The following is a 116,967-nucleotide window of genomic DNA, read 5'->3' on the forward strand; positions in this document are numbered from 1 at the left end:
AAGTTTATTTTGGATGTGTGCATACTATTCTCTCTATATGTTACACAACACGCCTGCACTGGAACACGCCAGCTACAAAACACCCTGCACTGGAACACGCGTGTAGGGGGAGGTGCGGTAGTGACAACAAATGTCCCACATACACATATGAGTACAGTGAGGCCTGACCACACAGACCACGCGCGCACGCGCGTGTGTGTGTGTGTGTGTGTGTGTGTGTGTGTGTGTGTGTGTGTGTGTGTGCGCGTGTGCGCGTGTGTGCGTGTCCTGAAACTCAACTGGGTTGAAATCGAAAGTGAGAAAGAGAGAAAGAGAGAGAGAGCGAGAGAGCGAGAGAGTGACAGAGACCCACCACATTTCCACCAGTCAGAGGGGCCTCCCGGCGTATTCTTGTAAACACGTCTTGCCGCATCCTAACCTGGTTTCTGAGGCCTGGTGTAACAGGGTGAAGGGCTGGAGGTGGACTGCATGGTGTAGCAGGGTGTAGGAGGGTAAATAGCCGGAGGCGGGGCAGATAGACAGTCATCTCATATGATGTGAGATAGCCTGCCATGCTTGACTTAGCCTTTTCCAGTAGAGCAGGTCACCTCAGTTTAAAATCAACTAGGAGTGAAATGTCAAGTGACACGGTGTCTATTTGCTGAGGATATTCAGTGCACAGGGCTGTAGAGGAAAGTGCAAACATGTGGGCGCTCATGATTGCTCTGCTGTATTGATGTTTACGTGTTTTTAAAACAAAGCACATTGTCATCACTAGTTTTTGATCGTTTAAAAATCGTTTGTACTTCAGGGGAGGCTGGTGGAGGTAGAAATCGGAGGACGGGCTCTTTGTAGTGCACGGAATGGAATGAAGAATGGTGTCAGGCACGTTCCAGTGAGCCAGTCCTCTGATTTCTACCTCCACCAGCCTCTGGTGATGTACTTTGCATATTCATCACATCTCTGGTTGCAATGATGTAGCTAGTGGTCTTCCATGTTACACAACACAACTAAACCTCATCTGGGAACTATTGATTTATTGACCGCAATGTAATTAAAACTGTAAATTAAAGCGTATGTAGCCTACCAGAGAGACACAGTAATCCATAGGCTGACTGTGAGAATACTGTTTAGCTGTGGTGCAGGTTGCTTGAATTATAGCAATGCAATGATCCCGAACCCCCATTTTAATTAATCAGTTATTAGGATGATATTAATATCACCAAGCTGTAGAATGTGCAATTTGCATGCCATTTACAAAACATTTAAATATTCATGGGAGGAGTGCCATAAAGGGGATGTTTGACATTCACATATGGATGTTATGGTAACGAGAGATGAGAGGACATCAGACGTACTGTAGATTACAAGGGAGGCTGGTGGAGGTAGAAATCGGAGGATGGGCTCATTGTAATGCATGGAATGGAATGGAATGAGGAATGTGTTTGATACCATTCCTTACTCCGTTCCACGCATTACAATGAGCCTGTCCTCCGATTTCTACCTCCACCAGCCTCCCCTGGTATGTTATCCGTCCTGGAAGCAGATCTCTTTTGCCCCTCAGGACCAGAATGCTCCTTGTCCCAAACTGGAATATTTGGGATGAAAAAGTGTCCCACAGTGACAGCTCCACCTACAGGTTTTAGTCAGGTACTTCTGGGATACAATGGTGCCAAGTTAGGAATGTTACTCCAATATTATGGAGCTGGTCCGCACTACAAAAATGAGTTTGTTAGTATTTATTTAATTAAGGGATCGATAGACACTGATGAAGGCATAGGCCAAAACGCTTGTCTATCGATCCTATCTATCTATCTATCTATCTATCTATCTATCTATCTATCTATCGATCATATCTATCTATCTATCTATCTATCTATCTAATATATATATCTATCGATCATATCTATCTATCCCTGAATGAATCAAATCCTAAACACAAACCTTCAACCTCTTTCTTGACTGCAGAGTATTACTCATCTCTCTGTGCCGGAAACATCTGTTTCTAAAGTTGTAATCACATCAGATTTTCCAATAGCCACACTCAGTAAAAGTGTATTTGGCCAATCACCGTTGTTTGTACTGACATCAATGTTTAAGGTTCATCCTGGTTGTCTTTTTCTTCTCAGAAAACATGAATATCTTTGACTACTAGGCTACAGTTATTTGACATCAAATCAAATCAAATCAAATCAAATCAAACTTTATTTACAGAGCACATTTCATGGCACGGATGACACACAATGCGGTTTACACGAATATGGATAAAAGCGTAAAGAATAACAACTCTGGGAGTTTAAAACAGTAAAAGCAGATAACAAGAGAGGACTGTAGAGATGTGGATGCTGTTAGGAGTAAAACTCTCTCTAGAAAGGGCTCCCGTGCTTTAATGGCTGGTACTCCGAGAGCCTTGGAATCCCAGTTCCCATGGCAACAGCAAAGGCTACTAAACCCAGAGCGCTACAGCTGTGTGAGTGGGTAGAGAAGCGTGGATGAGGATCTCTCCAACAATGATTTGTGAAAAAAGGATCACACAAAAGTCTGCACATTACATTGTTACATAGTATTAAAAAAGATGAAGCTTGTAACTCCAGAATCAGAGTTTGTTGTCGGGCAGATGGGACATGGGGGTCAAGCCATTGAATTCACACTGCGGTGCTGACTGACTTAGTTGCAGGGTAACAGGCAAGCAGAATGACAGGATGATGAAATACACAATGCAGACATTCAATCCGGCACTTTCTTTATTCTGTGCTCTTTATTCTTCTTTGGACACTTTTTTTTTAGGATCTAAATCTTCTCACCACCATGGTAGAAACATTATGAAGTAGTTCTCAATCCATTGATAAGGCAACTCTTCATTTTACAGAGGCTGGTGGAGGTAGAAATCTGAGAATGGGCTCATTGTAATGCATGGAATGGAATGAAGAATGCTAGCAAAGACAGGTATGTTTAACACCATTCCTAATTCCCCATTACAATGAGCCCATCCTCCAATTCTTACCTCCACCAGCCTCCACTGCTTGTATGATGTATAACTGTGTTTATAACTATGCTATATATCTATGTTTATAACTATGTTTATAACTATAACTATGTATAACTTGCATGCTAGGGGCACAACCTGTAACAACAAACCGCATAACAAATTGCTCCATAAATGGTGAGATGCAGAGAGGGAAAATAACCACGCAAAGATCTACACCCCAACATCACCATGGGCACAGAGAAGAAGACCCAGAGGAGACTGGCCATCTTGAACAGTACAGTAGCCTTTGTCTGGAGGACAGAGAGATAGCAGCCCAACACGGTCACCAGAGGACACATGAGAAGAGAGGAGAGGTCCCTGGAGCTGCTGACTGGGGGTGCAGGCCAAGGGAAGGGTAGGAGAAGGCCTGGAGAATAAACCCTACGGGACTATTTCCCTGACATACTGTAGATCCGGCCCTAAGCCAAGGCCTGGACTAAGGAGTACGTTTGATAGAGACACTCCATTGAAGATGTTTTTTTAGTCTAGAGATGAAGGCTTCAACGGGGTCTGAGAAACTGGCCTACAGTATGTTTACATGCCCCCCTTAAACACACACAAACACACACACACACACACACACACACACACACACACAGACACACACACACACACACGCACAGACACACACACGCACACACACACACACACACACACACACACACGCACAGACACACACACGCACACACACACACACACACACACACACATACACAGACACACACACACACACACACACAAACACACACACACAGACACACACACAGACACACACACGCACACACACACACACACACACACACACACACACACACACACACACACACACACACATACACAGACACACACACACACACACACACACACAAACACACACACAGACACACACACAGACACACACACACACACACACGCACCCTCGTTCACCCTCGAGACACCCTCGATGTGTCGCCTGGTGGGCGGTGGCGGCGAGGCGCTCGGCTGCGGCACGTGAGTGATGTGAGGAGACATAGGAGAGGCGGCGGGCAGGGAGAGAGGGCAGCAGAGAGAGGGCAGGAGAGGAGAGGCGGCGGGCAGGGAGAGAGGGCAGGAGAGAGAGGCGGCGGGCAGGGAGAGAGGGCAGCAGAGAGAGGGCAGGAGAGGAGAGGCGGCGGGCAGGGAGAGAGGGCAGGAGAGGAGAGGCGGCGGGCAGGGAGAGAGGGCAGCAGAGAGAGGGCAGGAGAGGAGAGGCGGCGGGCAGGGAGAGAGGGCAGGAGAGGAGAGGCGGCGGGCAGGGAGAGAGGGCAGCAGAGAGAGGCGGCGGGCAGGGAGAGAGGGCAGCAGAGAGAGGCGGCGGGCAGGGAGAGAGGGCAGCAGAGAGAGGCGGCAGGGAGAGAGGGCAGCAGAGAGAGGCGGCAGGCAGGGAGAGAGGGCAGCAGAGAGAGGCGGCAGGGAGAGAGGGCAGCAGAGAGAGGCGGCAGGCAGGGAGAGAGGGCAGCAGAGAGAGGCGGCAGGCAGGGAGAGAGGGCAGGAGAGGAGAGGCGGCGGGCAGGGAGAGAGGGCAGCAGCGGGACCCCAGAGGAGAGGCGGCGGGCAGGGAGAGAGGGCAGCAGCGGGGCCCCAGAGGAGAGGCGGCGGGCAGGGAGAGAGGGCAGCAGCGGGACCCCAGAGGTCCTGGCGGCACGGCGCTCCTCGTCTCACTAACGGGATTACCGAGCAGTCGGAGGCTGCAGGCGGGAAGGCAAGCTGTGATCTGAGTACTGTTCTGGGGTCAGGGGTCAGAGCTGCTCAGGGGAGGCGGCCACAGGCACCGGGAACAGCCTATGGAAGATCGAAGACATATTAAAATATGGAGGCATCTTGCAACCATACACTGACTGTGGCCCATTCCAGATGTCTTTCAGACGGTTTTATGATTGGTTTCAAGGTCACTGGTTCCACATTCTAATCCACCAAAGATGACTGTGGCTGAGAGTGTTACATCTGGTGCTGTCGTGTGCTGAGCAGGGCACAGATACCGTACTCTACGGTACACACTACACACTCCCCACCTGCACAGCAGACCTCACATTCATGTGGACTGTCCCCTGCCTCTGTGGTTTAACTGTACCAAGCTTGAGTTGAAGTCAGAGAACAAAGTAGATGATTTATGTTTCCGATTAGCCATTCAGGGTAAGATGTGGTCCACAGTGTTCTGGTAAGCATCTACTCCTGGATGAATGGGTCAAACTAACTAGGGACTTATGGGCTCCTCAGTCCACACACTCTCCACCAGTGAGCGCTACTGTTGAAAAGAAAAGGTGAGGTGGATGAGTGTGCTTGCATCTGTTTGTGTGACTGTGGGCGGAAGTGTGTGTGTGTGTGTGTGTGTGTGTGTGTGTGTGTGTGCGCGCACGTGTGTGTGTGTGTGTGTGTGTGTGTATGTGTGTGTCTCTGTGTGTGTCTGTGTGTGTGTGTGTGTGTGTGTGTGTGTGTGTGTGTGTGTGTGTGTGTGTGTGTGTGTGTGGGTATGTGTGTGGGTGAATATGGAAAGATGTACTATATATGTGTGTGTGCTTCAGTATGTGTTTGTTTGTGGGACCGTGGGATGATGTGTCAGCCTCTGTGAAAGGGGGGAGACCAGGGAAACAGGTTGGAAGGGGTTAAAAACGAACAAACGGGGTGGAAGGACCAAATGAATCATGACAGTGCTGCTGGTGACTCATCACCCATCAATGCAAGCGCACACACACACACACACACACACACACACACACACACACAGTGTGAGCATCTGTAATATCGTGTTGTGTTTGTATGTAGTGTTCACTATGATGTCAACTCAATCAGATCTATCTTGGGTTTTAAAACGTATCCACTTGGGAGACACTAGGACATCTCTGCCCCAGCTGTTTCCCACTTTGTCCTTAGAAACGGAGCTGAGGACATGGCCACATAGACACATGCTCTAGATCAGTGGGGGCTGGTGGAGGTAGAAATCGGAGGACGGGCTCATTGTCATGCATTGGACTGGAATGAGGAGTGGTATCAAAAACACCATGCATCACTACGGAGGCTGTAGATCTCTGACACGGCATGGAGAGGACCTGAGTGAGACCAGTTAAATTACTCAGGCGGGTTCATGGGGTTGAACTATACCAGGACCACAGCTACTCTGTTGGAGGTTAGAAATCGGAGGACGGGCTCATTGTAATGCATGAAACGTCTGTCTTAACCCTAAGCCATAAACATATCCACTATTCAACATCATATATATTGTTCCTATATTCCTGTATAGTTCCTACACTCACCGCACACTTTATTAGGAACACTATACTAATACTGGGTAGGGCCTCCCTTTATTAGGAACACTATACTAATACTGGGTAGGGCCTCCCTTTATTAGGAACATTATACTAATACTGGGTAGGGCCTCCTTTTGCTCTCAAAACAGCCTCAGTTCTTCGTGGCATTGATTCCACAAGATGTTGGAAACATTCCTTTGAGATTCTGGTCCATGATGACATGATTCCATCACACAATTCCTGCAGATTTCTCATGTGCACTTTCAAGCTGTGAATCTTCCGTTCTACCACATCCCAAAGGTGTTCTATTGGATTCAGATCCGGTGACTGGGAAGGCCACTGAAGAACACTGAGCTCATTGTCATGTTCATGAAACCAGTTTGAGACAACTTTTGCTTTGTAACACGGTGCATTATCATGCTGGAAGTAGCCATTAGAAGATGGGTAAATTGTGGCCATGAAGGGAGGCACATGGTCAGCAACAATACTCAAATAGGCTGTGGCATTCAAGCGATGATAGATTGGTATTAACGGGCCCAAAGTGTGCCAAGAAAACCTCCCCCACACCATTACAACACCTCCACCATGAGAAGGTGTACAGGTGTTCCTAATAAAGTGTTTGGTGAGTGTGTATTGACTTTTCATATTAACTCTATTATCGATTGCTGCTACCTATGGGACACTGTTTGCACTACAATGGATATTATTATTATTATTATTATTATTATTATTATTATTATTATTATTATTATTATTGTACATAACAATGTTGCACTTCCCACCCCTCTTATACTGTTATTATTAATGTCATAATCTATTGCTATTTAAGATTGTACTATTGTGAAATGTAGTTTAGTTAGGGTACATTTTATTTGAGCATTTAGGAAGTTTATTGTATATGTACATTGTGTATTGCACTGTTGAGGTCCCTGTGACACAAGCATCTCACTGCTCTGACAATAGGTTCTCTGTAAGAACTTTGAACTTTGAACATTAGATCCACTTCTGTCTCTCCATCCAGACTAATCTCCTTCCTGGTTTCATTACTGTGTCTTGGAATCATCTCCACTGCCTCCCTGACGACATAGCATGGGCAAGTACTAAATACAGTATGTCCAGCAGCCCCACTGAGTCTCCTCTCAGAAGCTGCAGCAGCCTTTGGGATTAATTACTCCACCAATTAACCAGGAGAGCTAACGAGCTGACACAGCACATGTTGCCATTCTGCCTATAAGGGCTTTCCATACTATAATTGAAAGACAAATTATGTTGTCAACATTTCTCTAAACTTTGAAACTCAGTCGTCATTTTTGTTGTGCTATCTGAACGTAGAAGGGAGGTAGAATGGATCTACCTCCCGCAATAATGCTCTCCCAATGTATGTGCTTAAAATAAAACCATTATGATAATGAAAATGCATTGAAGGAAATTGCTGATGCAGAGATGATATTTTTACAGCAGCATTAATAACATTGGTAATGTTGCCTGAAGCCTGTAGAGAAAGACATTATTTCCACCCGATGAATGTAATTCTTTTCATTATCTTTTTAACCAGCATGATCATCTAAATCGACAAGCGTAGATGATTATTTGACAGTGATGCAATGTGATTACAGTGTCTAAACTAGGCAACACTTTTTCTACATAAAGCAACACAATCGTTTATACTAGGCATTAGGCAACGTCACCACCACCGCCTGATAGACAATGGATCGTGACTTGATAGGATTTACATTTTCTATCAACATCACTGTATTAGTTGCCACCTCCTATGGCGAAAGCTTGTTATGTGACATTAAAAAACTCCCATTGAGTTCTTGCTGCATGAAGAAACATGGCAATTATGTGTCACTCTCTAAATTGCTATTAAAGGCCCACGCCAGAGAGGTTTGCTTCCTGGCATTCCTTGAAAATATTACTCAAAGAACGCAAGCCCCAAGTGGTGACGCTATTTGAAAAAGTAAGATATATAAGAGCAATTCTCAATAGAACGGGTCGACAGGTTTGTGACTCAGGCGCAAAAAGGCCGGTGTAGGCGGTTCGTTTTAGGAGGAAAAATATAAAATATTTTCGTCCAATATTCACATACTTTGACCTAAATGGCAATTTTCTGATTTTAATCATTGTGCAAAAACATTGTGCAGCACCAGGATGCCAAACGCATATCAGCTAAAAAGGCAATCATTTGTATTTAATGTATAAAGTAAATGTCAGACCTTTAACCTTTCATGGCAGCCCCGGGCACCAGCACAACTTTCAGATGTCGAAATCTTTAGGTACACAATCTGAATTCTGCTGGCCCATTCTCTAATGAACTTCACATGGCCATGCACACACACCACCCCAGGCTTTGACCTTACAGGCCACTATACGACTCATGTTTAGCGGTTGTTTGACAACGACAGGAAGACATCAATCAGTCTGCAGGGCCAATTCTCATCAGCTATCTACAGTAAATTGGACCGTCAGTCGCTGTTGGGATCCCGACATGTCAGGACGGGTGACACAGACTGAGTGACTGATGGGTCGACGCGGAGGATGTTACCGGGCTAGGAGCCAGTTCAGCTCTGAGACGCCTCTGCAAACCAGGGTACATTGGTAACTCATTCTTAGAAGGCCTTATTTATCCAATAATAAACTGGCACAACACTATTTTCATTCTTTACACATTACAAGTAAACAACAACATTTTACAGCTGCGGTATTGACTACAACACGTGATGTTCTTTCTGTTGCTGTAGGCGAAGGAATCCATAATCCAGGCTGAGATCAGTTACTGTGTTAAGAAATCATTGGCAGCAACATGTTCTTTGATAAGGCTGTATTGTGAGAGTGTCTCAGCAACTTTACCTTCTATTTTATTTTATGGGTGTTTTACTTCACCAGAGAGGAGTGTGTTGTATAACGCTACTGCAAGACCTACAGTATACACACACACCTGTGCAACATTGTGATAGAGATTCACATTTTCAGCGTTGTCCTTTTTTGAGAATATTCAAGCTCAAGTGTATTTCTTCTCTGATGTACAAGCAACATGAGACATAAGGGCTTCATTTTTGACAGTAGGATGATTGGAACCTGTTCAAATACCAAGGGAATGTTAGTTCCCGTCCGCTTTCTCCTACATACATAGTTTTATCGCTCTACCTCTCCAGTTTGACAGATCACTTAGAACTAATCAACGCTATCAACATGTTACACAACCATCGCCCTATTCCATCCCCGTTCAGGAGGATATCTACTGCCCTCTGGTGCAAATAGAGAGAACAACAGTAGCAACAGAACAACAGCAGCTCGCCATTCACATGATAAGTGATCTGCGCGCTGCGCTCAACGTAAAGGATCCGCGGCTTCCATCGGAATCACTGGTGTTTATGTACATCTGTCCCAAAACAAACAAATCACAGAACAGTCAATTTCAACTCCTGTGTCCTTCAAAATAGATGTTTACTCTATAAGACAAGACGAGTAACAAGAATCAAAAATAGCATGTTCAGAGGACACTTTATTTATATCATATTACTGTACATGTGTTGTCGTCTTCCTAATGGAAAATGAAAACAGTTGCGACAAATTTCTTGCATGAATCATTTCTAAATGCAAGTGACTCTTTTACTGACACCAGTAAAAAAAATAATATATATAATTGAATAGTCAATAGCACTGACATGAAAACAAAAACGAAAACAACCACTTTCGATCAACAAGGAGCTTGTTAAACCATCTTAGGTCACAGAAATACTGTAAACAGACATGTAATACAAGGTTGTTTCCATTTGAACAGTCATACTATCATACTATCTTTTGTGACCAGTCTGTCAACCTATGTACATGTTGATTATGTGAGGAAAATATTTGAGACTCTCTTTTGCAACTTCTTCATAACATCTGGATAACAGTTCCCCACTGCTTCGAAGTCCTCTTTGGGGAGGTAAAGGGTGTCCACATAGTTGTCAGCGATGGCAGTGTCTCTGCAGGGCTGGCGTGACAGCAGCAGGTCAACCCCCAAGGCGGCGCCAGTTGTAACGTATTCAATGTTCTCCTGTCCGGTTCTCCATGAGCACAGCTTGACGTCGCCTCGCAGGATCAGGAACATGCCAGTCCCAGTGTCTCCTCTTCTCTTTATGATCTCCCCTAGAAGATATTAGAAATCAATCACTTTTTTTCTAGAATTACTATTTTTCTTTGAATTACTATTCTTTCCAAAATTGTGATATTTTGCAGAGGTAAAGCCTGTGTGTGGGATTATTTATTTGTATAGAATTGTAATATGGCCTGCAGGAATCACAAATTCACATCGTCTTTCAATTCAGTCATATAATTATGCAAGTAAGCAATAGCCTTAGCACGGTCACTTTACAGTTCCTACATCACTAGTGAATCCCAGCTTGTGTAAATCATGCGCTGATGTCAGCGGGAGTTTACTGTGACCATTGGAGCTATGTGGCTTGGGCCCTTTATTCAGGCTTACCAGAAGTGTAGCTTCTCAGAAGCATTTTCATTGACAGGTGTCGAAGAAATGTCTCTGAAAGATAACTGAACAGTTGATGTTTCTTCAGAAGATTCACACTGATTCTAAAATGGAGAGGAAAAGAAATAATTTTCAATCTCCCAGCACATGCGTCGCTTTTTGGAATCTTGAATTCCCCTTCAGGGATAAGATTGTGTTGTGTTGAGCAATGTAGCAGTTTAGAGGAACAATGCATTCAGTAGCAGTTGTCCACTTGCAGTTACCTTGAAAATATCTCTGTTCTCATGCAGTGAGGTGCATCTTTGAACAGGTTTTCAGAATTTATTCCTTTGGTGCGTGTCCATCGGTAATTGTAGAATTGGATTACGCGATTTTGCAGCGATGATGGGATGTTTTCATCCATCATGTAGTTCTGGATAGTCTGAAATAATTTGGAAAGGGAGAATTATCAATTAGATTTCCTGAGAGAACACATTTTAATGCTCTTACAGTAATAATTGTCTATTCAATCAAAGGCTCAACCTTTCACAGCTGCCAAAATAATAATAATATCTGCCATTTAGCTGACGCTTTTATCCAAAGCGACTTACATTGCAGTGAGTGCATACATTTATCAGTATATATGATCCCAGCAGGAAATGAACCCACAACCTAAGCGTTGCTAGCACCATGCTCTACCAACTGAGCCACAGAGAACCACATGAACACATACAAACATTAACTCTGATGAAGTTACAAGTTACATTTACTAAACAGTGTATTGGTTGTAAATACAGTACCTGAAGCTTCTCTTCATAAGCCACCTGAACGGACTGCTTGTTCGCCTGAGTGGAGGAGAGGATTCCCATGTTGTAACTGACTTGTATCTTGGAAAGAAGCATTATCAAAATGGAAAATAAAATTTCTCCAAAGGCCACTGCCCGGATGTCTCCATAGCCTGTGGTTGTGTAGGTCGCTAGAGTCCAATAGACGGCGTAGCGGTAGACCTCAGGCAGGGCATCCACTTCTGCAATACAAAACAGCACATGAATCACTCTCTATTTAGTGATTCTACTTTTTTATTTGTCAATGATTTCATTTTACATGTTAGCATAATACACTGCATTCATTGTTTACGTTGACACACTTTGTTTTCACACATTAATAATTCTACAGTATCTATGACGAGTCTCTACAATTTTGAAATTAAGTAATAGAGATGTACTCACTGTGTCTTCAACATACTTAGTTAGCAATAGTAGGGCTACAATTTGATTCAAAGCATTATTTGTCATAAAGACAGATTATGTAAACAATCAATCTACCAATCATCACACCAACAATATTTGTGCTGGCCTTACCAGTATGTTCAATCCAGGTGTCTTCAATGCCACCATACGTGACAAATGTCATAAATATGATTGATGTACAGTGAATAAAGATGATTGTATGGAACAAATACTTGATGACTCTTATGGAAAGCAAGCTGTGCACAAAAAGAAAAAGAGAAAATACATGAATATGAAGATAACAAGTTGTTGACTACGGAGACCTATCAGTTCATAGCAAAATCTCAAAGTCGTGAATGTGCACTTGAAATTGTCTATTCCTCCACAGTATATCATTACAAAGCACTAAAGCATGAAACTATAGGCTGCTTGTAAACATCATTGTGGACATGATATACCAAGGGGAAATGGAGTGAACATACTTGGTGGTGATGGATTGCTCCTCGTTGTGCATGAAGACAAGCACAGTCAAGATCCGGAACACATGGGCAGTGCGAGCGTACACAATGAGGTTCAGGAAGCTGTCTGTTTCCATTGTGTCCATTAGATGCAGAACTGTGAATGCATATGGGAACGAGCAGAGGACATCATAGATGTACCCCACCTTCCTCGTCATGTAGCTCCTGGACACCATCTTGTAGTCTGAGATGTATGAGCCATCGTCATCATAGTAGCAAATATGAAACTTCAGAATAATCTGGAATAATCAGAATAAACTGCCAACAGTTATAATGGGCATACAACTAAACATCAAGGCATGGTAAATCCAGGGTAAAGAGGATAGTGACAGTGTAATGTGTTAGTGTTAATCGGTTACATGAGTGTACCATACAGTATGCAGCGTTTTAGTGGGTCCTCATTGCTACTGCTTACAGTATCACTCACCTCAATCATCTGAATGTACTCGATGATCATGGTGAATATAAAGACGAAGCGGTCAAGCTGAGATACAGACGGCTGAAATGATCAGAACAAGAGTCAATATTTGGGAAATAACATAACATAACGTGAGAGTATAATAATATAATTACTCTCCCTCAAAAGTAACAACATACATTCAGACTGATTCAATCATGATTAATCTTAATACAAATATTTCTTGCTGGAATAGATTATCATTTGATAATAGACAACACTTTGCGAAATCCGTATTTATCCACTTACCATGTACGTTAGGGACCAGAAGAGAGTGGTGATCAGAATACAAGATGTGTATTGATACACAACACGGACTGTGTTCTCTGGATTGACTGTTGTGTTGTGTATTTTGATGATGTTCGCCATCACGTTGCTTAAGAGCTGGGTGATCCTAATCTTCACTCGGATATAAAATGGAAGTCCCTCAAACGTGGCCTTCTTTTTCTCTTCTGCCATGCAATGCTTATAAAGCTTAACGTCTAGAAGAAACAAATTGTATATTTAAAGTTTATTTCATCAATTAGAAAAACAAAAACAATAATAATAAACTACCATAATAATTGTGACCAATACAAAGCCAATAATACAATATATAGATGTTACAGATGTTGTAACTATGGCCAACTGCAAAGCTTCCCATGCTACATGACTGATGCAGCTACATACTGGTATTTGTGCAGAAATGAAGAAGCAGGCAGAGATTCTACTGTAAGGTGTAATCAGGTGCCTCAGCAGGGCATAAACTTCACTTTTTGGTCTACCAGCCAAGGTGTCTGGTGGATAAGAAAATTCACCAGCCACTCAGATTTTGTACCTGCCACAATTGTTTTAAAACCAACATTAAGGCAAAGATCACAAAAAAACACATTAGCATGACTCCTGATGCATTGAAAATGACTCCCTGCACAGAAAGAACCTCCTGTAGTAGGCTTGAAGTTCTGCGCCTATCCTTGTGTCGAAATATCGCAAAATATTTTCCCCTACATGTTTTCTAGCTCACACGGTTCCTATCTCATTGTTATCTTGTGCTGTCTCTTGTAGTTGCATTTTACTAATGTTTTATTTGAGGTTGTAACTAAGAAAGCGGGGTTTGTTTCAAAGTCAGGAGAAGTGTGAGTGACGTTGGGAATGGTGTTCAGGCCGGGGAAAGGCCATACTAGACTCGCGCTCGGCGACAGATGCGCAGCAGTAACAGTCAGCCTCAAGAGGCAGGAGCAGCAGGAGTGTTGGCACAAATGTTGAATCAACAGCGACCATAATTGAAGAACAGTATTCGTGAACCTTTGTTGGCAAAATGTACAGATTTACCTGCCAATGCCAAAATGGCAGGTGTTAATCTTTTGCCCTGCACCTCGGTAAAGCTATTCTGCTGTGTTAGACACAAAGTTCTGTTTAAACAACACAAAGATAGAAATATACGGTAGCAGTATTGACCAACGTACATCCTGTGTCCCTGGTAAGAAGTTCAGTCGATGAGCCACTCTTCATAGGCACCTCATTAGATTTTTCCAGTAGCTGGCCACGTTTCACGGCTGCAGCTTTCTTTATCTGTTTGCATATGTCTGGGTAGTACATCACAGTCTCATCAAGGCTTTTCTTAGAAAGGACATAAAGATTACAGTTCGTGGCAGCCCTGTGAAACACAAGAAAAAGTGTCATCATTGTTGACCCAGTTTAACATTTGCAAATAAGGGACAACAGGTGAAATACAAACAGTCACCTAACCCCATCCCACAGAGACATCAATCCTATGTGCGCACAGTACATGGCTTAATAACCCACTCCTTCATCTGGGGATACTTAAAGATCTAAGATGGGGGGTGGGATGGGAGTGGGCGAAGGGTTGATTGCCCTTGTATTGAGTTCACTGAAACTGAAATTACATGGACTTTGACTACCTTATTGTGGTTGATCTGGGCTCTCCAAACAGAAGGCATCCTTCTCCAAAGTACTGTCCTGTCTTTAGTTTGACCATAACAGACAATTCATTCTGTGACAGCACGTCGACTTCTCCCTTATCAATGAAATACATCTGGACAAAAACAAAGAAGAGAGGTAATACTGAACGGAGACATGAGCAGAGATGTACATCTTCTCTGCCATCATGCACGTTGTAAAACTAGATTGTTAAACCATTATGTGACATCTGTGTGGTTAACATCTTGAGAAGAAGAAAGTGAATATTAGAGAAAGGTGGACATTTAGACATTTATGACATAGACATCGCTCATGCCACACCTCTGAGCCAAAGTCATTCCTTTTGCATATCAGGTCGTTAGCTCTGTACAGGCAGGGTCGTATGTGTCTGGCCAGTAACCGAATGAATCCACCGTCCGTTTCCAAATGATCCATACTCTCCTTACTCAGAGTCTTTTGGAAAAATGGTGCCTGCAGATTTGTCAAAACAGCAAGAAAATGAGGACATCCATGCCATGCCTAAACACATGAAGAAGATACTTTCACATGTAGGTAATCCCTCTAGCGCAATACAGCAATCTGGAATCATTCAAAAGTAGAAGTAAAATGATTGTACATCAAGCTTTCCCGACAGCTTTCTCTCAAGGGGAGATAGATGTTGTGCCAGTGTGTCCTTGCGCAGCTTCCTCTTGATATTGAGTCCAAACGCCTATGACAAAGCATGGTCAAATATCTTAGTACTTTGTACTACATCGTATCTACTTCAGTCATGAAATTGTCTAGGATGCAAAATATTATTGACAAATGTACATTTGCAATGAGCTCAGCATAGATGATGGTTGAGATGTCGCCAAGGAGTGATGATGGCAAATACTCAAACAGCTTTTCTTGATCGATTCCTTTCGTGCTTATCCACTTGTAAGTGTAAAACTTCACGGTGTTGTCATATAGGTCCCCAATTATTTTCTGACTCTGCAGGGGAGAGTTGCAGATAACATGTTTTCCATCAGATAAACCACAGATACGAAGCTACAAAGGAGATAGATTCTCCAAAAACATAACTTGGCCGACTGTACCTTTAAGAATAGTTTGATGCTCTCCCTTCTGGCTGTAAAAGCTGCTCTTGTTGCGTCTATGTTGGCTAACATTGCAGTCATTGTACCAGACACATAACCACAAGAGAGTGCTCCAAACATCATGATGAAGACCATGGTAATTCTCTATGAAGACACCATTGAACAAATAATATTAAAATCACACCTAATACAGCACACACGATACAACACTGCACATTAAGTAGAATAATGAACAATCCCATCTGCTTAACTCAAAGTCATTGATAAGGTACTAGACAACAGCATGCAATGCAATGTTGTTCATATTATTATTACAGCATAGCCACACAGTTATATGGGCAACTTCTTGTAAAGTGTGAGTGACAGGTAATTCATGACTTTGAATATACAGTACTATACCCTGCTTACACTTTGAATACCTTACCGTAGTAACCAGATAAGGATGAATGTCCCCATATCCCACACCAGAGAGAGTCGCAACAGCAAAGTATAGACTTATGCAATACAACTGTCGGAAGGAAGCGGTTTCTGGGAGAAAAGGAGAGGTTTCCATTAGAATGTTTGTGTGCATTGCTTTCCTTAGGTGCTTTTCATATGGATTCAACAATAAACCTGAATAACATACAGTAAGATAAAACATACAGAAATACAGTCAAGTTTTAAAAAGCAGGCAGAATTAGAAGAGTTGGTACACACCGTAGACTATGTGGAAAGAGTCCAAGTGAGATATCCAAGAGTGTGATGTGCAGTTGTGCTTCGTCATAGGAAACAGATATGTGTTTGTATCACCAAACATATCTGCCGGAGGGCATACAATTGCAAAAACGATGCAAGTTGATAAGTGAAGAAAAAGGACGGAATACAGAAAAAACTGTACAATCGCGACAATGGCCTTCTCTGTTGAAATCCCAGATTGCCAGAACGAAAATGCGAGAGGAACCCGATACAGCTGGAGAATATGTGGCACTCTGAGATAGGCATACAGATGCAGCGCTTCACTGTTGGTATAAAATCCATTCTCATGAAAAGGTGAAACTACAAACCAGGCAATCACTTCCCAAGGAAAACAGCTGATCAAATCTATCAGGAAGCTTGTCTTCAAATAATGTTTTGCAGTTTCCATTGTTTCAATTTTGAGATTGTTGTCTTTGTAAAAAGCAACATGCAAGCGAATGTACATGTCAATCCAGCATAAAAGGCTCAAAATGTAAGACAAGACCCAGAGTTCCTTCTTGGAGTGTAGAAAAGAAAAAAGGAGAGAGCTGATGATGCTGGTCATTACGGCCAAAATGACGCGAAAGAATTCCCATTGGACGTACAGACGATTGCTCGGCAAAATGGTGGCCCTGTTACAAGAAAGAGAATATACATTTTCACATGACCACAATCTCAACATTATACTCAGCAATGCAAATAAAACAAAAATAGCAAACGAACAACAAAATAAAATGCATGCAGTGTTGCACTCATTAATGAGTATAACTCTTAAAGAGATGCAACAGGATTTTTTGTACAATATTGCCACTACTGTAGTTCTAAAACTAGCCCCCACAAGCCTACGAGTCCTGGAAGGTCAGTACTAGGTCAGTCTCACACACGCCAGGTGCATGCAATTTATGTGTATTGCAACCTCATTGGACAACACTGTGTGCAGTCTGCTGCTTTGCCATGGACGGAACCAACACCTCAGTTATCATTAGGGGTTGCTTCTCCTACCTTGAAATACATAGGAACTGTTATACAGCTGATGATTTAGAAATACATAGGAACTGTTATACAGCTGATGATTTAGAAATACATAGGAACTGTTATACAGCTGATGATTTAGAAATACATAGGAACTGTTATACAGCTGATGATTTTGCGGCCATTAGGGATGCACATTTCGGTTAGTTTTGCTTTTGACTAACCAACCCATATTAACCGATTAATAATTGTCTAAAAATAGTTAAAAACTGTTAATGTAATGTTAATAACTGTAATGTTAAAAACTGTAAAAGACGTGACCCACAAAAATGTGTTTTCATGTATTTTAAGAAATTGTGTCTCTCATAAAAAGGCAGACAGACAGATTTCCGATATTTAAGAGGAGTGAGAGAAAGTCGGATGTGCATAATGACAGAGAAAGTAGGGCAGAGAGAATATGTGCAAGCAAGCAGCAAGGCAAACACTTGCTAAAGATTTTGAAAACTATGTAGAAATTAAATTGCACAAAATGTATTTACAGAGATCGTTAATCAAACCTACGTTTTCTCTAACTACTAAAATGCCCCGAACCCCACTGGTATTTAGTCAAATGAAAGCGGCTACTTTATTAGAATCATTAAGTCAACACAAGAAAATGTCTCACTACTGTAGTTTGTAAAGAGCACTCTCCATACATTTGTCGAAATACAACATACCGCATAATGAAGACTGAAGGACATGATCTGAAGAAAAACTGTGCCAGTTGCTCACTGAAGGTCCTTTAAAAAAACAGATTTCAATTTGTTATAGAATTATACTCAAGAGAACCTTGATGTCCAACAAAATTGCATCAATCATTGCACAAATTGTCCATAGAATGAAAGCATGATTTATGCAAAATGTAAGCTTGTGTACACACATCTAAAGTTAGTGTACCTCCCTAATAATGATCTGTTTTGTGTGGTGATCCTTCGTTGTGAAGCAATTCAGTGTGAATTTGTATGTCAAGCTACAGATATGGCCAATCATTATCATTAGCTGGTTATGTGTTTTCATGGTAATAATATGTACCAAGCTTCAATGCATAAAGATGAATCAGGCAAAGCACAGTCTCAACGTCAGGAGAAATGGAGACACGTGTGATACGTGTCAGAGCACAGTGGGCTGCTTACTTTGGTTTGCGAGGGGTCAGTCTTGTTTTGCTCATTTTCTGAAGTTTTTCCTCAATGGTCTCTTCCTCTGCTCCAGCATACATTGGGAAGTTTCCAAAATCCTCAATATCTACAAACAGTTAGACATGTACTGTTAGTTCCTCTTACAGTTTAACGACAGTGAAGCTGGCAGTGTTTCAGGCATGAAGAAAATACTGACAGCACTTTGACTTCTTGGCATATCGACGGCCTTGATACTTCAGTGAGGCATCTTTCTTCTTCTGTGTGACATTGTCTTCCCCAGGCTTCTTGCACTTCTGTCTCATCACCTCGTCAACGTTTTCCAGTAAGGCGTGGTAGAACTGTCTTGTTGATTGCAACTCCTGTATTTGGCTGGGAATAAACAACGGCAGAAATGTATCATGATTTACATTGTATATTTAATCGACACATATCTAATGAGGATAGATATTTCATCTAATATGGGAAAGTTATGGATAAAAATCATGACGGAAAAATCTATGTTTATCTATGATAACAGTTTACAACAAGGCAGTGACTGTGTGTAAAAATCAATGAAGGAATGTACCTATTGATGATAGGATATCTCTCAAGTAATGTTTTAACTTTGTCAAAGTCAATCACTAAGATCTCACAGTACGTCTTTGCACGCACTGTCATTGCAGCTTGTTTTCCAAACAAAAATCCGGCCTGAAATAAGAAGACAGTCCTTGAACACAATGTAAAATGCGATCTGTTAACAGAAGCGGTAAAAAAAAAGATACACTTTTTGAAGATTGTTGGTAAATATTACCTCGCCAAAATACATTCCTTCACCGTAGAGTGCAACAATTTGCGACAAATCATCACTCAGAACCTGAAGAGTTCAATCAAAGGATGAAATTATGCACATTTAATGTGGATAAATATTATCCATGAAATAAATAGTAAAATGTTTTAAAACAAACCTGGCAAGTCCCTCTTTGTATGCAAAACAGCTCCCTGCTAATAGTTTCACTGTACTGAATAATCTCCCCTCTGGGAAAGAAGTAAATGATGGAGGTTGATGCAAGATCTCGAATGAATGCTTGTCCCCCTTGCTCAAAATAAGGAATCTGTAAAAGCATAAGACATGCCGTTCTTCTGTGAGGTTATGCTGTTTAAAATGGATGATGGTTGCAGTGAAATAAGGCATACCTGTGACTAAATAATAAACACAATATACTTATTTCAGTTATTAAGAATTAAATCATTACATTTGACGACATGGAGTGACACGTCTGTATTGGACAGTGAATTCTGCAGAAAATGTGTAAGACCTAGTAGACCTAGATCTAGTAAGTTGAGTCTTTTGTACTGGATGACTGTTTTTCTCCAGGCACAGCATTTGTACTGGATGACTGTTTTTCTCCAGGCACAGCATTTGTAGGATACCTTTGACAGGAGACTCCCTCGCTCCTTCATCAGGACAATCTGTTGAAGTTCAACTGGCAAATCATGCATCAAAAATGGGCCTCCGGGATACGCTTCACCTCTGAAAGATGAGAACTGAAATGTGAGTTAATCAAATCACTTAAGTGAATCAATCACTAACCCTAACCCTAACCCTAACCCACTAACCCATTAACCCGAACCCAAGTGAATCAATTCTATATATTTATTAAACTTATGATTTCATCACCGTCAGTGACACAAATGAACACTCTGCCTAAGCACTGACTAATTACTGTATTTCTATGATTGGCCCCTAAAATAATTTAAAAAATATATATATTATGAAAACAAACTTACTGGTACTTAGACCAAAGAAGACTCATATATTCAATGACCCTTGTTTGAAGAGATGAACTGAGGTCATGGCGGTCCATGAAAAGAGTCATGGCTGAGAGGAGGTTCTGAAACTCGACCCTGTGGAGACGAGTCTTGTTTAAAGAGGACTTAGGGTTGTTAGGATCATCATCTCAACTCCGACGTCTAAAACCATTTACTGTACCTGGAAGCGTTTTTACAGGCCAATGTGGCATAGATCTGACTGATGATGTAGTTGAAGACAAACAAACCGATAAAGCCAATCAACACAGAAATGAGCCGCTCTGTCGTGTTGCCGGGAGTAATGTCACCGTATCCTGACAATAGAAGTATATATTCAATCAGAAATTAATTAAATAAACTGCATGATCACACATAATTCACAGATAAGTCAATTCACAATCTACTGTAATAATCTCCCTTCTGAGGGACAGTGTGGACCAAAACCAACTATAATGTTGAGATAAGTCCATACAGTAAAGTACCCCATGCAATCAATTGTGTAGATCCAGCTGTAATAATGGAAATAAAATACATGGAAAACCAGATTTTCCTGATTCTATTGAGAGCTTACATATTTTCCATTAATCTAGGTTGAGGCGTACAACAGAGCCTACACAACCAATGGAGTGTCCCACTTTTGAAAACATCTGAAACTACCAGTCATGTCTTACCAATGTTTGTCATGGTTGTTGTGGTCAAATAAGCAGCAGTCATGTAATGATAGAAATTGGACTGAGCGGCTTTCATGCCAATGTTAAAAGCCCATGACCCTTCATCGCACCTAAGGAAAGTTGATAACATACTGTGTGTTAATTCATCAATTGAAACGTATGTCTACCACTATCCTAAATATACTGTAAAAGCATTGTGAAATGATGCATATCAATAGCAAATCAAGGACTAAATTATTTAATAGAATTACTTTACATGGATTCCTAAGCATTTGCATGATGAGTTATTTTCAGAGCATGTACAGTGCATCAAACACAAATGTATGATTAGGGATATAAAGAGGATTACAATAGAAAGATAATTAGGGATATAAAGAGGATTACAATATAAAGTAAAGGTAAAGATGATTAGGGATATATAGAGGATTACAATAGAAAGAGGATTAGGGATATAAAGAGGATTACAATAGAAAGTAAAGGTAAAGATGATTAGGGATATAAAGAGGATTACAATAGAAAGTAAAGGTAAAGGGCAACTAAAGACTGCTTTTTCAGTCTTAATTTTTGTTTCATCTTGATCCCTATTAAAATAAATGTTTCAAATTTCGCACCTGGACAAAATGCAAGTGCAGTTGGCTTTGAGTGCAGTTGGAATCACACTGTTGTGGTGGGTAGTCCAAACTGAGACATGTCAAGACGTCTGCTTGTTCTAATGGTAGACTCTTGGGTCTACCAGTTCTAATGGTAGACTCTTGGGTCTACCAGTGCAATGTTCCCATCCTATTGTTTTTACCTCAGCAAATTGGAAAATTACCTGGAGTCTTTGCAGCCTGTGAGATACATCATTCCAGAACAGAAGTGCACAGAAAAAATCAGGAGAAAAATACATTTTGCTGTCCTTTGCTCAAATATGTTCTTGTCCATGTCATTTTCTTTCTTGTCAAAATAGAGATAAATCTGAAATAGTGTGTGTTGTCAGGTTCTGCATCACAGTAACCAATGGTACTTGACAATCAGTGTAAAATCACAACCAAGATATTTAGAAAAATGGCTACTTCACCTTTCTAATCCAAAGAAGACGATTCCATCGGACATAGCCTAGCACTCTCCAATGGGCTTCTCCACTTGTTCCAAAAGAAAAGAAATCCAAAGGAAAAACAGCCAGGACGTCATAGTAGAGGTTCCATGATCTTCGGTAGTTGTCAAAAATACCCACCACATCAGATAAGTATCCTTCATTAACAGATAAGAAATGCATGCAACAAAGAATTATTATTTTTTATTTGATTTGTTTCAACCCAGTACATTCAAGGATATACAGTGGGGGAAATAATTATTTGATCCCCTGCTGATTTTGTTAGTTTGCCCGATTACAAAGAAATGAGCGGTCTATAATTTTTATGGTACTTTTATTTTAACAAATAGAGACAGAATATCAACAAAGAAGTCCAGAAAAAACACATTATATGAAGTTATAAATTAATTTGCATTTGATCGAAGGAAATAAGTATTTGATCCCCTACAAACCAGCAAGAATTCTGGCTCATACAGACCGGTTATATGCCCATGAGGCACACAGATTAGTCCTGTCACTTTAGGAAAAGTACTCCTAATCTCTGCTTGTTATGGGTATAAAAGACACCTGTCAATAGAATCAATCTCTTCCATTCCAACCTCTCCACCACCATGGGCAAGACCAAAGAACATTCAAAGGACATCAGGGTAAGAGTTGTAGACCTGCACAAGGCTGGAATGGGCTACAAGACCATCAGCAAGAAGCTTGGTGAGAAGGAGACAACTGTTGGTGCAATTATTAGAAAATGGAAGAAATACAAAATAACCATCAATCGCCCTCGGCCTGGAGCTCCATGCAAGATCTTGCCTCATGGGGTAAGGATGATCATGAGAAGGGTGAGGGATCAGCCCAGAACTACACGGGAGGAGCTTGGTAATGATCTCAAGGCAGCTGGGACCACAGTCACCAAGAAAACCATTGGTAACACATTATACCGTAACGGATTGAAATCCTGCACTGCCCGCAAGGTCCCCCTGCTCAAGAAGGCACATGTACAGGCCCATCTGAAGTTTGCCAATGAACACCTAAATGATTCAGAGAAGGCTTGGGAGAAGGTGATGTGGTCAGATGAGACCAAAATTGAACTCTTTGGCATAAATTCGACTCTTCGTGTTTGGAGGGAAAGAAATGCTGAATGCTACAATCCCAAGAACACCATCCCCACCGTCAAACACAGAGGTGGAAACATTATGCTTTGTGGTTGTTTCTCTGCTAAGGGTACAGGACGACTTCACTGCATTGAGGGGCCAATGGACGGGGCCATGTACCGTAAGATCTTGGACGAGAACCTCCTTCCCTCAGCCAGAGCACTGAGGATGGGTCGTGGATGGGTCTTCCAGCATGACAATGACCCAAAACATACAGCCAAGGCAACAAAGGAGTGGCTCAAGAAGAAGCACACTAAGGTCATGGAGTGGCCTAGCTAGTCTCCAGACCTTAATCCTATCGAAAATTTGTGGAGGGAGCTGAAGCTTCGAGTTGCCAAGCAAAAGCCTTGAAACCTTCAGGATTTGGAGAGGATCTGTAAAGAGGAGTGGACCAAAATCCCTCCTGAGATGTGTGCAAACCTGGTGACTAACTATAAGAAACGTCTGACTTCTGTGCTTGCCAGCAAGGGTTTCTCCACCAAGTACTAAGTCATGTTTTGCTTGGGGATCAAATACTTATTTCCTTCGATCAAATGCAAATGAATTTATAACTTTATATAATGTGTTTTTTCTGGACTTTTTTGTTGATATTCTGTCTCTATTTGTTAAAATAAAAGTACCATAAAAATTATAGACCACTCATTTCTTTGTAATCGGGCAAACTAACAAAATCAGCAGGGGATCAAATAATTATTTCCCCCACTGTATAATAGGGGGATTGCTCAAAAGGAAGTTTCTGAGTAACAACCAACAGATTTACTATACCCCCCCCACACACGCACTTTTCTCCTTACAATGAAGGACACATTACCATCTTTTGTTAAGACTTCTGTCCGCAGGTTGACAAAGATGTCGATAATGGCAAACACATCAACCACTGAGCTCACAGTAAGATAGAAAGCCCCCCATCCTTGGCTGTGAAATCCTGCAAAACATGAAAAAAAAAGCTTCCAGTAAGAGATCACTCCTCATATCTGTTGTAAAACATTCATTTAGCGCGTTCATGTTTTTCTCAAGGTGAACTAGGCCTTCAGGTCATTAGAAATGTAAACAAAAACATACCCATTGTATCCACGTTGTTGGTGAAAAACAGCACCCATGTTTCAATAAAAATTGAAATAGTCATACACCAAAACATGAACACTTCCCACCTCTGAGCAAACAGGCTATCGGGTCGAATAGTTCTCATCCAAAAAGACTGGGAATAGAGAACACATCCATATCACCATGAACACAGACAGATACATGGTAAGAATACAGTATTCTTTCCTCATGCACCGTACCATGTGCTCTTTACCGTACCTTGTTCACGTCTGTAGATGTGTTGACAGACCAGGGGACATTCTTGGATTGGTTTGCAACATGTTCCATAAACAACTTGAAAATCTTCTGATCCCTTGGCTAAAAAGGAAAATGATGTGTTCTAAATGCTAATATGATCAAAGTCCAGTAGTGGGACAGCACCTCCATTAGATTGATCATAACATTGCTATAAAGTGTTTACAATGGCCACATACAGAATACATACTTCATATAATTTCAATACAGCAGGTGAATCCCTTTGAAATTTCAGACTGAGAACACTTTATCAAAGTAGTACCGGGCTGCATGAGATTTGTACATTACACGTTTGGTAATAATAAGCATTTCCCTCTCTAGACAAACTTCAAGCAGTAGGCTATGTCCTAAATTGCTAAATGTCATTCATATCCTGCATTAATTGATGATTCAGACTTGACCATGACATGTTTCTAAAGGACTCACACATACCAAGAGATTTACACTCAGATCTTTCTGGAAAACAACATTCTGAGGCCTAGACGCCACTCCCAGAGTAAAGGCTTCCCTGATAGGATGCTTCAGGTTGTGCAGGCGTGCCTTGGCTGTGCTTGCTATCTTCAAACCCGCTGTTGGAAATACAAATGGACCCAATCAGCCTAACATGATAGGATGTGTGTTGCACAATCTCTCTCCTCCCCCCCCCCCCCCCAGTAGGCATACGTACCTTCTGGGTAATCTGCAAACAATGCAAGGAGATCTTTTCGTTCCAGTACAGAAATTTCACACAACGTTGCAGCACAAATTGTGGTATTTCTTGGAATTTTATACATCAAATAGGCCTTGAAGGACAAGAATCACATCACATCTTGCACAAGACACACATTTCAGCATACAATATTTGTACTAAAATATACTACACTACACAGGTTTAATGTCCTTTGCCATAGAGTACCTCTCCAATGAAAGATCCAGGCAGCAAAGTGGCAACTTTGTCACGATTATTATCTCCTAAAACCTGTGAGAACAGAAGTTACAATAATCAAATTCAATTATGAATGAATCTGAAATCTGTAAGACCAATGTATTTCTCATGTTGAATGAAAACCTGTGAAAAAACAAAATCTACCTGCACTAATCCATGTTCAAGGTAGTAGGCAATTTGATTGATTTCTCCAGGCTTTGCCAACATTTGACCAGGACTGTATGTGTAAGTGTTGAATTTAACAGACAAAGCTCTTTTGAAACCATCATCTGTATCTTGGAACAAGGTTGTCTGAGAGGGAGGGGAAAACACATCTACAGTAATCAGTCTTAACATTGAAAAGCTTATGGGTTGTCCGGTGTGATCATACAAGGCTGACCAAACCAATGGTATTAGTAGAACTCACTTTTTTCATCAGGGGTTTGTAACAAGCAGAGGATATTTCTGAATGTAGAGGAAATGGAAGGTCATCCAACAATCCTGCAATTACATTGCCTTTACGATGAGTCCACAGATAGTAGTAATATTTGTGCACCCACGTTTGAACTTCCTCTGGTAATCCCACATGTTTCTAGAACAAAATGAAAACACATTTTACACAAGAGTAGTTGTTTATGACATGATTACTAAACTTGGATTTGTAAAATATATATTTTCATGACAATGGTTAGTGGAATGTACCATATATAGACCAATAGACTTGATTCGGTGATAGAACCTTCCTCTTCGAGCATCCATATTGCTTATGATAGAGCTCATTCCAGTCATGATGACTCCGAAGAAGGCAAGTGAACCAACCAGCATGACGACAGTAGCGACACTGACCTCACTCTGGCTAACTGCATGTATGTCACCGTATCTAGAAAAATAAAACTTTGTTGTTTTATTTATTTCTATTCTGATTTCGATTTGACTTTCATCCTCATGTCTAACAGAAAATGGGCATATGTCAATCTTACTGTATAAGTACTGTACATGTTCAAATGAGAAGAATCAAATATTTAGTTTTTCACCACTTACCCCACAGCACTTAGTGTTATTGCAGCCCAGTATACTGAAGTGATATAAAACTCAAAATCTGTGGCTCCAGTCAAATTAGTTGAGACTTAAAGAGAAAAAAAACATTCAGAACCAGTTATACATTAACTTAAAATACTGTACATTATATTCAACATGTATTTAATTAATTTAACTTTTATCAAATCTTATTAATAACTCTCTATGTTTTCTAGTGTGATCAGTGTGTTTGCTCTAAATAAGGAAACACTGTACATAGCTCCCAGGGTTTCCTTTAGCCGGGAAAAGACAACATTTGGCCAATAAAAAGCTGATAAATAAAATTGCTGCAGTCCAAATTCTCCGGGAGAAAAAAAAGAGACCCGAACCTGAACGAACCCATGGACAAACACACAGGTCCGGTTGTAATATAAAATATAGACTAATTTAGCAAGTATAGACCTACATACTGACTGTAGCCTACATTTTGGGGAACATGCTTTCTCCCTCTCAACCGATGAGGTAGACTTCTGGTGGGCTTTTGATTTTCATCGAGCCTAACTTTCTGCTTAGGCCCATCTCTAAAGAAGGCCTCCATGAAAGAGGCACTTTGAATGAATATTCTGATAAGATTTTACGCACAGTCTACTTTGAAGTGAATGATTGAATGTTGAACATGACTGTGAAAATGAAATATCAACTTTACAGCCTAATTTCTATTCTGATGAGATAAATCACCATAATCTAAATGTGATTTTTGTCATTCTGAGCACCGTGGATGGACGCCCGAATGCGTTACGCACTAGAGCCCTGCGCGGCCTGTTTTCTTCATCCCGCTCCCGCCCGCTCTCACTGAATTTCTGACCATTACCGCCCGTGACCGCAGGGTGCGTGTTACACTCCCGCCCGCTCCCGCAGTGTGTATGTCCACTCCCGCCCGTGTCCGCAAAACTCTGAGAATTTCTGCCCGCACAATAATAGAGATGCATTGATTTTGTGTCTTCTCCCGTCCCGCAGGAGAAAACACGTAATTTTATAGGCTATTAATAAAGAGATTCATGGGGTTGTTTGTTTCGTCCGATCCCGCAGTGTTTTTTTAGCCGCCCGTTCCCGCCCGCAGCAAAGTTCAAACCGCCCGCTCCCGCGAGATTTGCGTTGCGCAATCCCAATGCAGCCCTCTATTACGCACCCAGTGCGTACTTGGCCAAATAAAAGAATAAAAGAATTCTGATTCTGATTCTAAATTAAAATGTTGCCAATCACGTTGTCTGGCGGAAACCCTGATAGCTCCCTCATTTTGCAAATAAGAACACCATCCAATATGACAACATACACTCTGGCATGAGATGTAACCAGTTCCTCTTTTTTTCACACACCCTTGGATGGAAGTCATGGGCAGCTTTGCATACCTGACTGTACCTATACAAAGTCAGAGAAAATACAATAATCATGAGAATGATTTAAACTTTCCTTTTAAAATTGAGCATTGAGGAAAACAATTGTGATGCCTCAACTCAAAGCACACACCACCAAAGATTATACTATTTTACTTTGAAGGGGCATACTACAAGTCCAACTAACCATACACATGCAGAGAAATGAACACAGATAACCAGAATGGAAACGGAATTCAGGATCGCCACATGGATCTTGTTGATGTCAGGTTCTTTTTCAAAGTATGCTGAAATATAAAAAATAAAAAAAACAGCACAATCAATATTGGTTATTAGGATTTGATACATCTGTAGTTTTTACACAATTTTTCGAGCTATAGCAAATTATTCTAGAAAAAGATAAGACATAAATAAACTTACATATTATGTTAAATAACCGAAAGACTCTAAGACATCGATTGGAAGGCAAAAAATGCAATGCAGGAGAGACATATCTCAGAATCTCGAAGGGAAATACAGCCAGCAGGTCCATGATGAACCATCCTCGGAGATATTTTCTCCGAACTGCTGTGGATTCGGTAATAACCACTCCATTCTTTTCATATCCAATGTAGAAGCGTGAGATGATGTTCAACACGGAGATCAAGTCGAGGCAGTATCTTATCCCAACAACCTTAGGGACCGAGGAGCTGAAGTACATCTGAAATGCAATAACTAAGTTAATCAATCCCCTGAAATTATAGCCAGCTGGCTTGTGTGGCCACCTATCAGTCATAAACTATCTGGCCGCGGCAATACACCAGTCCAGAAATAAATGCATATGATCTGTTATAACTTGATCAGTTGGCTTAATTCTACATGGACGAAGTCACTCTTTAAATTGACATCTGTTGACATCACAAACTGTATCTACTACCAGAACTAGACTGTCTCACTTTCTACCCTATCTATCGTCCAAACCATATGGTCCGAATCATTACACTTTTTCCACAACTAAAATAAGACTTTGTAAGCCCACGAAGTTTTTTTTCTTCTTCTAGTTGATGTGTTACAGTAACGTTATACCTATCCTATTATATTATTACCTCAAATAAAGACACTATCACCGCCAGCAAAGATGTTACAGCAATCAACAAATTCCATTTTCCTACAATCTTCTGCTTCGGAGAAATAATTGACACCTCACTCTTTCTCGATACAGTTGAGGTGGTGCTTTTATGCTCGATGTTGTAAATGTCCTCGAAACCCATTTTCGAACGACTTTATCATCTGTAAAAAGTAATATTAGTCAGCTAGCCAGCACACGATAAAGACGTATTGGTCAGCTATCTAGCTAACTAAATTAGCTAAACTAACCATCCATCCTATAACTAGCAAGTTTAACTTTCATCTGGTTCGTTAAAGCTAGCTAACATAGGCTATATGCTAGCTAGATGTAACCGTTATCAACCAGCTTGTTATAACAGTGCAATTTGGCAAACTAATTCAGACGACATACCCGATTGTTGAATTCAAGACATTTGCATTTGTATCTTCAGGTTGGTGGATATCAACTGTAGTGTTTTGGTGCCTTTAGGTCAAATAAATCCATTTATAGGAAGTTAGGGGGAGTTTTCCAACGGTTTCTGAGATGTCGGTTGGTGCTGACGGAGACCAGGTACTTTCACGCGAGGTATTTGAAAGGTGAATTGGAGGCGCTGGAACGAGGTGCTGCTTTAACGCGCCACACCACAGCACAAGGTCGATAAACACGGCAAAAATACTCCTGGTGTCGGATTAATGTTCCGATTTTTCTCAATCTATATAGCACACCTGGTATGAGCCTATCTGAGAAGACATGAGCAGATAAAACTTGGACTGATGATATCTATAATCAAGCGACAACTGCTTGTAGGTTATGGCCAAATCCATTACAATTCACGTGGAATTCAGATTTGATCTCTCGGTTGGACACTTTCACAAACACGTTGGTCATTCCTCAAACATATGTTGACACATTACAGAACAATTAGGAGACAGAGACGATTTTATTAAAATACTTTATTGAAGAAGTTGACATCACAAATGATTGTTTCAAATAAAATAAAAAAAGTCCACAACAAAGCCTAGAAGATCCTAATTACAAAGGGTTTTTCTCATTTAGCAGTGATGAAGATGACATCTAAATAAAAAAAGGAATACACACCTGTATGTAGCAAATAAACATCTCCAGGTTTCAATCTTATAAAATCATACATTTATATTTGAAACAGATGGCTTGAAACTTCTACAACACTTGACCTAACTCCAGTCCACACCGAATGTAACTTTTGTGGTATATTTTGAATTAATAAATGTATCTGTCAAATTGGATTATAAGATATGCTCAATCAAAACCTGAGATATCTAATGAATAGGATGATACTTGGGGTCCCAAACTGCAATGAAACAACTCTTCACATCCAGATTTATCTGACATGGTCAAGGATGACCAGAGAGGAGCCAACAGCAAATGGGAGGCAGAATAGCTGCACGTGGTTTAGGAAGTAAAAAAAAAAAAAAAAACTAAAACAAAATAAGAATTGTATTGACACAGTAACATAGAGATTCTAATTATGCGATCTGAAATGTTTCATAACATGAAAAACTGAAAAAACATAAAATAATGCAACACTGTATGAAACATTTACGCTACTGTTTTCATCTCACACTCTGGCGGCCGTTATTCAATCAAATGTCAGATAGTGGCTTAACATGAAGCAAATAACACAAAATCAATCTCTAAATAGATAGTGGCTATGGCGGGCAGCAAAGAGTTTCGGGCTCTTAGACAATGGTAATATTGTAGTGCTGAAGGAGTTCTGAATCATATCTGAACCTGACTATCAGTACCTTTGTACGGTTTAATAAACGTTTTGTAACAGTTAAAATAATGAAATGCATCTCCAATACCATTCCGTACTTTTTGTCTTACATTGTAGCATGTCAAACAGCGAATGAGATAACAAGACGAAAAAAATTATAATAACCACAAACAGACAAAATAAAGGAAGACCAATTCACAAATTCACTGAGCCACAGGATAGTCAGACACAGAGGGTTTAAAAGCAAATTGAAGAAAAAGAAAAGAAAAAAAGAATCCTTGAGTAATCCACTTATTGCTTTAATGGGTGTGTGGAGGGAGTTGATGCAGACTGTTGGTCCTGTAAGAGTCTGTTCAGTAGGACTGGACCAGAGCCGGGCCACAGTGGACCTCAACACCACTGTCTATATGCGTGGATGACAATGACGGGTGACGCCGGAATGTTGTGGACGAGAAGAGGAACTGGGGGGGAGGGGGGGGGGCGAAGGGCCGTGGGAGGCGATGGTGGGGGCGGGGGGCTACTGGTCCGTTGGCATGTCTCTGTCTGTCTCTGCTTTCGAGGGCTGGCCCGGCGACGGGGTGTGGGGGGGTCTGGAGACCGGGGCGATGCCATGTGCCATGGGCAGGGCCCCGGCTAGGATGCCCTCCCCCGCTGCGCCGGCTCCCGCCAGCCCTCCTGCTGTCACACCCACCAGACCCGTGGGAAACCTGAGGGCACATCAGGGAGAGTGAGTGACAGGCCATTCCCCCCAAAGCCACATACAGTACAGCTCTGACTCCCTCATTTGCGTAAACAAAAACTTGGGAGATATAAAAATAAAAATAAATAAAATAAATAAAAATACGGTGCAGAAACATATGGATGCTATCTTTACCTCATTCATTTTCAATTAATGCCTGGATTTACCCTCTAGCTAGCCCCATCTCCACCAGTCTGGTCTTAGCCAGGGATGTAGTGGTGGTAAATTAGGTGGGTAAACGCTGGACAGCGGAGAAAATGACGGACGTAAACGTTAATGTTAAAACCCGCTATAATAAAACCCACACTTGTTTTCATTAAAAAAACAATAAAAAAAAAAAAAAAAGTGGGTAAACTCTATTCACTGCCACCCCCCAAAAAATGGCTTCTACCCTCCCCTACATCACTGGGCCTTACCTGTAAGCTGTGGCTCCGTTGAGCTCGGAGTGGACTGCAGGGTCTATGCCAGGCCACTGGGGGGTTGCCATCAAGTACTCCTTGTTGACACAGTTCTTCAGACTGTCCGGGATGCGTCCTGCGTGGGGGGGGGGGGGGGGGGGTGATCAGTAAACACCAGCTAATCATCAAAACCACTCATCCGTAGTCGACAGTTGGTCAAAGTTGACCTAGTCTGCCAGACCTCCAAGTTTGGTTAGCTCTCGTCTTTTAGTGTCTCCAGTTGTGTTTACATTCTGAAGTTTGTGACGTATGGAAATCGCTTCTTCACACCTCGCTAACACACTTCTGCCTTGAATCTCCCCAGGCTTTCCCAACGAGGGGAGGAGGAGGACTGGGAGCCGAGGTTAACGATCAAGACTACTGTTGGGACGGGACTGCAGAGCAGCTGTTATTAACACTGAGGTTTGCGTTGCTGAATGTTCTAATAGTGAGGTTTGTGTTGCTGAATGTTCTAACTGAGGTTTGCGTAGCTGAATGTTCTAACAGTGAGGTTTGCGTAGCTGAATGTTCTAACTGAGGTTTGCATAGCTGAATGTTCTAACAGTGAGGTTTGCGAAGCTGAATGTTCTAACTGAGGTTTGCGTAGCTGAATGTTCTAACTGAGGTTTGCGTAGCTGAATGTTCTAACTGAGGTTTGCGTAGCTGAATGTTCTAACAGAGGTTTGCGTAGCTGAATGTTCTAACAGTGAGGTTTGCGTAGCTGAATGTTCTAACAGAGGTTTGCGTAGCTGAATGTTCTAACAGTGAGGTTTGCGTAGCTGAATGTTCTAACTGAGGTTTGCGTAGCTGAATGTTCTAACTGAGGTTTGCGTAGCTGAATGTTCTAATTGAGGTTTGCGTAGCTGAATGTTCTAACTGAGGTTTGCGTAGCTGAGTACCTGTGATGGCTCTGCGTACTTCTCTGGCGGCCTCCTCCCGAGCCTCCAGCGAGGCCTGTTCACTGTACCAGGATGTGTGGGGGGTGCAGATTAGGTTGGGGGCGTCCTTCAGTGGGCCTGCAGAGAAGCTGGGGATGGAGGGAGGAACAGGCTGGTGAGGGATGAGTGTGTAAGAGAGAAAGGTGGGGAGGAGAGTGTGCAACGAAGGAGTTGGCTCGACTTTCTTAAATAATGAATAAGTGTGTGTGTCTTAAATCCAGACAATGCATGACCAGGCAGGTGTAGAGGATGCTTAGTATTTTAGGGAGGTGTGTGTGTGTGTGTGTGTGTGTGTTGGAGGGTAGTCAGCAGACCTGAAGGGTTCTGTCTCGTGTACGTCCAGAGCAGCCCCCCTTATCCTCCCTTCCTTCAGTGCCTGGGCCAGGGCCTTCTCATCCACCAGACCTCCTCTGGCTGTGTTGACCAGGAACGCACCCTGACGCATCTGCAGACAGGACACAGACACAGACACAGACACAGACACAGACACAGACACAGACACAGACACAGACACAGATCAGCCATAGGACACAGACACAGACACAGATCAGCCATAGGACATGCAGATAAAAATAACACCAACACATGACCATCTGACTAGAGAGGTACGAGATACAATCAAGTCATGAGGTTATGAGGTGTGTGTGTGTGTGTGTGTGTGTGTGTGTGTGTGTGTGTGCGCGCATGCATGCGTGTCTGTGTGTGATCTACCTGTTTGATGGTGATTTCATTGATGAGACAGTGGTTGTGGGAAGGAGGTAAAAGTGTGTGTGTGTGTGTGAGAGAGAGAGGTAGATATACAGTACCTGTTTGATAGTGAAGTCATTGATGAGGTGGTGGTTGTGTTCGTTGAGGCTGCAGTGGAGGGAGACGCAGTCAGAGTGGATGAGGAGGTCCTGCAGGGTGGCCATCCTCTGCAGGCCCAGGGAGCGCTCCACCCCGTCCGCCAGGTAGGGGTCGTAGAAGATCACACTGAGGCCAAAGGTCTTAGCCCGCAGAGCCACGGCCTGGCCCACACGCCCTGAAACCAGAACCAGAACTTGGAATCGAGTTCTCTAGCACTGTGACCGCCGATGGCACTTGTTCTTATGGAAGGTTTTACTTACGATGGACTGGTGTACAGTTGATTCACTTACTTTAGACAAATGCACTTTAGATAAAAGTCTGCTAAATGACTTAAATGTAAACAAATTGTAAACATACGGATACTATCAGCCTGAAACATACAGATACTATCAGCCTGAAACATACAGATACTAGCAGCCTGACCCTCTCGCCCTGAAACACACATTCAGAGGACTAGACTCACACTGGAAGGCAGAACAGCCCTGCTCACCGTCTCATAGAAAACTGGACACGGGAGAACATCTTACTTGGAATATACTGTACTACTGGTGCTCACCAGGGGAGGCTCATTGTAATGCATGAAATGGCATGAGGAACGGTTCGACACACTTCCTCATGCCATTCCATGCATTATAAATGAGCCCGTCCTCCGATTTCTACCTCCACCAGCCTCGCGTTCAGCAAACGCATTCCTCCGTGGACACCCATCACGATAACAACATCATGCAGCCTCGCCGTGGGTCCCCCCCCTCCTCACCCAGGCCGATGATGCCCAGCGTCTCTCCTCTGATCCGGGCGGCTCCCCCGGCCACCTCCCTGATCTGCTCCACGCTGGAGGCCCTGGTGCCCTCCCTCATGGCCTGGTGCATCCAGGTGACCCGGCGGTACAGGTTCAGGATGAGACACAGAGCCGTGTCCGCCGTCTCCTCCACCGACGTCCCTGGCACGTTGCACACAGCAATACCTGACAGGACAGGACAGGTAAACACAGCTATACCTGACAGAACAGGACAGGTAAACACAGCTATACCTGACAGGACAGGACAGGTAAACACAGCTATACCTGACAGAACAGGACAGGACAGGACAGGTAAACACAGCTATACCTGACAGGACAGGACAGGACAGGTAAACACAGCTATACCTGACAGAACAGGACAGGTAAACACAGCTATACCTGACAGGACAGGACAGGGTAGGTAAACACAGCTATACCTGACAGGACAGGACAGGTAAACACAGCTATACCTGACAGGACAGGACAGGACAGGTAAACACAGCTATACCTGACAGGACAGGACAGGGTAGGTAAACACAGTTATACCTGACAGGACAGGACAGGACAGGCCAGGTAAACACAGTTATACCTGACAGGACAGGACAGGACAGGCCAGGTAAACACAGTTATACCTGACAGGACAGGACAGGACAGGTAAACACAGCTATACCTGACAGGACAGGCCAGGTAAACACAGCTATACCTGACAGGACAGGCCAGGTAAACATAGCTATACTTGACAGGACAGGGTAGTTATACACAGCTATACCTGACAGGACAGGACAGGGTAGTTATACCTGACAGGACAGGACAGGGTAGTTATACACAGCTATACCTGACAGGACAGGACAGGGTAGTTATACACAGCTATACCTGACAGGACAGGACAGGGTAGTTATACACAGCTATACCTGACAGGACAGGACAGGGTAGTTATACACAGCTATACCTGACAGGACAGGACAGGGTAGTTATACACAGCTATACCCGACAGGACAGGACAGGTAAACAGCTATACTGACAGGACAGAGTAGTTATACACAGCTATACCTGACAGGACAGGGTAGGTAAACACAGCTATACCTGACAGGACAGGACAGGACAGGACAGGGTAGTTATACACAGCTATACCTCACAGGACAGGGTAGGTAAACACAGCTATACCTGACAGGACAGAGTAGTTATACACAGCTATACCTGACAGGACAGGACAGGACAGGACAGGGTAGGTAAACACAGCTATACCTGACAGGACACTAAGAGGAGGAGTATAGCAACCATACAGGTTGGGTGACAAACATGTTGAGGTTGTCAAATATTTGGGTGTGTTTGATTCAGTGTAGTGCACAGTGAGTCCCTCCCCACCCAGGTCATTGTAGATGAGTTGTAGCTGAGATAGTGGTTGAGTTATGGCAAAGTGATGTTAAGCACACAACACACAGCTAAGTACACAGACAGGAGGGTCAGAGTTTCCTTATGGTTAAGTGAGAGGCAGACAACGTTTATGCCGATGCATCAAAACAGTAGTACGAAAAGTAGTTTGATTAACCATGTTGGGATTAGCCTTGCGGTATATGGGATTCAACGCAGTGTTTTCCCTCCAATTTCTTTCTTAGGGCAGAGGCCCACCGATCGCCGATCGCCATTTCCAACATGTTCTATTGAGTTCTATGTAGGCCAACATGCTTTAGGCCCTGTCTATTCAATGGCAAGGGAAACCCTGTTGAATACCTGCAATCACGTTGACCTACATCAACTACACCTCGAAAGAAAGAAAGAAAGAAAGAAAGAAAGAGAGAGAGAGAGAGAGAGAGAGAGAGAAGGAAGAGAAGAACAGTCTTGACCCAATAATAACTAACCTAGTTCAGCAGCAGCCTTTATGTCCACGTTGTCATAGCCACTGCCGATCCTCACGATGATGCGCAGGCTCTTGAACTTGTCCAGGTCATCTCGGGACAGAGTGATGGTGTGGTACATCAGGGCTCCCACCGCCTCGTTCAACACCTACGCACACAGGCACACAGTCAGGGGAGACGGGTGTGTGTTGCATCTGGGTGTTTAGGAGAGGAGTGTGTGTGTGTGTGTGTGTGTGTGTGTTTAAGGGGGGGCATGTAAACATACTGCAGGTTAGTTTCTCAGACCCAGTTGAGGCCTTCATCTAGACTAAAAGTGTGTCTGCACATTACGTGTGTGTGTGTGTGTGTGTGTGTGTGTGTACATTACATGTGTGCATGCGTGTTGCGTGTGTGTGTGTGATACCTTCTCATGGATCTCCCCAGTGGACTGGGCGTCACAGAAGGCGACCGTGGCCACGTCCTTCAGCACGGGCATCTCCACGGTGCAGTCTCGCCCGTCCAAGAGCGCCACCAGGGGGCGTGGGTGCATCGGCCCATTCGGGATAGGGGGGCGAATGCCTACGGAAAACCAACAACTCAGTCAACCAAGTTTTCCAAAAATATTTTCAAATTTAATTTCTGATATTTCTATGAGCTTCATCTAGAAAATGAAAGGTGTAAGAACTGACAACATCAAACATACTGAAGAAGAAGAAGAAGAAGAAGACTCTTTATTTGGCCATGCAATCAATTCTCATCAATTGTAGAAATTTGACACGCGCACACCCCTCCCGAGACAACACACACACACTGTACACACCACACCCCCAAGGGAGAACAGAGCTCTGGGCTCTGGGCACAGGGTCAGCCATATTCGGCGCTGGAGCAGTTAGGGGTTAATTGCCTTGCTCAAGGGCACAACGGCAGTGGTAGGAGCCTTAGATATGATGCCAGTAACCTTCCAGGTACCAGCTCACATCCCTCCTAGGGTGGGGATCACACCAGCAACCTCCCGATTGCTGGCCGGCCTCTCTAACCTCTAGGCCACTGTAGTGAACCGTGTAGGAAACTTAAAACCATCAGGTAAAACGGAACCTCTGTTCTTATAACACTGCAGTACAGTACAGTGACTGCTAGCACTGTTAATGGTTTAAAAAAAGGATACCACGATGGAGCATTTTTCATCTGTGATATTAAAACGTCAGTCATCACACATAGCACAAGAGCGCTACTATTTGCACTCACCCCTGCACAACACACACACACACACACACACACACACACACACACACACACACACACACACACACACACTTCCATCATATGTATACTATTTATCTGTATATATTTTCACCCAAGGCTACACTTATTGTCTCCCTTAGTACTACTGATTGTCTACTGTATTGTAATGACTCTTAGATTTGATCCCTATATTTCACTGCGCTGTTGAGAGGTAGCTCGTTAAACGCATTTCATTGTACTGTTTGACTTCCCTGAGCTAGACGGTTATAATTGGCATTCTGGAGCAGAATTGTAATGAGAGAGACATCTTTCAAGGGCCTGCCTCACTCTCTCTGTCTCCTCTCTCCCCCCCCCCCCCCCCCCCCCCCCCCCTCATCAGACTCCTCCGGCAGATGATGAGCAGGAGGGTGGGGTCGGGCCGGGGGCACTGCTTGTTTGGAGTTGTCATGACCTAAATCTCTCTCTGCCTGAAGGCAGAGACCCCTGCCCTTCTGCAACAATACTCAGCCTCCCCTGCCCGCCTCCATGGCCTGTCTTCACAAAGCACACAGACCAAGACCAAAAAGCTCATCCATATGGATGAGCTACTATCAGCTGATAATCAGAACTAAAATACATTATACCCATCCAAGAACTCGGGGATTGTACTGGATGTGTTTTTCCCCAATAAACACAAACAAACAAATGCTATTGTGTAGCCTGTCTTGTGTATCACACATCTGAACTGGGCAACTCTGACCAAGAGTAGCACACATAATACCCAGGCATATGGGCCAATAGAAGGTAGTGTAGGCCTAATACACACAGAGAATATCTGAACAGCCATAGCAGGGCCTTGCACAGATCCACCATTTCTCCATAGCTAGGCTAACTGCTAAGGCTAACATAATGAAGAATAGAGAACACACACACACACACACACACACACACACACACACTCTATTGTAGAACAGCTTAGTACTGGCTAACAGATTCCTCCAGTTCTTCTCCAGGATGACTAACGGACAACGGAACAGCTTTGAAATGCAAATCAACGCACTGAAACGTACCATAAATGAAGAAAGGGCCTGCCATCTTTTCATAAACGATTAGAGGAACGAAGGCGAATTTACACACGGAGCATTCCAACGGCACAGCTCTGGATGACTAAACCTACAACAATGATCACAAATGAAGCTGCTTCGGCAGGGACAAAAACCCACACACTCCACAGGGAGAGAGGGGAAAAGCTAGCCCCACACACACACACACCATATGGTCTTGGAGACGCCTGGTGTGTGTGTGTGTGTGTGTGGAAAGCCTGGTCCAAGCGGCAGCAGGGCCATACACACAATACCATTCATTCAGTGCTCATTCACCCCCCCCCCCCCCGCCTGCCACTGGTTGGGTGTGAGCTATAACACAAGGAGAGAGGGAGGGAGGGAAGGAATGGGGGGGGGGGGGGGGGGGTGGCCGATACTGCTGCAGTACCCCACCCTGCCCCCTGCCACACACGCAGCAGAGCACGTTCACACACACGCGCACACGGACACACACACACGCACCGCACACAGACACACACGCACTAAGAGACTTCAAGGACAAAAACGCAAATGGGATGGAGAATGCACCCCCCCCCTCCCCCCCTTACAGGAAAACAGAAGCAAAGACGTTCCCCCCTCCTAACCTTGCATGCTGCAGATGACCAGCCTTTCTTCCTCTCCCAGCTTCTCCCCTTACACAGCTACTGTCAGACCGCTTTCACTTGGCACAATCCCAACCAGGCTCTCTCTCTCTCTCTCCTCCTTCTGCCTGCCGCCTGCTCCAATCAGAAGCAGGCAAAATTCTGCCTTAGCCAACCAGAACTAAGCTTATTAGCATCGGGACACTACGCGACGGCACAGAGCGCGGTGGAGGCAGGTTCCATGTTGTTGTTTCTTTTTGAAGAGACACCTAAGAGCCATAACACCTCACTCTGGTGGTGCAGTACACCGGGCTCTCTCTACAAAACCTATGTTATCAAGTTAACCAGGGGGGGGTCAGTTATTCCAGCCAATCCCATTTTCACAGGAAATCATTGACGGAGAACTATAATGATTATGCATGTACAAGGCTACCTCACTCATCATCCAACACAGCAATCAAAATAGCCCACACATGAAAAGAGGATTGATTTGACATTGCTTCTGGTCAACACTGTATACGTGAGAGTACAGGCCTGATCTGTAAAATGTTTGCAGATAGATAGTCTCAAGAGAGGAGGGAAAGTAGATACAAAGAAAAGGGGGGGGGGGGGGGGGGGGGGGGGTAGAGAGACTGTGTGTGTATGTTGAGGCCAAGGCTGGACATGCAGTCTGCAAACTACAGTGGTGATGGCCATCACTACTGCATGAAATAGTTTTGTTTAGGGCAGGGGAGATGGTTCGAGTCTGGTGCCGTGAAGGAATCAACCGACTGACCTTCACAAATTCTGTCCAGCCTCTGTCGCTTGACTTTGTGTTTATCCATGTGAGCCATCGCCGACGTTCTTCAGCCAAAGCACACGAAACAATCCAGTCACAAGCACTGAAAACCTGTAAAAGATGAAAACTGTTTTCTTTCTATCTGTTTAATTAATCTATAACGTTAGCTCGAAGCTGGCTACAGTAGCACGCTGAAGAAGTTGAGTTTGACAGGTTGAGTGACAGGTTGAAAGTAGCGGAAATGTACGCTACTTCAGCATCTCGCAAGCTAGGCTATGTGCTATCGAAGCTAGCTGACAATCAATGAATCAACCCAGAAGATTAGCTTTCTTTTCACTTTCCTACACTTAGCTATGGCTACACAATGTTTGCAAATATGACGGCGAGCGCTGCAGCTTGAAACACCTAAGCTAGCTAGCTTCTAGGTGCTGCTAGTTAGCGTAGTTCACTACTTACTGGGTTAGCTAGTTAGCACTGCAACAGTCTCCAAACTGGTTTGGCTACCCGCTTAAAAAAAAAAAAGTAAGAAAAGTAATATGGCTAACATGGCTGGCTAGCAGCAGACATCCTAGCACGAAAAGACAAGAGGCCTGTTTGTAAAGTTAGCTAGCTAGCTAGGGCAGCTAACTTACTTAGCAATGATGATAAATGGCACATGCATTACATAAGTTCAGGACAGGAGGAAAAAAAAACCCCACTAAATGACCACAGAGGTTAATAATGGTTATAAGCACTAGCAAGTCCGATACGGTCAATTCATACCAGGTGCAGCCCCTCCTGGTCCTACAGTGTGTTATGAGGGGTCAATGTAAGTTGACAATGTGGTCTCCCCACTGAGTCAGGATCGTCATGAATCCAAACAGTTTGTTCTGAGGAATCAGGTGACGGACGGTAGACGAGTCGCAGAATGAAGAATAAAGAGCAGCCTTGATAAGCGGCTTTAGTGGAGTGTGGCGCCTTCAAGTAAACACATGGGGTATTACATCCCGCTAGCCCTCGCCTCGCTGACCAGTGGCCCTGGGGAGGCTTTACTCTTCCGTTTTCTTTACTGATTATATAATAAAATGGGCTGTGTCAAAGCAATATGGGGTGTGATGCTGCTTACAAATAATTACCTTTCACCTGTCCTGTTATTTCATGTCCGAGCAGAGAGAAGAAAGAACAAGGGCCACTTTAGACTCTGAATGCACTGCTACCATACAACGAACATGCCATACATATCAGAAAATAAAAGTCCAGCTTGAAAGTGAAAGTTTATTTTGTAATGATGTTACTGCAATGGACACATTGATTATTTGAGAAATGTGTGTGTGTGTGTGTGTACAGTGGGAAAACAGACAGAGCGCTGAGATAATCATGACAAAAGAAATACCCACAAAGCCACAGATTGTGTACGTTACACCAACTGTTTTATTCCATGTTGAGCAGCTGCTCAGTTCAGCTCGACCACTCTGACATCCCCTGACTGGGGAGCAACTATCTGACAAGCCACAGAGGATGAATGACAGGGAGAAGATGGTGGAGACACACAAGGGGGGGGGGGGCACAGTGACACAGGGGCCAACACTTGTGTTGTTGAAGCAGACAAATATAAAAGTCTAGAGTTACAACACAACACGTTTTGCACTATTAGGTAATATTGTATGTAACACTCCAGGGCTGGCTATACAATAGTGACGCACGTACACACATGGAAGTGCTCGAACACCAGTGACACACATGCCAACTTCCCTCGTCGTGGCGAACGGCAGTAGCTGCAGGTGACGGATCCCCCCCGTCTCGTTGATAAACACAGCAGTAACATAAGTGCGTGATATAGAGGTACAGTTACGAATGCCCCCTCCCCCCTTCAACGATGTGGGTCTGAGACAGGTGCAGGAGGGAGACTAGGAGAGGGAGAGAGGGAGATCACTGCAGACTACCAGCCGTGTGTACAGTAGTAAAGAGCAGGCAATTTGACATGTGAGTCACTGGAGGATAGTGATGGTGGTGCTAGTGCAGGGTGAGGAGAGGCGTGAGGGGCTGTCTCTGGGGTTGCACGTCCAAACTCTGGCGGGTCGAGTTTGTCCTTCGCTCCCCCCTGTCCCTCTATCCCGGGTGAGGGGCTTAGGCGCTGCTCAAGGCATCCACACCAGGCAACACTTTACCTGTGGGGAGGGAGAGAGCGAGCGAGAGAGAGGGAGAAAGACAGAGAGAGAGAGAGGGAGATATAGAGGAGGGGCATCGTGTAAGAGGAAACATCTACTCCATCAGTCATTTATTTATCCTTTATTTATACAGGCAGATCTTACTGAGACCTGAGTCTCTTTTATAGAAGAGCCCCGTCAGAACAAGGTACATGGCAACAGGGAATAAGATAAAATAAACATCCAGACAGACAAAATAAAAAATAAAAAAAATCACACAATATCTCAACAAAATAAAAGCCGAGGGGAAGAAATTTAAATCGACATTATACCCACTTATACTGTAAATACTAGTAGAGCAGAGGAAGAGAGGACAGAGCCGAGTAGATCAGAGATGAAGTCGAGGTGAGATAGCAAGCTCTGTCTATAAACAGCCCCGAGCCCCGAGCCCTTCACATGGAGATCTGATAGGATCAGACAGGTATAAGGAATATGGTAATAGCACCACCTTGCCCTCTGATAGGCTCTGTGGAATGTTCACCATCATTCTTATACCCATCCCCATCCCTCCAGATCTTCATAAATTAATAGGGTGTGGGGACAGAGCGATAGATATAAATACAGCAGGAGAGGCGAAGTAGAAATCGGAGGACAGGCTCATTGTAATGCATGGAATGGAAAAACTTGATAACATTCCTCATTCCATTTCATGCATTAAAACGGGCCCGTCCTCCGATTTCTACCTCGACTGAAATACAGTATGGGGCTTTACTAAATACATTTGGAGTGAGGGGTGAAGCCTGCCTCTAGACTGAGTAAGTTAATTTAATCTTGTTTAAAATCAGTGTGTTGTTGGTAGTATTTGTTGTGGCTATCTTGCCTGAAGCCCTGGGACCTAGTTTCTGTTGAAAGCAATCTGTTTCAAGCCCATTGCTGTCAATCTCCAGTGGGAGGGGTTGAAAGTATTCCGCAAAGGATTTAAGTGTCACTCACCTTGGACTACAACTAAATACATTTGGAGTGAGTAGTGAAACCTGTCTGTTCGTTAACTGATCGTTAGGTGGGAGGGGCTGCAACCCTGCTAAGTCATCAGCAATTACAGAATCTGCATTTCTTTCCTGACGGTCAAAGAGCGACAGCCTCAGTGACAGCCTCCTGACACGAAGACGAAGGACTCAATCTGTGGAGTCCATCGAGGAAGGCCAAACTACTAAGTATTTTCATTCTATTTGATTCTTTTTTCACTACTCTGAGTGTATTGAGTGCTACCTACATCTTGTATTGCCCACAAACCCTCTCTCTCTCTCTATACCTGCAAATATCACAATGTGCTTTCTTCCCATTCCTGTTATTTGATCCCTCAGGAGGTCACATAGATGCTACACCCCCCCCTCCCAACCCTTCTAATCTAATCTACCCGCCATGCTCAACTGACAACCTTACTGTCGCGGGAGGACTTTGGAACTGCCAGTCAGCGATCCGGAAAGCAGAGGCCACCTCATCTTACGCCTGCTTCATGTCCCTCCACTTCCTTGCTCTCACAGAGACATGGATTACACCGGAAAACACAGCTACTCCGGCAGCCATCTCTGATGCCTACTCCTTTTCTCATTCCCCTAGACTCTCTGGTCGAGGGGGAGGCACAGGTCTCCTCATCTCACCTAAGTGGTCACATAATGTCCTTCCCCTGTCGCACCTGCCCATATCCACCTTCGAATTCCATGCTGTTTCTGTCACCTCCCCAGTAAAACTTCACATTGTTGTTATCTATCGTCCCCCAGGTCAGCTTGGCGACTTCTTAGAAGAGATGGATGTCCTTCTCAGCTTCTTCCCTGAGGACGCCACACCGCTCTCACTACTGGGTGACTTCAACATCCAGTCGGAGAAGCTTCACTCGTCTGGAGTACTTGACCTTCTCTCCTCCTTCGACCTCACCCTGTCCCACTCTCCTCCGACTCATAAGACAGCAATCAGCTTGACCTTGTCTTCACCAGATACACCCATTCCTCCAACCTTACTGTTACCCCTCTTCCAGTTTCTGGTCATCATTTTGTATCCTTCTCCCTTCCCCTCAAATCCACCCCCTCTCAGTCGGTCTCTACCCACACTGTATCCTCTCGTCGCAACCTGCGTACCCTCTCCCTCACCGCTCTCTCTTCCTCTGTCTGCCTACCTACCCTCTGTTGAATCCTTCTCCCTTCTATCCACTGATGCAGCCTCCACCCACCTGTCCACTCTTTCCTCATCCTTCGACTCTCTCTGTCCGCTGACCTCAAGGCCAGCACGATCCTCTCCACGCGCTCCTTGGCTGTCTAAAACCCTGCAAGCTTGTAGAATAGGGCTCCGGACAGCTGAGAGGAAATGGAGAAAAACCGGCCTCCCTAAAATCTTCTCTCTCTCTCCTCCCCAACCACTCCTCCTCTGCATCAGCTGCTAAAGCTTCTTACTACCATCCCAAAATTCAATCCTCTGCCTCTGACTCCACATTTTCCTCACACGCTCCTGTAGATTCATCCTCTACAACATCACATGGATACGTCCATTCCTCACGAGAGAAGCAGCACAACTCTTGGTTCAGACACTTGTGATCTCCCGCCTTGACTATTGCAACACACTCTTGGCCGGGCTCCCCGCCTCCGCCATCAGACCTCTGCAGCTCATCCAGAATGCTGCCACCCGTCTGGTGTTCAATCTCCCCTCAGGACTGCAGAGTCACTACCTATCTTCCGCTGTAGATTGAAGACCCATCTCTTCAGGCTACATCTTAACTGTCCCTCCTAAAGACCTCTTCACCCCCACTACAAGTTTCTCTACTGTAAATAAAATAAATAAAGTAATTCTGACTTCTTCTAGCATTGTGACTGCCAATGGCCCCTTGTCCAAGCATAGATTTCTTTTTCTTATGATGACGAATGGATAAATGATTCACTTACTTACAACAAACACATTTGTCTAAGTCGCTTTGGATAAAGGCGTCTGCTAAATGTCTAAAATGTAAATGTCATGCTTTACACACTCTAGGGCCAACCCAAACTATACTGTGCTGGCTTGGCTATTTTTGTTTCACACCGTCCTTTCAAACACTGTCAGCAGCGTGGTGGATACGTAACCAGTACAGCTCAGCTTGGCTCAGCTCAGTTTGGCTCTGTAGTGTGAATTCGGGTTTGAATGTGTGAATATCTATGACTCTGGGGGTTGACATGGAATCCAGCAGTACTAGTGAGCTGCCACTCACCCTCCAGAAGCTCCAGACTGGCCCCGCCCCCTGTGCTGACGTGGCTGACCTTGTCCTCTGTGTCCCACTTGGCACAGCAGGTGGCTGTGTCGCCTCCACCTGGGTGGGCAACACAGAGACAGAGGGGGGGGCATTAGTACCACAGAGACAGAGGGGGGGCATTAGTACCACAGAGACAGAGGGGGGGGCATTAGTACCACAGAGACAGACACTCTTTATGATCAACATCATCACAACATAACACAAACTGATCTCGGTTGACTACACTGCATTTTCTCTCCTTGATCATTTCAAACTCAGCATGTTATTATGTTGATTGCAAACACAGATGCATTTGTAAATTATACTACAGCAGCAGTGCGTAAGTTAAATCATTTTGAACATGACTGGAGTGCTGGCTGGAGTGAGGAGCAGTGGTGCCTGGCGCCATCTACTGGTGAATGTGATTAGGACACTGAGTGGAGGATGAATCTCAAAATCTCCCCTCAAAATGGCAGTGCAAAGATATGACTGTAAAGTTTAACACTGAATGAATGAAGTAAATTAACATTTGGCGTGGACTTAGACAGCAGGGCGTTTAGTTACAAGCAATATAGTATTGTTTAAACATGATCTTGAACAATCATACAAGCGTTTATTTACAAACAGTGGTTGAAAATGTTGAGGTGACTGTCACAAGATGTCTTGTTGTCTCAGAAGAAGCACAAAGGGGTGGAGACTAGGAGGAGGCAGGTCTTACCGATGATTGTGATGCAGCCGGTCTTGGTCACCTCCACCACCTTGTCCATCAGGTTCTTGGTTCCGTGGGCGAAGTTTTCCCACTCAAATACACCGACGGGTCCGTTCCACACGATCTGCTTGGCTCTGCCGACAGCTTCACCAAACGCCTTGGAGCTCTCTGGGCCACAGTCCAGACCCTAGGTGGGTGGAGGGAGGGAGGGAAGAAGAGAAGGAGGGAGTGCGGTTGAGAGGAGGGAGTAGAGAGAGAGTTAGCTCTGTTACACAGATTAGTGATACTGATATACCACATATTGTTTTGTTTTACATTTAAACTAAAAAAGCGAATTGAGACAAATCCCCTGAATAAGCCAAAACGGTAACAAACAGCTATTCATCAACCCCCCCCCCCCCCAGCCGGGTCTGTTTTCCCGTCCTCACCATCCAGCCCTCAGGGATGCCAGCAGCCACCGTGGCGGTGCCTGTGGTGGCTTTCTCGTCAAACTTCTCGGCGGTGACGAAGTCGACGGGCAGGTTGATCTTGACGCCGTTCTTCTCGGCCTTGGCCATCAGCTCCTTGACGATCTTGGCGCCCTCCTCATCGTACAGGGAGGTGCCAATCTGACAGAAGGAGGGAGAGGGAAGAAGAACGGTGTGTTCAGTTGAGGTGAAACATTCATCACAATTTTACAGATAGAAATAAATGGTCATACACAGAGCGGTCATGACTCCCTTTGTCTATATAATCGTCTATAAACAGTCACACGTCTCAGCCTTTTCTCAATTGTTAGGAACACGACTCCCTGTGTTCATTCCCCATTCCATGCATTACAATGAGCCAGTCTTACGATTTCTGCCTCCACCAGCAACAACCTGATGGGGATGAATAAATATAAATATCCACCGTCATTACATGTGAAAGGGAGGGTCATGTCTCCCCGGCCCTGTTTCAAATATGTTTCCTTCCTTTAAGTGGTCGCAGATCTTATATGATTGGATCAGCCAGAGCAAGTTTTCCACTGCATTGCCTTCACCAATCAAGTCATGTCGCCCTCAAGGAAAGCAGTACTCAAACCCTGTCTCGTGTCTCCTCTCTCCTCTCCCCTCCCTCCCTCCATCCATCCATCCATAGTTTGCCCTCCCCTCCCCGCCTCCCGCCCTCCGTCCTCACCGGCATGTTGTTGAGGACCTTGAGGAAAGTGAAGGCCATGCCGCCTCCGATGATCATCTCGTTGACCTGGTCCAACATGTTGTTGATCAGCTGGATCTTGTCTTTGACCTTAGCTCTGCACAACAACACACAGGAACAAACTGCATGAGGACACGGGAACATCTTTATGGAAAGCTCTTTAAACTGAAGAAAGGGGCATAAATATTTTTATTTTATTATTAATTATTAACAAATTATCTTTTGTTTGTTTTGTTGCCGTCTCATGAGTTCAGCGGTTAGCCTGCAGACTTTTTTTTTCTTTTACGAGCCCAGCCTCCATCCCACCCTCACTGGAGGACTTGGCTTATTGTATTTGTTTTTACAGCTTTTACACGTACATTTTATTACACAATGTTACATTTTAGCACATAATAATAATAATAATGCATTTATTTTGTATAGCGCTTTTCTCAGTACTTAAAGACACTACATTCCATGGAGAGAACAAGAATAGATAGATACATAACATTTACATTTATGGCATTTAGCAGACGCCGTTATCCAAAGTGACTTACAACAAGTACATTTGTCTAAGTAAGTGAATCAAACCAATGCACAGTCAGTAACAACAGCAATAAAAAACAGTTAAAGATTAAAAGCAAGTTGAAGAAGATGGGTTTTGAAGGATCGTTTGAAGGAGGAGAGCGTGCTGGGTTCTTTGATGTGGTTTGGGAGAGTGTTCCAAAGAGTGGGGGCTGCAGCGGAGAAAGCCCACATGGTAATTTCACATCTATCTGGTATATTTGGCATTATTTCTTGTGTACATGCGATGATGTTTTACATTTTTACTGATGCAAAATATATCACAGCATGTTTTTACGTTATAGTTCTTGAGATTATATTTAATTCCACCCCTCAGATGCTCATTTTTTCCCACCTCTCTTGATTTCATTGTGCCATATAATATAATTAAAATGTGTACATTTTCTTCTATTGTTTCTCTGAATATTTATGTACAGCACTTTGAGCTGCTGTCTCTGTACAAAAATGTGCTCTATAAATACATGTATTATTATTATTATTATTATATTATTATTATTATTATATAGCTGTATATAATTTCCTGCTGCCTTTCATCTGTTGTTGAAAGGCTTATCATCATAAGCAAACTCTGGTCCATGTACTTTGTCTCTAGCAGTTCAGGGTCCAAGAGCTGCAGTGGGCAGAAGCCTGGGGGTCATCTTTGAAAATACACAACTGGCAATGAGAGAAGCTGATTGGCTGAGCTCAGAGACACTGAGTGGGTGTGACAGCTACACAATACCCGGTTGAAATGGACTCTGACTCAGGGCCAATTTTAGACATGGAGGCCAACGGCAGCTCTTTGTATGATCCTAAAACAGCCAGAGACTGTGTTTGTGTGTTAGATGACAGAACGATTCAAACTGTTCTAGCAGAGTCGACCAGGTGAGGATACAGGTTGGCTGAGGCTGGTGGAGGTAGAAACTGGAGGACCGGCTCATTGCAATGCATGGAACGGAATGAGGAATAGTATCAAACGCCGTTCCCCATTCTGTTCCACACAATGAGCCCGTCCTCCAATTTCTACCTCTACCAGCCTCCCCATGGGTAGTTACCAGAAAAGCTACCGGAGAGGGAGCACTTTATACCCACTGTCAACTGATCACAGATCAGCGATACCAGCCTCATTCACAGCCACAGGCATGTTGATCACCATCAAACTGTCCCTGGAACAGGTCTTACCCTCCGAGGATGGCCAGGAAGGGCCTCTGTGGTTTCTCCAGAGCCATGGCAAAGTAGTCCAGCTCCTTCTTCATCAGGAAGCCAGCGGCCTTCTGGGGCAGGTTCACTCCTACCATGGAGCTGGGAGAGGAGGAGAGGAAGAGAGGAGGGGAGGAAGAGACAGGAAGAGGGAGAGGGGGAGATGAGAGAAAGAAGAGGGAGAGGAGGAGGAGAGTCCGGTAGATGAGATGAGAGAAAGAGATACATGGAGAGGAAGAGGAGAGGAGGAGAGACAGGTCAATATGCTACATAATCATGCAATAGTGATAGAGGCAACACAACCCTACCACACTAGAGCGTCATATATCTGGGTTGAGTCATAGTAGAGCGTCATATATCTGGGTTGAGTCACACTAGAGCGTCATATATCTGGGTTGAGTCATACTAGAGCGTCATATATCTGGGTTGAGTCATACTAGAGCGTCATATATCTGGGTTGAGTCACACTAGAGCGTCATATATCTGGGTTGAGTCATACTAGAGCGTCATATATCTGGGTTGAGTCATAGTAGAGCGTCATATCTGGGTTGAGTCATAGTAGAGCGTCATATATCTGGGTTGAGTCATAGTAGAGAGGGGAACTATGTTGTGCTTCCCCCAGAGCAGCAGCCGGTGAGATGACTGGTGCTCCATACCTGTGGGCTGTGTGTATGAGGTGGTCCATACCTGTGGGCTCTGTGGGCTGTGTGTGTATGAGGTGGTCCATACCTGTGTGTTGTGTGTATGAGGTGGTCCATACCTGTGGGCTCTGTGGGCTGTGTGTGTATGAGGTGGTCCATACCTGTGTGTTGTGTGTATGAGGTGGTCCATACCTGTGTGTTGTGTGTATGAGGTGGTCCATACCTGTGGGCTCTGTGGGCTGTGTGTGTATGAGGTGGTCCATACCTGTGTGTTGTGTGTATGAGGTGGTCCATACCTGTGGGCTCTGTGGGCTGTGTGTGTATGAGGTGGTCCATACCTGTGTGTTGTGTGTATGAGGTGGTCCATACCTGTGGGCTCTGTGTGCTGTGCCGAAGGCATCGTTGACGTACACATCTCCCAGTTTGGACAGAGACGCCCTGAAGGAATCAATCTGTTCCTGGGTGGCTTTGGTCTGTCAGAGGAGAGGAGAGGAGAGGAGAGGAGAGGAGAGGGTAGAAGGAGAGGAGAGGAAAACAGGAGAGAAACTGTTAAGAGGCTGCAGAGGGCTCAGGTTACCAGGTTATCAGCAGGCTATGTTACACCTCACACTCACACACACACACACACACACACACACACACACACACACACACACACACACACACACACACACACACACACACACACACACACACACACACGCTGCCTTCTGTACAGCAAATGGAAGACGACAATTTATTCATTCAACCAGTATTGAGGCATTACAGCCTAGACATACTTAAAGGGGAGGTTAGGAATGGGAGGACAGAATGTAGGTGGCTAGCCTTCGCTACCATTGGACGTACTGTACCAGAGATCTACAGTATAATGAAACACAGTTCCTCAGTCACTATCTGAGAGTTTCTGGTGAATATTACAGTAGTGATACAGGGGGTGATAGGGGTACATGTGCGTATGCCTTGGATCAAGTTCCTGCTGCACTTTAGCAGACAAAGGTCATGACCCCCTCACAGGGGGGCAGAGAAAGGTCAAGGCTGATCTGAGGTGTCCCGTACAAATGCCAGACAGCAGTGGCACTAGAGCAATTCAGCTGGGGTCGTCCATGCTAGAGGTACAAGTTAACCTCTTAACTCATAGATCCAGGGTCAGATTACCCTACCCCTGTCCTAACCTGTACTACTAGGGTGGACGGGCACCCATCTGACCCAGACCCAGTAACGCTGACCTTCCTGAGAATAGAAGCCAGGGGAGGCTGGTGAAGGTTACCTTTCCTCATTCCATGCATTACAATGAGCCTGTCCTCTGACTTCTACCTCCATCAGCCTCCACTGGCTTCTACCGACTATCGAGGGATTCTCTGAAAGGTCAGCATACTGTACTGTACATTATTCGGCAGCTGTCCCCTCCCTCCTTGCTCCGCTGCCCCCCCACCCTCTCCTCCTCCCCTCCTCCCCCCACCTCTCGGAGAGCTGCATACCAGCCAGGGCTCCCAGGACAAGAAAAGCAACACCCCGGCCCACTGGCCTTCACTCAAATGTCACCAGGTCAGGACTGCAGCTCCGCTCTGCTGCCTGGGAGAAGGAGACCCCTGACCTTTCACCTTTCATACACAGTAGACCTGGCTGCAGAGATAGGACGACGACAACAACATCACACTCAAGTGATTCTCAACTAATCCAAACTGACTCCTGCCTGGCCCTCGCCTCTCAGGAGGGCCTCCTTCCCGCCCTAGGGCTGTGGATAACAGGGGGGCAGTCATGTGGATCTTCTCCTCTGACATATTCAGATGTGAGATGACATTTCAGCCTCTCGAGTCTTGCCCTGACCTCGTGTCTGACCGGTAGCTCGGACCTCTGTGGCTTGGCTTTCAAAACTAGACAATGACTAAGACAATGAAGCTCAATTCCGTCCGGCTGGTGCCAGGTAGTGACTGTGGCTGTGGCTCTTCTGTCTGAGCTGCCCTTAGCTGTTGTGTTGATGCTAGCAATATGGGACAGTGACGCAGCTGCAGCTACTCCTCCTCCTCCTCCTCCTCCTCCTCCTCCCCCTCTCTGCAGGGGCCGCTGCAGCCGCAGCCGTTGCCATGGCACCCACCTTGTTCCCAGATGAGTCCTTGCCCTTTCCTTCCTCGGCCACGTGGAACCGCAGGTTCTCCAGCAGGATCACGGAACCGGCGGCGGGGTTGGCGCAGGCCTTCTCTACGTCGGGACCGACGCAGTCCTTCAGGAAGGTCACCTCCCTGAGAGCGAACACACACACACGATTAGTTTATGATATTCCTTGTAGCATGGTAATAGTCGTCAGGCCCAGAAGGCCATGGTGGGAGGGGAGGGGAGGGGAGGGGAGGAGAGGGGAGGAGAGGGGAGGGGAGGGGAGGGGAGGGGAGGGGAGGGGGGTCTGTCTGTCACTCACTTGCCCAGCAGGGTCTTCAGCTCCACGGCCACGGGTGCCAGGGAGTATTTCTCGGGCATGGGGTTCCCATCAGGACGACCCAGGTGGCTCATCAGCACCACAGCCTTGGCCCCGTGGTCCAGACAGTGCTTGATGGTGGGGACGGCGGCCTTGATCCTGAAACACAAAAGGGGATGTATGTATGCATGTACATACACACATACACATATATATACACATATACACATACACACACACCAGTGGAGGTTAGTGGAAGCAAAAATCAGAGGATGGGGAAGAAAAATCAGAGGATGGGCTGATTGTAATGCATGGAACGGAATGAGGAATGGTACCACATTGCATTACAATGAGCCCTCCTTCGATTTCTGCCTCCGCCAGCCTCTCCTGCTGTGTGTCTGTCTCTGTGGTATGCACTGATGGCGACACTACTGTACTGAAGATGTATGGTGTTCCTACCAGCATCATTACACACTTTGTTCAGTGTTGGAAGCTATTAATTTAAACTCACAGGTAGAGCTGAATGAACAGAGTTTCAACAGTTTGGGTACTAAAGGTTAAAGGTTTGTTAAGGGATTTGAGATAGTATGAACGCGACTATAGCTGGGACTCGGGAGAGGCTGGTGGAGGTAGAAGTTGGAGGACGGGCTCATTGTAATGCATGGAACGGAATGAGGAATGGTATCAAACACACGTTTTATACCATTCCTTCATTTCACTGCACGCATTACAATGAGCCTGTCCTCCGATTCCTGCCTCCACCAGCCTCCCCTCATGGGACTCTTATGAATTGGGATTATGAATTGTGAATTCTCTCGTTGTGAAGGAGAGAGAGAACCAAGAGGATCTGATCATTTTACCTCTGGTTGTTGGTGATGGTCTGATCCTTCATGGGCACATTGAAGTCAACCCTGCGAAACACAAACACAACAGAAAAACATTACAGCTCCATTGTTTTCTGCCTCTCAGCTCAAACACATAGGCCTAATCGTACACTCTGGCATTTAGAAACCACAGCATCTCAAACAGAGGGGGGCACCGCAATCAATTCAAAGAAGGGTTTGGGTTGATTACGGTTAATCTGGACAGAACAGGGAATGGCTCACCACACCACAATGACATTGAGAAATCACTGATAAAGGCTATCATGGCTGTTCTGTCTCTCCCCCCAGCACAGACCAATGATACTCTGTCTGGCAGCACTGCCCACCCCCTCCCTGGACCAGAGAGGTGTTATTGATTGACAGGGTGTGTGAGTGTGAGTGTGGGTGGGGGGTTAGTGACACATAACTTATTATTATTGTTTGTAACACATAACTGCCCCTCTTGTGAGGACTAGTGACAAATTCTTCTCAACGTACAGGGAGAGCCCCCCCCCCCCCACACACACACACACACACACACCTCGTTCTCCTGATGATTATATAACTCCCCTCCCCCTCCTCTCCCTCCTCGGGGCCACTTGATGCTCTGACAGGGCATGCGAGCCACAACAGAGTGCAGGATTAGACAGCGAACAGCACGGGAGCCACAACTGCACCAGCTGCAGCTCACAGAGTCACCGCCCCACTGGCCCATTGTCGTTACATTGTACTACCAAAGCCCTACTCAGCATTGTCAGCGGCTGGGACATGGGGAAATGCTAGTGGTGGGCAGTGGAGGTTACATAACTGGGCAAGGGACAGAACCAGCATGAATGCCCTCACAAGACAGAGAATGCCCTTTAAAACAACGCATTCCACCACAGGGGGGACACTCTGCAACACAGCCAACACTAGTTAGAGACGACAACCACTGCTAGGTATGATTTTTATGAAGCTCGGCTAAGGCTACTGTACAGGCAGGCGTTTCATAGAGAGGGATGAATGATTGGAGGTGGAGAAAGGAGACACACTTCCTGGAAATAAAGCCAACTCATTGGCTGCTTGACAGATTTCAGCACAGGCCAGCCTATCCTATTCTCTCTCTCCCCCGCAGCTAGGTCACCATAGCAACCCCTGACAGCCAGTTCCAATGTGTCCAGGTTCTAAGAGTCTGTTCCGAATGTCATCATTCCTCCAGTACGACATGCTCCACGAGTTGGAGCTCTAGAACACACCACAGAGAAAGAACTCCAGAGCTTTATTTACAGGAAATGTGTCTCCTTGCTCCACCTCCAATCATCCATCCGTCTTATGAAATACCTTCCTGTGTTGCCTCAGCCTAGCCCCATAGAAATGATGCCTAGTAGTGGCTGTCATCTCTCACTAGTTAGGCTGTGATGCAGACTGTTCCTCCTGTGGTTGAATTCACTGTTTTAAAGGGCAGCTTAATTCTGCACACTATGCCCTTTCATCACAGGAACAAGATGGGCATACAGACACAAGTCTTCACGTTATGGCAAGCCCTGGACGGAATGTCATGGCATATTTCCATTGTTACATCACATGGCTGATGCCAGAATCAATATACATACTGTATTATTGCTCTGGTTTCTTGCATGAACGCTTTGGGGCGAATGTGCCATTTATGAGAATGTGAATTTCACATCTTCTTTAGCCTTAAAATGGCCAAGTGCATGTGGGTGCTGCTGAACCCCCTGTACTGTCTCTAGAGTACATTTAGGGGACTACAGAGTGGCCCTCTGACATTTTGTAAAAAAAAAAAAAAAAAAAAACGGTATCAGTTTTCAGAGTAAGCTACTGCACCAGGCCTACTGCTAGTGGAAACCACCACTGGCCTATATGACTCGCAGTGGCTGGGATGAAGTTCAATTCTAAAGTTGAAGATTGCCTAATTGATATCTCTCTTCATAAGATCATGTTTGACATAATAACAATACAGGCTGATTATATAATGAGCCATTTCATTGAATTGCATTCAAGTTGTCGTTTTTTAGGATGTTTGCATCCATTCTGCATCCTTCCTCCGGCACGTAACTGAATGGGGAAAACGTGAGACTTCAAGTCTACTTCCTGTGTTCTGTTACGAGCGGTGGCGTCAGAGCATCAACTGAAATACTAACTAACCTACCAGACACATTGCAACCAAAATTCTCATTCATACATACATACATGCATATATATATATATATATAGGGCAAGACGGTGACAATATGACAAACACAACCCACGCAACAAACTATTAAACATATCAGTTGCAATCACGGTATCAAGTGCAATGCAGCGCAATAATCCTCTGTCCATTGGCAACGTCCGCGGAGTGATATGCAAAGCTCACCTCATAATGACACGCTTCCCTTTCACGTCCACCTTGTCCAGGGTGAGTTTATTAGACAGCGACATCTTTAGATATTATATCTGCACCTGCGTTGCTGTGTTTCTGTCTTCACCTCACTCTTCTGATGGGTAGTTCCCGAATGGTAATGACCTTAGCGCAGCGAGGATGCACGTCGAGTGGGCGGGACGCTGCGCTCTCATCCATAGTTTATTGGTCATGAGCTCGTGTGGAGGCGGATTCATTAGGACTGCCATTGGGCTGCGTCCGTGTCTGTCACGCCTAACGCAACCGGGGAAAGTGACGCATGTAAACGTGTGTACACAAGTCACGATTTGCTCAAAGACAAGAAATTCATCACTGTGAAAACTATATCATTTGTGTATTATATGAGATATATCAAGAGGACACACTTTGATATTCAAGTTTATTTGATTTTCTGACAGATCTTGTACATGCATGGTTCCGAAGTAGTGTCATGGATCTACCAGTAGGGGTCACTCATGTCTCAAGTACACTCCCTATCAATGCAATGGTACACTCATCTTCTCACTACACTCACACTATGCATACCAGGCGCAGATACAGGGTCGGCAATTTGTAATTAGTAAATTATTAAGCATCACATGTGCAAGTTGTCTTGTGAAAATTGCAACGTGCGGATATGTGCACTGAACACGACCTGAGAAGCACGTACTTCATGGTGGCCAGAACACATAAGCAACAAAAAGCAGGGCAACAGCTCCCTCCTGTGGTTGAAAACAAGTTGAAGTCAGTCTAACAGCTCATTCTATTTCTATGGTCAGTCCGTTCTCTAATAAGGATATTCTAAGGAACTACTTTCAGATGCGGCATAACGTGTTTCCAAAACCTTCAGAATAATCAGTATAGATGATCATACACAATATGAACTAAAACATACTTGATATAGCATGTAACTGAAAACTGTCTGTTTTCCCTGATTCCTGCATGACCCAGAACATGGTACATCTACTGCACTACAACCCGTCAAAACAGTTCCCAATCCATCTGATTTCTTCCTGATTGCAGAATTACACTTTCTCAAAGGAGGTAACATCAATAGTGAGAGGAGTAGCAAGCAAACAAACATCAAAAGCATAGCAAATTAAAAGGAAATCAGTCAGTTTTGAGTTTTAACTTATTTATTGTTCACAGAGGTTACGCCTAACGGCAACAGTGAAAATGTGTGCATCCATCTGTACAATCAGAATGTTTATAGGGATATCTATGTTGAGGGCGTCATGGTCCGGTGTCAGTTTCTCCACAGGGAAAAGAAGCAGTCTCAGTCCTTTACTCTTCTTCTTCAGGCTGCCTCCATTCTTTGGGCATGACCTTGCCGACAGGTGACAGATTCCATGTGATACCAGTTTGTGTTATTACCTGAAAAATGTGGGAACAATTATGAGCATTCCAAACCACTGTAACAGTTGATATTTGAAGAAATGGTTGCTAGTGTATTTGTCTTTGTGTATGATGCTAAATAAATCAAGGATTTAATGTATGACAGTCTACATTTACATGTTATGCATAGCTTATTGAGGGGGAAAGTAACATGCATTAGACCTATAAAAGGCAAGTTGCTCTAATACAACACTATCAGGTGTTATGCTACAGATGTATATGAAGGAAAAACCTGCACTCAAATATCCTTCAATTATTTATTGCATTTGCAGCAGAGGTCAAGAGCGGATGCCTTCTTCAGTGTTGAAGAAAGCGAACGCTGAAAAACAAGTCTGTTCTTGACCAATGCTGCACAGAGTATTTCGGGTAAGTGCTGTTTATTTCCTTCATGACTTCTTTTAACCCCTTCCCCCTAGGAATTTGGTAAGATCGAGTTGAGTACAGCATTCCCAAGCTAGACCACAGATCTGCACACTTACGTAGGACCAGACTCCAACAAAGAAGGTAATACCGCCTATCATCAGCCCTGTGCCATACTTTCGATGGAACTCCTGCTCAGCAGTGTGCGACCCATGCCTCACTTGGCGGACACCTTGACCTGCATTGAACAGGAAACAAAACAAAAATGCAGGTTAACGTCCAGGGAGGGAGAACATTCACAGTATGGGTGACAGCAGCACATCAGAGCATGGTTATCGCTTCAGAACACGTATATTGGCGAACAGTTATCAGACGAACAGGGCTTTATGGATACCAGTTTATTGTGGTTTATTCTGCATTTGGCAACACATCACTTTACTCTTGCTACTGTTGTCCAGTGTGGTGAGGTCGGTGGAACTATCCTAAATAATTGAGAGCCCCACTGAACATGTAGCCCCACTCATGTAGTAGCATATCAAAATACATGCGCCTGTCTATGACTTTATGTTAACCTGGTGGTGTTGACCTAGGATGCGGTGAAGTGAGGACAGCTAAGCAAGTTGACATTGTCAGTGGCTCTACCTGACTTGATAAGTGCCTTTAACATTAGGATTTAACTACTCTAACAAGAACCATAGAAACAGAATTCCATGAACACACTGGCAAGATGCCTGAGACACCATAACACAGGGCTGAGTTTCCACCGTGTAGTAGTAGCAAGTCTAGGGGCTATTGCTATGCGACAAACACTGTAAGCCCGAGTGTGGTGGCCTCACTTTATCAATAGAAAAGCAACGTCAACGTTGGCTAGAACGAAATTACCAAACGGCCAGAATGGGGAAAAAACGATATATTCTTTATAACAAAGTTATCTCTTACCGGTGACGTTCAGAGCTGCTTTAGCAAAGCGGAACATGTTGGCCTGACTTGAGGATACCCTTGAAGAATAGCGAACAAAATGGCCGCACGTTGACAGACAGCCACCGGAAAGTATTAATGGGCATGCGCAGACCTCGTCTGACTCCTATAAAAATAAAGTGTCCCTGCTCTAAATTGGATTTAAATGTGGTTAAACAAACCAAAATAACAACGACATTTCCAATTTGCTTGATATAAAATACTACTATGTGTTGATATAAATGTAACACAGTACTTATAACTGTTATAAATATACCAGCTTCCCTCTACTTAGCATCAATGTCAGGATGGCCGAGTGGTCTAAGGCGCCAGACTCAAGGTTCCACTCCTTCCGTGTGAGCGGGTATTCTGGTCTCCGAATGGAGGCGTGGGTTCAAATCCCACTTCTGACATGTCTTTTGTAAAAGTTAATGTATTTAAACCGTGCATTTTTCGGGATCGAAATTTCAGTGCCTGAAAAAAAGTTATAAAATGCGTGAAGTTAAAACACACAACAAAGTTACGTTCTTTCATATGATATCTCTAACACACACCCAAGTAATATGCTCAGCTCTCCATGTGATTCTCTCTCTCTCTCTCTCTCTCTCTCTCTCTCACACACACACACACACAGAAAGAAAAATACACTGACAAATAGCAAACACATGTTGATTATCCATTTGGGTAGATTTATTCATCATAACAAAATATTGGTCTCATGATCACACACGCACATACACACAAACAATACAATTACATTCCTAGTAAATGTAATGCACTGTATCTTGTAGTGTTCTCCTCCTGTGTAGGATGGTTCTGGCCCATATTGGTGAATATTGGTGGTTCTGGCCCATATTGGTGAATATTGGTGATTCTGGACAAATTGGTGAATATTGGTGGTTCTGGCCCATATTGGTGGATTTGCCATCCAATGCATGACGTCTTCATGTAAAACCCTGACTTCATAGACAGGATTTTAAACTGCATCAGTTCCATAGACAAGACTTTAAACATTTGTGCTACAGTATGAACATGAAAAAGACGTCGTCACCCGCTGAAATGCATACGCTGACACAGCTGTTGTGAATGAAAAGATCAAAACCTGTTGTTTAATAATAAACGTGTTTTGCTCATTGTGAATACCGGAGCGAGTATGTCAAGCGAGACTCTCTAAGCATATATAAACACTGACTGCACTGCAGCACGATGAACATCAGCCGTGTTTAGCCTAGCCATGGATAGGCCTGAACAGCTAAATTAGACATTTCAATGGATACTCTCACCTGAGCAAAAACAACAACGCGTGGTGGAATGTTAGCACAGTGTATTTGAATCCTGTTGTGATCTCAAGTTTGTGATTATATATATATATATTTTTTTTAAAAGCTGCAATGACACATCAACCAACCTCAACGGCATTACAAATGAAGCTAAACTGCATAACTTTACAAAGACACTACAGTATATTCAATGGTTATTGCAATGGTAACCTAAAATCAGCAGGATTTTGGTTAGGTATGGTGTATGGTCTGTGGCATATGAAATTAGCATAGGAGAGGTAAAGGATGGTCCATTAATAGGATACAGTAATACAAAACCATACAGGAGAAAGCGTTTTCGCTCAATGGCTGCAACAGAAGGCAATGAGCATCACATTATCCAATAAGAATTAAGGCCTCTGGATTTCCCTTGTGCACTTGCGTTCTAGTCCTTCTTCTTGTCCTTAACCTCCTCGTCATCTGTATATTCCATGGGTTCCTCTCCAGGCTTCAGAAGTTTGCCGATATAGTCATACTTTTCTGAGGAAAAACAAAACAAAACAAAACAGAATCGTGACATTGACTCCCCCCGAGACCTTGGCCCAGACACAACATCAGAGACAAACTCAAGGACACAGCTGAAGGCCTTGGTGTCATGTCTCACCCAAGGCGAGGGGCTTTGATTAACAGCATTACTTGTGTGTGTAATACTGTGTCCCACTTCTGTACCCTTTTCTTAAAGTATATCATCAAATCCAAAACGTATTTGTACAGTATAGCACTTTTTAAAAGACAATTGTCTCAAAGTGCTTTACAACAAGAACAATACTAAACAATGAATACAATACAAACAATATGAACAAACACCAAAACCATAGACCCCCAAAAGAACTAAAAAACTTCCCAGAGAAAAACATAGTGTACATAGGCACAGTGGCAAGGAAAAACTCCATAGTATACACTTGTGCACTCTCTCACATGGATGTCAATGGTAATGGACTGGTGTAAGGGCCCGTGCTTCGACCAATCCTATGCTTTTAAATCCATGTGGGTGAAGTACACAAGTGTATACTCCTAGGAAGTTTTTTTTTGCCATACAAAAAAAAGGTGGAGAAATGGGATGCAGCATGTGTTATGAACAACCAGCTATATGAAAATCACAAGTGTAAGCAAACAGGCGAATTTGATGCAAATCATGACACCATGCATTTGGGCGTAGGGAGGGATGCATTTGAAACACCAACAGCTCTGAGAGAGTCGTCATAGTTGATATGAGCATGAACTGTTTGCACCAAAGTGGCATACTTTGCTTAACTATGAAGCATAAGGGGAAGTCAATGTGTGTGTATATGATATCACTATTACATTTACATTTATGGCATTTAGCAGACGCCTTTATCCAAAGTGACTTAAAACAAATACATTTGTCTAAGTGAATCATCTATCCATCAGTCATCTATGCTAGGATCAGGCAGTGACCATTGGCAGTCACAATACTAGAAGAAGGAATAATAATAATATATATATTTTTTTAATTCTTATTAATTTATTTACAGTAGAGAAACTGTACAGGGGGGTAGTGGAGATGAAGAGGTCTTTAGGAGGGACAGTTAAGGTGTAGATTTATGGTAGTAGACATGACAAAGGTAATTGTGGATCACATCATTGTCCATTACTTAACTATATAATATAAGCTTATGTCTAGGCACCATACCTCATAGATTCTTCCACGAGAAAATAAATGTTCACAGCTTTGTCAACAACACTTATCACTCTGTTGAGTCTGCACAGTAGTAGTCCTGGGTCATACACATCTGTCAAATGCTTGAGAGTAAGGTGTGTTTGATTTAGCCTTGGTTTTTCTTTCATTGTTGTACCAGACACACTAAATCAAGTGCAGCTCAAGTATTTGACAAGTGTTGCACCCAGGTCTGCCGAGCAGTACAAGATGTGTGTCAACTCACGGGTGAACTGGGTCTCCCACTCGGTGAGGCTTTCCTGCTGCATGGAGTTGAGGTCAGACAGGTCGTCGTGGATGTCTTTGAGGGCCTCCTTCTCCAGACAAAATGTGGCCAGTCCCCTGGAAGCATCTTTGCCCGCAAACACGCCATAAGGCCCCTCTGAAAAACACCAGACAGACAGACAGACAGTGTTGGGAGTTTTCATTTCAAATACAAGTGATGTTCTAAAGGGAATTTAACTTTGAAATGTAAATGTTAAGAGTATATTGTTTCTGTGGCATAAAGTTGCCTATATGATGGTGTTGGCTTGGCAACTCTTTCTTAGTTTCGCCTCCAAATGTCTCTTGGGTTGAGTGCTCATAGTCTTAACCTTATCATAATGGGGTGTTCTCTGCCAAACACACGTAAAATAATGTCAGATGTATACAGCCTCAAAGGTACCTTTGGAATCATTGGAACGAGATCTAGAATCAACATCAACAAGCCTGCATTTGTGCAACCATCCTGTTTGGCTCAGTTGACCTTTACACCTCTGTGTAATAGGGCATTTACTTGTGTCAACAATTTAGATGGAATTGGCATTACTCTCCATACTGTGTATAAACTAGGAATATCAAGGACATCGCATCCTATCCAAAGTAAATATGTCATGTGAAAATACATGACAATATCTCCATATTGTTGTTGAACGGGAGGGTGCGTGACAGAGCAGTCCTACTTGGTGAGAGGTGACCCGCCAGCCAGGCTCACCCCACTGCAGTTGCAACGCAAGGCTCGCGTGTTGTGAAATTCAATCGCGGTCGGCTGATTCGTTAGGAATAGGAAGGGGGTGTGGCGAGTCACTTGTAGTTACAATACCAACTTATTAAATAGATGTAGAATATACACAAATTAGCACTGACATAATCATTCAAATTCAGATAAACAACTTGGCAAGCTTCAGCGCGGCAGGCTGACATAAATTAATCAGTTTGTCAGCAGGTACATGAATAATAACATCAAACCACTTGTTTAGTTACCTGGACCGTAGAATTTCTTTCCTCTGGTTACATCGAACACTTTCCCATTGACAGACATGAGAATTCTTGGATTTTGCAGCCCATCATATTGCTGTAGGTCCGCCAACGTGAAATCTCTTTTCTTGAGTTTAGGGAGAGGTTCCTCAACTTCGCCAAAATCTGCGGGCTTGTCTCCGCGGAAGATTTTGTACAAGAGGAATATGCAAAGGCCAAGTAGACTCAAATTCAACGGGGACGTGAATATTTCTTGCAAAATTCCTGGAGAAGTTTGCTCCGCTCCCTCTGTATCAGCCATGTTTGTTTCTGTGCGCTTGCTTGGGTGGGTCTCTGGGACGGAGGCTTATCGAGGTTGGCATCAGCTCACCAATCACGAAGGCGAACTGCGCAATGTTTTGCTGTTTTGGCCAATGGACTTCCTGTTGGGTGGGACATAATATTGGCCAAACAATGTCAAACGTTTGTTAAAATCTGCAATATTATAGAATCAATACTGAGGAGATGCACAATTTCACACAGAATTGTTAAATACGTTCATGTTTAGCTGTCCACCATCTCTGATGACATATCACATATCCCTCTCTGATCATATCCTGTAGCATGTGTCGCATCTTAGTACTTCCTCTTGGAAACTCCTTTGTAACAGTTTAGTTCCCCATAACAAAGCCTCTTGGAATTTTGTGTTTAACTTGACAGCTAACAACAGCGCTAGACATTTAAGAAATGATGGCTACCGTGTACGACTTAGCATTGACAGTTATTTTAGGGATGTGTTTGTAGTTTGTGATTTTAGTTTGAAGCCATAGAACTGGCGTTACGCAAGCTGGTGACAACAACTGTCTCATGCTGGGTGGCTCTCAGTAGTAGCAGCAGCTAGCTAGTTAGCCAAAACTAATCGCAATATCAGGGTCGTAAACAATTAGTATTTTCGGCTCTCATGCTCGGATACATTCTCTGATTTTCCTTGGTAAGTAGTACTTGGCAGCCAGGCTGTCATCGTACGCTTAGCTAGCCAGCTACACCCATGTCACATTTCACATTTGAGCGTCGCACCTCACAGAAAAATTGTTGACAGCAAGCTCAGCTATCATCTTATCTAACAACATGGGAGGACAGTCGAACGGTTGAATCTTACTATTCAAATTAATTTCATTCATAGGTTTGTTGTGGTACTGCTGTCAAAATTGTCATCGTGTCAACTGTCAACTGATACAGTAATAGTGTTGAGTGTTCAACTTCTTTGTTAATACTTCATGCTGTGTAAAAGGCTCATCGTCTTGTCTCTCTCATCTCTGCAGAATTTCCAGCATCCAACCGGTCCACTCCTCTCTATCTCCTTGCTCTCTCCTGGGCCTGTGTGCGTTATGACAATGCGTGTTGATGCCAAAGTGGTAATGTTGGGGAAGGAGAGTGTCGGCAAGACCAGCCTTGTGGAGAGATATGTCCACAACCGATTTCTTGTTGGCCCATACCAGAACGTGAGTGTCATATGGTGGCCCAAAGGGTTTGCTCACTCCTTGTGTGGGGCTCGCAATGTATGAAAGATCTATTCATTGTCCATTAGAGTGTGAAAGCGGATTTTCACTTGTGGACACCAATAATCTCTCATTTACAGACTATCGGGGCTGCATTCGTTGCCAAGCCAATCCAGGTGGGGGAGAAGGTGATTACCTTGGGAATATGGGTGAGTGGGGATCACCGATGTCAACCTAACCTATTTAAAATAAGATGTAAACAGCCTACTGATGACAATGGTTGTGATCGAGAGCTCAAGTGTGGACTTCAGTCCGCATTTCTCTCCTGTCTTCAGTCTATCTTTGTTTTCCACCCAGGACACGGCTGGATCAGAACGCTATGAAGCCATGAGCAGAATCTACTACAGAGGGGCCAGGGCAGCCATTGTGTGTTATGGTAAACACTCCATTGATATCACTAACCCTAACCCTAACCCTAGTTACCAATTACTACTCAGACTAGTCTTATTGCCAAAAAAACCACATGATTGCCTCATATCCTTATGCCCATTAATGAAAATCTAAGAGGTGTGTGTGTGTGTGTGTGTGTGTGTGTGTGTGTGTGTGTGTGTGTGTGTGTGTGTGTGTGTGTGTGTGTGTGTGTGTGTGTGTGTGTGTTTGTTTGGTTCCTTTGCTAATGTCGTCCTTGTTGGGGAATTTGACAGTTGCATTCCATTCCTGGGGAATTTTGACAATTTGGGGCTTTTCCCATGACTCAATCTCTCCTGTGGCTGTTTTAGCTTGTCCTGTTTTAACTGTGCATCAGGGGGTTTATATCCGAACCAGCCTGGGTATTTAATACCCAAGTGAGGTTTTTCAGTCATAAATAGCTCTTATTGACCCTTTTCTTCTAAACAGACAACTCACTTAAAGGGATAGTTTTGGCTTTTGAATGATTTATACCTCCATTCACTGGACACTTCTTTAATCATATGTGCATTCTTGAGCATTCTTTGGCTGGGCTGAGGGCTTCATTTAGCCATGCTAGTGGACATGGTGTGGAACCACACCAACCACCACTCTCATTATGACCACTTTAAACATCTCCACAAGAAATTCTCCACCTCATGTCTTTGTGGGCTTGAACTGAGAATACTTTCTGTTCTCGTCCATGTAATGATGGATCTATCCTACATAAGGCAAGGGGCAAAGTTCCAAACCAAGGGCTATTTTTCAGGAAATTGAAATAAAAATAATAACAGTTTTCTATCAACATTTGTGTGTAGCCCAGAAAGACATGAGATGGTTGCAGAATGTCTTGTGGAGATGTTTTTAAGTAGTCATGCTGTGAGCAGTGGTTGCTGTTCCTTACCACTTCCTTGTACCACGTGCAATTTCCTTTTGCAAAGTCCTCTCAATCTTTTTTTGGCAAAATTCACATGATGTTATGACAGGAACAGTTTTTGGTTGACACGGATACACTATCAGTCAGTAATCAGCACATTCACAATTGTAAAAACCGTGTAATAAGTTTTGGTCTTGAGTCAATGTTTATTTTGGTAACCCCTCTTGAATGTAACCGCCCCCCCCTGTAGATTTGACAGACAGCAGCAGTTTACAGCGGGCTAGGTTCTGGGTGAAGGAGCTGCAGAACTGTGAAGAGGTGAGAGACCAGAGACCCTTCTTTCCTACAAACACATAAATGATGTCATCCTATACCGTCTGACTACCCACAGTAAACAGGTGTTCACACAGAGCCTTTTCTTGGCCGCAAAAAGGCGAGACGGGCCACTATGACGTAGGAGTGCGACAAGGGAGGCTGATGGAGGTAGAAATCGGAGGATGGGCTCATTGTAATGCATGGAATAGAATGAGGAATGGTTTTCCATGCATTACGATGAGCCCGTCCTCCGATTTCTGTCTCCACCAGCCTCCGCTGGAGTGAGCCTTGTGCTCCAAAGCTCGTCATCCCCATGGAACACAATGAAAATTAACGCTCATGTGAACGCCCGCTAACACTGTATCTCCTCTGATGTCACCTGTAGCACTGCAAGATCTACCTGTGTGGCACCAAGAATGACATCATCGAGAGTGACAGGAGCCTGCGACAGGTAGACTACCACGACGTTCAGGACCTTGCTGACGGTAATCTCATACATGGAACACCTTTTTTTTTTTTTATCTCTTTTTCAGATTTTCTTTAATCTGAGGGGTGGTTTCCCAGACACAGATTAAGTCTAGTCCTGGAATTAATCCCACTTTCAATGGAGATTCTACAGGACTAGGACCAGGCTTAATATGTGTCCAGAAACCAGCCCCAGAGTGGATAAGTTAACCAGTTGTTTGTATTGCCTGGATCATTTCGATAGTTTCTAAGAATCGCTTTAATTTTTTTCTTTGGTTCTCATTTGCAGAGATTGGGGCTCAACATTTTGAAACCTCTAGTAAAACAGGAAGCAATGTGGGTAAGTGAAAGTGGCACCATAACCGTTCAGACTGTCCATTTCAGAGTTTTGTGTACCATTATTCATGGCCATCGCATAAGACTGTGTTTCCCAGAATGCCACTATAGACTGACCCTTGGGATTGTCTTTTACCTGTGCATTCCAGATAAGCTGTTTCAGAAGGTAGCAGAGGACTACAACAACATAGCCTTCCAGTTCCTGACAGGTGAGGATCTGGCTCTCCTACAAGATTACCTTTATACATCATAGACCTGTCAGTGAACATTTTTGTTTGTAATGTTAGATTTCGTGATGAAGTTAGCGTTGACATGAAGTTTTGCTTTCAATCAGTAGAACTTTCCACTGTGATGACGCCATGCTCTCCTAAGTGGTTCTGTATGATGATTCTCTCTGACTCTCTCTCTTTCTCTCTTTCCTCTCTCTCTCTGTCTCTCTCTCTCTGTCTCTCTCTCTCTCTCTCTCTCTGTCTGTCTCTCTCTCTCTCTCTCTCTTTCTCTCTGCAGAGGAGACGGGAGTTGACTTGGGACAGAAGAAGGACTCCTATTTCTATGCCTGCTGTCACAACTGAGCCTCCTGCACTGGACGGACTGCATCCCTGGAAGTGTTGGACGCTACACATCCCACCTTGGTGGGCCTGTCGGTTTAAAACCAGAGAGAGGAAGAAAGAGAGGAGGAGGAGGAGGAGGAGGAGGAGGAGCCCAAGTAGTGCTGTTTTTTTTGGGGTTTGGTTGCTTTTTTCAGTAGTGCCATTCAGTGTATGTGACCACTGTAGTTAAAGGATTATACCATGGAGTTCACACAATGGAGATCCCTGCCTCAGGTGGAGAGACCTGCCAAAGGGGATACTTTGGAATAGTTTGGAATGAAGCGGAGGAGAAGATATCCTCTCAAGCCCACTTTTAAAAAAACGCTTTTCTTCACTGTCTATTATCAGCTCACCTTAGGTAAACAAATAATGCCAATGATGCGTATGGCCTTTATAACACAGTAAAACGCCTTGACTGACTGTGTCTACTTTTGGTTACTTTACTTTATTTTGCATTCTGTTTATGTCGGGGCCTTGAACACTATTCCCATCGTCTGCCCGTTATGGTAAAACCTATACAGGCGGCGACCTTCCCATGCTGTGGAACTGCACATTTATTGTCATATTAAGTCTTATCTTTTGTTGGCATCATAAGCTGTGACTTCTGCTGAAAGGAAAGGAACTTGTACAAAGATTAGGCCAGCAGTTTGCGGGTGAATGGTGCAATACGGCAGTTAAAAAAGCGGCAGTTATGTCATCGTGGTTAAGTTGATGCTTTTAAAATACTTAAAAGATAACCCTATATACACTATCACAGCAATGTGTAGCCTAAAGTACTATCTAACATTGAGCAAGTTATTAATTTCTTACCTTTTGAGTCGTGTTATGTCCTCATACACAGTGCCGTTTGAACTTCCCTTCTTTCTTCACAAACAGTACAATGGGAAGTTGCAACGTTCTGTGAATGTATCATTCATGTTTACACCTCTCCAACAGTCTCATCATAGGACTGGTTTTACTTGATTTTACCTGTGTGTGTGTGTGTATGTGTGTGTGTATGTGTGTGTGTGTGTGTATGTGTGCAAGTTAACTTAGTTAGTTTTGAATTTGAGGTCAAAGACATGAGAGGGAAATAGTAAATCTCTCTGAAAGGATCTCTCAGTTTCATTGGACTGATGTATGGAGCCCCAGCACCGAGCCCACAGGCTGGGGTTGCCCCAGATGGAATCACATGGTCATCATTAGCTGTCAATGGAAGGCTCCATCCATTCACGTGTATATACACTCCTAAATACATATACTCCTACATTGTTGTTGTTTACACATACATGCAGACCAGGGGAGGCCGGCGGGGGTAGAAATCGGAGGACAGGCTCATTTGAATGCATGTAACGGAATCAGGAAATACCATTCCCCCGTTGCGTGCATTGCAATGAGCCCGTCCTCTGATTTCTACCCCCGCCGGCCTCCCCTGATACAGACAGACAGGTGAGCATAAGCATCCTGCGTGATGCTGCTCCCTGGTGCCTGAGAGAAGCTGGAATAGTTGCCATGGTTAATTTACAGTATGTGAATGGTTTACAGAAACGTTGCTGTTATTGGGAGCAAGGGGCACAATGTGCACAAAGAGAGAGATTGTTTGCAGTTCTGCGTCTGTCTTGAGGCCTTGTAGATATAACATGCATATTTTCAACACTACGCGGGTCCACAGAGTCTGCTCATATGACGGACTCAAGTGACTTGTGGTTTGGAGCATGTTGTACATGAATTAAAGATCAGATTTCTGGCAAGTCTGTCTGCGTTGTGTTTCTGTGTGGTGACTGACAGACTGTCATAGTGTACATGTGAGCTGTGGTGAAGTGTTGATGCTGTTAGCTTGACCCTAGGATGACACACAACCCCGTGGACTTGTCAGAAATGACGCATTCCAAGAGGATATTACAAGTCTCACATTACTTCTTGAAATTCCTCGTGAAATGGATCCGTTCTAAGAGCTGGCTGTGCAGCCTATGGCCCGTGACAAGCTGCCTCAACACGTCACCACAGAGATAATTCTGTGGCATGGTCATAGGTCAATCCACCAACTCAAACCACCGACTCAAACCAAGTGCCAAGAAGAGGACACGGACACACACACGGACACACACACACACACACACACTCAGGGAAACACACACTCAGGGAAACATAACTTACAGCGTTCTCTTTATTATGTACAAAGGACTACAACACATTTCAACGTCCTCACAAGGCAGCAGGATACTCTTTGACTCTTCAACATCATGTTCCTCAGGTGGACGTTACACTGGGCTAAATAAGGCAGAGGGAAGGGGCTCAAAGCATGACAACAACTTCTCAAAGACAGCAGTAGAAAAATGTTCCAGCTTTGTTTACATGTACGGGTCTACTGGTATAAAAACAAGTGATACAGCCCTCCTCCCGCCCCTTCCTTTGTGCCACACCAGAGACCTGTTCACGGGGAAGGAGGGAACACCGAACATAGGGGAGGGAGGGATGAAGGGAGGGGGGTATTATAGCAAAAGGATATACAGCTCATTATTATTATAAGTGCCAAAGGTACTGTAGTGATAGATATAGGACCTCTGTCCCAGTTGGTCATGTGACCAGAAATGACCTTTCACCTTCTATGACCTGCTCCTCTGACCTGTTGTACCTGCTCCAATTGGCTACTCTGACCTGTTCTACCAGCTCTGATAGGCTTCTATGATCTGTCTGATGACTGCAATACTGACAGATAGGTCGACAGTATAACAAATGTTATTCACCAACAACAACTGAACCGTTTATGACACACATGCATCAGAAGGTGTGGTAATCCTACTCTCTCCACCAGACTGCTTGAGCTGAGACAAGACACGTCATCATACAGTACTGCCTGGTACTGCCCGGCTCTGGACTCATTTCACAAGATTTCTTCTCACTTCTCAATTCTTTATATATAGCTTTTATATACAAATGTACAGTTGGGATGATGACGCCTGCTATTCATGAATCGAGTAAGACTGTAGTGGTCAAGTCTGACAGATATAAATACTCTTCAGATGTATTAAATCAGCTAAGATCTCTTACGTTGTTAATAGTAGGTGTTTTAGTGCTATTCATATACAAGCATAACTCCAGGGTGAAGATGCTGAGGTCGGACGAATACATATTTGCTGTTGGTGGTCATGGCGATCGCTGTTGTTTCCTTTCTGCATGGTTTCTGCTCTATTTCCTGTGTGTTTATCAGTGGCACATGACCAACAGCAGGGGGCACCACGGTAACCGTTAGGGGACAGGACCGGAACAGAGACAACACAACTGGGTTTCTAGTCATCAAAAAGTCAGGCGGTTATTTCGTATCATTCAAAACATCTCATGAACAGCATGGGTCTTATCATTAGGTTTCAGTCACAACTAATTCAAATGAAGCCACTGTAGTGATACGTATATAGACACAAACAAAACAATAATAATCACAAAATTGGGCAACATAGGAGTACAAAATATTGCTTATTGTGCAGGTTTGGGTAAAGGCATATAACAAGCTCAAGAGATGAAAGCACAAAATTCAACTGGCAAATTCACTTCACTGAGACCTAACTTGGCACTCTCCCTCCCTCCCCTCCCCTCCCTCCCCTCCGTCCCCTCCGTCCCCTTCCTCCTGCCAAAGACAACCAAACACTGATTGACTCAGAGCTCGGCAGAGAGAGAATCCCAAAGGCATAAGCAGATATGACGAGACTGTGACACAAAGACATCCAGACAGAGACTAGCTTCAAGAAGACAAGACGCGCAGGAGACAAGAGACACCAAACAAACACACAGCAGAGACAATGAACAAACACACATGCCGAAGTGCAAGTGTTTAAGCAAGGGGGGAGGGGGATGTGCAAGGTCTACAGTAAAACCAAGGAACATGATGGAGGTTAACTTACGAGAGATAAAGAACAAAGAAACACAAGAGGTCTCACTCCCTCCTCTGGGCCAGTGCTGTCTTTGTTTGTGCGTTATAAAATGTCATTATAAATATTGTCATATTAGAATATTCTACGACGCACAGGTGCAACTGCATCTTAGTGCTAAGGAAAACAACGTCAAATCGCCTGCTCACACACACCTGAGCATGTTCTGGCACTTTCACATTAAGAGTTCAGTTCGAAGGGGACACACACACGCACGCACGCGCACGCACACGCACACACACACACACACACACACACACACACACACACACACACACACACACACCGCTCACTGAGAGTTTGTGTTGAAAGACCCACCACAGCTACACAAACACACACCCCTAACAGCATTACCCAGCAGAGCATGGGAGGCTGGTGGAGGTAGAAATCGGAGGACGAGCCTCATTGTAATGCATGGAATGGATTTCCGTTCCTCATTCCGTTGAATCCATGCATTACAATGAGCCCGTCCTCCGATTTCTACCTCCACCAGCCCACCCTGCACAGCAGGGAGACGCCGGTAGTGCTGGCCTGGGGGGGGGGGCAGGCTCACCAAGCCAGGCTCCATCATCTCACATTCACTCAAGCCCCGGGTGGGGAGACATACGAGTCAAGGGTAAAGTGAACTAAAAGACGGGTTAGGGGCCAGGACCTGTGCAATTGAAAACATCCAGCCACCCCCACTACCTTGGGACTATAAGCTACACCGACTGACCCACATGCAAGCAACAATAAGAACTAGGCATTCATCCACTGGACGACATGTGCTCGGCCTGGGTGGGTCTGGATCATTTGGTAGGGTAAGGCAGAGGGACGTAGAGACAGTAGCCTCTTCTTCATCATCGTCGTCATCATCATCATCACCGTCATCATCAGTCATCATCAGAGTCATAGATCTGTGTATATGGCTCTGACCATCATCATCATCATCATCATCATCAGAGTCATAGATCTGTATATATGGCTCTGATCATCATCATCAGAGTCATCATCATCATCATCATCATCATCATCATCATCATCATCAAACAGAGATGAAGGGATAAAAAGACAGACAGACAGACAGACAGACAGACAGACAGACAGACATGATACCCACATGTTGTAGTGTTGATAGACTCTAGATTCTCATTCTAAAGCACCTCTCCTTTCTCCTGTGTGGCCTGTAGGAGCACAGCTTACCATGTCCTTCTCTCTTTCCCCTTCTCTCAAGTGTTACGAACACGACTCCTTACGTCCTCTCCTCCGTCCTCCACTCGCTTCGTCCTCAAAGAGCATTGGAGGAGTACACGTAAGGGGGAGGAGCCTAGATCTTCTCCTCCAATGTGGATTCAGTAGAAGCGAGTGGAGGGCGGAGGAGAGGACGTGAGGAGTCGTGTTTCTGACAACTGAGAAAAGGCTTCAGTGTTAGAAGCACACTGTGCAACGTGCTGTACTGGTCTGGGATGTGTGTGTGTGTGTGTGTGTGTGTGTGTGTGTGTGTGTGTGTGTGTGTGTGTTTGACAGAACATCCCCCCTCAGTCCCAGTCCGGTCCCCCTCTGATGGACAACGGGTGACCTGACATTGTAATCACCAAGACCTCCAAGGAAAAGATGCAGAAATGTAAACAAGTTCTAAAACAACAAACACACACCAGCAGCTATGAGAATGAACCATGTCATGATCTAAAGGTTCCCTCCAGGCTAGAAGACTACAGTTCCCATCATACCAGATCTACACACCAGATCCAGAGGCATTTGGAATGCCCTGCTTGTTCTCCAACCAGGCCAGGGTCTGTTTGAGCAAGACGCTGCGGAAATCAACTTAATCCAGAGTCATATCTACGATAATCTGAACATTATCCTTCAACATTAATAACGGAATCTGTGCCATACCACTCTCAGGCCTTTAGGCTAAGTCAAAAATAACAATGATTGACAGGGCTCTTCTGTGGTTTGATTGGTCAGTTTCATTGTCCCCTCCCCTCGTAGAGACTGTGGAATGATCAGCCACCATGCACAGATGAAAGGATAACAGTATTTTTATTCCTCCTCTTCTTCTTCTTCCTCCTCCTCCTCTTCCTCCTCTTCTTCTTCTTCTTCTTCCTCCTCCTCTTCTTCCTCCTCCTCCTCTTCATCAAATTCAAGGCCCTCTAGCTCCCCATCCTCGAGCGTTTCATCTCCTTCCATCCTGTCTCCATCCCCCATGTGCCCCTCTCCCTCCTCCTCCTCTTCCTCCTCCTCCACCTCCTCCTCTTCTTCCTCTAGCTCGCCCAGTAGGTCCTCCTCTTTCTCCTCTCCGTAGGAGGAGATGGGGGAGTAGTGGGGAAGGTCATACACATGGGGGCTGCAGGGGGGGTCAGAGCAGGGGAATGGAGGGCCGGTGACAGGGACAGACATGGCAAGAGAGATGGGGAGAGACTCAGGGCCAAGGCCAGGGTCAGGGGCAGGCTGGGGCTCCCCTACCCCCCTGGTGGTGGAGGCTGTAACAGCAGCAGCAGAAGGTATGATAGCCCCCAGACCTGGAGAGGCACCAGGGATGACACGGCCCAGCGGGGAGGCCTCTGGGTCGGGTACGAACTCCCTGATCTCCCCTGGCTCCAGAGGGTCTGGTCCACAGGGGTCGTGTTCGCTGCAGGACAGACGGCCGTCCAGGCGGGAGATGAAGAGCATGCCGTCGCGGTGCTGGGCGCAGTAGGAGCTGGGACACATCTCACAGAAGGACGCCGACTCCTTACTGCAGAGGTCACACTGGTGCCACGGACACTCCCAACGACCTGCAACGCACGCACACACGCACACGCACACGCACACACACACACACACACACACACACACACACACACAGCAGATAGGTAGAAATGTTAGACAGACAGACAGACAGGCAGGCAGGCAGATAGACAGACAGGCAGACAGACAGACAGACAGACAGACAGGCAGACAGGCAGACAAATGTCATTTATTTTATGTAACCAGAATAGTGAACTCAGCAAAGAAGATCACTGTTTTCCTGGGAAAAGATGCACACACACACACACACACACACACACACACACACACACACACACACACACACACAGATACTGACCTGCAGGCCTCTTGGTCAGATTGAGACAGTCAGCGTGGTAGACTTTAGGACAACCAGGTCTCTTACAGGACACCATCTGTCCCCCGTCCCCGCAGCTGAAACACTCGTCCTCGCGCTCCTTGGTCACCTCCGTCCTACTCTTCCGCTTGGCCTGGGCCTTCTTCTTCTGCTTACGGCCCTTATCGTCCGCCGGAGGGTTGTTCTAGGGGAAGAAGAGGGTCAAAACAGACACCCTAACTGGGGATGCCCTCACAACGGTATCTACAACATTAGACCACAGTTTTATTGTATTGTACTTTTTGTGTCATTAAACCGTTACAGTATGTCCATGTCTATTGTCTTACATCATTGTTGCTAAGACTCATGTGCAGGCATACAAATTCCCTTTGAGGCCAAAAAAGGTTTCACTCATTCAATCAATCATTCATTCACTCACTCATTCATCCATCCATTCATTCATTCATCCATTCAGTCGTGTCATTCGCTCGTTCAATCAAAGCCCCTAGCAACACGGCTGGTTCCTGCCTCTCCTCTCACCTTTGGCCTGACGCCCAGGAAGCCGCTGCAGTTTGGAGCTCCACATTTACACACAGTCTTGCCGTTCCCCAGACACTCCAGGTTGTAGTTGAAGGTCAGCTCGGTGCCTGGACACACAAACAGAACAGACACGTGTCCACAAATACCATCAAATAAAACATGACAATCTCTACTTTAACCTCACAGTAATTGTTTGATTTCAACTCCAACTCCAAGCATTTGGAGTGTAGAGCCTAAAGAAGAAAAAATGCTTCACTGTCCCATTACTTACGCAGGGCACTGTATATAACCCAACACACTGTGATATAATGCATATACTGGATATAGGACTGCCTGGGTTCGAACCTGGGTCTCCTGTGCGCCACAAGACTGGGTTAGCCCCCTGAGCTAAAGCCTAGGTATAATCCTACCCCCGGGAGAGGACGAAGGTTCGACAAATCTCTTCCGGAAGGTTCCACCCACCTGCAGGGACGTCTACGAGGGCGAAGAGTCCGACACGCGTGTCTCCGCTGACTGTCCACTTCTGGGTCTCACAGTTGGGCTGGCAGCTGTGGTTCATGAAGCGGGCCTCGTTCCCCTTCGGACCCGCGTCGATGATACGGTCCTGTCACACACACACACACACACACACACACACACACACACAGATAGTACCATCTTCATCATCATCTTCATCATCATTATCAAACAAACACACAGCGGCAGCATGGGCGACAAGACTGTTACAGCACTATATCTGCTTAGGGTCAGGGGTCATTCTAACATGACCTTACGAAGACAGTATACTTACAATTCACTATGGTGAAATAACCGTGTGTACAGAGAGAGCATGAATGGTATACCATTAGAGCACTGATCACTTGTGATGTAGCATATTAATAAACATTACAGGTATGACAGAATGATGACGTAATACTGTAGGTCAGGCCTAGAGGCCAGTGGAGGCTGGTGGAGGTAGAAATCGGCTCATTGTAATGCATGGAACGGGATGAGGAGTGGTATCAAACACCTGTCTGATACGTGTACAGCCTCACCTTGTCCAGAGTGAGCATGTAGAAGTTACAGATGTCGTTGTCCTGAGCGTGTTTGATCCTGGCTCTACACTCCTCCTCATCAATCACTTCTCCTACGTATTCGTTCACAAACTCCCCCTGAGAGAGAGAGAGAGAGAGAGAGAGAGAGAGAGACCGTAAAACAGTCGTCATTCAAAACTCCCCCTGAGAGAGAGAGAGAGAGAGAGAGAGAGACCGCAAAACAGTCGTCATTCAAAACTCCCCCTGAGAGAGAGAGAGAGAGAGAGAGACACCGTAAAACAGTCGTCATTCAAAACTCCCCCTGAGAGAGAGAGAGAGAGAGAGAGACCGCAAAACAGTCATTCAAAACTCCCCCTGAGAGAGAGAGAGAGAGAGAGAGAGAGAGAGAAAGACAGACCGCAAGACAGTCATTCAAAACTCCCCCTGAGAAAGAAAGAGACCACAAGTCATTCACAAACTCCCCTGAGAGAAAGAGAGAGAGACATGTACTCATTCACAAACTCCCCTGAGAAACACAAAACCACATCACAAACTCTGAGGAATACAAAAGGAGCAGGGTATACATTTATTGCAAATCTGCCACCTCTGGCCACCGTGGTGAAATGCAAGTTCTAAACAACAACATCCTCCCTAATAATAACATAACCCCCCCTGTAATGGACTTGCAGTGTCATACATTAGCTGTTGTGTTTCTGCATGCGCGCATGGTTCAAAGAGGCAGCCACCAGAGACAGAAAGGAGAAGATCGTGAGTCCACTCCCCGAGAACACCCCTGGCCCCTCCCCTAGAACACCCCTGGCCCCTCCTCTAGAACACCCCTGGCCCCTCCCCTAGAACACCCCTGGCCCCTCCCCTAGAACACCCCTGGCCCCTCCCTGAGAACACCCCAGGCCAGTAACAACATATTTCTATACAAACCGAGTGTCAGGTCAGACACTCCATTTTAGAAAGCATTTTTCGGGACTAAAATAGCAGTTGTAAATGAAATATTTCTTTCAATGGATCTCATTCCCTGATCGCTACCGATTAAACATAGTCATTACAACCGTTAGGAAGCTTTCCGAAAGCTTGAATCTCACATACTGCACTTTTAAATGACCCTTAAATTAGCACCTTTAAATTGCAGCTCAATGCAGAGGTTTCTGTGGGTCCCCCTGACTGTTTAAAGGGCTGTGTTAATCATATCTAAGGTCCATACAGGATGAACTTGACTAATTAATAAATTAATGTTTCAATTTAATTAGTTAATCAATGTTTCAAACCCATCACGGTTATTGATCACCGGTTTAACGACAGGGCTCTGTGCAGCTTCATAACTCAAGGTGTGGACAGAAACAATCATTTAATGGGTTTAAGGGAATGACCTTCTTGATGTCGTGGGCACAGCGGAGGCCCCAGCCTCGCGCCAACGTCCTGAAGATCTCCACCTGGCTGCACTGGCGCTTGGTGAAGGCCTGGTTCAGACACCTCTCGCCCGCCGGGCACACCTGAGGGTGGCACTCGTACAGCAGCATGCGGTTGATGCACTCGGAGTCCACGCCACACGGGCTCTCGTCCGACTCCTTGCAGTTGCACCGTGGGATATCCGATAGGTCCGCTGTGATGATCTGCACCTTCCCGATTGGCCGGTTTACCTGGAGGGGGGCAGTGGGGGGGGGGGGGGGGGGTGGATGAGGTTGTCGTTGTGATGTTACATTTCAGATCAAAATGTGAATGCTGTGTTTACTGTACATTTGGTGTGGGGAGAAGGGAGGTGTGTTTCCTTATTCATATAGAACACGGTGGATTGCACTCCTCCATTGGGTGAATGTGCTATGTCATATATGGCTAATATATGGCTTATTGTATTTGTTTGTTTATTGTTGTTGTCTGTTGTGATGAGAAAATTATTATTATAATATTATTATTATTATTATTATTATTATTATTATTATTATTATAAAGTGTATCATTGTCATGGTCATGTTGTACCTTGATGTGTCTGTACGGAGGGGGTTTCTTGTCGTTCCTCCGGTCCTCCTGAAGCTGCCTCAGTTCCTTCTCTGCCTGCAGTTCCAGGAACCGTTTGGCAGCTTCCTCCAGAGCTGGAGAAACAGCAGCAAAAACGTTAAAAACAACAAAAACAACAAAAACATTCAAACGACATAAAACATTCAAACAACATAAAACATTCAAACCAAAAAACACTCAAACAGCAAAAATGTTCAAACAGCAAAAACAATCGAACAGCAAAAACACACAAAACATCGAACTCAAACTACATTTATACAGACAGCTAATCATGCTAGCATCTCCTAGCCTCCCCTGTATCACTGCATCCTCTCTGCTGTCCAACAAATGCTGCTTTAATAAAGACCTTTCTTGTAGATGGCGTCCACCCCCTTCCCCATCTTCTCCTTGCTGTTGGCGTCTACGTCCATGTAGGGGAACACTCTGGCCTGGTAGGTCCACAGGTAGTCCTTGGAGCCAAAGAAGTGGACTGGGAACTCTCCAACGTCGTGCCTCATCCTCTGGATGTTCTCAGGGATGTTCTTGGGATGGCTGACCTCCGCTGGCCACCACCTGGTCACAGGAAAGGAAGAAGAGAGGAGGGGAGGAGCCATGAGAGATGTTGAGATGATGATGTTGTGACAGAGAGGTGAACCTTGCAGATGAAAAATGACATCACATGAAGACCATAGATACATTCAATCAGAGAAACATCCAACCAGAGAAACATCCAGCCAGAGAAACATCCAGCCAGAGAAACATCCAACCAGAGAAACATCCAACCAGAGAAACATCCAGCCAGAGAAACATCCAACCAGAGAAACATCCAGCCAGAGATACATTCAATCAGAGAAACATCCAATCAGAGAAACATCCAACCAGAGAAACATCCAACCAGAGATAAGCTACATTCAAAACAGTCGGTGAATAACAAACCAGTCAGGTCCCCAGAAGACATGTTTAGTGACCATAGACATACCTGGTTTAGCATCACTGGTACTGACCATAGTCATACCTGGTTTAGCATCACTGGTACTGACCAGAGACATACCTGGTTTAGCATCATTGGTACTGACCATAGTCATACCTGGTTTAGCATCATTGGTACTGACCATAGACATACCTGGTTTAGCATCACTGGTACTGACCAGAGACATACCTGGTTTAGCATCATTGGTACTGACCATAGTCATACCTGGTTTAGCATCATTGGTACTGACCATAGACATACCTGGTTTAGCATCACTGGTACTGACCAGAGACATACCTGGTTTAGCATCACTGGTACTGACCATAGTCATACCTGGTTTAGCATCATTGGTACTGACCATAGACATACCTGGTTTAGCATCATTGGTACTGACCATAGACATACCTGGTTTAGCATCACTGGTACTGACCATAGTCATACCTGGTTTAGCATCACTGGTACTGACCATAGTCATACCTGGTTTAGCATCATTGGTACTGACCATAGACATACCTGGTTTAGCATCACTGGTACTGACCAGAGACATACCTGGTTTAGCATCACTGGTACTGACCATAGTCATACCTGGTTTAGCATCATTGGTACTGACCTGTAGCGCCCCACTTTGACCCACAGGATATCCTGGTAGTGGGGTTTCTTCCCCGCTTTGCAGTCGTTACAGAACCAGCTGCCCTGAGGCATGTCGATCTTCAGACACTCACGGTGGAATGCAGCAGGACAGGACTCACAGCACAGCAGACTGCCCCCTGCAGGATGGGAGTGGCAATAACAATAAGAGGAGTTGATCAGTAAATGATAAGGATTGAAATGATAAAGTAAAAAAAAAGATTAAACATGATCTTGATGGCTGGAAAGTGACACATGACCCTTTCTTAAGCAGGAGAATGAATTAAAGAGCAAAACAGATCTACTCAGCAACTCTTGGAGGAAATCAAAGGTATTTTTCTCCTGTCAATAAGAATGTACCCTTGGCGCAGACATGTGTGTGTGTGTATGTGTGTCGCACCCTCGGAGCAGAAGTGCATGTGTGTGTGTGTATGGAGTGTGTGTGTGTGTATGTGTGTGTGTGTGTGTGTGTGTGTACCCTCAGAGCAGACAAAGCACCAGCTGACGTTGACGTGTTCGTGGTTGCGGACGCCCCTGCGAGGGGTGAAGTGGTTGGGACACACAATGGCGTTGTTGGCCAGGACCACGCTGCCCGCTGCCATGCAGTAGTCGCTGGCATGGTAGGCCACCGGGCAACGCACACACCGCACCAAACGACCTACAGGACAGGACACACAAACACACAAACATAAGAGAGATCATTTACAAATGACTGGTTGAATGTACAGCACCAGTCAAAAGTTTGGACACACCTTCTCATTCAATGGTTTTTCTTTATTTTCATTATTTTCTACATTGTAGATTAATATTGAAGACATCAAAACTATGAAGGAACACATATGGAATTATGTAGTAAATAAAAAAGTGTTAAACAAACCAGAATATGGTTTATATTTTAGATTCTTCAAAATAGCCACCTTTTGCTTTGATGACAGCTTTGCACACTCTTGGCAAGTTTGTGTCCAAACTTTTGACTGGTACTGTATCTCTATTTCTCTTCCCTCAACTCAGTTGATTGTTTGTTTAATATCCACTTTACCTTAACGGAGGTACACATTACATTTTCACTGTGCTACAAGCATATAAAGTCCTGCAGGGATTGTGGAGTGATAGGGTTTCAAAGTAATAGCTCCCCACCAACATTTCGATTGGCTGTGGTATTCGTGTATTGAGTTCTTCTGGCCTGTACTGCCACTCTGCTGTGAAATCGTAGCTCGTTACAGAAAGTAGGCAAATCAAAACTATCCGTAGCAAATATTTATTACTGCCTGTTCACTTGATATCTCAGGATCTTATCTCAGTGGTCTGAATAGCTGATTATGTGATGGAAGCTAACTAGTACCAATCCAATGGCTCTTTGTAATTGCAATTCCCACTCTTGGCCACAGGGGAGACAGATTTCATGAGTAGGTCCTTTAACCTCTCTTTGACTGTAATTAAATGTGGTGTATGTGTATGTATGTGAGTGTGTGTGTGTGTGTGTGTGTGTGTGTGTGTGTGTGTGTGTGTGTGTGTGTGTGTGTGTGTGCGTGCGTGCGTGTGTGTGTGTGTGCGTGCATACGCATGTTTGTGTGTGTGTGTGCGTGCGTACGCGTGTTTGTGTGTGTGTGCATACGCGTGTTTGTGTGTGTGTGTGTGTGTGCATACGCGTGTTTGTGTGTGTGTGTGTGCTTGCGTACGTGTGTGTGTGTGTGTGTGTGTGTGTGTGTGTCTTCCCTACCTTTAGAGACAGAGGGGTTGGCAGGGGTTGTGTGTGTGTGTGTGTGTGTGTGTGTGTGTGTGTGTGTGTGTGTGTCTTCCCTACCTTTAGAGACAGAGGGGTTGGCAGGGGTTGTGTGTGTGTGTGTGTGTGTGTGTGTGTGTGTGTGTGTGTGTCTTCCCTACCTTTAGAGACAGAGGGGTTGGCAGGGGTTGTGTGTGTGTGTGTGTGTGTGTGTGTGTGTGTGTGTGTGTGTGTCTTCCCTACCTTTAGAGACAGAGGGGTTGGCAGGGGTTGTGTGTGTGTGTGTGTGTGTGTGTGTGTGTGTGTGTGTCTTCCCTACCTTTAGAGACAGAGGGGTTGGCAGGGGTTGTGTGTGTGTGTGTGTGTGTGTGTGTGTGTGTGTGTCTTCCCTACCTTTAGAGACAGAGGGGTTGTGTGTGTGTGTGTGTGTGTGTGTGTGTGTGTGTGTATGTGTGTGTGTGTGTGTGTGTGTGTGTGTGTGTGTGTGTGTGTGTCTTCCCTACCTTTAGAGACAGAGGGGTTGGCAGGGGTTGTGTGTGTGTGTGTGTGTGTGTGTGTGTGTGTGTGTGTGTGTTTGTGTGTGTGTGTGTGTGTGTGTGTGTGTGTGTGTGTGTGTGTGTGTGTGTGTGTGTGTGTGTCTTCCCTACCTTTAGAGACAGAGGGGTTGGCAGGGGTTGTGTGTGTGTGTGTGTGTGTGTGTGTGTGTGTGTGTGTGTGTGTCTTCCCTACCTTTAGAGACAGAGGGGTTGGCAGGGGTTGTGTGTGTGTGTGTGTGTGTGTGTGTGTGTGTGTGTGTGTGTGTGTGTGTGTGTCTTCCCTACCTTTGGAGACAGAGGGGTTGGCAGGGTTGATGATGAAGCAGGACAGACAGGCGTGGAGCGAGCAGCGGAATCCTCGGTGCAGGGGTGCGGTGGGGGCGTGGCTGGCGATACACTCGCCGTGGTAGAACTTCCCACACACCGGGATCACACAGCGCCGCACGCCATCACCCGGCTTCTTACACACGAAGCAGGCGTGAACGCCTGGACAACAACAACAACAACAACAACAACAACAACAACTTCACCTTCAATACATCCATTTGGATTCGTGTCTTATCAACTAGAGAGAATAGTACATGTGAGAGAATCATCAAAAATCATTTACGTCGTAAATAATAAGAATAACTGTATAATATAGTCAGGGGAGGCTGGTGGAGGTAGAAATCGGAGGACAGCCTCATGTGACGCATGGGGAGAGGAATGAGGGCATTATAATGAGCCCGTCCTCCGATTTCTACCTCCACTGAAAATAGTATATACAGCAAAACATCTGGAAAATACTATATACAACTCTGATGCTCTTTCCATAAGTATGTCAGAGAATGAATGGGGCGTACAAACACACAGGAAGAAATAAGACCAAACTCAACATATAAACTGACCATCTTGGTGAGTGTTTGTGTTTGTTGAGGACATTTACATTTACATTTATGGCATTTAGCAGACGCCTTTATCCAAAGCAACTTACAACAAATACATTTGTCTAAGTAAGTGAATCATCTATCCATCAGTCATCATAAGAAAAAGTAATCTATGCTAGGAACAGGGGCTATTGGCAGTCACAATGCTAGAAGAAAGGAATATATATATATTTTTTTTTTTAAATGTATTTACAGGAGAGAAACTTGCACAGGGGGGTAGTGGGGGTGAAGAGGTCTTTAGGAGGGACCGTTAAGATGAAGCCTGACGAGATGGGTCTTCAATCTATGGCGGAAGATAGGTAGTGGACTCTGCAGTCCTGACAGCAGTGGGAAGCTTGATGAGGAGCAGCCTTGACCTACCAGACTTGCACTCTTGGCAGACGAACTTCCCTTTAGGCGGCTCCGTCAGGTCGATGCAGTGGAGGTGGAAAGCTCCACAGCACTGCCCCTCACACAGCAGCAGCTCCCCAGGCTTCTCACACACCTACAGCGGGACAGACGAGAGGACAACAGTGGCATTTACCGACCTCTACCAGCTCTCCTTTAAAGGGACACACACACACAATGACATCACAGGGGAGAATTTCCTCCTCAGCGCCTTTTCTCATATCTCCTTGACTACGGAATGGAGACAATTGCCGTTTTCACATATGTAGACACTGGTATGGTGCTGGATATGATGGATGTGATGTTAAAAATGGGTGAAGTGTCTCTTTAATTGCCACATCATACTGTAATGCCCTGATTCACACGGCATACCTCAACCGTACTGTGCTGTCTTGATATACATAATATAATATAATAATACATACAGTACCAGTCAAAAGTTTGGACACACCTTGCCAAGAGTGTGCAAAGCTGTCATCAAAGCAAAAGGTGGCTACTTTGAAGAATCTAAAATATAAAACATATTCTGCTTTGTTTAACAGTTTTTTGTTCACTACATAATTCCATGTGTGTTCCTTCATAGTTTTGATGTCTGCAATATGAATCTACAATGTAGAAAATAATAAAAAAATAAAGAAAAACCACTGAATGAGAGGGTGTGCCCAAACTTTTGACTGGTACTGTATTTTTTTTGTTTACATTGTCCATTCCAGCAGGGTTCCAGCAACTATCGTGGATGTGTTACCAGGCCAGCCCAGTAAAGTTTGGCTCGGCTCAGTTTGGCTCTGTAGTGTGAACTGTCACTGTTCACACTCAACTGTTCTGTATCCGCTGCCTTTTGTTTTCTTCTCTGACTCCATCTTCTCCCTGTTGCACTGGTACACTACGTGTGTTGGTTGATTGGTTGTTTATTTGTTTGTTTGTTTGTATGTATGTATAGTCCTGTGTTTGTTTTTCTGAATGACATTATGCACACCAACTTTCCCTCAAGGAGAATAAAGATTTTTGGATTGAATTCAAGTTCCACATTTCTATGTTTTGTTTAGCTGATATTTGACATCCTGGTGCTGCACAGTGTTATTGTACAATGATTCAAGTCAGGAAATGGCCATTTATGTCAAATTATGTCTATTTTGGGCCATCCATTATATTTTCCTAGCTCCTCCTGAAACGATTTCACACATGCTGTAAAGTATGACATTTCATACAGCTATATAACTCTGAAGTGTGATGTGGCTAGCCTGTTTGTAAAGTTAGAGGCTGGCTTTTCAACACATTTTTATTGAGAATAGCTATGTCTGGCGTTACTTTCCCAAATAACTCTGTAAATGACGGACATACCACTCGATGTTTCCATTCTTGAGTATTTCTTTCAAGAAAAGCCAGGAAGCGAAACTGTCTGGAGTGGGCCTTTAAACATTAAAGCAACATTTACACAGACCTCCTGACAAAAAAGATCAAACCACCGTCACCAAGGCACAGGCTCACCTGGCATATGCTCTCCTTCAGTGAGGCCGCACCCCCCTTCTCTCCTAAGGCCTTCTTATTGGCCGAGAGCGTGTCGTCGTACAGTGAAGACTCCTCCCTCGTAGATGAAATGCTGCCATCGAAACTGGACGGGAATACCTGAGGAGCCCAGAGAGGAATGGGAGGGGGAGTTACATGACGAAGCCTTCATGCACTGTATTTAGAGAAGATATTATCATTGTTACGTTCCCAGAAACCAACACCTTAAAAGGTGGTCAGTCAAAATAAAGGTAACTAGCACAAAAACATATTAACATTCAAACAACAGACAGGGGTTCATAAGGGGTTCTGAAGGCCATCCATGGGGACACCCACTGAAGGTTGCAACACAACCAAAATAGGGTTCCTCAACAGCTTCCACCATGGACGCCCACTAGATTCACCACAAATCAGGGCAAACTAAAAGAAATCCCAAACTAAATGAAAGGGCAGGGGGTAACTGAGAACTCTTTGGCATTGTAACCAAACCAAACACAGAGAAACCAACACGAGCAGGAGGTGACCAGAGGTGTTATCCTCCCAGCAGCTTGACTCCCACTGAGGCACTGGTCTAGCAGGTAAAATAACCCCAGCTGACAAGGCCTTAATTACACCAGCAGGGCAAGGTGACTTCGACTAGCATGTACACCTAACTACACTCGATCTCGTCACGAAACCCTTAATACCTTCCTCCTCATGACAACAAATATATCCCTGTATTTGTTGGACAAGTAACAACCAAAACAAGACTCCCAATAGTAAAACGACCAACGTAAATTGGGTGCTCCGTGCGACAGCGAGGCTCTCTTACATCTGTCACATGACAAAAGCATACAATGAAAATGTCATCCAAAAAAACGCAAAAGAAGCGCAGTTTCCAGATCCGCTGAAAAAAAACAAAAAACACCAAAGGGGGGACCTGGTCTTACGACTCTCCCTCAGGTCGAGCGCAGCTTCAAGACAAAATAACCAAAAAATAGCCAACTTAAACTACTGCAAAAAGGTGCAGCCAAACCAAAACATGCACCAGGCTAAACATCATTTTCTACTAAATGTCCACCCTTGAAAGTCAATCAGCCACCAAGTTGTCCGTACCACGGACATGTCGGGTCTGGAGGGGACACTCCTGCAATATCAGCCTCCAGGGAACAAATCAGCGGTTTGAGGAACTAGTCCTTTGCAGGAATACAAGGGTATGCCTGCATACCTCTGGAACAGGCAGGGCTGGTAGAGGTAGACTCCTGAGCCTGTCCTCCGATTTCCACCACCACCAGCCTCTCCTGGCCTGTATGCCTCTGGAACCAACGTGTAAGCCTGAAGGATAGCAGCTTTAACAGCTCATAGTCACTTTTTTCATAACACTTTGGGGGAGCAGTGACCAGACATTGGGCGGCCATTTTAGGGCCGTGGTAATCCGTTCAAACAGAGTAAAGTACACGTCCACCTCCTTTTGATTCAACAAGCCAGCTGTTCCGACCAAGATGGACCTCTGCTGCGGTTCCAGGATGGCCTGATTGGATTCAGAGGGCTTCCAGTTCCACTCTTTTAATCCAAGGGCCTGCTCCCCCTCTCGTAATCCAATAACATGCTCACGTTCTTTTTCTCTTTCTGCACTCTTTTTTCCCTGAACAGTTAGTTCCACTTTGTTATTCAGTCCTGAAACCCTAACCCTGACCTCAGTCTCTGCATGGGATTTACTGATTTTGCCTTGGATTAATTTATAATTTAGATAGTTAATGGTAATTGCATAATAATGATCTTATACTGTAATGATCCTGTACTTGTGGGAGGGAACTTAATGGTGCTTGTTTAAATTAATCCTAAAGAAAGAACACGCTCATTATAGGGTAATTATTACGCAATTACCATTAACGATCTAAGTTAAGACTGAGGTCAGGTTTAGGGTCAGTGAGGGGGTAAGGTCAGTTGCTGTGAGACTTTAAGAGTCTGACCTCTGAGTCCAGGGTCACGTCCCTCCCCTCCTCATACACATCGGGGTCCTCCGTGGGGGTCGTGGTGAGGTCACAGTCTGACCCCCTCTCCAGGCAGCCAGGGCTGGGGGGGCAGGGTGCTGGTGGGCAGGCCACCAGGGTGGGGGGGGCAGGGGCGGAGGGGGAGGGGGAGGGTGTGGAGGGGGCGGGGGTCGACACCATTGGTTGCCTGCTCTTTGATCTCGAGGAGTGTCCAGAACCTGGGTGTCAGACAGTGGAGTCAGGTTCAAGTATCCTCTCAACTGATGTCACAATGAGCTAGCCTAAATAACAGAAATACCAGGAGATACAGGATGCATTGTGATACATAATATTTCAAGATTTCAAGTATCTTCATGTTATTTTCATATTCACCTATTCAAAGGAAGGTGACATTCTCAACATATGAGATGTGACAGTATGATTCAATAAAGTTGTATTGATATACAGAACCAGTCAAAAGTTTGGACACAAACTTGCCAAGAGTGTGCAAAGCTGTCATCAAAGCAAAAGGTGGCTACTTTGAAGAATCTAAAATATAAAACATATTCTGGTTTGTTTAACACTTTTTTGTTGACTACATAATTGCATATGTGTTCCTTCATAGTTTTGATGTCTTCAATATTAATCTACAATGTAGAAAATAATAAAAATAAAGAAAAACCATTGAATGAGAAGGTGTGTCCAAACTTTTGACTGGTACTGTATTTATATCAGTGGAGGCTGGTGGAGGTAGAAATCGGAGGACAGCCTCATTCCATTCCATGCATGAGCCCGTCCTCCGATTTCCCAGCCTCCACTGAATGATATTGATAATATAATATATGCTACATAGCAGACTCCCTTTATGCAAAGCAATTTGCAGCACAATGAGTTCATACACTTTCAGTGTATATGGTCCCAGCGGGAATCGAACACACAACCTTAGTGTTACTAGCACCATGCTCTACCAGCTGAGCCTCACTGGACCACAATTACATGTCACTGACTTCGATTGATTCTGTCTCCTGAGTTGTTGACTCACCGGAGAGGAGAGCTTGACTGGAGGAGTTGTTCTTCACAGACCTCACCTAGAACACAGGAACAACATTCAAACAAACAGCCCACCTCTGCCACGGAGCCACACAGACATGCATTACTGTGGAACTCAATGGTATCAAGTATCCGATTGGAGAAGCCTTGGCTGAGCTGAGGAGAGCACCAAGGTGAGGCTCAGCTCCATTTCAAATCACTCCATTCTTTTTTTTTCCCCCACTCTGAGTTCATTTGAAAATCCAGATGAAATAACCGCCAAATCCTCATTGAAGATGAATAACACCTGACATACAATGAATGTACTGGAAATGGCACGTCCTCTCAATTACAGTTCCTTCCAGCATATTGATGTGATAGAAATGTAAGTGACCCTGCAGCACAATGGGGGTACAGTACCTTTTTCTTTGGGACTGTCATGGCCTCAGCTTCCAGGCAGTACTCCAGAATCTTAGGAGTGGGTTTTCTCTGCCTCTTACGCTCCAGGAAAGGAATGTCACCTGTCACAGTCCACAATAGTGTTACTAGGGTTTTTTTTACACACGCACACGGGCACAAATACACACACACACACACACACACACACACACACACACACAGACACAAATATACACACACACACACAAATACACACACACACACACACACACACACACACACTAAATGGTATCTAAGTATCTGATATATACATATAGACATAAAAACACGCCAATGCACACACACACACACATACACACACACACACACACACACACACACACACACACACACACACACACACACACACACACACACACACACTAAATGGTATCTGATATATGAATGGTTTCTAACCAGCATCCTTCGCCATTGGCTGGCTTGACAGTGAAGGGTCTGCTTCAGGGGGCGGGGTTAGTGTGTCTATGGACAAGACAGGTGCCTCCTGGGGGATAGAGTTCTCTGCAGAAGGAGGTACCAGTCCAGGGGGCTCCTCGGGGGGAGGGGTTTGTATTTCAGGAAGTGAATTCGAAGGGGCGTGGTCATTTGTAGTCTTCGCCAATGGCAGTGAATCTGATTGGTTACTGTTGGACTGTGTGACCTGAAATACAATCATTAAAATGGTTTAGAGTCAATCAACAGCCAGTTTAGTCATAGGGGGTACACTGAATGCAAGGTAAAGGCTAAGTGGGATCCTTGGCATGACCTGACTCTGACATCACGCCATTGAAATTGAAATGGTTAAGGTAAGGGGTTATGATTAAGGTTAGGGTAAGGGTAAGGGTGAAGGTTAGGGTTTAGGGTACGGTTCTCCCAAGGATCCCACTTAGCAACTACCCTTTATCCAATGGGCTAAATACACCAGTGTAGAGAATGTCAACAGATGTTCATCCACCATAGTCCATGCGTTAGAGAAGAACCCAGAGGTTGAGAACCTCCAGGAGCTCTGCCTTTACCAGAGACTGGAGAGGCTTCTTGGGTTTCTTCCTGGTGGAGAAGATCTGATCGTACTCCTCCGTCCACTCGATCAGTCTTTTACTTGGCTTTCTAATCCGTTTCTGTGCTGTGGAGGACAAGAGTAGGAAGAAAATGTGAACATTTGACTACATGTTGTAAACAAATAAATAATAACCATAATCTACAGTGAATTAAACACAATGGATTCACAAACATAAAATACCAAGGTACAGTATGAGATGTGTCTCTTATGCTACTTTTCATGTATCCTTGTCCAAGCAAGCTACCGATGCCTCTTCACACACTAACATGAACTCTAGAGTCTACTGTACTATATCATATTGCCTTGTACTGTATTGTCCTGTCTGTTGTACTGTACATTGGACTGTATTATTGTCTTGTTTGTAACCCCACATGATGCTGCAAACAAAATGCCCCTTACAAGAACAATAACATCAACAAAGTAAAGCAATGCAGTCTTTATAGAGGTCACATTAGCTGTGTGATCAACAATCTTCTTTCTACATGTCAACTAAGTCTCATACATACAACCCCCCCCCCCCCCCCCCGTCCTTACCTGTGGGGATTTCCTGTCCCTCCCCAGGACTGTGTGTGGTGTTGCTGCAGGTGGTAGCAGGGGGGGTCTGCTGCTCCATCCTTGTCTTTGGCTGGGTTGGCTGCGCTGATGACTCTGGACCCCCCTGGCCCAATGACACCATGTTCTGGAGTACCTTGTCCAGCCCACTGCAGCCCTCCTCCATCCCTGCGGCCCCCCCACGCCGAGGCGATGAGCCCACTCCGAGGTAGCCAGGTCCAGGCCCGAAGGGAGGGAGCTCCACCGGACCACAAGGCACTTTACCATTCGCTTTCTTTTTAGCCCCAGGCGAGCAGACCTTTTTACCGGGCCTTTTGGAGCCCTGATTTGTGCTGCCTTCAGACTGTGTAGTTTCCACCTTCAGAGAAGACCTGGATCTAGGCTTGGGTTTGGTTCTGGCCTTGCCCTGTTGACCTTTACAGGGACTAGACCTAGCGAGGGGACCCCTCTTCCCAGGTGAAGGTGGTATCATCGAGGGCTCCTCTTTCACATGGGCGCTGGGAGGTCCTATGTCCAGCTCCAGGGGGGTCCCGTCTTTCTCCCTGGTGTCGTGCATGTCCTTCAAGAGCATCAGGAACGTGCTGAACTTGTAGTTGGCGTCCGGTTTGAACGACAGGGGCTTCCCGTCCCCGTCCCCCTCCAGGGACTTGAAGGAGATCTCCTCCAGGTCTTTGAAGGCGTCCATAGGGGAGACCTGTGGGGAGGAGGGCGAGGAGCAGGAGGAGATGTCAGACACACACATCTCTCTCTTGGCCTTCCCTGAAGTCAGGGGGATGAAGTCTATTGGCGTGAGGTGGGATATCAGGAAGCCCTCATCTTCAGTCTTCACCTCCGCCTCCGCCTCAGAGCCTTTGTGTTTGGTCAACACTGAGGAGGAGGAGGAGGAGCTGGGACTGTCACCACTGTTGGTCATGTGACCCTTGTCAGTCTTGAGAGGTTTGCCGTGTGTAGAACAGTCTGGGTTAGTGTCTGGCGTAGCAGAGGGGGAGTGTCCGGTGGAGGAGGAAGAGCGCTCCTCCTCCTCTTCCTCAGCCTTCGCCCCGGGCTTGGGGCTGGACAGTAGCATCTTCCTCTTCTGCTCGGCCTCCTGCTGGGCTCTCAGGGCCCGGGTCATCAGGCGGTTACTGGCCGGGAGGTGGGCGTGCATGGGGGCGGGCTGCTTGTCAAGGGCCGTCTTTGATTGTTCGTGCTGCTTCTCCGCGGCTTTCTTTGATTGGTCGGGGAGCCCTGTCGCCACTGTCACACTTGCGACCGGAGGAGCCTTCCTATTGGCTGTGGCGGCGGTCTTCTTCTTGGAGGAGGAAGTGGCCTTGGCAAAGAGGGTACGGTCGGGGACAGGGGTGGTGGTGTTGGGCCGCCTGTCCTTCCCTGCTTTGCTGAACCACAGCCCACTCTGCATCTGGGTCTCAACCGGCTTCTTCATCTCCTTCAAATCACATCAAAACTTTATCGATATATGTGTAGCGCATTTCATGCACAGAAATGCAATTGCGCTTTAGTTTTCATGTTGTCCTATTGTTCAACATACTGTTTGTTCACAACATTGGTTATAATTGATGACTTTAAATATGTTTTGTTCTTTTGTGTCTATTTTACTCTCTGTGTCATTTTATTGCTGGCAACTACTACAACCGAAGTTAAATGAAGTTATTCCATTCTATTGTATTCTATTTACAGGAAAAATAATTAAAACAAGCAAACCTTCACGACTGGAACCGAGGCCTGCTGGGTCAGAAGGGGTTTCTGCTGCCGTTCCAGTGCTTTCGGGCCCGTCAGAATCCTGGGGACAGAGTCCAGGTCCGCGTACGGACACTCTCCCATGTCCCCCTCAGGCTGCTCGGCGCCGCGCAGCGCCTGTTTGGGCGTGACCTTACGTGCTCTAGATGACCTAGTGGGCTTCTTCTTCTTGCTCTGAGGCTTCTTGAAAGTGCTTTCTTTAAATGGGGAGGCTTTGCTGAGTGGACACACAGCCCCGTTGGTTAAGTGACTTGTTGCAGGCGGAGCGGAGCAGGGTGGAGTGCAGGGAGGACAGGCCGGAGGGGTCTTGTCCTCTGTCTCTGGTGCGGAGCCATCATGGAGGCTCGCGTCTACGGAGGAGGCTATGGAAGCGGCCATCTTGGGTCGCTCTGGGAGGACAGCTTCCGCCTCGACCACACTCGTTTTCCAAGACTCCTTAAAACGCTTCGCTATCTGCAGGACGGAGGGTGGAAATAACAGAACATGTAAACAACCAGTTTACATACTATAGAATGTTGTTACTACAGAAATTACAGAGTTGTTACATAGGGAACAATCGTTATTTAAAAGAAATGACAGTCAACATACAAAACAGCTGTGCTACATGCTTGATATATCTGTATGTAAGCAGGGCTCCCCAGAAAAAGAGACCTTGGTCACCCCTGTATACATTTATTTTATTATATTATATATACATTTACTACTAATATCTCACTGATATAGTTACAATGTATTTGTAGTCCTGGTTCCTCTGCTTCCCTCTCCTGCGCAGCAGGGGAAGCTGTTCGAACTCGTAGCCTCCATGGAAGGTGTGTGTGGCCCTTCCCTCCACCCAGGCCAGCTCCACTGGCTCCCCAAACGTCCTGACGTAGTACAGCCTGACAGGCCGATCGCTGGGGTCTGGAACCGCAGCACAACGTCACGACAACTCAACGCTTTATTTCAAGTGCGTTTCACAGTGCCTCAAGATATAACCAATAAATAAAATTATGTTTATCAAAGACATAGAAGGACAAAACAACAACAAGGCCACAGGACGTTTTGATGAATGAATTCATGAATTTGAATTTGAATTCAATGCATCGAAGTGAATCACAATTCAATCATTGATGAGAAAAACACAGATTGCATTTAAATTCACTTGAGACTAGTTAGTCCTAGTTAACCTCCACCCAGCCCAGGCCTATGACCTAGTTAGTCCTAGTTGACCTCCACCCAGCCCAGGCCTATGACCTAGTTAGTCCTAGTTGACCTCCACCCAGCCCAGGCCTATGACCTAGTTAGTCCTAGTTGACCTCCACCCAGCCCAGGCCTATAACCTAGTTAGTCCCCTACCTTTCATCCTGTGGTAGGTTCCCTTCACTGGGTCCATGGTGACCTCACAGGGCCACCAGGGTCTGCGGTTGAACTTTGCCCAGATAACTTCTCCCTCCACAAACTTCACAGGCGGCAGAAGCTTCTTGTTAGGGCTGCTTGCCTGTTCACAAGACGGACATTCATTCAAGACATGTTTTTGAAGGTTTTAAAAATTTGGTTTACATTCAAAATAAACATAAAATGTCTTCATGGGCCCAGATGAACTATACATCTGTTATTGTTATTTTTAACAATAACTGTAAGCTAACCTTAAAAATAACTTTAAAAAATAAATAAGTTTTAACTGTAAGCTAAGGTTATAAGGTTATCTTAACCTCAAATTCAACGAGGTGACATCAGAGTCCCAAGCATCCCACTAAGCATTTACCCATGATGATCTGTTGTCGAGGAAGTGACCTCACTTGACCTCTCTGGGTAATTAAATCTCACTCATCTTTATCCTCACTGAAACTTCACTGATAATCAAAACAGAGATGCTTTGAGATTTCTGTTGCACTTTTAAAAAAATAACCTTGTACCTTAACTAGCAATGAATGAAATTATTATAACCTTAAAGTGCATTGACCCTCTAATTAGCTTGCACATGAAGTGGCAGGGAAGCAACCAGAGGACTAGGATCCTACCAGTCTGGCTAGAACACTACTGTGTGGATACAGTACCAGAGCATACATAAATATACAATACAATATCATATATAGTGTAACACATGGGAGGCTGGTGGAGGTAGAAATCGGAGGACAGGCTCATCGTAATGTATGGAATGGAATTAGGATTGGTATCAAACGTGTGTTTGATACCATTCCTTATTCCATTCCATACATTACGATGAGCCACTCCTCAGATAATTTCTGCCTCCACCAGCCTCCCCTGCTGTAACTATGATATAATAACACATCATGTATATCCCTGGCTCTGGGTCATTAGTAGAACTTGCCATTGTATGCCCGGAGGGGCTGTTCCCAAGAGAGACAGGCTCCTCACAGTCACTTCCCCAGTCCTGCTCGAACCCATCTCCATCTCCATCTCCATCTCCATCTCCATCTCCACCAGGGGACTGACAGCCTTTACTGACAGACAGTCTTAGCCCTGGTCTTAGCCCTGGTCCTGGCCTTAGCCCAGGCCTTAGCCCTGGGTCCGGCCTTAGCCCTGGGTCCGATCTTAGTCCTGGGTTAGGCCTTAACCCTGGCCTTAGCCCTGGGACTGGCTTGGCCTTCAGGTTTAAAATCCCAGGGCCAGGTTCTAGTGACTTTCCCATTGTTCTCTGTCTCTCTGTCAGCAGGGGTGAAGCTGTGTCCTCATCTTCGTCCTCCTCCTCTTCTTCATCATCATCGTCATCCTCGAACAGAGTGGATTCGAAGTGCAGCAGGCCGTTGTCGAAGGGGCTGTTGCTGTCCAGGGAGAATGCAGGACTGGGCGGGTCGGAGAAGTAGCCTTCCGTCTTCTTCTCTGACCTGGGATCAGGCTGACTGGTGTCTGTGTCTCTGCTGTCTCTGCCGCCTGGCTCGACCACTGTGTAGGATGAGGAATCCCCAATACTATTCCCATTCCCAGAGTCAGTTTTCCCAGTGGCATTCCGGGTGTGCGGGTAATCCCTGGTGCCCTGGGAAGGCCTCTCCCGCTGGGGCAGGGCCTGCAGGTCCGGGTGGCTCACCATGGTGGTCAGGTGCTGGAGCCTCCTGAGGGGGCTGTAGGAGGAGGTCACGTCCTTACGGGGGAACCCGAAGGTGGATGGAGCTTTGAGGGCAGGGGCGGTAGACAGGTGCATGGCCCGCGGTCGGTCTAGTCTAGACTTGGGGTCATGGTGCGTTGAGCAGGGGGAGCTGGGGTCGCTGGGGTCGCTGAGGTCGCTGGGGTCGGCAGGGCCAGAGGTCAACGGTGGGTTAAAGGAACAGTCCTCAGCATCTCTGATGGGAGGTTGGTAAGACCTTCTCATGCTGGCATGGTTCCATCCTTAAACATAAAAAGTAAATAAATACATTGAAGAAAAACACAAATTATGCAAAAACAGCCTTTTGATCACATTCTGTTTCAAATGATGAATGGTCTTTGCATGTTACGCTATAATTACAGTAGGCTATTGATATTTAAAAAAAAAAAGTTGTGTATTTGAAGTTTTGAAAAAATAATGATATTCTGATTAGGGGAGAGAATTGCGAGATTTCCACTAAATAAATGTGTCTACCCTATAAAACAGATAAATGGTTATCTCTCCGCACCTAAGGGTAGCCTAAGATAGGTGAAATAGGTGGAAATAGGTAGGATCATTTCATTGCTTGCTACATCGATAAGAGCGGAATGGTGGCGACCTACGGCGCGTTTGGCCAACCGGACGGTCACGTTAAAAATGAGATCAGCGTAGCTATATTGACACGCAGTCCTGCCCAGCGACAACGAAGGGTTAAGTTGCTTTCCAAAGCCTGGGGTGGAAATCGCGAATCCCCATGTATTAAAATGGACAGCTTAGGACAGCGCCTGTACATCCACTATGTGTGCCACGGCTCACACGAGGCTAGACTGTAACAGCGATCATACAGTATCGACACACAAGTTCCTCTCACACACTCTCTCTCTCACACACACACACACACACACACACGCACGCACACACACACGTCTACATACAGACTTCAATGTCCACTGTACACACACAAAATCACGAGAGGTTTTGAACACATAAAACGCGGATGACAATAATGTGCCGCAAGAATCTTACCATTCAGATGTCGGCCACCGCAAAAACAACTGACAATCTTTTCATTTCTGTCTTTCAATGTGCTAATTTCCAAATTTGTGAAAGCGGATGAGGAGAAACCAAGCCGCAGCAATACTAGGCCAGGATCCTGTTCACATACACTCTCTCTACTTGCGCTAGTTGTTACTCCCCCAGCGGCCCCTTCCAAATATAAATATATGCAGGCATTTCGCTTACTGACAGAGTCATCCCTTTACACCGTCATATCACACTATGGTAGAAGTTTCTAAATCCTTGTCACCTCATATTCAATGCATTATTCTAAGACTATTTCCTAGCTATCGACCTGCCCCTTGCAAGCCCCTGACTGCCCGTGTCTGTCTCTGTGAGCGACCAATCGCACTGGTGCTTCCCAGCCCCCAGTGTGAAGTATTGCACAGTGTCAAGTACCACCACGAATCCTAAAGATAAAATGATCAATAGTGTCTAATGGAAAAAAATAACACGGACGTGTCTTATGGTCCGGCCCCCCTAATTATCCCGTTCATTAACGGTTACTGTCACTATGCATTATCACCAATGACATGCAAGCCATCTGCCCAACCTGTGTCATCAATGACATCAAACACACCCCCTCCTGGATAAGGCTCATGCGATTTAAAATGACTGGATCAAAATGTCTAAATGTATGTGCGCTCAAATATGTACCCGGAAAACAGATGGGTTCCTTCCCTTAAGACGAGTTGCAAAGCCTACGCACCCGGGTTACTACAAAATGGAGTCTGCTTACAAAAAAACAGGCCACAAAGTGTTAAAATATGCTCGATATAAAGTTCACATTAAAGCGCACCCAACTGACCTATAATTACGCGCACGATTGCCAACACAATGAATACGTTTTCAGACCTAACTAAACGACTTCATCCTTACCACACCACAGCAGAAAAACATTTCCAACAAGAATATTCTGTCTATGTGGTGTGTGTATATCATATGACAGGGTACAAAGGAAACATCTGCGACGGGCAAATGTAAAGTGAGGTTCAGGGAGAAAGGGTGCACTGTGGTATTTAAACACATCTCATGTTTAATATCACCTCAAACATATTGAAAAGAGTTTAGACTGCGTATTGACTTGTTTTGTGGGGAATGCAAATTGTCATTAACACAGAGCAGCAAAATGGAAGTGAGAAAGCAACGTGAAAGCAGACGGTGTGAGACAGTGCTGCCAGCCGCTGAAAGTAGCCATCTCTGCCCATGTGACGCGATAACAGAATGAAATCTCTGATAATGTGTTGATGAGAAAACTCCAGAATAAACGGACGATGTGACACTGAGACGAGGGGAGGGCTGGGAGAGAGGGGGCGTCCCAGGTAAAATACACAACCATCAAATGTGCAAAAACATTTTTTAATCATCATGTCAGTTTCTAATTTCAAGACGCTATGGCATGTCTTGACACTCCACGGGAGAATTATGCGATAGCATAGAAGGCTGAAGGCAACGGAGAAGTGTGCCGCGGATCAGCCCAGCTCCGCGGCAGGCAGTCTGAGGCTGGAGGGAGAGAGGAGTGGGCCTGCAGCAGACAGGGCGCATATTCCGAACAGCGCCCCGGCAGATCACACTCGTTTATGCGTCAACAAGCTTTCATTTGTTATTCAACAGTAGCTTCATGTTACAAATGACGACTGAAATACTGCTAACTCTCCATATTGTACCCCCTATCCGACAATGTATAATAGCCTCATCTGTTACATCATCGTTTTGTAATCGTGTCCATGACTGTGTCAGTGCGGTTTTGTGTGTAATGTCGCCGTTGACCAGAGCTGGATAGAGATAATATGAGACAACGTGAGTTGCCTTTGCTCTGACCACTGCACCCCCCGCTCCAATCCCCCCCCCCTCCTCCCCCCCCACTCCACACACACACACTCACACTCACTCACACACACACACACACTCTTACCTGCATGTCCTCGATTGGTAGGCTACACCTGTGCTCAAGGACAGATCTGTCTCCTACCCTCTTTCTCAAACAGGAGTCTCCACTATTCACCAGTGAGTGACAATTTGGACTCTTAAAAGTATCTTACCAGAAAATGTTCCATTACATCTATTATTTCCATCACATTTCTGCACAGAAGTGACTAATGACTAATGACTATGACTAATATCTAAAAATCCAACCATGAATAAACAGTCATTTACCTCAACAACACCATCAGTTTCATTAATACATGGATGACATATAAATATGTCATTTCTTTATCTACATTCACATTTTGTTCCAAGAAACGGTACCACTGATAATTTGGCGGTGGGCCAATCCCTACATGACTGTTAAACCCACACTCCTTGGTACCCTGAGGAAACGGCAGATGCTAAGTGGAATGCCTGGGACGGACCCTACCCTAAACCGTAACCCTAACCCTAACCGTAACAATAACCTTTACCTAACCCTAAACCTTAATCCTTGCCTTCAATTAACCAAATCTCAACTTCAATGGGGTGATGTCAGAGATGGGTCATCCCAAGCATCCCACTTAGCATTTACCCTAAGGAGACATACCATTAGTTAAATCACAATAGACTGTCCAATAATTATTACTGTGGAGGATACTGTCTAACCTATATTTGCTGGCTGAGTTCAGGTCTTCCAGCACACACACACACACACACACACACACACACACACACACACACACACACACACACATCATGGAGAAATGAAATGTGTTGAATGAACCGAGAAAGGTGTGATGCTTTCTCTTCCAAAGCACAGCGGATGGACTCATTCAAGTATTTGCAGTATCACTCAGACAGACAGATGGGGGAAGGAAGAGGGCTGGTCACTAACTAGTGTTGTCTTTACATGTTAACTATGTGTGTGTGTGTGTGTGTGTGTGTGTGTGTGTGTGTGTGTGTGTGTGTGTGTCTGTGTGTGTGTGTGTGTGTGTGTGAGTGTGTCTGTGTGTGTGTGTGTGTGTGTAAAAAAATCAGGTGAAATGAATCTTGGTATATGCACTGCCTTGTTGTGTTGTGTTTGCATGGATGGAGCAGTGAGTCTATGGCCTGGTTCTACTCACAGCAGGTGGCCACGCAAACGCCAGCAGGGTCTGTTGTTCCTATGGAAGCCAGAGGGAGAGAGAGGGAGAGAGAGAGAGAGAAGGAGGGAGGGGAGGAGGGAGGGAGGTTGTTTTTTCCCGCGGTCTCTGGGGCAGGAACTAGGCTGCCTAATGCGCTGACTGGCACACCATGCCTCTCCCCTCCCACCTGCTGCATTATGCATCAGATGCAGGAGCTGATTGGCTCTGGGATGCTCAGGGAGGCGGAGCCCCGGACGTATTTTAGGAATACCAAGGAAAATAGGTGTTCCTGACTGAACACATGTTATGGCCTTTTAGACTCAAGGCTTTCTCCTGGTTTACCCTAATGTTGGTCTACATTAGCAGTTCAACCACTTGATTTTCTCATCATGATCAAGTACCCTCATTCTAAAACCAAATACCAGCATTTACCAGGGGAGTCTGGTGGAGGTAGGAATCGGAGGACAGGTTTGATAACATTGCTCCATTCCATTCCATTGCTCTATTCCATACCATTCCATGCATTACAATGAGCCCGTCCTCCGATTTCTACCCCCACCAGCCTCCGCTGGCATTCACCTATATTGAATAACACTATTATAACACTATTATAACCCAATAACTATGTGTCGTAAGTATTCATTTATTCGTATTGCCAAATGACTACTTTTCTCCTACCCTTCAAAAAAGAAGAAAAAAAGGAAACAGACATTATCAGCACCTACTGTATACTGTATGTGTATATAGTGAAACTCATATTATGAAAACATAATAATAATAATAATAATAATAATAATAATAATAATAATAATCACTTTAATTGTGAAAAAGAAAAAGTGCCAAAGCAATGTTTGATATCCCAGACAGGTACTTTAAAGGGATGGTTCACCCAAATGACACAATGACTTATTTGGTTCATTACCCTGAAAGGAGTCTACAAACAAATCCACACCTTGATTCTGTTTAGCAAGCCAATGGAAGTCAAGTCAATGTACCCTAAATTAGCATGTTTGAAATGTCACGCCCGACTAGTCCCTCCTAAAGACCTCTTCACCCCCACTACCCCCCTGTACAAGTTTCTCTCTGTTAATAAAAAAAAAAAAACATCTTCTTCTAGCATTGTGACTGCCAATGGCCCCTGGTCTGAGCATTGATTACTTTATCTTATGATGACTGATGGATAGATGATTCACTTACTTAGACAAATGTATTTGTTGTAAGTCACTTTGGATAAAAAAATTAAGTGCCATAAAAGTCCATGACATTGACTTTAATTATTTTTTGGTTAAAAATGAGTCAATGAGCAGTTAGTGACAGTGCCTAGATAAACAAAACCGAAGTCTGTCCTTGTCCATAAACTCCTTTCAAGGTAAGGAACCAAATATGTGATTTTATAATTTGGGTGAAATATCCCTTTAATGGATGAGGCCTTCACAGGCTTAGACTCCAGCCAGTCAGTTAGGCCCCAGGATCAAATGACACCATCATTGCTCCATCTAGTGGTCAGATAGATTGGCATGCTTGACCTCTCCTGCCTTCTGATGTCATGGCTGTGTTTATCCAATAGGAGAAAGGCTAAGGGGACACACCCAACCTGCAACATAATTCAAATCTTTCAGAATCAGTTAAAATGTGGTTATGGTTAGGGTTAGAGTTAAGGGTTTGTTTAAGGTTAGTTTTAGGGTTAGGGTTAGAGTTAATGGTTTGTTTAAGGTTAGTTTTAGGGTTAGGGTTAGAGTTAATGGTTTGTTTAAGGTTAGGGTTAGGATAAGTGTTAGGGTTAGGGTTAGAGTTAAGGGTTTGTTTAAGGTTAGATTTAGGGTTAGGGTTAGGGTTAATGATTTGTTTAAGGTTAGGGTTAGGATAAGTGTTAGGGTTAGGGATAGAGTTAAGGGTTTGTTTAAGGTTAGGGTTAGGGTTATGGTTAGAAGCTAGAACAGATAGACAGAGGCTTATGAGCTAAAACCAGAGCATTCAGAATGAGATGATCACATGGTACATAAGAACGCCCGTGTAATGTGGTGCACAGTAAGCATGTTGTGTAATACATGTTTGAGATGAGCTCTACAACGCTACAGCAGTAGTGGCTTGCATCAAATATCGAACATACATGAAGAATGTAACTAAAACCCTCTAGATTCTAGAACATTACTTGACAACACGTTTGACATTCTAGAACACACTACAACTGAACCTGCTGTAGTGTGGTACCTCCACCACCAAGGGGCAGTACAACACATGATAAAGGACCAACTGGAGTCGGCATCTGTTGAATGTTGCTTCCTCCAGAGATGCTCTTCATAATGCACAGAACAGGGTTCCATGCATTCCGATGAGCCCGTCCTCCGATTTCTACCCCCACCAGCCTTCCCTGATCATGATATACCCATTCAGGACCCATTCATCTACAGTGAAATGTCCAAAATCGGAGGAAACTATTTAATGCTCTCTATGAAAGCAATTCAATCAAATACATATATTGTTGTTGTTTTTTGTTTACTGGTGAAATAACTCGTGAGATAGCTCTCATTAATTAGGTTTTTACACATTTCTGAAATAATCTATGTATGACTTTCATTGCACGATAAATAAAAAAAAAATGCAAATCTAAAGTTAGTGTAACAATGCAAGTATGACATTATAATGACAAGCAAAACCACAAAACAATGATATGTGTTATAGTCATAGTACATGTATTAGATATGGAAATCATAGGTTTTACATGAAGAGTTTTTATACATAACAAACGACAGACATGAGACTCCATTACAGACATTATTACCAACAGGAACTCGACCAAGACCTGAGAAGGCACATCATTAGGGACTTGCATAGCGGTAATTAAATTACTGATGGGGGTTGTGTTTGTGTGTGTGTGTGTGTGTGTGTGTGTGGAGGGGTGGGGGGTAGCTGATGAAGTTTTAGGCGTCTCTCTGTCACACTCTCACAAAGGAGGGTTTCCGGAGGCCCACGCTCTCCTTTGCCGGAACCCTGAGTGTGGAAGGCTCTTCCTGTTGTTTTAAATTCCGCTCCACTCCCCCGCTGCTTCCATCCTCGACCTTTCACCTCCACCGTCCCAGCTGTCAGCTGTCCTTGCTTGTGACAGCTCTCTCCTCCCTCCCTCTCTCTCTTTCCCTCCCTCTTCCTCTCTCTCTCTCTCCCTCTCTCCCTGTCTCTCCTTCCTCTCTCCCTCTCTCTCCTCGCTCTCTCTCTTTCTCCCTTCTCCTCTCTCTCTCTCCTCAACTCTCTCTCTCTCTCTATCCCTCCTCCTCCCCCTCTCTCTCGCTCTCTCTCTCGCTCTCTCTCTCCCTCTCTCTCTCTCTCTCCCTCTCCTCTCCTCTCTCGCTCTCCCTCTCTCTCACTCTCTCTCTCTCTCTCTCTCTCCCTCTCTTTCTCTCTCTTTCTCCCTCCTTCCTCTTCTCTCTCTCTCCCCCTCCTCTCTCTCTCTCTCTCTCTCTCCCTCTCTTGCTCTCTCTCTCTCTCTCTCTCTCTCTCTGCTCTCCTAGTTCTCTATCCCTACCTAAAGAGTGAACACAGGTTTAATTCCGAAATGGGACCTTTTCAAGTGAATTCACAGATCTCATTGTGAGAGTGAGAAAGCATATGGATCTTGTCCCATCAGATCAGCTGACAGAACTTTAGTAATGAGCCTCCGATCCGTTCATTCCAACACGTCCCAACGGACAGAGCCTAACACGCACAGCTGATAAACCGACCCACATCTCTCTAACTGCAGTTTGCTATGGCAGGCCAGGCGGTCTCCTCTCTCCTCCTCTCCTCCTCTCCTCCTCTCCTCCCTCACATACCTTGTAGGCCTGTAAAGGAACACAAAGGTTATGTGAATGTAACTAACATGTGGACAGCCGTGGAGGCTGGTGGAGGTAGAAATCAGAGGACGGGCTCATTGTAATGCATGGAATGGAATGAGGAATGGTTTTAAACATGTGTGTTTGCTACCATTCCTCATTTAATTCCATGCATTACAATGTGCCCGTCCTCCGATTTCTATCTCCATCAGCCTCCCCTGATGTGGATAACTAGTGTGGAAGCTCTTCTACTCGATAAATATGTTCCACTTGGTAATAAGGTGTGTCTGTTTATTGAATAAAGTAGAATAGGATCATGATCATGCAATCCCTTGTAGTTACACATCACCACCACTAGGTGGAGGTACTGGTATTTCCACACAGCAGTGTTTGGCTAAAATGACAAGCAATATCTATGGATGCAAACTGGTACTGGCAGGTAATCATGTCCCATTGCTTTATTCAACGTTTTTATATTTGGTATTCATTAAAAAAAAAAAAAAATATCCATATATATTTATTTTTTCTTCATACATTTAAATGATGTACTTATACCTATGAAATGAGTTTAAAATAGAATGAATTGGACAAGATCAGCCCACAGAATCAGCCAAGTATATCTTTTGATAAAATCCATAATCATACTCTGTCATGGTCTTAGGAGTTCAGGTGTTTGGATTTATGGTGTAATAATAATAATAATAATAATAATAATAAACTTGCTTTAAATGTTGTCATACTTTCAACAGAGACTGTAATAACTGTAGTACGCAGTGGTGTTGTGGGCATACTCGACCCAGATGAGGTGCCTGCTCCAGGTGGCTGGGTTCTGGGACACGAGACACTGTAGGCAGGTCTCCAGCTCCTGGTTGAGCCGCTCGCTCTTGCCGTTGGACTGGGGGTGGTACCCAGAGGAGAGGCTGACGGTGGCACCGAGAAGAGAGCAGAACGCCTTCCAGAACCGGGAGATGAATTGCGGCCCCCGATCTGACACCACATCCCTAGGGTATCCATGGATACGGAAAACATGAAACAACAGTGCCTCCGTTGTCTCTTTGGCGGACGGCAATTTAGACAGGGGGATGAAGTGCACCATTTTAGAATATCTGTACACCACCGTCACAATGGTGTTGTTACCTTCCGAGGGAGGTAACCCTGTGATGAAGTCCAGAGAGATGTCAGACTAGGGGCGATGAGGCACAGGAAGACCAGGAGGCGGGTGTCGGGAGACCTTGTTCCGGGCGCACACAGGACAGGCAGCGACATATTCCCCAACCTCTCTCTCCATGGATGTCCACCAGAAACGTTGGTTGACAATGAAGAGAGTCCGCCGTACTCCAGGGTGACAGGAGAGAAGGGTGGCGTGAGTCCAATGAATCACCTGAGAGCGATGGGAGACAGGGACAAACAACCGGTTCGGGGGACAGCCGCCTTGGATGTTAGTACTCGCCGGTCTAACCTCTTCCTCAATGCCCCAAGTTACAGCCCCCACCACACAAGAAGAAGGCAGGATGTCGGTGGTCAGGGTCAAACAGGTGGGACAGAGCATCGAGCATCTAATGTTCTTAGAACCAGGCCGGTAAGACAAGGAAAAATGGAATCAGTTGAAAAACAGGGCTGACTGGCTTGCCTGGAGTTGAGCCGCTTGGCAGTCCAGATGTACTCCAGGTTCTTGTGGTCAGTCCAAACCAAGAAAGGGTGCTCCGCCAGTGGCGGCATTCCTCCAGGGCCGCCTTGACTGCCAACAGCTCCCTGTTTCCCCACATCGTAATTTCTCTCGGCAGGAGAGAGTTTCCAGGAGAGGAAGGCACAGGGACGGAGCTTGTTGTCCTCTTGAGACCGCTGGGAAAGGACAGCCCCGATACCTACGTCCGAGGCATCCACCTCCACAATGAACTGCTGCCGGGGATCCGGGAGAGAGAGGACGGGTGCCAATGTGGAGCTTTCCCTCAGCCTCTGGAAAGCCTGGTCCGCCTGGGGAGACCACTGGAAACTGACAGACGAGGAAGTGAGGACATGGAATGGAGCGGCAACAGTGCTAAAGTTTCTGATGAACCGTCTATAAAAAAAAAAAGCAAAGTCCAAAAAACGCTGTACTAGCTTGTGACTGGTAGGCATGGGCCACTGGTAGGCATGGGCCACTGGTAGGCATGGGCCACTGGTAGGCATGGGCCACTGGTAGGCATGGGCCACTCAGCAACCGCCCTGACCGTGGCAGGATCCATCTGGATGTTGTCCTCCGAGATGATGAATCGGTGGGGACATGGAACTCACATTTCTCCACCTTCACAAAGAGCTCATTATCGAGGAGGCGCTGAAGAACCTGAAGGACGTGCTGGACATGAGTCTCCTAGTCAGGGGAGAAGATGAGGATATCATCCAGGTAGACAAAGACAAACTGGTTCAACATGTCTCGGAGAACGTCATTCACCAGAGCCTGGAACACAGCTGGAGCATTAGTGAGACCAAAAGGCATAACCAGATATTCATAATGACCACTGGGCGTGTTGAACCCGTGGCGTTTTCCACTCGTCCCCCTCCCTTATCCTTACTAAATGATAAGCATTCCTAAGATTGAGCTTCGTAAAGATCTTAGCACCTTGTAAGAGTTCAAATGCTGACGGAACAAGACGGACGGGGTACGTGTTCTTAATGGTGATGTCATTCAGGCCTCGGTAGTCGATGCAGGGACGAAGCGCCTTAACCTTCTTGTCGATGAAGAAGAAACCAGCACCAGCAGGGGAAGAGGATGGCGAATGATAGCGGCAGCAAGGGAAGAGTCAATGTACTCCTTCACAGCCTCCCTCTCAGGGGCTGACAAGGAATAGAGACGCCCCCTGGGAGGAGAAGATCCCGGGAGGAAGTCTATAGAGCAGTCATAGGACCAATGAGGAGGCAGAGAGGCAGCACAGGTCTTATTGAATACCTCTTTGAGGTTGAGGTGATAGGAGGGAACACTAGAAAGATCCGGGAAGTCAGAGACCGATGAAACCAAGGAGCATGAGGGGACAGGAGACCTAGTAGATTAGATTAGATTAGATTCAACTTTATTGTCATTGTGCAGAGTACAAGTACAGAGACAACGAAATGCAGTTAGCGTCTAACCAGAAGTGCAAAAAAAAGCAGAAAAGTGCAATGTGAACAATATATACAGGTAGTGCAGTATAAGCAGTAAATGAGCAGTATAAGTAGTGCAGTATAAGCAGTATATGTATTAACAGTAACATTATAAGCAGAATAAATATAGAATGCAGTATGAACAGTATAAGCATTATATGAGCTGTAGTAGGCGCTGGAGGCTCCGGAGGCTCCGGAGGTACAGAGACCAGAGGTCGATGAGACACTGAAGCAGGAGCGGACGGAAAGCAGGAGGGTAAGCATCCCACACCCTAACCCATAACCTCCCTAGTGGACCAGTCTATGTCAGGGTTATGCTTGGAGAGCCAGGGGTAACCCAGAATGAGAGGCTGTAAAGGAGAGTTGAAAAGATGGAAGCTCAGAAACTCAGTGTGGTTATTGGCGATGATTAATTGAATCGGTTGAGTGCGGTGAGTGACTCTGCACAGTAGGTGACCATCTAGAGGGTTGGCCTCCAATGGCTTGGGCAGGGGAACAACGTCAAAGCCAGTTCTCTTGGCTAACCTCAATCAATTAAACTCTCATCTGCTCCGGAGTTCACAAACACAGGATGAATGAGAGTCTGGGATGGAGTAATAAATTGTGCAGGAGTGAAACAACGAGAGGGGTTAGCAGAAGGAACAGTTCGGCTCGCCAGCGCCCTCTTCCTCACTGATGAGCCTTGTCTTACTGGACACCCTGGCATGAAATGACCCAGCTGAGCACAGTAGATGCAACTGCCCTCAGGGAGCATGGACCCCTATCTCTCTCTACCAACCAGGGGGCATGGATCTCTACCTCTCCCACCGACCAGGGAGCATGGACCCCTACCTCTCTCTCCAACCAGGGAGCATGGACCCCTACCTCTCTCTCCAACCAGGGGGCATGGACCTCTACCTCTCCCACCGACCAGGGAGCATGGACCCCTACCTCTCTCTCCAACCAGGGGGCATGGACCTCTACCTCTCCCACCGACCAGGGAGCATGGACCTCTACCTCTCTCTCCAACCAGGGAGCATGGATCCCTATCTCTCTCTCCAACCAGGGGGCAGGAATTGAGCAGCAAACTGAAGTGAAGAGGAGATTCAGCAAGGAGTTTGATAATTTTTTTTAAACTTTTTTTTACTGAATACAATGTTTATTATGAGGTCTAACGAGGGGTTAAGGTTTGGCTAGTGGAGGTAGAAATCAGAGGACGAATTCTACCTTCACCAGCCTCCCCTGAGTCTAACTCAAACATCCTCTCTACCCTCATACAGGCTTTTCACTGACTACCATAGACATGCATTGATCCTATCGCTAACATGTGAATGAGGCGAACAACTAAACAGCATATTCTTTGATATCCGGATGAAGTAATCCATCCTTTGATGCTACTTCACAAAAATATCTCTGGAGACCATCAAAAAATGTCACTTCACTCCTTTTCTCTCCTACGCAAAGCCCTCGGGGGCCCTACACACACACACACATGCACACGCACGCACACACACACACACACACACACACACACACACACACACGCACACACACACACACACAAACACACGCGCACACACACACACGCGCACACACACACACACACAAACGCACCCCCACCTCCACCCCCCCACCCACACACACACACACAATCACACGTAAAACGAACCAGAATGAAAAGAAGAGGAAGTCTTGAGGGGTTTTGAGAGTGCGATTGGGAGAAGCCTCTTGTGAGAGGAGAAAGAGAAGACGTGAATAACAAGCCTCGGGGAGCCGCAGCAGCCGACACACACAGTGGGTTGGAGTGGCCATTCTCTCAGCCGGGGGAGGGAGACTCCTCCGGGGGGCGGGGGGGCGGGGGGGTTGGGTCGGAGGGGTCCTCGGAGCCCCAGACCTGCGCTTAATGAGAAATTCCTGGGGATTTAGAGGGGAGCAGAGGTCTTCATTTTCTCACTGTGCCCACGGCCCCCCGATACCGCGAAGCGCGGGCTCCCTTTCAGACGCTCTCCACCCTGAGGAGGAGCGCCCCCATTCAAGAGCAGGCCGGCTGGATTATGTATATGAGCTGTGTGTTATTGGGGCACAGCCTCCCCTGCCTCTCCTGCCTCCCCTGCCTCTCCTGACTTCCCTGCCTCTCCTGTCTCCCCTGCCTCCCCTGTCTCCCCTGCCTCCCCTGCCTCTCCTGACTTCCCTGCCTCCCCTGCCTCTCCTGACTTCCCTGCCTCTCCTGACTTCCCTGCCTCCCCTGCCTCCCCTGCCTCCCCTGTCTCCCCTGCCTCTCCTGTCTCCACAGCCTCTCCTGTCTCCACAGCCTCCCCGGCCCAGCTTCCCCTGCCTCCCCTGCCTCCCCTGCCTCCCCTGTCTCCCCTGCCTCTCCTGTCTCCACAGCCTCTCCTGTCTCCACAGCCTCCCCGGCCCAGCTTCCCCTGCCTCCCCTGTCTCCCCTGCCTCCCCTGTCTCCCCTGCCTCCCCTGCCTCCCCTGTCTCCCCTGCCTCTCCTGTCTCCACAGCCTCTCCTGTCTCCACAGCCTCCCCTGCCCAGCTTCCCCTGCCTGCCCTGTCTCCACAGCCTCCACAGCCTTCCCTGTCTCCACAGCCTCCACAGCCCCCACAGCCTCCACAGCCTCCCCTGCCTGCCACCTCGCTGGAGCTGGAGGAGCCCGCGCAGAGCCAGGAGTGGAGCTGGGGGCGGGTTGGGGGTGTGGGGGTGTGGGGGTGTGGGGGCGGTTCAGCCTGGCAGGAGCTAATTCTCTGAGTGTCTAATTAGAAGAATAAGCGGTCTAGATGAGAGCTCTGATACGCAGCTGCATGGTTCTGAGTGGCCTGGGCCCAGCGCCGGCTCGGCCCCCCTGGCTGAGAAGCCTCAGCAGCTGCCCCTCCTCGGGCCGGCCAGAACCAGCGGGGCTGGGACATTGTGTCGGAGGCTTTACTGTGGACCGACTCGGACCCGTCACAAAACAAACCCCACTGGGCCCGTGATGGCTGCCCGGGTCGTCTGGGCCTGGAGACGGCGTCCCCCCGACGAGGACCCCGCTCCGCTCCTCAGGACCCCTGCCAGAGGGCCGCGGCTGGCCCGCGTGGTGCCTGCTCAGAACCAAACAGCCTGTCAGCACGGCCTCACAGAGCCCCAAGAGGGGGCAACGCCACATCGATTAGCCCCAGTCCTGAGCCGTGGGACGGGGGGGCCGCGTCCTCAACACACCCCAGAGACTTGTTTAGCTCTGGTGGGCTCTGGAATGATCACAGCCTGGGAGGGGGGGGGGGGCAGTGTGAAGAGTAGAGAGATTGAGTAGATATATAGATATATATAGATATATATATATATACAGTACCAGTCAAAAGTTTGGACACACCTTCTCATTCAATGGTTTTTCTTATTTAAAAAAAATATATTTTCTACATTGTAGATTAATATTGAAGACATCAAAACTATGAAGGAACACATGGAATTATGTAGTAAACAAAAAAGTGTTAAACAAACCAGAATATGTTTTATATTTTAGATTCTTCAAAGTAGACACCTTTTGCTTTGATGACAGCTTTGCACACTCTTGGCAAGGTGTGGTGTGTGGCAAGGTGTGTCCAAACTTTTGACTGGTACTATATATAGATTATATAGATGATTGAGTAGATATATTCATGTTATATGATCCTGATAATTAAACCTCTATGCAAAACATATTTCAAGCACTTCTGTTGCTATGACACTGAAACTGGCCATTGCTTTTTTATTTGTTTGTGTTTGTTTACATGGAGAGAACTGGACAGACAGCTTCTTAGATGAGGTTTGTTTTTGTAGATTTTTTTAAATCTTTGTAAATCATTGTAGTAATGGTGCCATGACAATTGATGGAATTGCTTTGAATGAACCGGGATACAATCTAAACGGAATGACACCTTTAACAACATCACCATACCCCCTCTGAAACATGGCTGGCTAGCTGGTGTCTCTCTTTTCCAGAAACACTCTCTGCCCTTCCATCTCCTCAGAGAACACAACAGAAGAGAATGGTGGGGGTAAGCAATTAGAGGATCTTTGAGACCAAGGTGTCCCTAAACCAGTCATCCTTCAACCTTCAACAAGTCTATTACCTCCCTCCCTCAGACAAAAGACGAGAACTCTCAATCTGGCTCCTGACAAAGACACAGACGAACAGAGCATTATTTTCTGTCTCTCTAGCGAAATAATAAACATCCTATTCCTTTATTAGGGGGACATTTCACCATGTAAGACAAATAAAGACGTTTGAGTCTTAAGAAATCCTTCCTCCTCTGAAAAACGAAGCGTCCAATTAATTAGTTTATTAAAGGAGAGAGAGAAAGTTTTTCTCCTCCTCCTCCCTCCCTCTCTCTCTCTCTCTCTCTCTCTCTCTCTCTCTCTCTCTCTCCCTCTCTCTCTCTCTCTCTCTCTCTCTCTCTCTCTCTGCTGTTTCCAGACAGGTTTAATGTGCATTTAGGGCCGGACAATAGCCTGACTATTCATATGCAAAGAGGAGGTATATGGAGCAAGCCAGTTTTGCGGCCAGTGACTCAGTCTTCGATTGAGGAGCACTGGGGCATGACGGTGCCCCCCCACCCCACCCCACCCTCTCCCAATCTCCTACCCTTCAGCCTTCAGCTTGGTTTGGTCACACCCCCCCACCCACCCCACCCCACCCCGCCCCCCAGAACCGGAGGCTCTGTCCAGAGAGGCGAAGGGTGGAGTGGGGGTGGGGGGGTGGGGGGGGGGGGTGTTGTGCGTGGGGTGGTGGGACAAAGGCTGCAGCCGTGAAATGGTCCTAGTAAAAGCGCGGCGCTGCGTGGCCTCTCATTGAGACGTCAATCTGAGCCGTGGCTTTGTTGAGATGAGCCCTGTCATAGCCAGAGATGCCCTAATAGAGGAGGGGGGGGCGTCTTTACTGGGGGAGGTGTTTAGCGAGGGGGGGAGGGGGGGGAGGGGGGGAGAGGGGGGTGGGTGGGTGGGTGAGGGGGGGGGGGGGGGTTAGATGACCTAATGCTAGCCAGCCCCTCTTCTATTCTTCAGTGTGGACATGCTAAAGAGGGCTGCCTGACCCCCCCCACCCCTCCACCCCCTCACCCCCCTCCACCACCACCTCGGAGGGGGACCCCTGCAGAGCGGTGCTATACAGGCAGGAGGAATGGGGACCAAGTGTGGGGAGAGGCCTGGGGGTACTGCAGAGGCACGTTGAACACAACACACACACACACACACACACACACACACACACACACACACACACACACACACACACACACGCACACACGAAAACAGTTTTATAAGTGTACATACTGGGTATGGAAAAGCAGAGATATGAATTTCATTGTTGTCAAAGAGTCCTATAATATCATATTAATGGGCATTCTAATTATATAGAGTTAGTTCTCCTAAAGGTCTCTCTTGAAGAATACATTTAATCTCAATGTGACTTGGGTAAATAAAGTTTGTCATTTTGATGTTCTTTCGCTGATATATATGACATTCTGGTGCTGCAAGAGGTTATTGCACAATGATTCAAGTCTAAAAATGACATTTAGGTCAAAATATATGTATTTTGGGGGATTTCCCAGACGCTGTGAAGCATGACATGACAAGCAGCTACAGCTCCAAAACCCAATTTATCTATTTATTTTTTTACAACTGTGTCAATTGTTTTTATTGAGAATAGCTCCTAGCTGTAGTATATCAGGCACTACTTTCCCAAACAGCTGTGATTGACTTCTGTCACCACTCGGTGCTCCCTGTTCCTTGAGTATTTTCTTTTCAAGAAAAAGCCGGGAGCAAAACTGTCTGGAATGGGCCTTCAGCACACCAAAGACAACACACATGGCAACATGAGGGTTTAAGTCACTGCAAAGACTAGAATGTCACATAGTGGTTCTCATAACAGCTACATGGTGGTCAGGGGAGGCTGGTGGAGGTAGAAATCGGAGGCCGGTTCATTGTAACACACGTGTTTGATACCATTCCTCATTCCATTCCATGCATTACAATGAGCCCGTCCTCCGATTTCTACCTCCACCAGCCTCTCATACTCCTTTGACTTAATTAATATTTAGTACAAAACACTGATAATGAGGCTGCATGGACAATATATGCCTAGATGTTTGAGACGTCTTGACTTGAGAAGTTAGCTTCAAGGAATGTCTTTATCATGGTTGTTAAGATTGATTGACATGCAACCGCCCTGAAAGACAGTCTGTCAGACGCAAGGCCACACTGTGACAGACAGGGGCAGCAGGGTGTGTGTGTGTGTGTGTGTGTGTGTGTGTGTGTGTGTGTGTGTGTGTGTGTGTGTGTGTGTGTGAGAGAGAGAGATGTCAAGATCCCTCATCAATGGAGGACAATGCGGCTGGCTGGGAAAGAATGTGGGAGACGAACAGAGACAAAGAGATGGTGTGGGAGATGAGGAAAGAGGGGATGAAGACGTGAAGGAGCCGGAGAGGAGGAGGAGGAGGAGGAGGAGACCGAGGGAGGGAGGATGGCTCGCAGGGACGGAGAGACAGTACTGGTGGAGCAGTATTGGAGAAGGAAAGGGACAAAGAGGGAAAGGGATGTATGTATTGGTTTCATGGAAATATCTTTATTTGTTTAATGTAAAAATGCATGCAAATATGACTTTTTACTGCCATTGAAATGAGCTGAGGCAGGAAGGAGGGAGGGAACGAGAGAAAGGAAGAGAGAGAGGAAGGCAGGTTTTGCATGAGGCCATCTGAGTGAAAAGGGAGAGTGAGTGATAGAGGGATGAGGGAAAGGGAGTGAAAGAAAGGAGTCAAAGAGAGACAAATGTATCTGTTATTGGATCAGTGAATGTGGGGACAAGCTACCGACAGCTTTGCATGACGTCCTCTTAGTCGTATCGAGAAAGGGAGAGAGATGGATGGGAGGGAGAGGTAGGGACACTGAGGGGAAGAAAAAGAATAATGGAACAGAAATAGGAGGAAGACAAGGTGAAATGACAGTGGACAGCTCATGTCCCTGAGCAGAACACACACACACACACACACACACACACACACACACACACACACACACACACACACAAACACACATGCACGCGCACACAAACACATGGGTGGACTGACACCTGAGAGTGTGAGATGAGCAGGGCTGACCCCTGACCTTTGACCTTGGCCACAGCCGGTGGGAGAACTCTCCCTTCCTGTCCCTGGTTCCCACCGGGAGCTACGACCCACCGGAACACAATCCCCCCACCCACCCACCCACACAACACACACACACACACACACACACACACACACACACACACACACACACACACACACACACACACACACACACACACACACACACACACACACACACCAGCCTGTCCCCCAACCACACATCAATTTATCTATCAGTCACATTCAGAATAGAATAAAATAAAATACAATACAATACAATGGAATTAATTTGTCTGTTACCAAGAGCAATTAGTCTGCAGCGAATTACAGTAAACAACAATAAATTGTTGACTCCACCAGAATCATTATTACGTTCTTATAATACCAACCAAAACCCAACTCTGTACCAGACCATCCAGTCCCTAGCATTCAAAACCTCACTACGACCATCGCCTCTGGGACCACCCATACCCCCATATACCAGCTCTCTACCCCCCCACTAGAACCCTCTCCACCCCCCACCCCCCATATACCAGCCCTCTACCCCCCTACTAGAACCCCCTCCACTCCCCACGGCTGCCTACCCCAACCCCTAACCCATTCCTGTCCCATCTCTAATAACCCCCCCCCCCCCCCCACCCACCCACCCACACACCCACTACCCCCCATCTGGCAGAGGGATGACACCAGTGACCAGACCACAGCCATGCAGGTCACGTGTTCAACTTCAGGCACCAGCTCAACGTCTCCATCAGGGACCCAGAGACGCTTGACTGAGCCCAGCCCAGCCCAGCCCAGCCCAGCCCAGCCCAGCTCAGCCCAGCCCAGCCCAGCCCAGCCCAGCCCAGCCCAGCCCAGCCCTCTCCTCTCCTATGCCCAGCCTTTGTCCTCTTAGTTGGGGGGTTCCAGGGAGACAATCACTGGGCGTTTAACTACCCTCTCAGACCGCCCTTTGTGTGGGACCACCACACCGTTTCACGACATCTTTCTCCAACACGCCCTCTGAGGCCCGGGGCGCTCCCAGCCTCAGCTGATGTCTTCTTCTTCTGCCTCTGTTTGTTATTGGGAGAGGGACACTGGGCGGCGGGTTGGAGGGGGGTGGGAGGCAGGGGAGCTAAACAAAGAGGTCCTCTGGTCCTTCAAGGACGGTCTGGAGTGTCAAAGTGCTGGGAATGTTGTTTGTTGAATCAATGATCCAGGAGAGAAGGTTCCGGGGGCCATTTGAGGAGTTTGAGAGCTTTACGGTAAACCAGCCCACTTTTAGCAGATGGCAGACTACAGGGAGAAAAAAAACAGGCTCTAAGTGGAGAGAGTGTTTTTCATAGGATTTGCCACACTGGTTTTATTCTAAATCTTGGCACAATCAAGTTGTGGGAGGAAATTTCAAGAATATTTGAGAAAAAAAAATAGGGTCTCGTAAAGTTTTATGGTATATCAAAACTCTGTGGCCCATGCTTTTACAGGCATACTAGGCCTCTGTAAGGCTGCTTTGTGATACACAGCTCTCTCTCTCTCTCTCTCTCACCCCCCCCCCCCCCCCCCTCACCCCCACACACACACACACACACATACCCCAGCAGCGAGAGACAGCTAAAAGGTTGGTGACATCTCAAAGAGTCTTAAAACAAAAGATGAAACACTGTTCTGGGGGGAGACGCGCGGGCTTGTAACGTGACATGTGGAACAACTTTGGTGTCTTTTGGCCGGGCGCGGGGACAGAGAACGCCAACGTCTTCCGCGAAGCGTGTGTTAAAAATGGAGCGTGTGTATTTGGGTCCCTGTGGTGGTGGTGAGCCGGGCCTTCAGGGGGACAGGCCCGTTTGTTTAGACTGGAGGCGGCAGAGTGGTGGGGAGAAAACCCAGGAGAGACACCAGGAATGTGGCTGGACTTCTCCTCTAGCCCCCATCAAAGACACCTCACCCCACTCTCTCCCTCTCTCTTATTCCCTCTCTCCCTCCCTCTCTCTCTCTCTCTCTCTCTCTCTCTCTCTCTCTCTCTCTCTCTCTCTCTCTCTCTCCCAGACACTGCCCTCTTTCTCAGATGTGTCCCACCACTCGTCTTCCTCTCTCTCCATCCCTCCGTCTGCTGACAAAGAGAAGCCTGTCCGAGCCTTTACTCCCTCTCTCCGTCTGTCCATCTCTCCTCCTCAGTCCCTGCCTCCTGCTCCCTGCTCTCCCTCTTACCCTCTCCTTCCTCCCCCTCCTCCCTCCTCCCTCTCTTCTCCCAGGTCTCCAGTCACCCTCTCCTTCCTCCCCCTCCTCTCCTCTCTCCTCCCTGGTCTCCAGTCACCCTCTCCTCTCCTCTCCTCTCCTCTCCTCTCCTCTCCTCTCCTCTCCTCTCCTCTCCTCTCCTCTCTTCTCCCAGGTCTCCAGTCCCCAGGCCCTGCTCCATGGTCTCCCGGGGCCCTGCTCCCTCCTCTCCCTCCACCCCCCCCCCCTCCCCACCCCCCCTCCCCCTTCTCCTCCTCCCCCTCTCCCCCCCCTCCTCCTCTCCTCCCTCCCTCTCTCAGGCAGGGCAGAACAATGAGGGACAGTGTGGAGGGATCCAGGGAACTCTGGCGTTGCCCCTGGCTACTAACATCCTGGACTTCCTCCCCTCTCACCTTTTAATTGGTCCAGTACTGCCCAGTGCTGTGTGACGCCTGTGTTTTCCACTCAGTGGTGCTGTGTGTGTGTGTGTGTGTGTGTGTGTGTGTGTGTGTGTGTGTGTGTGTGTGTGTATGTATATGTGTGTGTGTGTGTGCGTGCGTGTGTGCGCGCACGTGTGTGTGTGTGTGTGTTTGTCTGTCTGTCTCTATGTGCCTGTGTGTGTGTGTGTGTGTGTGTGTGTGTGTGCGCCCTTGCGTGTGTGCGTGCGTATGTGTGTGTCTGTCTGTCTGTCTGTCTGTGTGTTTGCATGTGTGTCTGTGTGTGTGTGTGTGTGTGTGTTAGGGGCTCAGACAGAGGCGCTTCTGTACTGGTTGGTTTCCATGATGGAGCCTACATATTAACCTGGGCCGTTATTACTAATGTCAGTTATAGGTTTATATAAAAGTGTTTAAGGGGGGAAAGTGAAATGAGGCGTGTTATTCTAAATGGTGAGCAGCGTAATGGCTTGTCCAGCTGTCATCAGAACACTCCACCTCCAGCCCCACCACGGTCATCCTATCAACCCAGACATCTCTGCTCTGTCATGAATGACTGGGTCTGTCAGGGGCAACACTCAACAGGCTGCGCTCCCTCAATCCCTCTCTCTCTCTCTCTCTCTCTCTCTCTCTATTTGAGTCCACTTCTCCCTAATTTATTTATCTTCCATCTCACCCCTCCTCTCTCACTCCTGTCTCTGTCTCTCTCTCTCACCTCCCCCTCTTCTCTCTCTCTCTCTCCCTCTCTCTCTCTCTGTCTCTCTCTCATTCTCTTTCTCTCCTCTCTCTCTCTCTCTCTCCCTCTCTCTCTGTGTCTCTCTCTCATTCTCTTTCTCTCCTCTCTCTCTCCCTCTCCCTCTCTCCCTGTGTCTCTCTCTCATTCTCTTTCTCTCCTCTCTCTCTCCCCCTCTCTTTCGCTCAATATCCAGTGTCTCCCTCATTTATTTATCTTCCATCTCACCCTCCTCTCTCTCTCTCTCTCTCTCTCTCTCTCTCTCTCTCTCCCTCTGTCTCTCCCTCTGTCTCTCCCTCTGTCTGTGGTTGTGTTGACCCATAGCTGTGTTTGTGTTGTCAGATCTCAGAGCTCAGACTGTCCCCGACAGCTTGCCTCCACCGGTCACGAGGTCCCTCGCCAGCTTGTCTCCCCTGGAGCGCCAGCCTCAACCGTGGGAGTCTGGTTGGGGGGGGGTGGGGGGTCGCGGGGAGGGTGTGTGTGAGAGAGGGGAGGGGGGGGTGGGGGGCTGACCTAAGAGGGTGTGGAGAGGGTTGCTCTGACCCCCGCCCCCCCCCCCACCCCCCCCTCCCCCGCCCTCTCTCTCTCTCTCCATCAACAGTCAGAACAGCTGGGCCTTGTGTCCAGATAGGGAGGCTGAGATTAAAGTAAAACAAACATGTTCCCTGAGGGGAGGGACTCTCTCTGACACTGATTCCTCTCCGAGAGCGCAAACACACACGCTCACACACTCACACATGCACACACGCACGCACGGACGCACGGACGCACGCACGCACGCACGCACGCACGCACGCACGCACGCACAGCACGCACGCACGCACGCACGCACGCACACACATGCATACCCCGACCCCCACTGGACCCTCCTCTCAACCCCCATCCTAACCCCCTCTCCCTGGGCAGAGGTTGGGCCGGGCTGGGCCCTGCTGGAGACACCCAGGCTGGGCTCCTGGTTGTTTGCCCAGATCTGAGGCAGCCAGGGCTGCTTGCCAGTGTGTTTTAATTACCCTCCTGCTGGGAGCCTCTCTGGGTCCATATGGGAGAGCTGGCCCCTGCCCATCTCCTCTGCCTCTGCTACCCCAGCGCCGGTGGGGCCAGGTGGGGCAGGACGGGGCAGGACGGGGCAGGTGGAGCCCTCAGCTCTGGCTGGGTCTCCCTGCGTCTCTCACAGGGGGACTTGACCCCATGGTGTAGGTGCGAGTTCCCCACGTACGAGATGAGATAGACCGCCCGCCCCCCCCCCTAAACCCCCCCAATGACTCTTATCTTTCTGGATCACACTGCAGGGCGTGGTGCGGGGAAGGGAGGGGGCGCGGGGGGGGGGGGGGGGTGGGGGGGGGGGGTGCTCCCAGGGGGTCTATCTTACACACATACATGTCATGTCATGTTTATTGGGGGGGAAAGTGAAACGTAAACAGATGTAAATTCAACAATTATTCTCCACATTATCCAGCCAGCTTGTGAAACCCAACCTTGTA

General features: G+C 45.7%; 7 protein-coding genes across 9 annotated transcripts; 1 reads left to right on the top strand and 6 right to left on the bottom strand.

Moving 5' to 3' along the window:
- Positions 1–14,821: 14,821 nt before the first annotated feature.
- cngk (cyclic nucleotide-gated potassium channel) lies at positions 14,822–28,816 on the bottom strand (the record flags this gene model as incomplete). Its single annotated transcript, XM_083665328.1, has 14 exons — positions 14,822–14,959; positions 15,921–16,064; positions 16,798–17,266; positions 18,779–18,887; positions 18,978–19,150; positions 19,347–19,468; positions 19,726–19,872; positions 20,192–20,291; positions 20,549–20,665; positions 20,751–20,883; positions 25,469–25,583; positions 25,871–26,017; positions 26,217–26,297; positions 28,634–28,816. The coding sequence occupies 14 exons, from the start codon at positions 28,814–28,816 to the stop codon at positions 14,822–14,824; spliced, it is 2,178 nt and encodes a 725-aa protein (XP_083521454.1).
- Positions 28,817–30,141: 1,325 nt separating this feature from the next.
- LOC310818725 (C-terminal-binding protein 1-like) lies at positions 30,142–41,112 on the bottom strand. Of its 3 annotated transcripts, XM_083689749.1 has the most exons (11): positions 40,978–41,112; positions 40,213–40,326; positions 36,957–37,111; positions 36,557–36,701; positions 34,677–34,883; positions 33,880–34,094; positions 33,388–33,518; positions 33,035–33,162; positions 32,115–32,232; positions 31,834–31,939; positions 31,531–31,666 (listed from the first exon to the last, which is right to left on the bottom strand). In XM_083689749.1, exons 2-10 carry the CDS (start codon positions 40,268–40,270, stop codon positions 31,873–31,875), a joined length of 1,224 nt encoding a protein of 407 aa, XP_083545875.1. In that variant the 5' UTR covers positions 40,271–40,326; positions 40,978–41,112; the 3' UTR covers positions 31,531–31,666; positions 31,834–31,872. The 3 variants fall into 3 exon arrangements, with proteins under 3 accessions (XP_083545873.1, XP_083545874.1, XP_083545875.1); XM_083689747.1 differs by lacking the exon at positions 31,834–31,939 and having other exon boundaries at positions 30,142–31,666; XM_083689748.1 differs by lacking the exons at positions 31,834–31,939; positions 40,213–40,326; positions 40,978–41,112 and adding an exon at positions 39,441–39,503 and having other exon boundaries at positions 30,142–31,666.
- A 376-nt stretch (positions 41,113–41,488) lies between these two features.
- On the bottom strand, positions 41,489–55,644 carry pgk1 (phosphoglycerate kinase 1). The gene is made up of 11 exons (XM_083689776.1): positions 55,496–55,644; positions 53,137–53,187; positions 52,280–52,435; positions 51,962–52,106; positions 50,236–50,339; positions 49,208–49,327; positions 47,465–47,579; positions 46,735–46,914; positions 46,316–46,493; positions 45,577–45,675; positions 41,489–42,362 (listed from the first exon to the last, which is right to left on the bottom strand). Exons 1-11 carry the CDS (start codon positions 55,558–55,560, stop codon positions 42,322–42,324), a joined length of 1,254 nt encoding a protein of 417 aa, XP_083545902.1. The 5' UTR covers positions 55,561–55,644; the 3' UTR covers positions 41,489–42,321.
- Positions 55,645–56,637: 993 nt separating this feature from the next.
- cox7b (cytochrome c oxidase subunit 7B) lies at positions 56,638–58,308 on the bottom strand. Its single transcript, XM_083689849.1, has 3 exons — positions 58,214–58,308; positions 57,394–57,512; positions 56,638–56,893 (listed from the first exon to the last, which is right to left on the bottom strand). Exons 1-3 carry the CDS (start codon positions 58,248–58,250, stop codon positions 56,804–56,806), a joined length of 246 nt encoding a protein of 81 aa, XP_083545975.1. The 5' UTR covers positions 58,251–58,308; the 3' UTR covers positions 56,638–56,803.
- Positions 58,309–58,899: 591 nt separating this feature from the next.
- On the bottom strand, positions 58,900–63,030 carry pgrmc1 (progesterone receptor membrane component 1). Its single transcript, XM_083689837.1, has 3 exons — positions 62,471–63,030; positions 61,455–61,610; positions 58,900–60,030 (listed from the first exon to the last, which is right to left on the bottom strand). The coding sequence occupies exons 1-3, from the start codon at positions 62,763–62,765 to the stop codon at positions 59,936–59,938; spliced, it is 546 nt and encodes a 181-aa protein (XP_083545963.1). The 5' UTR covers positions 62,766–63,030; the 3' UTR covers positions 58,900–59,935.
- Positions 63,031–63,132: 102 nt separating this feature from the next.
- rab24 (RAB24, member RAS oncogene family) lies at positions 63,133–68,297 on the top strand. The gene is made up of 9 exons (XM_083689824.1): positions 63,133–63,434; positions 63,766–63,945; positions 64,083–64,151; positions 64,300–64,378; positions 65,517–65,584; positions 65,967–66,066; positions 66,336–66,386; positions 66,532–66,591; positions 66,890–68,297. Exons 2-9 carry the CDS (start codon positions 63,832–63,834, stop codon positions 66,952–66,954), a joined length of 606 nt encoding a protein of 201 aa, XP_083545950.1. The 5' UTR covers positions 63,133–63,434; positions 63,766–63,831; the 3' UTR covers positions 66,955–68,297.
- A 4,192-nt stretch (positions 68,298–72,489) lies between these two features.
- Positions 72,490–94,257, bottom strand: nsd1b (nuclear receptor binding SET domain protein 1b; the record flags this gene model as incomplete). The annotated part of the gene is made up of 23 exons (XM_083665329.1): positions 72,490–73,633; positions 73,945–74,146; positions 74,482–74,588; positions 74,944–75,085; positions 75,516–75,632; positions 76,880–77,149; positions 77,487–77,599; positions 77,872–78,077; positions 79,085–79,241; positions 79,580–79,759; positions 81,646–81,846; positions 82,647–82,770; positions 84,162–84,299; positions 86,132–86,250; positions 87,174–87,219; positions 87,581–87,681; positions 88,016–88,259; positions 88,615–88,721; positions 89,193–90,636; positions 90,912–91,400; positions 91,675–91,847; positions 92,283–92,424; positions 93,526–94,257. The coding sequence occupies 23 exons, from the start codon at positions 94,255–94,257 to the stop codon at positions 72,900–72,902; spliced, it is 6,288 nt and encodes a 2,095-aa protein (XP_083521455.1). The 3' UTR covers positions 72,490–72,899.
- Positions 94,258–116,967: the final 22,710 nt, after the last annotated feature.

This window comes from Argentina silus (assembly GCF_951799395.1).
Source record: "Argentina silus genome assembly, chromosome: 2".
NCBI lineage: Eukaryota > Metazoa > Chordata > Actinopteri > Argentiniformes > Argentinidae > Argentina > Argentina silus.

What these genes read in the sequence shown, in the direction of transcription:
- LOC310818725 (XM_083689747.1), bottom strand. Translation starts at nt 40,270, where the DNA reads ATGGCTCACATGGATAAACACAAAGTCAAGCGACAGAGGCTGGACAGA. An exon ending in CTGGGGAGATCCATGAGAAG is followed by an intron (nt 36,702 to 36,956) that starts GTATCACACACA and finishes CTGTGTGCGTAG; the next exon opens with GTGTTGAACGAGGCGGTGGG. An exon ending in AGTACGCAGAGCCATCACAG is followed by an intron (nt 32,233 to 33,034) that starts GTACTCAGCTAC and finishes CCCCCCACGCAG; the next exon opens with GACGCATCCCGGACAGTCTG.
- pgk1 (XM_083689776.1), bottom strand. Translation starts at nt 55,560, where the DNA reads ATGTCGCTGTCTAATAAACTCACCCTGGACAAGGTGGACGTGAAAGGG. An exon ending in GGGAAGCGTGTCATTATGAG is followed by an intron (nt 53,188 to 55,495) that starts GTGAGCTTTGCA and finishes TGTGTTTCGCAG; the next exon opens with GGTTGACTTCAATGTGCCCA. An exon ending in AGGACTCATCTGGGAACAAG is followed by an intron (nt 50,340 to 51,961) that starts GTGGGTGCCATG and finishes CTCCTCTGACAG; the next exon opens with ACCAAAGCCACCCAGGAACA.
- cox7b (XM_083689849.1), bottom strand. Translation starts at nt 58,250, where the DNA reads ATGTTCCGCTTTGCTAAAGCAGCTCTGAACGTCACCG. An exon ending in AGCAGCTCTGAACGTCACCG is followed by an intron (nt 57,513 to 58,213) that starts GTAAGAGATAAC and finishes TGTTCAATGCAG; the next exon opens with GTCAAGGTGTCCGCCAAGTG. An exon ending in TTGTTGGAGTCTGGTCCTAC is followed by an intron (nt 56,894 to 57,393) that starts GTAAGTGTGCAG and finishes CACATTTTTCAG; the next exon opens with GTAATAACACAAACTGGTAT.
- pgrmc1 (XM_083689837.1), bottom strand. Translation starts at nt 62,765, where the DNA reads ATGGCTGATACAGAGGGAGCGGAGCAAACTTCTCCAGGAATTTTGCAA. An exon ending in AAAGAAATTCTACGGTCCAG is followed by an intron (nt 61,611 to 62,470) that starts GTAACTAAACAA and finishes GGTGTTTTTCAG; the next exon opens with AGGGGCCTTATGGCGTGTTT. An exon ending in GTGGGAGACCCAGTTCACCC is followed by an intron (nt 60,031 to 61,454) that starts GTGAGTTGACAC and finishes GTTTTTCCTCAG; the next exon opens with AAAAGTATGACTATATCGGC.
- rab24 (XM_083689824.1), top strand. Translation starts at nt 63,832, where the DNA reads ATGACAATGCGTGTTGATGCCAAAGTGGTAATGTTGGGGAAGGAGAGT. An exon ending in TGATTACCTTGGGAATATGG is followed by an intron (nt 64,152 to 64,299) that starts GTGAGTGGGGAT and finishes TTTTCCACCCAG; the next exon opens with GACACGGCTGGATCAGAACG. An exon ending in TAAAACAGGAAGCAATGTGG is followed by an intron (nt 66,387 to 66,531) that starts GTAAGTGAAAGT and finishes TGTGCATTCCAG; the next exon opens with ATAAGCTGTTTCAGAAGGTA.